The 142894-nt window shown below is 44.8% G+C and overlaps 2 protein-coding genes and 2 long non-coding RNA genes across 30 annotated transcripts; 2 read left to right on the top strand and 2 right to left on the bottom strand.

Moving 5' to 3' along the window:
* Positions 1-48557: 48557 nt before the first annotated feature.
* On the bottom strand, positions 48558-59657 carry LOC126049896 (uncharacterized). Of its 10 annotated transcripts, none has more exons than XR_007509345.1 (4): positions 58099-58190; positions 56859-57989; positions 51706-53640; positions 48558-50977 (listed from the first exon to the last, which is right to left on the bottom strand). It is a non-coding gene; the product is annotated as an uncharacterized LOC126049896 (long non-coding RNA). The 10 variants fall into 10 exon arrangements; XR_007509340.1 differs by having other exon boundaries at positions 48558-52011; positions 52818-53640; XR_007509338.1 differs by having other exon boundaries at positions 48558-52994; positions 53521-53640.
* A 378-nt stretch (positions 59658-60035) lies between these two features.
* On the top strand, positions 60036-87712 carry YWHAZ (tyrosine 3-monooxygenase/tryptophan 5-monooxygenase activation protein zeta). The gene is made up of 6 exons (XM_049822313.1): positions 60036-60167; positions 62795-63098; positions 79112-79235; positions 83032-83195; positions 83287-83382; positions 86653-87712. The coding sequence occupies exons 2-6, from the start codon at positions 62805-62807 to the stop codon at positions 86710-86712; spliced, it is 738 nt and encodes a 245-aa protein (XP_049678270.1). The 5' UTR covers positions 60036-60167; positions 62795-62804; the 3' UTR covers positions 86713-87712.
* Positions 87713-90094: 2382 nt separating this feature from the next.
* Positions 90095-121800, bottom strand: LOC126048034 (uncharacterized). 15 transcript variants are annotated; one of them, XR_007508758.1, is made up of 5 exons: positions 115005-121800; positions 97332-108506; positions 93561-93692; positions 90724-90907; positions 90095-90358 (listed from the first exon to the last, which is right to left on the bottom strand). It is a non-coding gene; the product is annotated as an uncharacterized LOC126048034 (long non-coding RNA). The 15 variants fall into 15 exon arrangements; XR_007508760.1 differs by having other exon boundaries at positions 93595-93692; XR_007508762.1 differs by lacking the exons at positions 90095-90358; positions 90724-90907 and adding an exon at positions 91450-93518 and having other exon boundaries at positions 93595-93692.
* A 737-nt stretch (positions 121801-122537) lies between these two features.
* On the top strand, positions 122538-139566 carry PABPC1 (poly(A) binding protein cytoplasmic 1). Of its 4 annotated transcripts, none has more exons than XM_049822001.1 (15): positions 122538-123308; positions 128134-128327; positions 128434-128549; positions 130483-130613; positions 131664-131758; positions 133340-133477; positions 133573-133668; positions 134273-134545; positions 134695-134788; positions 134980-135090; positions 135978-136132; positions 136579-136663; positions 136847-136977; positions 137279-137374; positions 139125-139566. In XM_049822001.1, the coding sequence occupies exons 1-14, from the start codon at positions 123116-123118 to the stop codon at positions 137369-137371; spliced, it is 1905 nt and encodes a 634-aa protein (XP_049677958.1). In that variant the 5' UTR covers positions 122538-123115; the 3' UTR covers positions 137372-137374; positions 139125-139566. The 4 variants fall into 4 exon arrangements, with proteins under 4 accessions (XP_049677958.1, XP_049677967.1, XP_049677947.1 ...); XM_049821990.1 differs by having other exon boundaries at positions 122539-123308; positions 130483-130622; XM_049822020.1 differs by lacking the exon at positions 122538-123308 and adding an exon at positions 123984-124005 and having other exon boundaries at positions 130483-130622.
* Positions 139567-142894: the final 3328 nt, after the last annotated feature.

Raw genomic sequence — 142894 nt, 5'->3', positions numbered from 1 at the left:
TGATAAGCTGTAAGGTATTTCCAAGACTCTTCCAGCTCTGTTTTCTGTGGTTTCCGTGAGTCAGTCCCTCCTGTAATCGTCCCATCCGCAGTCTGGGGCTCTGCCTGCGGCTGGGGCTCATCCTCCTGCACAGCCGGCTCCTCAGAGAGCAGCTCCTCTGGCTTAACGGGGCTGGGAGGTGCTGGCAGGAGGTCCTATCTTGCCAGAAGCTCCTAAGAGCAGTCCTGGGTCTGTTGCTGGCCTTCCAGAGCACAAATCCAGGCTCAGGGGAATGTGCAGTGCATCTTTTCTTGATAAACATGTTCCTGGCTTGGGCAGCAGCAGTTTAGGGCACACTCTAATAACAACCTGCAGAAGGAAACGCAGCTTTGGGCGAAAGGGCAGCATCGGCTTGTCGCAGTCACAGCCTTTGATTAGCAGGCAAGGATAACGGCACCAGGCTGCTGCGTAAGCAGATGCTGAGGCAAAGCGCCTTTCACCTCTGCAGCGAGGGTATGGGCTGCAACCCAGCCGTTCCCTCGGCCGGCCGAGCCTGTGGATTACTCAGAGTGCAGTGGCCCCAGCCCAAAAGCAGCCCAGATCGCTGCGGAGAGGCAGCGCGAGCCAGCGTTTGCACCGAACAGTGACCGGTGGCATGCTCCAGAAAAACAGCTTTGTTCTCTTTGCATCCTGCCCTCAGAGAAGTCAAAAACACGTCTGCACCTTGTGTTCGACAGCCAGGCACCGCTTCTGAAGGCTGCCAAGCTGATAACAGCAGGAAAACCCAAATAACCCATATTTGCTAGAGCTAGGCTCCCAACCCAAGTTCTGCTGAGATGCTTGGTGTTCTGACTCACACAGTTTATCACAGGGTATCTCCTCTGCCCCTGTATTTCTGCAGAGCAAATACCTGCTCTCTTTACTCTCCCATCTCTTTACTGCCATATCTAATCCATATTTTTCTAACAAGATTATTTTCATGTTGTCAAAGGTCTCTGGCTTAGGAAGGCCTGTATATCTAGTCTTTGTCTACCGTAGCAGTTCTTCCTAACCTCACTTACTGGAGCTGCTGGTATAGCATACCCAGGGTTTCAGCAATATTAAGGCTTGTACAAATTTGTTTTGCCACTGAGCTTTCATAGCAGTAATTAGTTTAAAGCAGCCAAGGGTGTATGAAGCGGTCCCATGAGAACACAGGCAGCTTGGCTTGGGCTATTGCCACGGCCTCTTGCAAACAGCATCCCAGAGCATCTCTGCCAGCAAGGCACAAGGCCAGAAAACTGGGGGACTCCTCCAGACCCATTTAGCTGTCAGATTTCACCATCCCCCTTGCTGCCCATGGCAGTATCTCTGATCAGAAGATGCCTTTTTCCTACAGGACAGTAGAGCGACGTGCAGGCCATGGTGCTGGGACAGCTGTGTGTCTTGGAAACCGATAAGCTGAGTTTTATAACCTGTATTCAATAAGTGCCTTTACGTAAGAAGGTGAGGTTGGTCATGCCAGGTCAGGCCACCCGGGCGCAAGAGCTGCCTGCAGCGCACCCAGGAGGTATTTGCCCCAGCGCTTCTCCAATTTCCAGCTACTCAGAGCTAAACCAAGTGAATAAAACAAGCTGCAGTTGGCTGACAAAGTAATTTTTTTTTTTTCCTTGTGCAAATTTCCCCTGAGCTGCTCGCTGTTATTGTGCAAAAAATAGAGCAAGATATTTAATAACTCTCAAAGGAAGGAAACTAGAAAAGCAAGCAGGAGCAGGGCACCCTCATTAACTCCTTTGGCTGAAAGCAGGGCACTCACCTGCAGCAGCCCGGGCTGCAGGGGCGGTACGTGGGGGCAGCTCACCCACCACCCGTGGGCAGCAGCTGGGCGAGGGGGGCCGAGTGTCCTACCGGGACGACAAGCCACAGCCTTGCTGCAATCCCAAAACGTGAGGGGCCCTAAAGGGCCGTGGCCCGGCTGACGGTCCCACCAGGTGCCACGGGGGGCAAGTCCTGGGTCTTCGGTAGACGCAGGCAGGGATGGGCGTCTGAAACCCCACCATCACCCTGGCACCAGAGGACGTGGTGTCTCCATCAAGCGCTTGAATAACCTCTTCTTACAGCCGAGCAAGAATAAGGCGGTTTTAATGCAATGATGGCCTCTGTTTGGCGTGGCCTCTCCATGCGACTGCCCGCCGGCGAGGCAGCGCCGAGCGTCCCCTCTGTTCCTGGGGCAGGCTGAGCTGCGGCAGCCGCTGCCACACTGCCGGCTGCGGAGCTTCGCTTGCCATTAACCGGCATCGGCGCTGCTGGCAAAGCACGGTCTGGGGGTGTGTTACTAAAGATACACGCGCTTGGGCTGCAAGGCACAAGGCGTTTCTGCTCTTCCCTGAGACACCTTCAACACCCCCTGGCTGTCCGTCTGTTCCCTTGTCCCCCTGTCGTGGTTTAACGCCAGCCAGCAACTAAGTACCACCCAGCCGCTCACTCACTTCCCCCATCCAGTGGGATGGGGGAGGAACTCGGGAAAAAAGGTAAAACTTCTGGGTTGAGATAAGAACGATTTAATAGAGCAGAAAAGAAGAAATGATAATGATAATGATAACACTAATAAAATGACAACAGTAGTAATAAAAGGGTTGGAATGTACAAATGATGCACAGGGCAATAGCTCACCACCCGCCGACCGACACCCCGCCAGTCCCCGAGCAGCGATTCCCTGCCCCCCCCCCCACCCTTTCCAGTTCCTAAACTAGATGGGACGTCCCATGGTATGGAATACACCGTTGGCCAGTTTGGGTCAGGTGCCTTGGTTGTGTCCTGTGCCAACTTCTTGTGCCCTGGCTGGCCATGAGAAGCTGAAAAATCCTTGACTATAGTCTAAACAATACTGAGCAACAACTGAAAACGTCAGTGTTATCAACATTCTTCGCATGCTGAACTCAAAACATAGCACTGTACCAGCTACTAGGAAGACAGTTAACTCTATCCCAGCTGAAACCAGGACACCCCCCCATAAAGTACAAGCCAGGGCTAAAACAAGGCCAGGGACTCTCAGCCAGCTTTGTCTGATTTTCCCTATTTCCAACAGAGTTATATATGAATATCCTAAGAGCCTTTTCTATCCTTGTTTCACATTGAGATTTGACAGGATGGGACTGTTGGAGAGCTGCAGCTCACACTTGAGCCAGCTCAGCTCAGAATTTGGAAATTGATATGGCATCAAATTTTGTTCAGGTCCATTAGCAATTGCTCTGTTGGGTGCTGTGATAGAAATAAGGCTCTGCACTCAGCTGGTGAGTCCTTGCTTTGTTTTGTGCTGGTCTTCCGAGATCAAAGTTATCAGTGGCTGCATTTACTTTTTGTCTGATGATGGCAAAACGTTTAGCATATTTTATATATCCAGGGCTCAGCTTTAGCCTTCAGTCACAGGCAGCGCTTCCTGGAGAAGCAGCAGCCTTTGAGCAGCCCCATGCAATGCATAACTGCAGTCCGAGAGGGGACACAGAGGAGAGCTGGAACAGCAAGAGAAGTCTTAACGGGAAAAATAATTAAGCTGTGGCACAGTTCCTGGTTATTACCTGAGCAATATTTGGCTGGGGTACCGGAGCTATCACGTCTACCTCTGCGAAAAGGGCCACAAGCATTTTACTCGTATGGAAATTGCCCATCACGCAGAAACCAGGAAAGCTCTGCTGGGGTATCACAAGGGAGTGGAAAAATGACTTTAAAACCAGAAGAAGGTAACCGAGCATTATTTCCTTGCTTTCTGGTTTGCTGAGCCATCCCAGGGAAGAAATGGTTCAAAGACTGACAGGAGGGGCTTTAACACCCTGCAGACCTGGGGAGTAGAGCCCAGGGACACTCAGCGCTGGCTGGTGGGTGCAGGTCTCCAGCTGTGGGCACCGCAGCGTGGATAGACACGGGAGAGGGGGACATGGCCTGAGACGTGCTGGGAAGGGGCATAAAACCACCGCTCTGCTCTTATGTAGGGTTTTGTGGCTCTGCCCAGCTTTAGCTATATGCACACAAACATTTAAAGGGATTTGTGTTTACAGCTGCCAGGCAAGCCAGATACCACGCTGGAACCCCTCAAAATTCATCCCCTCGCTAAAGTACTGGGAAATCTTGCTCTTGACCGCCGTCCCTCGGGCTGCAAAGGCAGCACTGCCGGCAGCCGGGCCAGGGGCTGGCCGGGGGCATGGGCTGAGGTTCATCGGCATCACCCCCCTGCCAAAAAATACAGCCTAAAATCTTGCAGGGCTGAGGCTGAGGCGCCTGCACATGCTGAGGAAGACATACATTTGTTTACTGCAAATGTCTCCATAGAAACTCCTTCTCCGGGGCTGAAGATGTGGATCCAAGCTGCGGCGGAGCGCACTTTCTGGCCCCAGCACACCTCCACGAGTGGCCTCGGCAGTTTTCACAGCAGAATTGTTTGGCAGGAAATAATTCAGACTCGTGTATCCCCCTGTGGTCCTGAAATTGTGTGGAATTTAAAATGCTAAATTAACTAAATCATTTTAAATGTGCAAGCACTGTAATTATGAAGGGAGGGAAAGTATAAAGCCTGCCTGTTCCAATGTTTTCAGGCTATAATTCTTGAAACCATCTTAGTAAAACAGAGCAAGCTAAGAAGCAGAGAAACTGCACCAACAAAGAGCTGCTCCAGACTCTAAAATGGCACTGCAAATGCTCAGGAGTTTCGAAGGACTGGGCTCCTCCAAAGCCAGAGGTAAACTCAGGAACAGCTGAAATGGTTGAATCCTCAAACAGTCCTCGGGCAAACACAGTGTCCCAAGCTACCAGGAAGGTCCCAGTTGCTGATGTTAGTGTGATAAAAGTGCCTTGCCACCTCTTGGCCTGTGATTGACCCAACCAACAGGCAAGAGAGTACGTAAAGCAAAGGAAAACAGATAAAAATGAACAAAATATTTAGAGAAGCAAAGCTGGTGACTGAACTGAGAAGTAACTTTTGGCCAAGGAGCTGCCCTGGGAAAGGGAAGATGAAACGTATGAGGACAGGAAATTTGGTGAGCAAGGCACAACCTTGGGTGTTAGAGGCTGCAATGTCACGATGGGACAATGTGAGAGAAGAATGCAAAAGCTGAGGGTGGGAGAGGGAGCCAGCTGGCATCCCAGATATTTAAGAAGCAGTAGGAGAAGGCACAGTCCACTTCTCCTTTGGACTAGCTCCTTTAAAAGGAAAGGAAAGTAATTATGGCCCTGCATCACGGCTTCTTCTTCCCCTGCTGTCCCAGGGGCAGAACAAGCCCTGCGGACAGGCAGGGTCCCTGGGACAAGGGGCAAAGCCAAGGAAGCACATAACCCTCTTCCCTGGGTTACATGGCCGGGTGGCTGCGGTGGTGTCGTGCCTCTCCATCCTCACCCTTTGCAGGGGCTTGCATCTAAGAAACTGCTTTCCTGGTTGAGACCATCGTATTTCACTGTATGGAGAGAGAAAAGGAGGGAGCTTGTAATGCAATAGCCCCTAATAATGCTGCGCTTTTAGACCAGGCTGCACGTGCATGATAGCTTTGAAGATGCTACCACGTGGCAGCCCTGAAGTGACCTTTTAATTCAGCCTCCCTCTGTCTAATTACTTTTTTTTTTTTTAATATCTCTGGATTGTATCTGCTCTGAAGTCTCAATTGCCATCCTCTCCCATTCCAATCCTCCTCTGCCTGCCCCTCCACCAGCCCCCCAGTGCTGTCTCTCCTGGAGCTGGGATTTCAGTGTGCCGCGCATGCCTCCAGACCTCCCTGGGGAGCCACAGCCACCCAGCAGAAGAGGCCACGCAGACACAAGTGCTCAGTTAAAAATGAAGCAATAAATAATAATAACAAAAAGTTTTGGCCTTGCACCAGTGCCCGCTATAGATCAGGAGCTGGTCTTTGCCACAGCCTGGGGCAGGAGGTGTCCCGGGACACAGGTCCTTCCCACCGAGCCGGCATCTCCGGCTGAGCCTGACAGCGCAGCAGCAGCAGCAGCAGCAGCAGCAGCAGCACACAAGCCCCCTCCTTCCACCTCAGCAGTTACCTCCAAGGGACCGACGCTGCCTGCAATTCCCTGGGCTGGTTGCTGGCAAGCTGTGGACAGGAGGGAAGCGAGGAGGGTGAGAGCCGGGGAGAGGCTTCTCCCCACAGCCCCTCAGAGGGGCTCCACCACCCTTGTTGCCACCACCCCACCGCAGTGGCACCTGCGCCCCAAAAGTCCCTTGCCCAAGGGGACAGCAGCAGCTCCCCCAGCCCTGTGTCCATGCAGGAATGCCAGGCAGAGGGAGCTGCAGCCCAGGCCCCTGCCAGTTGAGGGGGGGACAGCTAAAGTGACACCCCCTCCACCAACGTGAAGTCACTCCTTTGGTCCTCGTGGTTCCGGGAGCATCGCCGGCACAGCGGGACCCGGTGTCCTGTCACACCTTGGGCACCAGTGACAAATGCGGATTTGGCAGGACGTGTTGGGGCAATGGCAGATGCCGCTGTGAGCAGCTCAGCGGGTGTAGCACTGACAGTGACCCTCGTGCTTGCCGTGTCCCTGTGCCCCTATGTCCCCGGCAGCTACCAGTCTGGGGCAGGGGACATCACCCCACATCACCTGCTGAATGTCTGCTTGCTCATTTCTCAGCTGATTGATTAGGCTGCTCAATGGATTCGTCAGATTCTTGTGGCAGAGTCCTTATTTTTCTCTGGCTGTTGCTGCTACCAACTTGGAGAAGGGCTTAATCAGATGGATGTGGCTGCTTTTATTTTTGTTCCTCGAGGTTCTGCTGCTTTTGGCTTTCACCCTGATCAACAGGGCCTACGGGGCAGAAATTAAGCCTAGCTGGACTTCATCTTCCTCTGCTGTAGGTTAGGTACCACCAGGCTTTCCAAGGCTGGTCCCTGGGGATGTCTAACTGTGAATCTCTGCACCCCCAGGAGGTGCCACACCTGCCCCCCCTGGCTTTCCCGTGGGTCTCGCTAGGGCCAGCCCTGGGGGACAGGTTTCCCCTCTTCATGAGCCACGTGGATGTTGACAGCGTTACACATACCCTGTATTGCAAATACATGTATTTGTGGGCCCAGCCTCCCTCTCATCAGGTACTAATGAGGGTTTTGTATATAGCCGCAGTGCCTTGTGTGGCAGATGGTGTTGGGTTAGATTTGGATTATTCCTGTTCTGCTGGCTTGCCTCTCAAATGTGCTAACTCATGTACGGCTTGGCTGTGCTTATTGCAGGAGCCCCATCAAGGGCCCTTTCAAAATACACCTGCCTGAGTGTTTGCTGGGAGCTGCAGTTTTGTCTAAAATGGGGAGCAATGCCTTTTGGTAGACCTGAAAATAATTATTCAGTCCAACCACTCCTCGACCGATGAGGCACTTGGAAAATACCGATTTTGATTTCCACTTAAATGAAACGGGGTTTTATTGTACCTTGTGATTCCCTTGCCTGGAAATCGGTGCCATGTGTGGGCCACCAGCCCCGTGCCAGGCTCCAGGCCAGGGGCAATCAGCACATATCCACTCCCTCTGCTGGCAAACGGCGCACGGGGAGAGCACAAAACCGTAGGTCCTAGAAAAACACAAGGCGATCTCCTGGTTTTGAGTTCGATACACATGCTCGGGAATTCTGATTCTTCTTTCTCTTCTGACTTTAAAAACAAAAGAAAACATCGTCCTGTAGCAGCCTGCTCAAAGTGCAGCTGAACGGTCCTTCAACGCAACCTCGCTTTGATGCCCCATAGGAAACACCCAGCACACGGGACGAAGCTCTCCCGTCCACAGGGGCATCGCGGCTGCTCCTCAGTCGGCTTCATCTCCAAACGCCACGGCACTTAAGCCTGGCGTTGGGGAAAGCTGGGGAGGAGGCGCGGGGCTGCGGCCAAGCAGGAGCGCAGAGGGCAGGAGACCCCGGTGGCACCGGGCTGTCGGGCAGCCCGCTTGCTGCGGGTCCAGCTGCGTCACGGCACAGGCTGCGCCGCAAGGGACGGGTCCCCCCGCGCAGCCGGCAGCAGGCGGGGCAGCGCGATGGCGCGAGGGCACCTGGTCCCACCGGGGCCGGGACGCCGTGTGCGCGCCGCGGCTTTGCCGTGGCAGCTCGGCACCAGCAGGCAAGCCTGCGAGGGAGATGGGAGGATGCGCGCTAGGGGCGAACGAGAAGATCCAGTTGCCTTCTAGGCCAGTTTGACTCTCAAACTGGAGTAGCCAGAAACCAGTGCCTCTCTTAAGACATTACAAAAAGGGAGGGGGAAGGTTCCTAAGAGAAGACTCCCATGGGGGGGGCTGTGGATGGGCCCTCTTCCAGCCCCCAGCTCTGCCCGAGGGCAGAACCGGTGTGGGGTCACTGCGCTTCCCTGGCTCCCCATCCCTCAGGGAGCAGCCGGCCCTCTGGGGCTGGCCCGAGCGTGCTGTCTCCCAGGAGGGAAGGGAGCTGTGAGCACAACCGGCACAACCTGCTGCAAGGGACGGCAGCTGACGGCTCGGGTCACGCCAGCAGGCGCTGGGCCATCCCCTCGCCTTCCCAGTGCAATCATCCCCACATCACCTGCTGAATGTCTGCTTGCTCATTTCTCAGCTGATTGATTAGGCTGCTCAATGGATTCGTCAGATTCTTGTGGCAGAGTCCTTATTTTTCTCTGGCTGCTGCTGCTACCGACTTGGAGAAGGGCTTAATCAGCCTCACAGACCTCATCTGTCCCAGAGCTACTGCACATTACAATTAATTAATACTCATTTTGTGGTAACACTCACAGGCATCAGTCTTGTAAACAGCATGTAAAACTAGTATTTTCCCAATCAAGCAAACAATGAGGATATTTGAACTATAAGCCCTATTTTTTCAGGGCCTATTAAAACTGTTCTGTAAACTGATGGGTACCCTTCAGGACCTGGGAACCCCCGTAGATGGGTCCTCCTCTGAAAGAGCTGTTTCTGTTGGAAGCCCATACTTATCCTGACCTGAGGCTATCCTTTGCTTTTTATTTTGCTTCCAGCTTGACTACTGGTGGTTAAATACGTGAGAGACTGAAAGCTTTGGCTCCTAAAGGGTGCTGTTCAAACAGGTGCAGCGTGATGTGCAAGACACGGGTGCAGATTCTTGGGATACCTAAGTGCCTCCAAAATACTTTAAATAGGCTGTCCCTCGCCATCCCATTTCCCTCCCTGTGCCCTCTAGTAGTGACCTGTTGTATTGGTTTTGTTTGGCAAGGTTTTGGTAGCGGGGGCGGTTTACAGGGGTGGCTTCTGTAAGAAACTGCTGGAAGCTTCCCCTGTGTTCGAGAGAGAGCGAGCCCATATTAGCCGGCTCTGAGACGGACCCGCCGCCGGCCAAGGCCGAGCCCATCAGTGATAGTGGTAACGCCTCTGTGATAACATTTTTAAGAAGGAAAAAAAGTTGGGACGGGGAGAAACTGCCGCCGGAGTGAGGAGTGAGAACATGTAAGAGAAACAAGCCTGCGGACACCAAGGTCAGTGAAGAAGGAGGGGGAGGAGATGCTCCAGGCGCCGGAGCGAAGATTCCCCTGCAGCCCGTGGGGAAGACCCTGGTGAGGCAGGCTGTCCCCCTGCAGTCCAGGGAGGTCCACGGTGGAGCAGATCTCCACCTGTAGCCCGTGGAGGACCCCACGCCGTAGCAGGTGGGTTCCCGAAGGAGGCTGTGACCCCGTGGGAACCCCGCGCTGGAGCAGGCTCCTGGCAGGACCTGCGGATCTGTGGAGAGAGGAGCCCACGGAGCAGGCTTTCTGGCAGGACTTGTGACCCCGTGGGGGACCCGCGCTGGAGCAGTGTGCTCCTGAAGGACTGCACACCGTGGAATGGACCCATGCTGGAGCAGTTCATGAAGAACTGCAGCCCGTGGGAATGGCCCACGTTGGAGGAGTTTGTGGAGGACTGTCTCCCGTGGGTGGGACCCCACGCTGGAGCAGGGGAAGAGTGTGATCAGCCCTCGTCCTGAGGAGGTGAAGCGGCAGAAAATAACGTGTGATGACCATAAACGCCATCCCTGTCCCCCTGTGCCGCTGGGGGGGCTTGGTGGTGAAATCCGGGAGGGTAGTTGTGCCCGGGAAGAATGGAGGGGTGGTGGGAAGGTGTTCTGAGATTTCATTTTACTTCTCATTACCTTGCTCTGGTTGATTTGTAATAAATTGAGTATGTTTTGCAAATTGAGTCTGTTTTGCCCGTGACGGTAATAGTGAATGATCTCTCCTGTCCTTATCTCGACCCGCGAGCCTTTGTTATATTTTCTCTCCCCTATCCAGCTGAGGATGGGGGAGTGATAGGACGGCTTTGGTGGGCACCTGGTGTTCAGCCAGGGTTAACCCATCACACCTGTCTTGTACAAATAGCAGCCTTGCTCTCCAGGCTCCCAGGCCCGCGTATCTCTGCTGAGCTGGCAGAAATGATGGGCAGGTCTTGTGCTGGTCCCTGGGAAGCCAGAGCAACAGTTCATTAAAATCCAAGCAACCAGACTCCCTGCAGATCATCATTACGCCAAGGTGCTACTGCCTGTGCTCGGTTTGAAGTGGGGACCAAGTACCCAAGGCCTCAGCATCACCGCTGATCTCCCAAGCCCGCCCCCTCCCCTTTCCTCCATCCACCTCTCATCTGAAAGCCCCATTTTGTCTCCTCCCACCGCAGCTCACAGTCACTTCAGGATAAGCATCTATTCATTATCATTCATTCCAGGTTGCTCACTCTGAGCGGGAGAACAAACTACTTCTGCATCAGGAGATAGCTTGCCGCTTGGGTCACATGCCTTGCAAGGCAACTTTTCTTCTGTGAAAGGAAGCAGAAATTCATCTGAGACTGCTTGACTTTGATTGCATAAGTCACCTCCACTTTAAAAACAAGCAAATATGCCCATTTAAAAGGAAACTTTTCCTAAAGGTAGTCATAAAGTAGCCTGTAGCTGGAATAAAGCACGGTGCCGATGCTCCCGGGCCCTAGGAAGTCTCCCTGGTCATTCCATCTGTATTATAATTGGTCCACTCAAGTATTAGAAGCTTTGCAGGCTGAGTAGCAAGATAAGAGGCGCTCTTGATTGTGTGTGGAGGTGAACCTCAGACACACACCAAGCAACATCTCCATGGGAATTCTGCAGACTGCAGAGCAACAGCCTCTGCCTCCTGCAGGAGAGCCAGCCCACTCCCCCAAACGCTTCCTGCACAGGCAGAGCCACAGAAATCGGGAGGGCAAATGCCAGAACAGGCCTGCAGGCTGCCTGCGCTGTACAACACGCCCAGAGAGAGTCCTAGCATGCAAAGCCATAAAGTACTATTGTGAAAAGAATCTGCTGGCCCAAAACATGTGCTAGAACTTAACCAAAGCTAAACCCGATTCACAGGGCTGCATTAGCCAGCCTGTGCAGATTAAATATATCTCATCGCATGGCAGGCTCCACAGGAAAAAGTCAGGGGGCAATTTTCTTTACTCCTACGCAGGCGAAGTCAGAAGGACCTGCAGTAAAAGCAGCTGATTTGCTCCAGCATAAGTAAAACCAGCCTGGTATAGTCCCATAGCTTGAGCATTAGGCAGTATTTCTGTTCCCAGAGGGTTTTTTCTGTTCATGGTAGAAACCAAGGCGTGGAGTTGGGTAGCTGTGGTGCAGCACTGTTTTCAGCGGCTGCTGGCACTGCTGTGTCCCTGGCCATTGCAGGAGCCTGCAGCAGAGAGCTGCTTCGCTCAGCAGCACTGAGCAAGAGGCTCTGTGCCCCAGCTCCCTCAGCTCCTATGGACCACTGCTCCTGCCTGCTTGTTCATCTTCTCTTCCTATTTTTTCCAGTAGCAAGCTCTCCCACTACCCCACTGGCATCCAATGCCCTCCTCAATGTATTTGAGAAAATCCTGTGGACCACATGCCTCTGTTTCTCCACATTAGCCTGCATGTTGAGAAAAGCCTTTATTATCTCGCTATATGATATGGTATTTAATCACTGCCCATCTAAGCTGAATAAAGGTATCCTGTACAACTGCTGGCTTCAACCCCAGCAGGGACAGCTACAACATATTGCTGTGGTGCAAACATGGACCAAACGCTGAAGTCCCCATCCAGGCACAGCCAGAGCTTTGAGATCAGCAGGAATTTTGCCCAAGCATCTACTAGGACTTTCACTGATTGTTCACAGTAAAGCTCCTCAAGGTATTTCACATCGGGATAAACCTAAATTGAAAACACAGGTAAAACCCAAGTGTTGAGACTGAAAAGAAAATGGAACTGGGAAGGGAAATGCAAAAGAGGGCAGACAGTAATAAGTGCAGGCAGCTGTTGTCATGATGAATCCCACATGCCTGTAACGAGACAGTCTTAGGGTCATTGCCTGTTCATGCTTTAAAGTAACAGTGGAGACAAGAGGAGGCTGAGCCTGAGAGGAGGTATGGTTTCACCTCCTGATCTACCTGGGAACACAGAGAAAACTTCTTCTCATTCAAATGACGACAAATTACTTCATCCCGGTGTGATTATGGAAAACTGTATCTCACACTACGCCAAGGCCAGGCTAGCACAGTGTGTTACACAACCTCTGGCTACGGAGCCAGACGCTCCAGGAATTAAACTTGCCAATGTCCTGGAAAGCCAGATTGTGTGATGCTCACACTCAGTCTTGAGAGACAAGTATAAGACTGTGGGCTTGAACTTTCATATTGAGTTTCACTATTTCCAAGGCTGTTGTTGCAAGCAGATTACTCATGCTTCTGACTGGCCACCATCCAGCAAGTCTGGGGCACTATGAATGGGGACGCAGGGCCATTAAACTGAGATTGCTAATTACAGCTGGTGGTTAATGCCATGGCCTCTGACTTACTTGTTTTAAACAACCACTGAGTGCAAAAATTACGGCTCTGGCTATGAGAGGCCAATGAAGCCATAAGCATCTCCTGTGGGAATCAGCTAGGTAATTCGGAAAGGGTGATTTTAAAGCAGCACCACTGTTCCAGGAGCCTTAGAGCTTTGTATCATTCTAAGAGCAGCTTCGGAGTTACACCGGGGAGGAAGTTACACAGGGAGAGCCGTTGCCCTTCCCCTTGCTCTTGAGGCTCATTAAAAGAAAAAAAAAAGTATGGGAAAGCTCCTTATGGTTGCAAAGATAGCTTTAAAAACAGTGTGAACAAACACAGGGGTGCGCATGTGGTGGATATCGGCTTGTATACAAGTGACCTGCCCAGTTCACCTAATGTTGATCAACGGTCTGTCCCGGGTTAATTATTTCTCCACCCTATTAGCAGGCAAGGAGGACAAGTGTTTTGACCTTGCTGTAAGTGACGTTTGGTTTCTCTCCTGCAGCTTGATAGTGCTTGGCTCAATATGGTTCAAGTGTTGCTATCCAGGTCTGACTGTGGAGCTGGGCGACAGGATGCCGGGTGGCACGGAGCAGGAGCTGGTGCCCCAAAGCACAGCCCAGTGCCCCCCCCAACACCCGGAGCTGGGGCTGCCCTGGGGCGCAACCGGAGCTGAGCTGCTGCAGCGACCTGCATTATGTTAGCAGTCGTGCTTCAGACTCTGGCTGGCAGCTGTAAGGAATAAAATCAGTTAATTTTCCAGTGAAAGCTCAGTTGTTGGTGATACCAGGAGCTTAGTGCTAGCAATGCTGCACACATATGCATACACATGCATGTATTTTCCACCAGCCTTCTCTTTTTTTACAGCGTTATCCTGCATGTACAGCAAGGGAGAACTGCATGGGATGTGCATGCCTGACTGCCAGGCAAGCTAACCTGAGCCTCCAAGGTGCTACCCATAGCTTGACAACTCTCTTGAGGTTAATTCCCTCCCTTAATTCTGTATCGTCCCAATGGGTTTTGTTTTATTAAAAAAAAATAAACGTTCTTCTTGTTAAACTACAGATCTTGGACGCAGTAACTCTGTGCTTGTTTTCTTCTTTTGCCTGTAACACTTCTGCAACTTAATGTTTCCAGCCGCCTTTCTCCCGCTCTGTTCCCTGGTGACTCATCTAGGCAGGTATTTTCCAACCATCCTAGGCAGCCACCTAAGAGACAATGTTCTTTCCAGGTACCAGCTGCAAAGTGCAACTGCTCAGAATAGAGCAGAAATGGTAAGGCAATATGTCAGTCTGGAACAAGTAATTCAGTTCTTTGCATAGCAGGGGTTGGTTTGTTACAAGAAAAAAACGGGGAAAAGATCTTAAAGGCAGGATACCTTCACAGCAAGCTATATATTCCTTCATTTAATTCACTCTTCAGGTGAAGTCACAAGTAGCTCTTAGTCTTCAATGCTCTACAGCAGTTAAACAATAAGTATCCTGAACGACTGTGTCATTCTACTGCCCTTAACATCCCAGAAATATTATTTTAAGGAGACAGGTTCTTCCCAGGAAGAAAAAAAAAAAAAAATAGAAAATTTGAAATGCCATTTCTACATGGCTAAGGCCACATTTGAGGTTGTCTTCTCAAGGGAGCACACAGATGAAGAGTATGACTTTCTGCCTTTACACATCATTTTAAAAGAGGATCTCAAGTGCTTTGTTTTCTGGTGTTCTGGTCCCAACGTCAGCACTGCCCGTCAGTGCCACCCACATCACCAGCCATCAGAACTCCTGTGGACTTCATCTTAGTTTTAAAGTTTTTTTTCTGTAAGACAACATAATCCAAAGTAGCCCAATCCCAATTATTTCATAGCACATGCTAAAATAGAACAGCCTCAAGTCCAGATTTGCTTGTCTCTGCTCAAGTGGAAATAAAAATTACTACTAAGCCAGGATGTTTTCTTGCATGGGTAAATTCTGATGGTGAACAGCCACCAGTAATGAGGTCCCAGCCAAAGAGTTGAGCTCACTCTTCTGATTTATGGCACATAAATCAAGAAGACTTACATGATGAAAGCACTTGTATTATTTGCCTGTCCATGCAGTGGTGTCTTGCTTATTTTATTTCTTTACTATGGGGAAAAATTGTAAAGGCTCCCCAAGTAGAGAAAATTGCATCTCTTATTTCCTGCTGGCATTCAGAATGAAGGAGATTTTTCTCATAGTTTTCAAATTACAGTGTCTAAACCCTGAATTAACACTATCCAAGGATGTTCCCAGTGTGCTAAAGGAAGGCTTTGCAAAAGGGGTAATCCTACCTCACCTAGCCATCTTTGTGGAGCTCAACCCACTTGCTCTGGAGGCGTCTGACAGCTGGATTCAGTCCATCCAGTTGTGGCCTGTCTTAAATACCAGGCAAGCTCCCTGCCTCGTTCACCATCCTAATAAACATAACGCTTTCTGGGAGAAATTACTTCAGCTCTCTGAAGATGCAGGGGAGCCATGAAAAACTTGAATAAGGCTTTTACTTTCTTCAGAGCTCTGCAGAGAGGGAAGGTTTCCAGCTCCCTGACTAGCAGCTCCCTTGCTGAGATGAGATTTGGCACTTTCCTCTCCTCTTTCTGACAAGAGGCAGCCAAGGAGGAACCAGCCTGCTTCTGCTTGTGCATCAGAGACGTGTTCACACACTCACACACACACACACACGCACGCACACTTGCATGCTCAGGCACGGCGTCCCTTCCCCCAGCTCCTCCTGGCGCCTTCTCCGTATGTGGCAAATGAATAAAGTGAACAACTGCTGCTGCTGTAGCCAAAATAAGGCAAGAGCACGGAGAGGGAAGGAGCAACAAGAACAGAAGCAACGAAGGCACAGCAAGCCTATGAAACCAGGCCAGGCAAGGGGACAGAGTGGGGCTAACCCTGTCAGATTAATCATTTCGGCTCCCAGTGCCGCAGTGTGCCTGTGCCGGGGGCTCAGTGGACATGCCAGAGGAAGATAAAAAAACCTTGCCCTGAAACAGCACAGTCCTGAGACGGATGTTGGGTTTGCCATGCCCAGCCACCACCACCACCACAACACGTCCCATTTTTGGCCATGTTACCCCAAAGCTGCCCCACCAGTGATGCTTTCTGTGTGGCTCCCTGTTGGCCGGCCCCATGGTCACCTCCACGCCACATCCCAGCTCTGTCGGGTGACTGAGGCCCTGCTGGGGTCAGCGTGGCTTCCAGGTTCTCATGGTGAGCACCCATCAACCTGTCCTATAACTGCCTGTTCCCACTCAGATGAAGAAACCAATTGGCTTGAATGGGACCACATGCCCCAGTGAGCCTCAGGCTTTCTGCATGAGTATGTGTCACCTGGAAATGGGTTGTGGCATCTATTTTAGGTCAGAAGGAGCTTGCTGCCAGAGCACAGGCAGGGCCGGTGTCTCAGCCAGGCCAAGAGTGGGGCACCAAGGGTGACATGAGGTAGGACAGTCCACAACCCCTGCCCAAGAGCAAGGCAGGGCCCCTTACTGTAGCCACAGGCAGCCAAGAGTCTGGGTCCCTGAAGTCTAAAGCTTCAGCCACCAAATTGTAGTCATGTGTCTGAAGAACCTCAAATATGGCAAATTCAACTCCTGGCTCTGGCTGAGCAGCCAGATGGCCATCTTTGGTGCTCCTCACTGGGGAAGGAGCAGCTAAGATGGCAGGGTTGGAATGACAACTGTCCTGGTTTCGGCTGGGATAGAGTTAATTTTCTTTCTAGTAGCTGGTATAGTGTTATGTCTTGGATTCAGTATGAGAAGAATGTTGATAACACTGATGTTTTCAGTTGTTGCTAAGTAGTGTTTAGACTAAAGTCAAGGATTTTTCAGCTTCTGATGTCCAGCCAGCAAGAAGACTGGAGGGGCACAAGAAGTTGGGAGGGGACACAGCCAGGGCACCTGACCCAAACTGGCCAAAAGGGCTATTCCATACTATGTGATGTCATGCCCAGTATATAAACTGGGGGGAGCTGGCTGGGGGGAGGCAGATCGCTGCTCGGGAGCTAACTGGGCATCAGTCAGCAAGTGGTGAGCAATTGCATTGTGCATCACTTGTATATTCCAATTGTTTTATTATTTTTATTGTCATTTTATTATTATTATCATGATCATTATTATTTTCTTCCTTTCTGTCCTATTAAACTGTTCTTATCTCAACCCACGAGTTTTACCTTTTTCCTTCCGATTCTCTCCCCCATCCCACTGGGGGGGGGGGGAGGGGGGGGGGAAGTGAGTGAGCGGCTGCGTGGTGCTTAGTTGCTGGCTGGGGTTAAACCATGACAACAACATACAGCAATGACAGCTGGGACAGGCCGGTGTAGATGCCTTCAGAAGCAACCCCCCTCTGTTTCTTTCACAGGCGGGTCTAAGCAAGGAAACAGAAAAGACACAGTTGGAAGGGACCTCAGGAGGTCTTTTGAGCGGAACCGCCGCTAACTCTAGACCGGCTCAGCTATGGCTTTGCCTGGGCAAGTCCTGAAAAACCTCCAAGGACAGAGACTCCACAGCCTTGTTGAATAAAGCCTTCCAGCACTGCACTCCCTCCTCATGATTTATTTCTTAATGTCCAGTCCAAACCTCCCAAGCTACAGCTTGCAACCATTCCCCCTTGTTTTACCTTCTGCCATTACAAAAAAGAGTTTGTCTCCACTGCCGCTGTAACTGCCCTTCTGGTGGTTGTAGGTTACTGATACTTACATATCTCCTCTTAAAAACAAGCCCAGATCCCTCAGTCCCAGGCCCTCAACGATCTTAGTAACCTCCACTGGCTCTTCTCCAGTTTTTCAACATCCATCTTGAACTGGAAGTAGAGAGCCCTGATTCTGCAGCTTGCCTGCCCAGTGTTCCTCCAGAGCCTAAAGCCAGTCATCTCAGGATAAGGAGGTAGCACCATGGTCTCAGCTGTCAGCTCACACACCCTTAATGAGATTTCTTTCCTATTACCATTACTCATGGTGTTTAGATGCAGACCTGCATTAATGTTCTGTGTTTGAGTGTTAAGAGAAGAGGTGCCTTTCTGAGCACTTCTCAATACACACTCACAAGTGGTTGTGTAATGCTTTACATCATAAGTGTACCAAACAAAATCTAAGTAATCAGAGTTATAACGCTAGCAACTACTACAAAATGTTAAAGGTCCAGGAGTAGTTAGCCAAGAAAACAAGCCATCATTACAAAGGCTTTGAATAAAGGTGCTTCAACACTCCTCACCAGCATACCTGGTGGGGTCAGGGCCTGGGGACAACAGCAGCTCTGCTGTCCCCAGAGTTTCAAGGGGAAGTAAAGCCCCAGCATATTTTTCTCACTTGACTTCTCTGCCCCAGGAGGAAGAAGCATTTACATTACAGTGTGGCCAGTTTTGCACCTTTACTTTTGCTATCTGGTTGTCACATCCAGCCCTTGAGGACCTCACTCAGATGGTCTCTGCTATCAGAGGGCTCCTGCTGGCAGAGGCTGCTGAGGGCTACACTGCCTCAGAAGACAGGGCCTGCGTGGTCTCCTCTGCCTGCTTTTTCAGTCAGTCCCACTCACCCTCCTCAGCCTTCCCCTTGCAAAGCAGAACAGAGCGGTGACTGTGTACAACTGCAGTATCTTCCCATAGGGCTGCATCATCTTTGCTGTCTTCCCTGCCAGGGATCACTATTGCTGTAACTCCTTCCACCTGCTTTTATGCCAGAGTAAATCTGGGCCATAATTATTATTTTCTATTATGTAACTAGCTACACCCATGAACAAGAAATAAGCTGGGTTTTACCCAGACCTCCTGCCTAACAGCTTGGCCTCAAACCGCTCTCCCAGATCTCCGGGAAGAGAGGTTTTGGTGGTGCCACGCTCCAAGAGGCAGCTCCTGTCCCTGGCTCACAAGGTGCTGCTGTTGGAGACCCAACCTGTGCTTGGAAACCCGACTCTGCAAGCCTTTGCAATCAACTGACCTAAATATCCACTGGCATTTGCCAAGGCGGGTGACTAAACCCGAGGGGCTGCAGCTGACAACTGTTCACCCTGGAGACTAATAGCTGGGGACAGCATATGTGGAAGCCCATGAGACTTCCCCACGGACATCCACTGCAGCATAAACGGAAAGAGAGGAGAGGTGATGAGAGGTGTCAGAAAGACAGGCAGCCTTCTGCCTCCAAGGGAAAAGGTATCTGCTGGGAGGATGGTGTTGCCCAGGGCAAGGGGAGGCAGCTTCTTGCGAGAAACCTTCCAAATGGCAGCAAGGAGGCTGGCCCCACAAACCTGACCGAAGGCAGGGAGGTACGTGCCTGAGCGCCAGACACAGCCATGTCCACTTTTCTTCTTATGCTTGTTAGACCAGTGGGTGCTTGATTTCAGCATGTAAAATAGGAGTTTGGGAGCACTGACTCTCCCTCCACTGGGAGAGCCGATAGCCTGGTCGGCAAGGGGCCCTTGTAGGAATTGGGGATTCAATCCCCTCTGAAAGGGGCTTGCGCTTTGTTGGAAAAGGACTGGAGAGGCATCCCTTCCTTTCTGAAAGGCATGGTACCTTCTCTCGTCTAGGTTTGGAAGAAAGGTTTCAGCACCTGACTTCAAGGGGAAGAGGGAGGTAAGGGCAGCGAACCCTGAGCGCAGGCTCATCTCTCCCTTCGTGAGCATCTTGAACCTGGTTCCAGGATCGGAGCCCTAGACCTGTCTCACACGTTTCCTGCTGGCCACCTTTGAGGGGTCCCTGCTCATCATACTTGTTCTGGGGATCCTGCTTGGGGAACCCTCCGTCCCTGCATGCCTCCGGGTGGCCTATAGTGGATATGTTAGAGAGTCCTATACCAGAGTGCCCAGCCTTGGCTGCAGCTGGTGTTGGAGCTCCATGGCCTGGCACCGAGTCTCTCCGTAGCTTCCCAGCTGGAGGCGTGGATGGAGTGAAGGGGCCATTGGTGCTGCTGCACCTTCACCCAAGTGAGCACAGCCTGCCTCCAGCAAGGCAAAGTAAGTGCAGCTCCGCTTGGCCTGCCGGGGGCTGCTCCCTTTCCCCCACGCAACCCCAAACAACCCCTACACAACCCCACACAATGCGTGGACCACTCAGAGGGTCTATGCTCCACGCCGAGCCCCGCAGAGGCAATGGCCCTGGTGCAGCAGCTGCCGCGCAGGCTGTGCCAGCACGAAAGAAGGTAAGCAGGAAAACCAGAGAACTGCAAAGAAGTGCTGTGAGTTCAGGATGTGGGATTTCAGCTAATCCACCCCTCTCCTGAACAGGAGCGGGGTGTTCGTGGTATTACGGGCCTCATTCACATTTCCTCTGCTTTTTCAACAGTGAGATGTGGGCATCAGTGCTTGTCAACAATACTCGCTCGTTTTGTGAGCACGTTCAGTGTATATCTCTGGGGACTCTGTGTTTTCCATACAGGACACCAAGTTCAGACCAGCTCAGATAATTTGTCAGCAAAGATGCCCCATCCCTTTTTCTAGTGTTCATTCAGCTGAGCTGCACCAACATCTCAAGACCTTGAGTCTGGGTTCTGCATTGCTGCCAGGACTGCAGGGAGCCCATTTTCTCCTCCTTCAGCTCCTTTTCAAGCTAGCTGACTGCTTGGGGACTGAAATTTCACCATTTTTTCTTATGTTAATCTTGATGTCTGTACTGAATTTCAGCAGTCCTTCTGTAGTTCCACCAGCACAATTCACCTTCAGTCCCGAGTTGAGCCCTAGTACTGCTGGGTTGCAAGAAGGGACTTGTGTCCCTTGGGTCTCAGCTAGGTTTCTGGAGTTGTAGTTTTCATTCTTGTCTTTGCTGCACAGCATTAAGCAAGTGATCTGCAGTCAGGTTTTTCAAGCACCCAGCATTCACTGGCAGAGCTTGGTCTTCAAGGCATGCAGGTCTTGCTAATGTACCATGATAGAGGGGCAGATTTTATTAGGAGATTTTGATACTTTTTTTTTTTTTGCCAGCCAGAGAACTGACATCTTAGAGCAGTCTGGCTCTCTGCTCTGCCTAAATGGAAATTACACTCTTCATGCCCTGAGCTTGGCTTTCCTGATGCCTCAGTTCTCCATCAGTGAAGCTCCACTGCAAATTCTTCATTGGGTTATTTGTAAGACAAAATGGGCTTTTGAAGCAGTGAGTCTTGTGAACTAATGCTAGGGAATGTCCTGGGTCCTGGAATTGGATGGTCACTGCTGTTAAACTGCAGGCAAAAAGCTTTCCAGGCATAGTTCAGGACCAACAACAGGCTAGGGACCTTTCCTGACAAGGTGTTCTGTTTTGGAACTGAGGAAGTTCAATAGGCAAGAGGTGGGTTGGCCTCAGTGTCTGAGGTTGGTTCAAAGTGTCTCTGATGTACCCATATAAATGTCACCCCAGATTCTACAGTACAGGAGAACCAGAGAAAATAAAATGCATAATGTAAGCACTGCTATTTGAGAGGCTGGTGTTTTAATTTATTTCACCAATGGGTGAAGAAGTCATATGGTTAATCCTACACATAAACATGCACACATCACACTCGGAATATGAAAAAATACTGAGTCAAAAATACAGGTTTAGACTTTGCTGGTTTGAATGCTACTCTCAGGCTTTTCTGAATGTAATTGTTATTTGTAAGTGTTCTTAAACACTTCAGAAAAAAACATTTTTATGCTGTGGGTTGTCTGCAAATGTTCATTTTGACAAGTTGCTGTCTGTTACTGGTATTGGACTAGTCACACAGTGTATCTTATGTTCCCTAACTGGATGACAAGCTTGTAAAACAGAAGAATAGCAAGTGACAGATACTAGCATGATTTCTGGTTATTTTTTATAGTTCCTGATTTCATGGGCACTGGAAGCTGTATGAATACTATGAACAGGATATTAAGAATGAGGACGTTATTGGAAAATATGCCAGCAGTGGCTAACCTTGTCAGAAAATGAAAGGCTTAATGATGAATCAGGTAGCTTCCCTTTATACAATTAACATTCAGTTGCTGAGATGTACAAGGAAAGGTTTATAGGAAATAATGAATTGGACACAATAAGGTTTGATATGTGAAAGACTTGCCTAAAAACTCCTGGCACATCAGAGAAAATGTTTCACAGATGTTTCACTCGTATTGAAACACAGGAAAGAATAATCCTTAAAGCTCAAAACAACAACCTAGCAGCCCAGAGGCTAATAATCTTCTCACCCTCTTAAGATGTTCTCCATACCACTCTCTTTCCACTCTAATGAATTCAACGTAGTTTCAAGCTAGAACAACAATCGTACAGAAGCATCTTGTTCTCAGGAACTTCTACCTAACGTACACAGCAAGCACCTGGTGTCCCAATTAATTCTTGCACAGAACTTCAGTAATTAACCATCTGATTCCTGGATTACAGCTCAGTGCGAATTACCAGTCTAACAAACAAACATATGCCATCCATCAACCAAACAAGCTACTTAAATTAAATATAAGAGTACGAAAAGCTCAGAATTTTGACTGCTTTTTAAAAATATATTTCTGAATAAAAATTATGCTTAAAATATTAATTTTTAGCTAAAAGTATTATAATTTGTTCCAAAGAGAAACTGCAATATGGGTTATGTGGCTTTGGTAGCTCTCTTTAGTCACAAGAGGAGCCAAGAAATTTGGCAGGTTATTTAAAAGATAGTAAGACGTTCCTCTGGAGCATCCTTTGCAGTTATTCCCCAGATTCAGTTCTTCTCTGCTCAAGACTTCATGTTCTAACCTGTCAGAATTATGGAAAGAGATTTTGAAGGTGAAACATGACCTTCAAGTCAACATATGAGTGTGTCCAAGTTGAGAGGTGGATGCTAAAGGAAAATGTTTATTTCAGTCCCTTTTTCCTTAAAGCTCCTTAAAAAGTAAATAGGTATCCTTAAGAGGCTTTGGACTACAGCATCAGCACAAAGTGATGTGAACCTCTGGTTGGTATCAGTCGGTCCAAAAGGTAAAATGTTGTGCACAAGCCTTTATAACCTATATGGTAGTAACAGATTTGGCCTGAATTAGGGGATCAGAATAAGAAAACTATTACCACAGTTGAAAGGTAATATCCATATTATCCACACAGAATAAGAAACATTCTTTGTATCATCCATGCAACCAGGTTTCCTGGAACTCAGACTTTATGCCTTTTGATGGTTTATGGGAGATGAAGGTCAGGTAGGAATATCCACAGATGCCAAAAAGGTATTCAAATAAGTAAATTTGTGACCATCGTGGTGAAGAGCTTTGAAGAACCTAAAACAATCTCGCTGAAGGGCAACACAAGGCACAAGAAATGCAGTGCAGATAAATGCAACAAAGTACCTGCTCAAAGGAAAAAAAATCAGTGCCTGCTACACATTGCAGACTTCCAAATGAACCTATTGACTCTGTAAAGACATGGGGGCATAATGCTAGCTTTAGGCAGGGGCCATATAAGTAGCACGTAAATGAAAAGAGAAAGTCTGCATACAAACAGACCAATGTTCACATACCACATCTCCCCTGCCAGCCCCACTGAGTGTGATGGGAACCAAGATGAAGGAAGCATCATGGGCCCAGTGACAAGGCCACCCTCCCTCTACTTGGCAGACATCAGCCATTTAGAAAGAACTTACGAAGCCCCAGTAAAGGGCAGGTCTCTCCTGTAAATGCTTTCAGTTTGACAAACACTTCCACAGGCAGCTCTCAAAGATGAAGAGCATGGGCTTATCGAAGTGAAGGGATTCAAATTCTTATATAAATTGTGAACAGAAGTCAAATGAAAAAAAGAGGTTCCCCAAGCAACTATTTCAGCCTCAGTACTGTCATTAAATTCAAATCTCATTAATCACTATGCCAACCATCCAGGTTTAAAGGCAGAATGACCCATTTCTGATGGGGGCGTAGAAACTGAGGGACTGCAAGTGTCATACCCTCTCTGGAAAGGAAAGACAAGAAGACCTGAAAAGTACAAAATTTTCCTAAATTAAGGTGGTTCTGGACCTCGTTGCAGCAACCAGTGCTACCTTTATCACCCCACATACTCAACAGGGAAGGACAGAGAAGTTATTCCTCCCTTGCCGCCACCACAGACGAGGTGGAGTCAAACACCCATCAGCTGAGGCAGAATTCACCTAACACCAATCATGGAGAAGCTGGGCGGCTGCTGTGTGTCGGCTGTCTCCGTCTCCTCTGCAATCAATGGAGAGAGATAGGCACTCTCACCGATGAGTCACCACCTCCTGAGGTGTCTAGAGTAGGTGGGATGACTCATCCTTGGGGTGGTCCTCTCCACGGATGTTCACAGGATCCTAGATCATAGCATAAATTATACGCCTGCCTTTCAGATGGGAGGCAAAAAAAATTCCTGTCTTGCATGACAAGACATTAGTCTTTCTGTTCTCTTGCACATACTTATGACCCAGGACTTTTGGAGGAACGCACAACCTTGTCTGGAACCTGATGAATTTTAGTTAAGGCCTTATGTATGCAGGAAGCTAAAACTATAACATGGCTTTCAAAACTTTAGAGAATTCATGCTTCAATTTTATTACACCTCAGGCCCTTTCTTTCATGTGGTGAAAGTATCACAAAGGCCAGTGTGAGACTAAGGTCCAAATTCTGGCGGGTGACCAATATAGGCAGCACTAAACTGGTTGTCATGTTCTAGCCAGCAATGCAGAACATTTTATCACTAAGGTGGTAAAACATATGGGACATTAAACACAGAACATTTTGACATCCTGTTCTGTATTTGCCATCTTCCCATGAATCCACAGCATCATTAGCAGACATGCTGAGGAGTGGATAGTCAGAAAGTCTGTAGTCTTATTTAAGGGCTTGTTATGTAAAGACCAAAACTGAATAAATTAGAATAGCTTAATAAGTAGCCATAGTGTAAGGATTTTGGTTTTCTCATAATATTAGAACCAAGGAATAAGTTCTTACTGTAGGTCAGATGCAGAGAAAACCAGTAGTTACCTGGAACCTGCACCAACTCCTCAGAACGCCTGGGCACCTGTAAGGCAGATGTCTCCTCTCTGCTTGGAGACTGACAGAACTGCCTGCACAGGGCCCAGAAAATAAAAGGCAGGACTCAGAAACAGTATTAGGATTTCCTTTCAGGGAAATCCAGAGATCTGCCAGTGGGCCATCTAGGATGCCACCTCTACTCTCTGATCTTTATTAACACATCTCTGGATCAAAAGTGTAAAGTCCTCCTGAAGGCAAAAAAAAAGTTTGACTTCATCATTTATGGAGTCAGGCCACAAGGACAGGATCCAAAAGCTTTGCTTTGCATCCAGATGCACTTTTTGTTGATATCTTCTTCCCTAAGGGGATAAACATCTTCCTGTCTGTCAGACTGTGGTTATGTTAAATGCTTTAAAACCATGTCTCATAATGAACACCACTGAGAGCGTCAGCTCTGTACAGCAGATGGCTGCTGAACATGAGTGCCCTGAGAAATCCAGGGGATGGTGCTGAGCTGTGCTTTTATGTTATCTGCCTTCAGCTGACACTGGAAAATTCAATACATCACTTTGGCACTGAGGGTGCTACGCCCCCACCAGCATAACACCCTAGCAGAGGTCCTGCCTTCTTGAGATGTAAAGTTTGGAAGTGTGATTCCACTTCTTATACATACAGTAGCCAGTTTACACCTGTAAGAACATCTTTGCGCCTCTCATGACTAGCTGTTTTTTTCTTGGCACAATTCGAAATTACACCTTTCTGGGCATCTTGGAAATCTAAAGGAGTGGATAAAATTGCATGTCTTGCAGTAGAGGAACACAAAATGAGCACTGTATTTCAAAACTGGTTAATAATGTTCACAGAGGGCTTGATTCCACCAAAGTTAGTCATGCTGAGTAGTTTCTTATTCCACAAGTAGCCTATTCATCTCAATTAGATTAGTCACAGCACAAGGAAAGCAGAATTGGACTCTGAATAATTCCAATTAATTTTCTGCTGTAAAAAAGCACTATTAATTAGTATTTCCCCTGTTTCCTCGACATTTGGCAAATATGTTTTAACTATGCATAAATATTACTCATTTTATACATTTACTTCCCATAAAACATATCTTGATGGTTTGTCAGGTTCCACTTAGCATTTTAATACAGTTTTTGCCTAAGCATAATTCACTGCATAATCTAAACAGAAGTGGCAGCCCAGAGCAGGCATAGCTTTACTCCGCTAAAGTCTAGAGAACTTGCAATTAGGGCCACATTTCTTATGTACAGAATCAGGAGAACTATATGACTGATCTAATGAAATTACTAACATTTAATATTATCTTTTCTATGTAGGAAAGTGCTTAGTCCTTTAATATGATCTTACTTACGTAGGGAAGTGCTAAGTTCTGCATTTAGTCCTCACGGTTGATCACAATGTAATTTTGCAACTGGTAAATCAAAACTCTTCTCCACTCCTTCATGCTGCATTGGTTCTACTTCTTTGTAGGGTAAGATGTCCTCTTCTGATAACCACGGTGTTGGTAAATACATTGCAGAGTATCAGTATGCATGTATCTCTAAATAGGGGTGAGGGGGATCTTGTGGAGAGTCTAAAGCATACGCACGGCCTCAGGATCAGAGGCGATTACTTTGCTCCAAAGCATAACTGAAGGAAGGAGCTGTGCTTCTAGAAAGGGGTGCTATAGCTAGAAGAAGTCCATCCATCAGAGGCTAGTGCTTCCCCTGCACCCAGGTACCAGGGCAGGGGACGTTGGCCTCCAAAAGCAAGGGCGGGAGGTTGTTCCTGAGTTTAACCCTGCTGGTCCCATGTGCTAAGGGCTCAGTTTGTGTATTAGTGCCCATCATAAGCAAGGGTATAACCAGCTCAGTGAAGGGTTTAGCATAAGCTTCCAGAGGGAAATGGAGGGACATTCATCTGTCACCAACGGCACCAGAGGGAGATGGAAGAGGCCAGGGCAGCCAGGTGAACTTTGGGTTTGAGGTTCACCAGCTCCAGCCAGACAGAGACGTTCCTGAACCATTTCTACAGACAGAGCTGTTCTGCAACTCAGTACCATGGGGAAGGGGAGGGGGCACTGTTTGTTTGCCTGATCTGCCGCCGGGTAAATGCCAGTACTTACTGGCACTTAGACAGGTTTCCGTCAGAAATATCTTTAGCTGACGAAAATATCTGGCTGGCTCTGCCCAGGGGAGGCTTCCGCGAGGGCCTCTGGAAACATCTGAACAATATGTTCCATCTGCTGGCCCCTGTATCCACAGTGTTTTTAGGTGGCATTTGATGAGGTCCAAGTCTGTGCTCATGTCTAAGAGCTTGTCTTTGACGCACTACAAGTGAGCTATAAATGTTGGAGGAAAATCTGAAAACAGGAGCATCTGTATCTGGTTGTGCTGGATGCTTAGACATTTCTCTTTTTTACTTCTCCTCTGAAACTGATACCTGCCAGAAGTTTCACTCTGTCATCTTACATAACTATACCAATTCTCTCCCCTGTATCACTGCTCCTGACAGACACACAGTTGTCCCCTCCCATACAAGCAGTTGATCTCTATGAGGCTAACCAGAAAATTAAGGAACCAGATCAAGAGCCACAAAGCAGACAGATGCCTCACTTCCATTAATTTCTACAGGTATTAGGCTGTGTTATAAATCAGGACCTTAGTCATTCTGAACACAGAATGTAAGCGAGAGAAAAAGTCATGTTATGAATGCAAAAGAGGTAGATTTGTTTCATGGTGCTGCACTGGATTATACAGACGACATTACAGAGGAGTAGCTTTGGAGAAAACAGTGTTTGTCAGCATCCTTGAATACTGAAAATTTAAAATCCATGAGCAGAGAAACTAAAGAGATGATCAGACCTCTTGAACCAGTCATCCAGAGTGCAGTATTAATTTGCTGCTTTACCAAACGCTGAAATGCCATCCTTAATAGATAGGGACTGATTTGCTAAGTTTGGTGTTATTTGCCTCTGGAATTTATAGGAATAACAGCAAGATCAGATAGAATTAACACTTTATCCTATAATATCTCATTTCTCAGAGAGCATCTGAAAACACTTTAGAAAGACCAGTGATCCTTTACCAATGCACGGTATGCCAAGTACACTATCACCTCAGAAGAGTGGATGAAGGACCACTGTTGCTCTCCTCCTTAGCGAATATAATAATAGGGAAAAAGACAAGGACAACTTTCCATGACTGCTTTGCTTCGCAGACATTTCTTTTAGAGCATTCCTTGTAAAATAATTAAAAATAAATGGTGCACATAGGTACTATTTTTCCTTACCATAGAAAACATCTTCCCATAGGACCAGTGACGGCATACTACAGCAGCAGTACTGGTTTCCATAATCTCAGAAGCTGCATTTTCTAGTTGCTGACACTGAACAGCTGGTCCGATTTGTTTCACATAACAAAGATGGTATAAATTAAGTTGCCATGTGAATCAAGAATGAATCCCACACACACAGAGATATGCAATACCTTTTATTTAGCTTTGTGCACTAGAAGTGTTCACAATACTGAAACCTACCATCCTGCAGTGAGGGAAAGATACATATTGTGCCATTTCTTTGAACACCAAAGACATTCCTTCAGGCTTTGATTTTAAGAGTAGGTGGACCCATATAAAATATATATTTTTATTTTTACAGCTTTAAAGAAAATTTCTGCAGTGTGGCTGTGTTTTTCTTCAACAATGTAGGTCTTTCATCCTATTTGGCATTCACACAAATGCAGCTATATACAGAGGTTAATGAATATCCAGTTTGCTGATGGTACCCCAGGGAGCTGTGTTTTATTGTAGTGATGGAACTTCAACAGATATCTCACTTACCTGTCAACCTGTAAGACTGAGGTTTTCTGTATTCTCACTTCACTGATACAAGTACTGCCTTAAAAGAAATTGTTTCTGGCAGTGGTCAGCTGGCATTTCTGAATGACCTAGTTCCCTCCTGAGGGATGATTCCTAAAACCACTTAATTCAAAGGCAGTGATCCTTACTTCTTTAAAAACACTTTGAAAAAAGAATACCAAATTCAGTGTTGTGTTTATCTGGCCAGCTCTTCTGTACTAGCTCAGAAATACCACACTTTCAAGAGAAAGTTAATTTTTGGCATATCTAGTCAAGTAAGGGTTAGTGCTTCTCATGTGGGAAAAAAATATCAAATAGGCAGCTTCAAAGAGTCATCCCACCACCTTGTTCTTTGCCCATTTTTGCTTTAGAAGTACTGGCCTTTGCCCATCCTTCCAACTGCCAGCAAGGGGAGGCAACTGGGAACCTTGCGAAAGGGGCAAATTCAGCCTGGTTGGGCCACCTTCTCCTTTCTCCTGTTTGAGCAGAAAACCTCTCTGAACCGATCAGAGAGACAGGCCCTTTTCCTCAGACATTTGAGCGTATCTCTACATAATTTCCTCTTCTGGAGTAGTGCCATCACGTTTCCCTTCTTGAAGGAGCTTTCCCAGTGTGCAAAGGCCCTACCAATGTGCACCCCCCAGTGAGGGATGCGCTGACGGCTGTACTGTTTGAGGAACAACACAACTGCAGTCTTTGTCACAGCCATAACCTGCTGCACGGGTGCCCCCAGCACCCTGGAGGAGGATCACAGGGAGCTTTCAGGGAGTGAAAACGCTCTCTAAATCCTGCTTATCTGCCAAGAAGATTTGCAAAGAAGGAGCCCTCTGCCCCCTCATCTTGCACAGTCTGACTCACTGGACTCAGGATTCCCATCTGGATGTCTCTTTGAGAGATGGGTGTAAGCCAAGGAGTTTGTCTATTCTTAGCCTTATCTATTATAAAGATAGTTTTCCCCATAAAAAATGTACTTTTGTTCAGCCATCTCAGAGAACACCTGTCTCTAAGAAAACACAGCAGCCATAGCAGTGTGAATCCTGTTCCCTGCTCATTTTAATGAGGTGTTAATATCAGAGCCTGCTAGAGATTATATAAGTGCTAACATTGCTAAGCAAAACCATGAAAGAAACAAAAATAAATGGAGGTCAAATAATTTGAACCCTGTCACCATGCAGTGCCAGCTACAGGAATGTGAACTGCACTTTGAGGCAGAAAAATCGTCTTACGTCTCCTGTGCTCCAGAAATGACACTTCTTGCTTGCCAGCTTCTCTGACCACCATCTTCCCACTTTCTCCCATGCTGCCTGAGGACATGATGTGTCCTAGCTGACGTGATCCATAAAACTATGCCACCCTCCCGCTCTCTGCGGCCCTGCTCCCCTCCCGCTTGCACTCCCGATTCCTGCAGGAGATTGGCACCTGGCAGCAAAGCGGCAGCAGAGAGGAAAGCCAGAGGGGGCAGTGTATATTAAAAAACAACCGCACAGCCTCTTAAACTGTCTGGAACAAAATTGTGCAATAACTGGCTTGTGCACCCATGTGATCTTATCACTGCGAGGCAGGGTTTTCAGAGGGAACCGAAAGGAGTGAAACACCCACTAGATTCTGCTTCAGATCATCTGAAAAGCTCGGCTGTTTCCTTCACACTCCTCTCTTCGCATTTTACATTTGCTCATCGTGGTATTTCTCCTTGGGAGCTCCTGGGAGGCCAGGCTCGTTGCCAGATCTGTTTGTACACAGTCCCAGGGTAGGTTTGGGTTGCTGGCCAGTTTCCCTCGTGTCCTGCCTTTCCCTGCAGCTCGGTGCTAAGGCAGCCCCGGTCATCTTCCAGCAAAAGGCTGGTATGGCCACGCAGGGTCAACTAAGTGTGGGGCGGGATTGGCCCTGGCTGTAAATGGCTCTGCAGGCTGCCACTGTAACAAGGCTAGGGGTGCAGGGAGAACCTTGAAAGGTGGTGTTTTGAGATAGACAAGATGTGGAGACTGAAAGGCCTGAAGAGAATGAGGGAAGAGAAATCTTCCTCGCTAAACAGTTAAGACAAAAAAATAAAAGTCTGTAAAAGTAGGAAGAAATCATAGCAAAGCACACTAGTGTGTTGGGTGGTTCCTGTGCTGGGTTTATGAAGAACATTCAGAGTCATTGAGTTTCCAGTCTCTTGGCTGTCCATGACAAACACCTGAGCCTTTTGCTTTCCCACAGATGTATCTTGCAGCTTACCCCACCTTCAGATGGGATCTCTGGTTGCAGCACTCTGTGTATCAGCCAGGATTACACTATGGGGCTGACTGTGCTGCCCACATGTGCTTCCTGTGGAAGTTATGATCAGTCAGGGATTGCAGGCAGACGTGAGTGACACAGGCAGCAGGAGGCTGGGGTGCTGGGACAGCAGCACCAAAGCAAAGCGCTGGACTCCTCTGATAGTCAGTGGGGAGAAATCAACATGTCCAGAACCTGATTCCTCTTGTCCTCATGCAAATGTCTCAAGTAGATTTGGCAAAACACCTTTTAAGTGCCTGTTTCTTTCTGACTGCAAAGGGAACCCAGTTGCCTAACTGAGACAAGAGACATGGAAAGCACTGAAGTCAGGTAATATCAATCCCATCACATCTTTCGAAACCAGGGCACTTTCACACAAGGGCTTGATATATAGCACTTATATGTGGAGACAATTATGTGTGAAGACACTTGCGTGTGTACCATTATACCAATGTGCATGAGAAAGTGTCATCCTCAAGGTGATATAAACAGTACCATTAATCCTACAGTCAGATAGCTGTAACACCATGCAGCCTTTTAATACTTAAAACTGGGTAAAATACCACAGTGACCTTAAATAGTCATGAGGATAATGCGCAGAACTAGCTTGGGACCAGACTGACCCCAGAGCTGCTGAGCCCCATATTGGCGGAGCATGTGACACTGGGCCCCATCTAAAAGTTACACGTGCCACAATTTTTTTTTTCTTTTTAGTACAAACTGCCCTTGATTAGTCATCGACCTGGTTAGAACTTGCACTGCTACCACTCAAGCTGTGAGTGGAGTACATGTTTAAATATAATAGGCTCTGCAATCATTTTAAAACTGGCCTAGATCTAAGCCCGCGGGGGGCTATAACTAATTTGATAGAAACTGTAGCTTCTAAATGGAACCACCTGAGACCTCTCAAGCGTTCGGCTATGGGGTTCACTGTTCCAGCACAAAGTCTCAGCTGAGCTCCCCTGACTGCTTCACAGCCCTTCTCAACAAACCAAGGCCAATCTAGAGGGGGCAGCAGGACCGAGTTTCCTGATGGGTATCCTTCCTCATGGGAATTATGAAGCAGACCATGGAAGGAGGGAGTTATGGTTTTAACTCCCAAAACCATTGAAAGGCTGCATTTTTGCACAGTTTTGAGTCAAAACCATATGCAGCTCCACGGTTTTGGCTGTGTTTTGCCTTGGTTTTTTTCCAGCTAACTGCAATAGTCACTGATCCAAAAGGTAGGAGTAAGTAAAGTCACCGTATGTTTTAAACCTTCCATACTGGAATGTTTCATGCAGTGTGCAAGTCCCGTTTTTAATGTCAGAAGCTCTTCCCACCTGAGCTTTTCACTTCTTCATCATTCACTAAGTACCTCTGCAAACTCAGGACCAAATATCTGCCTTTTATCAGCAAGCACAATGGTGTCAAGCAAATAGGTATGTGTATCTGTAGTGGATTTGTTTGCATTAGCAGGTACTACCTTTCTGCATTAACTGTTACTCCTGTAGCATTCAGACCAGAACATCACAGGTGCTGGCTCTATATAAATAGTGAACAAAACTTAGGTGCTACTGAACTAAAAGCATCAGCCTTCAGATGGTACCACAGCCGAGATTCCCTTGCTCACCTCTGATGTCTGCTGAAATGGAAATCAGCCATTGCACCAGGCTCTTATTTCAAATTTCATTTCTTTCAGATTTCATCTCTTCCCTCTCCAAAAAAGGTTTTAATGGAAGCTTTGAGTGAGAGTTGTTTTTTGAGTGAGAGTGCTGTATTTGCTTCCAAAATCACTTTCCCACTTCTGTAACATAGTATAAATGCCATGAAACCGTGATAAAAGGGACAGTAAAGTAAGTGTTAGTGGTACTGAGTTCTAGGATCATCTTTATTGATTGCAGATGATAGTACAACATGCACTATGAATCCAGTGCTACACAACTGACCGAATATTCCTGTGTAGGTAAGCCTCACCTGTAAAAATGTAATAAATATTAAGTGCAACTGATTTGCTAACCTTCTTGCATCAAATGAAAGCAGACATTCCTAAAATGTTTATTATTTTATGCATTCTCCACACTAGCATAATCAGTGTTGCAAAGTCTGCAATACTGATAATGAACTCCACTTTCCTGTAGATCCCAGTCATTAGAACTGTGTAGTGCCCTTTCTTACCTGGGGCACAGGAATAATGTTCAAATCTTGAGCATGCAAACGGAGTCTTTCCCCCAGGATTTGAGTAAGGGAGGGATGCGGCTCACTTTGCATGCAGACAGGGTTAATTTTTCCTTCTTCCTGCATTCTTTCGCACAGCCATCCCGAGGGAAAGTGTCATATTACCTCACCTCTCATTCCTAGGTTTCTGAATTGGACCTGGATATGAATTTCCCTGGCATTAGAGAGGAGTCTCATTCAAGGTTCTGCTCTGGATCCATCTTACAATGGTAGGTGGGACCTTCACATGAAGGGAGTTTGATTTGCTTATTCTCATTCCAGCCCATCTCGTTTTGCACAAATCCTGGTGTCTTTTGTGCAGCTGTGGAAGATACTGGGACGAATCACTGCTTTAAAGAGGAAATAAAGCATTGCCTTCCCATGGGAGAATTCCTGAAGACAGAAAGACAGGGTGGTTAGCACTGCAGCCTTGTCATGGCTTGTCTACACATGAAAGTTATTCCAGAATAAGCTACGGGTTGAATGTAAAGCAGGATAGGCATTCCATGATTGCTGCATGTGTTGCTGAGATCTCAGCAGAAGCAATGGGTCAAGGTAGCTGCATGGGTTCATTGGGACTTCACTGTGTCTTCTTTAGCTATGTCCAACAGAAAGAAACAGGCAAAGATTTTGAGGACTTTGTATGCAGTATAATACATACAAAAGCAGAAGTAAACTATTGCAGAATAGTCAGAATTAAATAAAGAATTCTTATTTTCCTGACTTCATAAAACTGAAGAAATGAGACATCTCCAGGACTTCTTTTCTTCACCTTTCGTATCCTTGGCTCAGAGTAGGGTGAGAGAGCAACACAAAAAGATGCATGAAAAGGTGGCTTCAAACCATTTTGTTCCTCCTGGGTCTCATGCCAAAGATAGCTCAGTCCTGCCTGTGTCTCCTCAGCTGCACCATGCCTGGCTCCAACACAGCAGCTGGGAAGCTCACAGGTGCTCCTCACCACCTGAAAGGCACACTGCGGTGCAAGATGGTTCAAAGGAGCAGGTTCCCAGTCCGGAAACATCTACACCATTTTCCACACCAGCACAGATGTAATCTAAAGACAAACACTGCCTGGCATCAGTTTAGCCAGATTTCACCCAAGTATTCTACGTTACCCCGAAGCACCAGGGATACAAAGAAAGGTTATTCTCTATTGCCTTTAACTGAGACTTCATGTCTGTAATTTACTTGAACAGCCTGGCAGTATACCTTTGGCCTCCACCTCCATCCCTCCTTGCTGTCCGCTGCAGGGCAGTTGAACTGATATAAACCCCACCTCGAAGGCACTGGCTGCCTACCTTTTTCCAGTGTCATGTGTATCTTCTGCAGTGGTGGGCATCAGATCTTTTCTGAAACTAGATTCTGGTGACTGCCTGGACACTGACTAGACACTCACTAATACACCTTGTCTGCCAATGATAGCACCCAAGCATAATGATCCTGCTCCTTATTAGACTCTTGTTTGCTTACTTGGGATAAAATACCCCTCGGTGCTCATGCCAAGGTTCTGCTGCATGTTCATGGAGTGTCCCATGGAAGTGACACCTGCTGGCATTTTTTGGCATTAAACCAGTGCCATAGGTGCTGAATGGGCCTTAGGGGCAGGGGCACGTGAGGGGCAGAGGTTATCATCTCTGCATGTTCCCACCGTGTAAACGTAAAGACAGCCTCCCCACAGCAATGTGGCGGACATTGTACAGGTGGGTGCCGGCGGTGACTTGGATTTGTTATTTGGATGCTGTGGTTTTCCCCAGCTACCTCTGCCCACAGTTTGCTGGAAAACTCCATATATTTCTGTAGGGAGAGGGCAACACCAGCAATACATCACGAGGCAGAGGAGACGAGGCCGAAGAAGCATCCCTCTAGCATTTTAACTGATTTTCTGTTTGTGCATGACAGCAATTCAAGAACAGTTGTTTTACTTCTTGCTCCCATACATATAAGAAGTTGCAAGGGAGACGTCCTTACACATGTGCCGAGGCCATTTAAACAAGCAAGGCAGATGCTTTCCTCTGCTCCTCAGAGGCCTCTGACCCCCACAGCCCACCGTTCCTCATCGCCAGGTCCTTCCTGTCTCCACTAAAAATACCCCTGGGGCTTCTCGCCTCGCTCAGCCCTGCTGTGTCGATCCACTCTGCACAGTGCCTTTCTCCTCCCAGGAACAAGATGGCTGCCACCACCTCCCCCTCCAGGAGCTTCTTCCCTTGCCAAGTGGAGCCGCTTCGGTCACCGGCCCAGCCTGCCATGTCCTGGTGCACACCAGCGCTGCCCCAAGATGGCGGTGGGGCCCTGCCCTCCCCCCGCCCCGGGGTGGTGACGGCAACCAGACCTGCCTGCGCCCCACCAGGCCTCGGTCTCAGGGCCAGCCCTGACCACGGCACTGTGCTTCAAGGCTCAGATCGCCAATTAACCCAATTAACCATCACCCAACTGAAGTGCTAGTTAGGCCTCCCCGAAACCTCCCCTGACAGCATGCTCTCTGCTCCCATGGGTGTCCCAGCAAGGGCAGAGATGTTGCCGGGCCACTGCAGGTGAAAACCCTCCATTTTTCTCAACTTCACAAATAAGCAACGTTTTGTGTCCACCTGAAGAAATGAAGATCGGTAAGGTCTGTGGCTGGCCTGGATGGAGAGCTTGTCAACCCTACGGCTGAAGTGGAAAACCATCAAAGAAATAAAATGGGGGAACTGGGCACAAGGGCGAAAGGTGTTGTGTTTTATCTGGGGAGATAGGCTGATTTTTGCTAAATTAAACGTAGGTAAAACTTGAAAAGGCTTTTAGATGTGAAAAAAACAAAGGTTTCATTTTGAATCATTGGAATAAAATGTTTTCAGAAGGGTGACTGCTAAAACAAACACAATTCAGTGCATTCAGCATAGACTTAAATATTTTTTTAACAGCCTCTCCTCCCCGCAATGTGGTGGACCCCAAACTCCCCAGCTAGCTGAAATAGAAACACTTTATGCCCCCCAAATTTAGGAAATATTTCCCTTGGATTTAAAAGGATGCACTGCTTTGTCTTCCCTAGAACGTGATCAGAGACTAATGAAGAAAAATTACTTTAACAGTTGCTTAAAGACTTTCTTTTTTTTTTCTGAGAAGTCCTAAGCTATGTTTTTATTTTGAAAAAAAATGTATTTTAATGGACCTATAAAGTCCAAGTTGAAACAAGCTTTCCTACTCTTCTGCCACAAACTGACTGATGGAGCAGGGGTTGGGTTCAATTTTTAGAGGGTCTTTGCAAAAAAGCACTTAAGCATTATTTTGAGCTTCCATGGAGAAATCTGGGAAACTGCATTATATTACCTGGGCCTCATTGTGTGAAACATCTCCAAGTGTGAACAATAAAGTAAAAAATGTATTTGAACAGACTTAACATCTTTGGAGGGGGATGAAAGAAAAGCACAATAAATCACATCAATTTGGTAAATCTGAGCAACACTCCCCAACACCTTTCAATCAGTACGTTGGCAGTAGTCCTGACATTTTCTCCTCTAGCTGGGAGTGCTTTCTGCAGTGAGCAGCTCCTACCCTCTCCTCTTCCTGCTTTCTGTAGTACTTTTTCCCCAGCTCAGAGGAATGCAGTCAGTGAACATGCTGATGTCTTGCTCCTGTTTTCTGCAGCAAGGATATAATTCTTTAGCCAAACACATCAATTCTATGGAGGTAAAGCTTCAAAAACAGACATACGCACAGTGCTCCAGCAAAGAGTTACCATCTGCCTTCCCCTCTCCTCCTCCTCAAAGGAAGGAAGAAAGAAATTTAGCAGGGGCTTAGCTCTTCATTACCTGCTTGCACTGACATTCATGAGATTCCCTGCAGGATTTTTCTTGCTACCCAGGCAGGATGAACACCCACAAAAATTGGCAAGGAGATGACTTTTAACTCATTTTCAAAAGCTGGCTCTATTTCAAGTAGACAGTGTCTCTCTGGTATCAAACCAGGAAGAATTTGGTTTTGCTTTCCTCTGAAAAATAGAAAAGGCAAGTAGCCATCCTACTGGTTGCCTTGAATACTAACAGAGAAATATGATGTTTCAAGGATTAAAAGGAATACGATTTTACCTGTCAAAGCCTGAGAATGAAGTTCCATGTTTGCCTGATAATATCTTTTAGCTGAGCACCCTAAAAACCTAAAGCAGAATTTCCTTTCTGCATAGTCTGCTCCCCTGCCACTACTCTAGAGATGCAGGCACTATTGCCTACAGCAGAGAATACTCAAATGTCAAATTCAAAGCTCGGCCATTGTGTAAGGAGAGAGATGTTACTGCTACACCAGTCACTAGTTTGCAACATTACACATCCGAATGATATTTGTATGCTTGGAAAAGTTGACTATTGATAGGGAAGCAAAAAAGTAATTTTGTTGGGATAGGTTTTTCAGATTGAGAAAAGTTAAACTAGCTCCCTCAGGAAAATGAAAACAAACAAACAAAAAACCCCAACCAAACTTCTTAACCAATGTACCTTGAGTAAGGAAATTTACTGTCTTAGCAGAACTATACAAGGCTTGACAAGGCTTGAGATAGGTAGACTTGGCAGATGACTGAGAGTTTAACAGAAACGCAGAGAAGCAGCAGGTAAGAAAGGACTGTTGTAAAAGTGTGGCTGCAGTTACTCAGCATAGGAAGGCACGTGTATTCTCAGACAGTATTGACCTTAATAAACTTTAAGTCAATTTATTGTCTGGGCACTACCAAGAAGTGTTATCCTTAATACGTTATCCAAGATAGTTCCCTATCTTGGAATGCTTACTTCTGGGCTTTGAGTTACAACTCATCTGACTTGAATTTCTCAGGGCAGTGAGGTTCTGCGATTGCACATAGGAAGTGGTATGTCTGAGAGACAAAAACCAAGCTCTGCTTGAGCCACATGGAAAAAGACAAACTTGATGTACAGTTCATATGCTGCAGATAGGGAATGTGTTTCTTTTGTATGGCCACTATTGCAAGCTCAGCAAGCAAAGTACTGTGAGGAACTAGTGCCCAACAGAATTACATGACTGAGGCTTTTATCACATACTGGAAGTCCTCCACAGCCTGAAGAAACAGTTGCAGTTTATTGCATCAATAAGAGTGCAATTCACATTAGAAAGTAAGAGTACAGTGTTTATTCCAGGAGATTATTGCCATAGCTTGATGCCACTTATTACCTTGAAGGTGAAGAGCAATATCGCTACCTTGTAGTCATTAGCAATAATTATGAACAGCTCATCAACCTTAATACCTCCTGTGGCAGACAGGGAAACTTTGACTGCAATCTCTACTGTCTACAAGTATAGAAAGCAAATAAATTCCCCAATATTGGCAACAGTGGGATGGATGACACTTTCACGTTGCCACAAATACGTGCTTTCTAATGCAGCGCAGGAGTCAGTTACCTTCCACCACTTTGTCCTGATCAAGATTTCTCTAGGCCAAGCATGAGATTTTTACTTACCATAGGAACTTACATGCTTTCCTTTCACCTGTGCTTTCCAAAAATACTATAAGAAATATTGATGTATTCTGTTTCCTGGCATATCTTATGTTCCTCCAGTGCTATGTCACATATGGAGTCTTGCTCCACATTAGCACCAGTTGGATCAACTTGTCTTGAACATGCTTAGGCCTAGATGGTCCTGCCACTGCATCTTGCTAATCTTCACTTCGGATTCAGGATGGATTCAAGATAAATCTGTTGTTCAGATTTACCACCATTCGTGGCCTCAACACAGTCTGGCAGCAAGAAGAGACTCCTTCTATTTAATTCACCAATAATGAAGCGTCTGACCCAAACTCCAAATCCACATTGCTCCAGTCATTGTATATATTTGCATTTTGATCCTACACTATAGAAGTTTTGCTAATAACTGTACACAGAAATCCCCTGCTGGCTGGAGAAACATTTTATACTAGCAATGGAGACCTGTTGCTGATACAGTTAAACCACCTCCCTGAAAAATTCAAGCTATCTAGCCAAAAGGCTCTTTCGCCTGTCTGCTTTGGCTGTGGGTTCCAGGAGAGGTGCCAGCAAGTCTTTGTCAGTGAGAATATTGTTTTTCCTACTCCTGAGCCAGTGGGGCTGTGCCAGGAAAACTTGGTATCCAGGATCTGCCTATCATGACTCCAGTCCACTTCCACCTTTCTCTCAGCAGACTTTACAATAAATGATGTGCAATATCTCACTTCAGGCAACTCACCAAGTCTCCCTCCCCAGATCGCTGTAGCTGCTAGGAAAACCAGCATTCCTCAAATTAGACACCTACTTTAAAGAACAGTGTGCCTCACAGTAACAGACATGATAAATGCTATGAGTAATGACAGATCCATGTGTTAACAGTACTCTCTATCAGCCACCTACTGGCTCATTCCTTCTTTTGATAAAGGCTTTTCTCCTCTGGTTATGTATGAAATGCATAGTTCTCATGTGAAGGTGGATCTCTCTGCAGAAGTAGTGGGAGCAGAAGGCAGAAGTTCTTAAGTCCTGGCTGCGTCTGTGAAACAGACTTGGTGCTGATCAAACAACTGGCGCTCTTTGCCTCAGTTTCCCCACTTGTAATATGAATAATGTCTTTGTTGTAATCACGCTGCAAGGCGTAGTTAATATTTGCACAGTGGTGCTTTGGAGATGCCAAGCATCAGATAATCTCAGGAGATATCAGTATCATCAGCAAATCAATTGTATCTACACAGTGAACAAAAGCAGGCACAGATGCTAGCATAATGTTATGTATTTTGGTACAAAATGAAATAAAAATCTTGCCTTCTGTCCTCAGATTTCTTGTCAAACATTCATTGCTTCACATGCTGAAGCAGTTAGTAATACAAAGCATATTTCTATCCTACTTTATTGTACATAAAAAAGTGAAGAACCATGATTGAATCTTAAAACAAAAAAAAGGCTTAAGTTACATTCTCCTGGGATCATCTGTAGCAAAGCGTAATAAGTTTCTCAATATCTGACCTAATTATATCTGTCCTTCTAAGTTTTGTTTCCCATAAGAGCTAAATGTCTATGGTTAAAAATAACGTTTGAAACCCCTCCAAGTTCCAACAAAACTTTTTCAGCCTCTCTCAAATTTAATATCTATTTTTAATTTGTTTTAATTTTTCACCCAAATTTAAAAGTTATGATTTTGAGGTTGGCATTCTGCTCCATTATCCAGCTCCTAAAAATGTTTGGGTTAGATAAACTCGAGAGCTGGGGGAAAAAATTATACTACGTGTGTTTATTTCATGTTGGAAAAATACCACAGCTATCGAAACAAGTGACAGAGACGCATAGGGAAGGAAGGATGCCTTTGTGGTTGGAAAGGAATTGGCTCTGTAGAAATGTATCTTCTGGGTCATGTCAAGGTCTCTTGACAGACAACACCAGGCAATTCTGTGATGGCTATTTGTATAGTTTGTCCCTACCTGAGCACCCAGCTCTGCCAGCAGTCATTACCCCAGAGTAACAGTGATAGAAGGTGATGCAGGCCCGGCCCCTGAGACCCATCAGTCTTGTTTAGAGTTCCCTGTATCTGTGCAAAAGCTGGCAAAATGTGCTACTGTTGGGGTGGCAGAATCCTTCATACTCGTCTCTTCCTGCTGGCTCTGTTATCGGAGGGCTGCCAGAGACCTGAGGCTGGGATGCCTCACGTCTGGATCCACTTCACACAGCTGTCAGAGATCCCAGCGGCCATTTAAAACCTTTGTGCCTCAGTTTCCTACCTGTAACCCATGGATAACAGTACTGACTTTCCTGACCAGACACTGCGAGGCTTTAGTCCTAACGTTTGCCAAGGGCTAGGAAAACAGGTATAAGGTGTTTAAGAAATAGAAGGGATTATTATAACCAGTCACACTCCATTCCCAGGGAGGTTGATAATAAATAACTTTTATACAGCGCCCTCCATTGTGAAGAGGCCAAGAAGAATGGGAGTCTGCAAACAGAGATCCAAGCAGGATTTTTGGATGGGAAATTCAGCTCAGCCATTCTCTGTTGAGAAGGGGGTTTTGCCTTGTGGAAGGAAGAATGTGGAGATCAGATTGACTATCTGAATATCAAGCCTTGTGCACCTGCAGGAGTTCTGCATCTATCACTGTGGATGGGCCATAAAGCCTCATCCTGGAGCTTTATAAATGGTGCTGCCTGGTCACAAGCGCAGAGCCGGCGTAAGCTCCGTTTTCACGGTTCAGTTCACGGGAGGGGGGCGCAAGCTGAACAACAAATGCAGTTTATAATTGCCCAGCCGTTCTGCTTCAAGGGTCTGGGAGACTTAAATGTCACAGTATACAAATGGGAATTGTTGGGCGAAATAGAGCAATGCAAGGCTCAAAGTGATTTCAAAGGCATCCGAGTCCAGCGCTTTCTCTAGTTCATAGTACAGGTTCAAGGCTGGCTCAGATTGCTTAAATTCCCACAGAAAGAGGCAGCGAAGGGCCGGGAGGACAAGGCGGCAGCTCCTCAGCGGGTCCTGCGGTGAAGAGGTCTGCTTTTATTAGTCGGGCGGCAGTGCAGTTTGGTGGTTACCATATTCCCAAAGGATGTGTGCATTCAGATCCCTGCAGGCTGAGACCGGCCGAGCTCTCCGATTTCACTGACCTTGCCTTAGCTGCGAGGTTATTCTGCTGGTGCAAAACCTGATTGCAAGCTCTGAATCTTAATTTAGCTGAAGCATCTGACTTTTCCCTAAGACCTCCCATGAGGGACGCTTTCATACCTTTCCTGTGGACTGCCTTAGGACCACAGGCTGCTGTGAGTCCCCAGCTTCAAATGTAGCCCTTTGCTATGGGGAATTCAAGGCAGAGCCAGCAGAAGGCTCCTCAGAAGAGCTGGCGGCACCGAACATTGCCATCCTGAGGACAAGGGGCCAGGGCTGGGTTGCTCCTGCCGCAGGAAAGAGGAAGGAAGGGCAGCACTGTGACGGAAAACCAGGCTTGTTACCACTGCCTCTGCTGCAGAGATAGGAAGGGTGAAGACAGAAGTGCTGTTGCAGAATGAGGCTCTCCCTGTACCCCTGACAGCAACTGCTGCCCTGGCTATTTGCGCTCCTCTGCCGGCCACTGCAGCTGTGAGCCTGGTTTCCCAGGGTTGATGCATCGTGTTGCCATGACAGCCCGCCATCTTGTGCCCGCGCGGCCTGTGCCCAGCACCCGCCTGGCGTGGGGTGCGCGGGGCAGTGTACGTTCCCCTGGGGAGCTGTGGGTCTGCATCTGCAGCACATCTGCACTCGGCAGCAAAACACCATCCGGTCCCTGCAGAAGGCTTGGCTCGTGTCTAACATCTAGTTGGACTAGACAATCATTGTAGTTCCCTTCCAACTGAACTATTCCTATCCTATTCTCTTCTCTTCTCTTCTCTTCTATTCCATTCCATTCCATTCCATTCCATTCTATATCACAAAGCCATCTTACTCTTCCCGGTAGTGGGATCCCATACAGTGAGCATTTTGCAAGATGTCTGGAGTTAAGACCTCTCCTCCAGAGAGAGAAACCATCATGGGGTGGCTGGGTTTGGCAGTGAGCAAGGCATCCCACGTTCATCCCCAGAACAACAGAACCACTGGGCAAAGGAGGAAGGGAGACAAGACAGCAGGGCTGGGCTTTACTTACATGGGATTACAGCTACTTTAGTTCAGGAACTGGAATATAGCAGTGGTACCCTGGCTCACTGGTAATGCGAGGGGGGATTTTACATGTGAATTAAATGCACTGTGCTTCTGTTCTCCATTTTCGAGCTATTCTCCCCTGGATAAAGCGTTGAACCGAGGTGTTTTTTTTTTGAAGAGTAAGGTAGAAATTAAGGACGCTAGACACTTCTGAAAGTTTAAATAGCCCCAATTTTGGAAAATGGTTCTTTTTTCACTAAGATGTTTTCTAATAAAAAGATGGTTTGCAAGCACTGAGCACATGACATTCTTTGACGATATATCACAGCTCTACCACAATAACTTTAGGGAGCAGTAGATGGGAAAACTGCTGTTTGTTACAGAAAAGCCACTGTAGACCTATCTTGAAATAAAAGGTCTACAATTTTACCAATGTTAGGCTTCCAATTTTGGGAAGAAACTGAAGAGAGGACTTTTTTCCCCCCAGAAAATATTGACATTTCCAAAAGCAAGATATTCGTAGGTGATGAGACTGATTTACAGCAATAGGTGCACACAAACATTCACTTGGTCCCAGACTGCAAGCAGGAATGTCAGAGACTCATTTCTAAATTGGGCACTTGCACCTGCATGTGTAATATTCCAAAGATAGTAGGTGCTTCTGACTGTTTTCCTATGTCTGATTTTGAAAAATCTGTTCCTTGCTAGGTTGAACCCATTACTTCCCAAATATCCTCTTAAATATGAGTTTGCATGCGATATTCATCCTGGTGTTCTCTGCAGGATCAGTTTCGATGTTATGTTTTCAGATGTTATTTGTTTTCATTGTTCCTTAACATTTTTCTGTCCTCCCTTTCATTTCTATCTGATCTCCCGGTAAACCTTTATAATCCTGATATACTGTTTTCATAGTTTCTCCAATGATCTCTTTGAAGAGACTGGACAAGCTAGACCATCTCTCAAATGATGTAAAACATTTCCCTAATGTGGACATTATGTGTGCCAAGAAATTCCTGAATTAGTTTGAGTGTTTCCATACTGCATTCATGTATGTCAGCAGCAGTCACAGGAGCTGTCTGTCCTCACCGGAGACCGCCCGTTCCCAGAGAGGCTATTTTGCACCTCTAGGTCACCACATCTGCCTCTGCCAGTTCCAATGAATGGCTCCCCATCCCTCACCAGGAAATACCCACCCTCAGCGATCACCTGCCCAAAGTCCATCATGACAGATTCTTTTCAGCATCCTAAGAAACAATTCAGATGATAGCCAATGTTGGTTTATTTTTATGGCTAAATACTGCCCAGATGCTTCTTTTTAAAGAATGACCTTTTTTTTTTTTTTTCCTTCTTCTTTGGTGTTTAGAGCAAGTTCTGATTGCCCAAGCAAGGCCAAAGCAAAGACACTTTAAGCAGAGAGACACAAAAATAGGATCCTTTCCCATGGCAATTTTGGATTTCCAGCAGAGCTGCTCGTCAGTTGTTGCAACAGCCTTTACACAATTGCTGCTCCTTTGCTCCCTGTCGTAGGGAGATTTCAACCAACCCAGCTCAGCACCCTGCCTCCCTTAAGCACAAGGGCTGCGCGCAGACGGACGGGCTGGTGAGACATGCAGCTAAGGTGCAAAGGCAGAACCCAGGGGCCTTGCAGCTCAGTTGCGTGGCTCACTGGGAGGTCAGAGCCTGCCCACTGTACCCCTTTGCAGTCTGCTGACCGCTGCGTAGAAGAACAGGGGTCCTCCTGTTTCTAACTGCCGCAGGCTTGCTAAAGGGAACGAGGGTTTGTTCTTCTATCTCTATTTGTGAGAGCATTCAAATACCAAAGTTAAATCCAGGCTTATCCTCTCTGTTCTTTACATAAAAGCTCCCACTCAAAGCAGACATGTTCTCAAATCTATTATCCTCTATATTGTTCATAGTGGTTCTAATTTTTCCCACGTTGCTCAAAGCTCTATCCTCAGGTGACTGTTCTCTGAGATTTTGCAGCTCAGCTTTACCTTTCAAATAAGATTTATCCATTAAAAAACAATTCCGCAGCTTTTAGCAGCTATCATTTTGTCACATATGGATTTATTCAATAAATGCTTTTAATAGCAACATTTCTAGGCTTTGTTTGTCAAGAGCTGCCAGGCTTTTACAAGCCAGGGTTGGCACAGATGCTGAATTGCCTCTGTACCCAGGGGAGAGTTCCCTGCTGGTCATGACAGAGGTCCTGCACACACAACTAAATGAAAGGAAATTAAAAATATGAGTATCTACATAATTCACAGCCAGTAAATGGTGGAGAGTATCAGGCTTCCAGCAACTTCTGGACCTCAGCAAAGCTTCTAATAAAAGCAGGGATATGTGATTTTAATCTGCAGTTCCAAGATCTACCCAAAGACCTAAAAGCCCAGCTTCAACACAGGTACCAGGGCAGGGAACTATAGAAAGGCCATTAGCAGACCAAATTCAGCCAGCCCGAGAGCACTGGGAAGTAAGAGCTGACAGGACAGAAGAGAGAGGTTAGGATCAGTATGCCAAAAATCTTTCATTCCTGGGTCAGCCTGAAATTAAGCAGCATTGCTGTTGTCTATCTGCTGCCCGCTGTGGAGCAATGGGTGTCTAGCATTTGCATCTCAGTGTGCATGGCATCCACCCATGCAGGACTTCACCTGTGTCTCCTGAAGAACTGTAAAAGGTGGTGGTTGTTGAAAAAGAGAGTCAGTCTTTTCTTTTGTTCTGTTTCCCCATTCCCTTGATTTTCTGAGGTCTTCAGATGTCTATTGCTAAATCCTTGGCCCAAATTCTCCTCCTTGAAAGTGGTGCAGTACTAAGTTTGTCTAAAGCAAACTTGAAAGAGAAAAGAGAATACATTGCCTAATATTCTTTTCTAGGTTTTCCAAGAATTATAAACTCCTTTTGGTGCCTCTTTTGCTTTCTTTCAATGAAATATTTAATGCATTCAGACATTAGGAGGATTTCTTTTTGCTGATCTTCTTCCATTCTTTCCATAGTTACCCACAGTCCCACAAGGACCTATTAATTAAATTCTCTCGGTACAGTGTTATCTCTCTCTGACTATCTCTATTTTCTGTACTGCAGCTTGTGTACATTGTCAAGAGGAATCAGAGAGAGCAAAGAACCAAATAAAAAGATCCCTCCAGGAATACAGTGTTCGATTATACAAAGAAAACCCGCAGTTTAGATTGCTCATCGTTATTTCCCAGAGGAAGCCTCAAATGTCTTTGTTCTTTGGCTTTTTAAAAATAATTTCCTTTTCTGGTAAAATCATTTTACCTGTGAACTGCAGGCTGGGCTTTTGGTCACATCCACCTGTTTTTCCATTATCAACTGTTACATATTGTTCTTCCCCATGCTCTGCCTCCAACAAGCAGCTTTGGGCTGTTTCGCAGCACTCCCTCCCCATGGCTTTGTGCCTGGGCTCCAGGACCTTCCACAAGCTCTGGGTTTCCTGGGGGGAGCCTGGCTTCATGCGAACAACACAGCGGGTTCTTTTCACAAATGACAAAGTGTCATAAATGCATTACTGTTGATAACAGTGATGATGAGATCTCTGGAGAGGCCAGGAAAGGAATGAGCATGGGGCCCAAAGCCTCCTCTCATCTCCTGAAGTGCTGTACCTGTTTTACGGGCAAAGAACAACTTCTGCTCCCGGAGTTGTCAGTCAAAGCCAGCTTCCTCAGTGCTAAAGTTACCATAAATAACAGGATAACTCTTAAAAACATAAATGGAAGTACAGTGGTGTATGTAATTCACCAACTGTTTCAAGCTCTGAACTCCCTGCCTCCTTGAAGTCCACAAATTTGTATGGCTCCTAGCCATCACATAACATAGGCTCCTAGCCTATGTTATATGTGCACGCATATACATGTTCTCATATGTTCAGTATTTTGCTCTTGTCTAAAAATAAAGATGTAAAATGGAAGGGGAAAATCCATTTACTCCCCTACACTTTATGCTGGGAATCTGATATTACCTCCAGTTTGCCATCTTCCCAGCTGGCTAGATACTGTATCGTTTATGTTGGAACTTCTCCAAGATTAATGGCATCATCTGTACAGTTTTAACAGTCTAATCTTGCTAAATCTCTTTGTTTTGAAATTTGATTGTGCCTGATCTTCTTTATTTTAATTGTTTAATGTATTATAATTAAGGCTCAATTAGATCTAACAGATTCCAATTCAGCCCAACGTATTCACATCCATCTGTGAGCTGCAGGAAGCCCAAGACAAACCAGGCTGATTCCATGCTGGTTTTTCAGTCCAGAGACCAGGTACTATTTTTGCCACTGACTTATGTTTGACTGCAGGCAAGTCATCTATCTTTCTCTTTCTCCAAGGGATTCCAGCTTGCTGTGTTTATAGCCTAACTGGGTCTCAGCACAGGCTGACATCTTTACATGCAAGTGTTATGGAAATAAAAATAACAACCCACAGCCCATCTCATACGCAGCTGCCTTCTAACCGGGACTGACTCCTGTTTATACAGAGCACAGGAAGAAAGACTGTGAACACAGAGGCTTGTAAATATGCATGTCATTTCAGCGTAAAACATGGAAACCTCCCTTTCCACCCCAGCCACCTCGTATCAAGTTCTGGCAAGATTTTGGTACTTCCCGGAGGACAGGCTCTCTGCCTACACAGAGGGACACCTTCTACTTGCTGTGCATGATGCAGCCCCACTGGAGCTGTGCAAGTCGTCTCCTGAAAATGCTGTTGCTGCAGCGTCCACAGGCCTGGCCACCAGATCTCCTGCACCGTCTCTTCAGTTGTGCATCTTCATTCTGCCTGCATCCAGGTTGCAGGGAAGGACGTCTCTTTGCCGGGGATTAAGAGCCAGTTGCTTCTTCTGAAGATGGAGCTGGAAGAAGAGCAAGCAGGTATCATGTTTTCCTTTCAAACAGTGAACGAAGTTGCCTACCTTCTCTTCCCCATCACCTTAACCCAGCACTTCAGTGGGAAGAGCATTCACCCAGGACATGGGGGACCCAGATTCAATTCACTTCTCCACCTGAGAGAAGACAAACCCATTTCTTCAGGGCACACTCTTGCTATCAGGCTTCACAAGGGGACCTTTAGCTCCTGCTAAAAATTTGTTGTATTTGTCCAAAAATTAATGACAGAACATTGATCCTGACAGCAATCACAGCCTGCTGGTCTGCTGGCCAGAGCTGGCAGCCAAGGGCAAGGAGATCTAGTTCCGCTCCATGCCCTAAGGACTACTTCTGTGTCTTATCTGGTGATTATTCCTGTGTAAAATAAACAAGCTCAGATTACCTTTCTGAAGAGTAACAGGGTTCCCTAGCACCTTCCTTGCAGCTGTAAGCAGTATGGTAAAAGACCAAAACCACCCTATAGATAACAAATCAGACCTTGACTTTCTTCATCATAAAAAAAAGATGGGAAGAAACAAACATATGCAGAAACCTGCCATTTTCATCTCCACAAGGAAACCACATGTTAATGCCCCCCAACCTGATAAAAGACATTCCCCTTCGGCATTGCAGGCTGCCAACTGTGCGGGGTCACTAACTTGACAGTAACGAACATATGCTCAAAGGAAGATGCAACAGGTGTGACACAAAAAGAGCACGTGCCCTTGGTCTAGCAAAGATGCCCCCCACTAGGTTACAGAACAAGCCCCCACTGGTACTGCATGTCTCTCTCACAAATGCTGGTTTTGCAGTATCAATGGTTTTGTGAGCTCAGCAGCCAGCCTTCTCTGAAAGTGTTTCATGCAGATTAATTAAGACACCCCCCCCCAAAAAAAAACAAGAAAAACCATATCTTACTTAGGAAGCTCGGTACAGAAGAAGCAGAGAAAAGGATCTCTAGCAAACACAGAGATAGAATTTAGATTTTAAAGCCCTAGGAGCAAAAAAACACGTGCCCCCTTTATTTTTAAATCCCTTAGAACATTTTCAGATCTGTAAAAATATTCAGTTAGAACAACTGTAATCAAAATAATAGCCTGTATATTTTTGTAATCTAGTTTGGGGATTCTTTTCCACTCCCAAAACATAACACAAAATCATTTTTAGGTAGAGAAACATTTTTATTTTTGCAATTTATTTTTTCTCTGAAGAAAATGCACTTTTAAATTACATGCAGGATGGATTCATAAATTTGAAGCAGTTTGCAGGCTGTTAGAGCTGAAAAAATAATTTGAGAGTTTACAGCGTTCGGGCCAGGTATTCTTACATCCAGCCCTTTCCACTGAGACAGTCCCGATGGCTGGGTACAATTCAACTGATGACTTGCTCTTTGTTAAGCTGTCAAGCGGAGCTGCCGAGCATTTCTGACTCAGGTGGGCAGAACACTTCACACCCCAGTAGCCATGACCACAGACTGGGAGGAACCCAGCCGGAGCTATTGTTGCCAAGGGAGAATTTGTCAGAGCAAGAAGCTCGCTGGGGAGTGCTTGGGGAAGTGAGGAGCAGGCCAAAATCACCAGCAAGGCTGGTCGGGGGGGGGGGGGGGGGCAGAATTTTTGGTTTGTGGCAAAGCACCAAGGCATAGAAAAAGAGTGCTTTAGTGCCATGTATATCCAAATGAATGTATTGAAGAGCCCTCTGAACATCCTTTGAGCTTCTATGCCTTATTTACTTGGAGAGGTGATATGCTGGAGATATAAATTGTTCTGCGGGTATCGGAATGGTGCCAGGGACTGCGTGAGCCAGAGGCAGGACATGCCTAGCAAACTCCCAAATCTTCCCGGGAGTGGCACGCTGCACAAGTGCCAGGAGAGGCTTCATTTACAGCTGAGGTACAGGTACGTCAGCCTAGCTTGTTATCCGAGAACCTTGCAGGAAAAGTCTTTCCCGCGTTTGTGTCCAGCTGTTTGAGGGATACATCTGGTATTGCAGATCAAGGGCCTGAGCTTAAAAGTTTCATTAGAAAGAGAACTCCTAACTGTGTTTGCCTCATCACCAGCTATCTGTAGGAGATGGAGCAAACAAATAGTTCGGAGAGCTTCCTGGTCAGTGCTGGGTAGCTGTAGCATATACCACGCTGACTCATGGATTTAAGCATGCTCTGTGAACTTCAGGACATTTCAAGAACTTCCTACCTAAACATCAACCATAGCTCTAGCTGGACACGTCTGAATATCCACCTTGTCTTATAATTTGCCTATTAACACCCCACACACACCCCATGTGCTTTCCAATAGTTGCAGGATGCAGTACAGATCTTTCCATCCTTTAAGACTATCTATGGATTTCATCTGTAGTAGTGATTTTTACTGCTCCTTTTTCTTCAGCCAAATTCTGAAACTAGATACGCTTCATACTTCTTTTATTACTCTCTTCCTTTTTGTTTTCACAGGAGGTGGAATATTTTCTACAGCAGGTTTTGGGGTGTTTTTTTTTCCCCAAATCTTGTCCCTCCACCTATTCTTAGAAGAGAACCCAATCTCTGCTTTTGAGTTCTGAGCTTTCCTTGTGCAAACCATCTTCTCTGAAAATTGGCGCTGGTACACATGTTAATCCATGGCCTAGCAAGTCTTTCTGTGCACTGTTGTCTCCATACAATTTTTTGCATTTGCAGGCGTGAGCTGTAACCAGCTCTGGTGACATTTTTTCTTTTGAAGAAGAAAAATGACATTGTAGAATCTGGAGCTGATCAACAAATCTGTTGGTGAAGTTCAGAGGAACTCACAGCATTCTGAAGTTAGTCTACTGCTATTATTGCTGCTTGCACGCTGCTTATCGTATCATAGAGATCATTTGGTTACAGCCTAGATGCACTCTTTATTATCCTCACCAGAAGCTTGCCAAGTTTGAAAAAAAAAAAAAAGGTTTAACTGAGAAGTGAGACATTAACTATTTATGAGATAATAACATCCATAAACTTGGTAGTCTCCTTCAGCAGTTTAATTTTCTTCTCATCAAAATCTCATTTTCAGTTAAGTAATAAGAAAAAGAGAATCCAGAAGTTGGGGAAAAAGAGTACCTGCCCTGTGAGACCTTAGGCCTGGAGTTTTTGCTTCAAAAATCTTTCCTCGAGGCTTAGGTTTCAAAGTCTGCCCTAGATAAATGACAAGAAAGATTGGCTTGGTAACTCTGACCCTGGCTTGCAAGTGACAGGGTGGGATCTCAGCCCTTTCTTCAGCCTCAGGTTTTCCAAACAGCCACAAGCAAATCATGTGGATATTTGTGTGAGAGCTTTGTCCCTACAGAGCCTTATCCTGCAGGACTGGGTGTAGATGGCAATTTGCTGCTGACCTTTAAACGACTGTAAAACTGTAAGTTGGCCACACTGCAAGCACTCCCACTAATTTTATACTTCCTGGGGCTTATCTATTATGCAAAACCAGGCAGGTTTCACAAGCTGGGAAGTTGTGCAGAAGAGCAACTTTTATCACAGCCCAGTACTATGCATGTGTGTATTCTTTGTTTTGACATCAGCTCGATTGTGTCCTGTTTAGAGAATTGACCAGAGAACTACAAAAACTTTCCATGCTAGATAAGGTATCCATCTTGAGGAAGAACCTGACAGAAAAGACAAAAAGGAGACAAGGCATTTTTCTTTGTTTCTCCAGCAAAGCTAATTTGTAAAATACACAACACTCACAGAGGTTTTTAGACTAACACAGACCCTGTGGGACAGCTGTAGGCCTCCATACCTTATAGGAATATTTTTAAAACATTGCAATGTTGGGTTGGATATACTATTTGAAACATGTGGATAGATTTAAAAAATAATAATTTGCTTAATTCTACTTAGCTTCTTTTAAACTAGATTCACTAGTCCCACCACACAACAGCTGGGTCTTTAAAATGTCAGGTAGCCAGCAGGAGGGCACAATAAGAATCCACAAATGTTTGATGAGCATAAATATCAAAGCAGGAGATTCTCCAGTCAGGATGGAAAGGGGTCAGTACCAATTAGTTTTGTTACAGCTATTGACATGAGCACATCCTAACAGTCTGGTTGAACTTTCTGGATGAAGAAACAGCCATTAACTGGCTCCCACCAGGGTATATCTGAGACCTCATTACTAAATCAGACAGAATTCTTAGGCCAGTTAAGTTACAGGAATTGATGCTGAGCCAGGAGAGCAAGGGGAATACAAAGATAGTAACAGACTCTGGAGATTCTGGGAGAAAAAAAGGTGTTCAGGGTGGGAAGGAGGAAGAAGAGGCAGGGCAAGAGAATCGAGTTGCTCTGCAAGAAATAAAACAAACAAGGTGGCATTTGATTGATTGTTTTCACGGACCTGTGTTCTTTGTCTCCTGAATCTTCTCTGCCATAACAACCCCAGGTTCTCCTCTGAAACCCACTCTCCATATAGGGCACACGCTATGCTCAATCAAAAATCTTTGAGCATACTCTGGCAGGCTGGCGGCTCTCAACCACTACATAAAGGCTGGCTTCCACCTGCCTTTTCCACAGTGCAGGCATTTAATTACGCGCTTTGTCCTCTGTACAGCTGCAGTTTTTCACAGACCTTATTTATTTTGATATTTCAGCTCATCTTTCAAATTTGGTTGAAATTGGGTCCCAAAGTTTTTAAGGGGAATTGCTGAATGTACAGAGAGATAAACAACACAATCTCATAAACCTCATTTCAAAGGCAACCAGGCTAAAAAATGCCAGTTTTTAATTTCTGATCCTGCTCATGCCAAATGTTGTCTAACATTTCAGCAGCAATCTGTGGCCCTGAGAGCCTCTTTCAATATCCTACGAAGAATATAAAATAAATTGTGATAAATGTAGTCAGTATAAAATAAAATGAGTTGAAATTGGTTGCTGGGATGCAAAACTGAAGTTGACAGGCAGTTGTGAGGAAACTTGCAAGAAAATGCTTATTTTATGTATTTCTTCGGGGCTTAGCAGCCTGGAGCTGTCAAGATGGTTTTGCACATGCTCGGCAGCAAAAACAAGGGAACCGAGTGATTTTACCAGTGGAAAATTTAAGTTTCTACTGCATTAAGCAAACCTTCAAGATTATAAATGCTATTAATGCCTATAACTTGAATAAAGTTACTTAAATATGTATTTAAGGGCCTAAGTTGCCCTTGTAAAGCTACATCTTGAATTTCTTTAGTAACCTGCTGTGATAATTTTACCAAGGGCTTGTGAAAATCTAAATAAAATATATTAGTAAGTTCTCCTTCACCCATAACTCTATTGAACCACTCAGATACCAGTAAGAGGTTAATGAGATTTTTCTACTCTAGACATTGTCATTTCTTAGACCACCTCATAAAATGACCCTTGAGGTGCTGTATCATTCCATTTTTAACTTCAGATGATCATCTAATACACAATTCACTGTATGAATAATTCCTTGGATTACCTTGTAAAAATACAGGTTCAATACATTACCCATTGATCCTTTTAGTGGCAAATGTTTACAGTGAGAATTTGCGTGTATCCTATAGCAGCTATGCTATTTCATTTTTGAGGTCCTCCAGAAATCCTCAGGGTGTACCCTATGAGACCGGTAACTTGCACCTTAGCATTTTTTCTGATGCCTTCAACTCTAACAGCTATGGTGTATTTCTAAAAAATGTAAAGAAAATAAATAATTTATCATTTAAAAAATAAGAGACAAGCTGAGGATAAATGCATACAAGACAAGAAGCTCTGAAATTGAGTGGCAGAACTGATTTAAAACAAGACATTATGGAGCCTCTTTCCTGACAATCAACATTAAAATAACATTAGCTAGTAAGCGCAAATAAATAAAAAATAAGTCCAAAAATAAATCAAAGTAGGTATAATAGAATGATGTTAGTCTCAAGTTTGCTTCAAGACATCCTGTCTCTTCTGGTAACACTTTTTAAGTATTATCTTGCTCAGTCAAGAGGAGTTACACATAACGGAAATGAAGACAAGCTAAAAAGAGTTCCAAGTTCCCAAATCCCAATGGCTATTGTTTGCAAAAAGAAAAGAACTGTTTTCATCTATAAACCAACAGAATTACTCCAGATTCAGGAATTCAGGGTGTAATTCAGTCCTGTCTGGAGGATCAGGATAAGACCAATGCACAGTTAATTTATCAAAACCATATTAAATTAACTCAAACTCATATTTCCAGATCTGGAGGACCCATGTTCAGTCGGTGCTCCCTGCGGAGCAGGTGGCCAACCGCCTTCACACATCCCAGGGCAAAGCACACCTGTTTCGGCACCATCCATCTTGCTTCCTGTAGGGAGAAATGGAGAAGAAAACATATGTGATACACTTTTTCAGTATATCTTTGGAACACACACAAACACCTCAGCATTGGGCAATCAGTTAGGAATGAGAATATAATAAAGTCATATTATATAAGCCATACAAATTCCACTTGCAGGCCTCTGTCTAGCCAAGTGTTTTCAAACACTCATGTTAAATCTCCTTTTTGCTGCTGATGCTGGGGATATTTCATCTGATTTCTTCACAGTTCTGATGACTGCAGCAGCATCCCTAAAACGTTCCTTAGCTGCATCTCAAAATAGTCTGATTAATCAACCTTATTCAAGAGTGATGAACTTTTTTCTTCCGTGCAGCTTTTGAGTTTGCATCTAATATTGTAAAATCAACTCAGGTACAGAAACAAACTGAATTTTCCCTGGGAAAGTAGATACACCCAAAGCAATGTCAAGGTGCCTGTTTTCAAACTGCAACTCAAGAATTTGCACACTTTTGCATTCAATATGTCACTAACGCACTTAAACACTACAGTGAAAGGAACCAAATGAGATTGATATATGAATCTATATATACATAACAGCCTTGCCACCCAGACCTCTCAAACTCTCCTTCCAGCTAAGTGGTTACTGAAAGTTATTGAAGCCCTTGAAGTGCGGCCATGTCCTGATGTTCTCCCCCGTCTCATATACTAAATGTCAGAAATAAAAGGTTATGAGATTAAATTCAGTTCTTAGTGACCCCTGTGCAAACTTACAGCCTTTCATACCTTTCAGGAGCTTTTTCTAAACAAGGAAGAACAACATCTAGCTTCCTGTCTCAGAAAGGTTAGTAGGAAGTAAAGAGCAGTCCTGATTTATCTTCAGGATTTGGTGACAAGTTCTGTGAAGGAAGTTGCCATTTTACTTTACTTTTTTTCAGAATTGGAGAATGCAATAACTTACAATTCATCCCTTCTATGCCATTTATTTGGTGGATATCCTGACATACTTCTTGGATACTTGTCACTTTGGTGACAAGATGTTTGAAATATTTTGAAATTATTTTTGTGAAAATCACCTTTGCATTTTACTGACAGTCGAATCTGAGGAATCATCCCTGGGGATACTTCCAACCATGCACTCACTCTCTTAGTTATATACTATACATATATACTACACTAGACATATACTATGTATACTTAAATGAGTCCATATACAAAATCATTTGAGGATTTTAATCCAAGGTACAGGATTACTTATGCTAGACTCACTGGAACTTTGATTCTTCAGCTAAATGTGTCATTTTTTTATAACTAGACTATGGGCAGACAGCTGAGGAAGTTAGAGAGGGTTCTGAGGACATCTTCAATGAGGCAGAGAGAAAGGCCATGAGATCCAGCAGCTCTAACTACATTCCACTCAGTGATGGAAAATAGCAGCCTTATCCACAATTCACATGTTTTATCACTGGCACCTGACAGAGAGTCAGAATCTGACTCACTTTAGACCACTGGCGGGGGGGGGGGGGGGGGCGGGGGGGGGGGGGGTTGGGTAGAAAAGAAAAGTCTAAAATGCATCCATCCTTCACTAAAGTCTCTCCATTGGGCCAACCTACAAGAGTGTCCTGTGGACAAAGTGTGTCAGTTGATCCAAAAGCACAATCAGACTACAAAGGGGAGGAATGAAAGATCTCATTCCCTTGTGCAAAGCTTGAAGTCTTGCTTGTAAATCACTGGCTGTGGCCAAGGAAAGAAATAAAGATAGCTAGGACATACTCCTAAAAATGTTCATGTTTTATTCCAGAAAGGTGGTAACGCTCCAGCAATCTTGTTTTTGCTAAGTGGGGGGCAAGGAGCTGAAAGCCCTACAGAAGTACACAAAGGCTGCGTAAGAATACTCCTATATACAGTTTAACCATGTAGCCTGAGAAGCTACATCTCAGCACCTGTAGTGCTGAGAATCAGCACAGAAAGGTATGTAAAAGTCACAACAGTCAGGATTTTGAGCAAGCAGCTTTCGGACAAGTAGCTCCTGACAGCAGGAGAGCACACAATAGAGCTGCCAACTCTTCTTTTTTTCCCCTGCAGGCCATAGATTTGCAGAATCATCTCCTGGTCTCCAGAGAAATGCCCTTTGCTAGGCTGCCTTTCCTCATTTTCCTGTTCCCAGGAAAAAAAACCCAAACACAAACAGTCAATCAGAACATCTCCATTTTCTAGCAGCAGCCCGGTTAGCACCAAGAGTAACCACAGCTGCACCTTCCAGTCCTGACAGCATTCACCAACTTTTAAGAGCTATTCCTATGGACTTCTGGACTGCCTTCCCTGGCCTGTGTGAGAGTAACCCCCCAAAAGCCCTGCCATCTTCTCCTAGTGTGTGGATAACCCTACCTTGCCACCCATCCACTTTTAATTAAATATGGTTAAGCACAGGGAAAAATAACAAAGCACTTAGGGGAGAAAGGATGGGAGGGAAGAATAAAGAACTAAATGCTGTGTTAGAGGGAGAAGAAAAAATATGTGGGGTAATTTTCTCCTCCCCCCCTTCTTCCTCTCATATAAGAAAGTAAAGTAAGAATGACAGTAATTAAACATACATGTATGTACTTTTATATGCAAATGTGTCTAACTCTACAAATGAGGTTTTGCTCCTAGCTGCCGACAAGTACGCCTGACAGTCTGAGATAGTGAAAGTGCAAGTCATCGAACAAAAAGCTGTGTGGAGAGCAGTAGAGAAAATGCATTTGAAGAAAAGGGAAACTGCTTAAAGCCTATCTTTTTAAAAGACCAAGTTCCCTGGTCAAAATTGCAATAAGCAAGACAAAACTTTCCACACTGGGGGAAAAGTGCAGGAAATATAAGAATAGAAGACAGCAGGAGAGTATCTGTTCAAGAGACGGCATATGCAAAGGTGAGTAATGTCTAATTCCTTGGATCTGTTTCAAATGGCAGCGTTCATGAAATCCAGAGGAGTGGAAATGGTGTTTGGCAAAAATAGCCCACTTAAAGGGGAACGAGTGCATTGCCTATTGACATAGGGGGCTGTTAGCAAACAAAAAATAAGGTTAGAGGCAATTAGGGTTGCTGCAGGAGACATTCCATTCACTCCAAAACCAGAAATAATGGAAAGGACTGAATGGAAAGGCTGATGTTTTCCTTCCACAAAACTATTAACACTGCCTACAGTATTGCAGCCTACTTCACAAGGGGTTCCCCTATATTTCCTGGAGATATCAAAAAGCAATACGTACTTGTGCTTCATCTAACGTATGCTCCAGTCTGGATTCTTCATGCACTTTTAAGGATTATAATTATTCCTGTATCAGTTAATTTTTCATCATGTTACCGCAAAATATTCAAGTACCTCTGAAAACGTATAGTCTATATTTGGGTGGTTGCCATTTCCATGAGACTTTTCTACAAAATAAAGGTTTAAAGCTTATGTTAAAAATGAACTCTGTAACATAACTTGAAGCAAGTTGCAGCAAATGCTGTGCCATCATACCATCTGTGTTCAAGTACAGCTCTCAAGCTCTCCTCCTATTGCTTCCTAAAGTGGAAAATAATGGTAAAAAATAAAAACAGACAAGATGAAGAACCACTGTGTATTGGAATACATTATGAACCCAGGCCTTATGATGCTTGTTTCAAAAACGAACTCATCTGTGTCTGTATACCCCAACAATGCATCATTGGGAAAGTAAAAAGGAGGTAATACTCTTCTTCACATTTAAATTAAGCAATGGCGATGTTCTCACCTGACACAGCTAGTAAATTCTGGTGAGCTTTGTTCTACCCGATATTGCCCACTTTGCTTTTTTTTTAGCTCTCTTCACAAGTGTTCCAGCAATATTCCACAGGAACATGAGTGAAATTCATTAAACCTTGGAGTAAATGGAAGGCACTAGAACTGATGAGAAAAAAAAACAAAACAAACAAACAAACAAAACCCACTGTTAAATCAATGTCCAAGATAACAGAAGTTGCTGGGCAAAACTTACACGGAGAAACGTACATTATGACAGACCCCAACATACATCTTAGGCCATGAGAAAGGGTTGTAAGAGATCCACAAACAAACCCTGTAAGTAAAATGCCACCACAGAAAACCTAACGGTTCTTTATATGATACCATTTTAAGGGTAAATTTAAAAAAGCCCTATTCTTAAAAAGTCAACTTTGTCACGTGGAGCTTAAAATAGCACCTTTCCGATATTCAGTCAAAACACAGGATCATTGTCCTGAAGATTTAGAAATTAACACACACACACACACACACCCCCATTCTGGTCACTTTACCACACTCTCAGGTCTACAGTCACTTCTTCACCGCAGGGTGGAAGGAAGACAAGGAACGTGCCGAGAAGCTACCCCCGAAGTGCCTGGAAAAGACAGAGAGAGGCACACAGGCAAGACTAGAAGGCTTGAGGCAGAAGGCAGCGCATCTGCCGCGGAACCTGTTGACGCTGTTTTCTCTGGTACCATACCAACCTGGTCCCAGCCAGTCACTTGTCAAGAACACAAATACATTTGCAACTTCCTCTTGCTTGCCGAGAAACGAGCACCTCACTCTTCCTCTGCCATTCCCACATACTGCCTTGCCAACAGATTTTTATGACTCTTGTCTACATAAATACATGTCCGTCCTGTGCTGTGGCTATTTCTGCGTGAGTTATTTTGAACAATTAGGCAAGCGTTTGTGATCCGAGCAGGAGTCGCTCAGAAAGCTGCCGCCGCTTGATTTCCAGTTAGGGCTCCACAGCTGGGATACAGTAACCGACCACGTGACAAGAGCCTGAGGTTTTATATGAGACATCGCATTGAAAAGGAACAGGCCGGTGAGCACTCCGCCCTATTCCTTTTCAATGCAATGCTCTGGCACGAGAGCCTAGAGCAAGCCCCTGGGAGGGAATCTCCCTCTCCCGCTGGAGATGCTCCTGTTCTGTGGCATTGCCAGATACGTGAGTCTGGCAGAGAGAATCTCCCTACCCCCTCTACCCCGCCTGACCCTTTTCAAAAAATATATCGGATCTTATTATTCTCCATCTTATTTCTAATTCTGTGAGACAGTGCTGATCCCAGAGCCCAGGAGAAAGCATACGAGGCATCAGGTCACCACATACCTGAGACAGGGATTCAAGCTGGGGCATGCCGTTCAAAAAGGGGACAAGTGAACGCAGGCTTTGAACACCTTTGGGGAACACTCCTTTTTCAAAAAAAAGCATTTCCAACAACAGCAATGTTTATCATTTTAATACTCTTCCTACTCCTGTCAGCACCTTCTCATCAACGTTTGTGCGGTGCCGGCCAAAATGCCCGTTTGCCTTTCCGCAGGAAAGATGTGCAAAAGGACCGTTTGGCATCTGCAGACCCCGGCTTCGTGTCCACCCCCTCGGCCCCCGGCAGGGTCTCTCAGGGGCCATGCCACCCCTCCCCGGGCTCCTTCCCCTTCTCCTTCCATGCTGTCCTCTTCAGGGTCTTTCCTTTCCAACCCACAACCTCCTTCCCGCCCCTGGTCCAAGGACTAGGTTTGGGGCACACGGTTCGACGCCTTGCTTGGCACGGGCAGGCCATCACTCAGACCTGCATGTGCCAGGACAGTCCCCGTCCCCTCGGTACCGTCCCCTCTGTACCCCGGAGCTCACCCACCACCCCGTCCCCCGTCACAGGCGCCCCACGTCGCGGCCCTGCAATGGGAATGGTGCTGGACGCTCAGCCAGGCCCTGCGGTGCTTGGCAAGGGGGGGTTAATTGGAAAAACTCGACCCTCGTGGAAAACACAAAGCCGGGAGAGGTCGCTTGGGGTGCGCGGTAAATGGCGTGGGGGGGCGTGACACCCCCACACAACCCACGGCCACAGCAGGTGGTGCCGTCCTTCCTCCCCCCCCCCCCCCCCCCGCTTCCACACGGCGCCCCGTGCCGCAGGCCCGGAGACAGCTCCGCCACCGCCGATCTCCTCAGCCGACCAGCGGCGCAGGCAGGGGCGGCTGAAGGGGGCTCCCCGCCGGGCAGCGGCCGGAGCGGGCCGGGCGAGGCGGCCGACGGAGGGTCAGAGACCGGGGCTGAAGGGGCGAGACGCCGCCTCGCCTCGCCTGGCCTGGCCTGGCCTCGCCCCGGCCCGGCCCTGCCCTGCGGCAGCCCCGCAGCGCGGCCGACCCCCTTCCCGCCCCCTCCCCCCCCCCCCCCCCCCCCCCCCCCGGCTCGGCTCCGCAGTCGGGGAGGGGGGGTGCGGGGGGAGAGGCGCGCTCCCGCGGGCGGGGCCGCCGGTTCTAGGCGTGCCCCGCCGGCCCGCGCGCCGCCGGCGCCCGCGGCGGTTGGCGAGGCCTCCACCCTGTGGCGCGCCGAGGGAGGCGCGGGCTCGTGCTCGCGCCTTCGCCGTTGCCATGGCCCCGCTTGACGTCACGGGCGGTGCGCTGCCCGTGCGTTGCGGCGCGGTGATTGGCGGAGACGCCGTGTGTGGCGCTGGGAGAGAGGCTGCAGCGCAGCGAGCCGCGAGACAAGCACAGTCCGCGCCGGCCGCCCGCCCCGAGACACCCGCCGCCGCGCTCCCGCCGCGCACAGGTAACGGGGCCCGCCGCGCCGCCCCGCCTCCGGCCCCCGCGCCGGGCGGCCGCCCCGGGACCCTGCCCCCTGCCCCCCCCCCCCCCCGGCCCCCCGGGGGGCCGAGCGAGGCGGCCGGCGGGCAGCGCGGAGCCCTCCCTCCCCAACCCCCCACCCCCTCCGGCCTCGCACGGCGGCGGCAGGGCGGCTCCGCGGGGAGGGAGCGGGGCGGCGGGAGCAGCCTTCCCCGCGGGGGCCGCTGCGGAGGGCGGCGGGGGCCGCGCAGGTGAGGCCGCGGCTGCCCCTCCCCGCCGGTGAGGCGGGAGGGGGGGGAGGGGAGGGAAAGGAAGAGCCGCCGGGGGCGGCGGGGCGGGGGAGGGGGCGGCAGGTGAGGGCCCCGCCCGTGGCGCGGCGGGCGGGGGCGACCCCGCGCCCGTGGGCGCGTGGGGAGGGGAGGGGAGGGGAAGGGGGGGGGGCGCCGCCTCCGCCGGGCGGGGGGCCGGCGCGCGGGGCGCGGGCGGCTGCCGCTGGGTGTGGTCTCCCGCCGGGAGCGCTGCCCGGGCGCGGAAGAGCCGCAGCGGCCGCCCCTCGGTCGGGCTCGCTTCCCTCCCCTCCCCTCGCCCGCCCCCCCCTCCCCCCCCCCCGCCTCCACCCATCCGTCCCCCGTCCTCCTCCCCCCGCCCCGGCCGAGGGGTCCGGGCGGTAGCGGCGGCTCCCCCGGGACGGGAGGGGGCTCCTCCTCCGCCGCCGCCCCCTCTTCCCCCCCTCGTCCCCCTCGTCCCCGTCCCCCGGGGCTGGGCCCGCGGGCTTCCCCTCGTCCGGCCGCTGCCGGGGCGGGGACGCGGCATCCTCCTCCGCCGCCGCCCCCGGCGCTGGGCGGAGGTGAGCGGGATTAACGCGCGCTGAAGTGGGCCGGGCTCCGGCGCCCATCCGCCATGACAAAGGCGGCCGGCGAGGGGCTCGGTGTCCCCGCGGCGGGCGGATGCGGCGGCCGCGGCGCGGGGAGGGGCGGCCGGGAGCGTGCCTCCTCGCCCCGGGGGGCCGCGCCGCGCCGCCCCGCTCCGCTCCTCCCCTCCCCCGGGCCGCTCCATTTTCTGCTGTCACCTCGCGTGCGGGGGAGCCGCGGGCAGCGCCCGGGCCAGCGCCCAGCCCTGGCCGCGCCTGCGGGCGGTCGCCCTCGGCCGCCGGGAAGGACGGGCGGCCTGGGCGCCGAGGAGGGATGCCGCCGTAGCGGCCCGCGGGCAGCGCGGTGGACCGGCGTCGGGGCCGGCGTTTTAGCCACTCTCGGCCCTGGTCGCGCCGGGTGGTAAATAACCGTAGCCCAAACCTTGCTTTAAAATGGCTCCTTAACCCCGCCGTTCGCGGCGCGGTCAAGTTTTCAGCGCGCGTTCGCAAACGCTGCGGAACCGCCGCTGAGTTTGTGCCCCGGCGTTGGGGGTGGGAGCTACTAAAACTTTCCATTTCAGGTGACCGAAATGTTAGAACTTGATTAATTTATCCCTAAATGGAAGATAGTGCCGCTATTGTTTGCGGTAACTTCGCGCAAAATGACAAAACGGTTAATGGCTATAGACTAAGATGCTGGATTTTTGTGTATGGAACGTACAGAAACACATAAAGCGTACATGACCAAAATTGGTTCTTGCTTTAGTAATCTAGTCAGACTTTAAAGGATGGTATATCCCAAAGCACATTGCCACGGCCTCAAAAACGATTGAGTCAAGATACATAAAAGGGTGGGGGGTAAGGGAGGAGTAATCTTTCCTGATGTACCAAAAAAAAAAATAAACAAACCACAAAAAAACTTGAAACCCCTGTTCACCAGAGCTTGATTTTTATTTTTTTTTTATTTTTTTTTTTAAGTGCTGATAAGATGCAGGTTATGAAGCATCTCAGCCAGGTCATGCTATCTCAAATACTGATGTTGAAGTAATATTTTTAAATAGTAAAATTTCCTTCTGTCTCTGAAAGCAGAGCCTCTCAGGCTGAGCAGCAGTACCTGGCTCAGGACATCTAGCGTATCCCATTTTGGGAAAGGAAGTTAACGTTGTCGAAGGGTGTACACCTTGAAATTTAGATATCTGGTGCATTCTGACTTTGTAATATCCAGTGGGGGATTTGATTTGCAGATCTGTATGCCAAGTCTTTCTGCATGTAACTGTAAGATTCTGTCAAGGCACAGAAAGTTGGCACTGTTTGTCTAGCCTTTATTTGGTCTTCTGTGAAAAACTTAGTATTGGATTTTTTTTGGTCAATTTTGTTGTATTGATAATTGCATGCAGTTGATGCTGCAGCTTGAACATAGTCTTATGAGAGAGTGATGGCAAAGAATTAGGATCATTGATGTGCATAAGATAGGAATGATTTGCTTTCAGTTCACCTTTGGATGCTTTTGTTTGCATTTATTAAAATGATAACATACTTTTAAAAGTTAACAGTTTCTCAGGAGGAATCAGTGACTTTAACTCTTCAATCCACGTATCCGTGTGTTTGAGCATTGAGTGCTTGTATGCCTTGTGTTCTGGATTTCAGTTGTACCTCTTACAGTTCCAAACTACTTAGAGAATGGTTGGTCTGAACATATGAGCTTAAAACACCTTTGTCCTTGATCAATGTCTAAATAATGCCTCACTATTTTTCCTCTTTAGAAATATCAGCATGGATAAAAATGAGCTGGTGCAGAAGGCCAAACTGGCTGAGCAGGCTGAAAGATATGATGACATGGCAAGTTGCATGAAGTCTGTGACTGAGCAAGGAGCTGAGTTGTCCAACGAAGAGAGGAATCTTCTCTCTGTTGCCTATAAAAATGTTGTAGGAGCCCGTAGGTCATCTTGGAGAGTCGTCTCAAGTATTGAACAAAAGACGGAAGGCGCTGAGAAAAAACAGCAGATGGCTCGAGAATACAGAGAGAAAATTGAGACTGAGCTAAGAGACATCTGCAATGATGTGCTGGTGAGAAATAATGAAACTGTTGATCCGTTTTTACTTAGAGTTATGGGGTAAATGGTGCTGGGCCTTCTGGGACTACTTCTAGTCTGGCAGTAAAAGCTGTGGTCTCCTAGGCTATTTCTGAAGGACAAGGTTTAAAAAATGTGTGACTTTTCTTTCCTTCTAATGTATCGATTATTTATATACAAATCATCATAGTTATGAATGCTAATGAATTTGGAGACATGTTTAAACATTATTGTATGTAAAGTAATAGTTGTGAAAAATCAACATATTTCTCTGAGACTGAACTAGATACAGGTTTAGTTTGGGGTTTTCTCCTCCACCATTCCCCCTCAGTGCAGTATTTGTATCCTAGTTCACTCTGATTTCTGCTACTTTAATATGCTGCTCTAGTTGTAAGAGGTAGTTCTTACTCTACGGAAATTGTGCCCCTCCCTGGGTAAGATGATGTAATGTTAGTTATGACTCAGCCATGCAGAAAATTGTCTGCAGGAAGAGGCAGTAGAAATGCTGTGATACCCTCTTAAACTTAAAATTTTTAGTAGCAAACTGAAAGGGTGTTCAAGTTAGGCATTTTCTGTGGCTTGTAGTTGTGTTAAAATGTGCATGTACCCTGCGAACAACCCTATATTTTCGTTAGGAGTCTGGCTTATGAAATCCAAACCTCTTCCAAATGCTTATTCCGGATTGTCAGGGTTTTTTTAAACTGCATACGCCTGTGGTGCTTCAGCGAGCACACGATTATAATGGATGTCCAGTGACCTGTGACCACGTGTGAGGTAGATGTTACTGTCAGCAGCAGAATTGTCCACTGGAGTGTGGACCCTGCTGGTGTGTCATCCCATATGTGACGAGGGATCATGTACCTGGAGGTGACAGAATGACATGTGATATGAGGGAAGTGTTAAATAGCTAAGTATGTGCTTGAAGATCTGATGTCAAATGAAAACTAAGATCAATTAGTAGCATAAATTTTGCTTGCTGTGTAAGATAACTAAATGACATGGGTGGTGATTGCTGCTAGAAGACTGGTTCTCCAAGGGTGTGTAAAAGTCAGCATGGGTAACTCCTGAGTCTTGGCTTCCAGTTTAGGCTGGCTTCCATGGTTATTGTAACACGCCCAGTTTCGTATGTTTTGTTATCTTGTGTAAGGATAACTCTTAAACTGCCACTATGAAAATGGAAATGCCAAACTTACACATAGGAAAGAACTGATTTACTAGTTCTTGTGGTGTTAAGTGGTGGCTCATCTATTTAAGCCAAGGAAATAAGGATCCAAATCTGGTGTTCAAATTTCTTGTTATTTCTTTTTTAAATTAATTAATTGATTTTAATGGGAAAGTCCTCAGGGGTAGGTGCTTTCAGTTCAGAGTGATCCGAAATTCTTTTGTAAACTACGTTTGGGTTTAAGAAATCATTTTAATTAAGTCATTTGGCTTAGAAACCTCCTTTTAGAAGAACTTGGTGTTTGCAATTCAATTTTTTGCTGATAATGGAGACCAGATTGAGGTGAAACTAGCTTTTATTGTACATGCTAAATACAAAAACTAAATCAAAACCCCAGCTTTTGAGTTTGCTGCAGCAGCTGAAGTATCTGGGAGGAGGGAACACAGGTGGGGAATCTTGTTAAATCTTCCAAATCTCGTAAGAGGACTTGAGTCTCTCTTTGTGTTTAATGAGATACACATACATTATCCAAAGAAATCATTATTCTTTGACATGTTATTACTTTTAGGAAGCTAATGTCTTACTAATCTTTAGTGTTGCTGGTGCAATTTTTCTTAGTAGATTAAGGAAAAATTACTGTCCAGAAGAAACAATGCCTTAGACAGTGATTAGGAATAATAAAACTACTTTTTTAGACTTAGGTTTAAAAAGAAAAAACAATATTTTTTTAAATTTTTTTTTTTTTAATTCAAGGGATGGGTTTTAAAAATGCTTTCAAATGACATGCACTAGTTTTGGCACTGCTGATTGCATTGAAGAATTAGATTTATATTTAAAAAATATTCTTGTTTTCTTTGTTGGAATATCCTGTTCATATACATTCTTATTCGCATAGAAGCATGGCTGACCATATTGCTTTATTTGACATATGCTTTGCTTTAACAGAAAAAAAAAAGAATTGTGGTAACATATTTAGTTGGTTTTTATGAACAGGAGTCTGCACGATGCTACGTGTAAGCCTAGAACTAGGCTGGGGTTTTTTTTCAGAAGGTCCTTTGTAATTTTTGTACAGCATAACCTAGGCTATGATTGTTCACAGAAGTGAAAACCAAGGCTTACCAAATCTTGGTTGGTGTGAAGTGTGCCATTAATAAGACCTGAAGTGTTAACAAACTTGAAGCTTTCAGTCACAAGCCTTATCAACTACAGTACAAAAGCAGCTCGGAAACTTTTATTAAGACTGTGAATCTGTTTGAGCTGTTGTTGTGTCTTCAATTGCCTGCTAGGCTCTTAAGTAATATTTAATACCCTGGGGTGTTACATCACAGCTGAGTGTGGAAGGGACTGGTGTCCTAACTTCAGTGGTGAAGGGAGGAAACCAATTAAGAGAATGTGTTTGTGACTAGCAGAATGTAGCCAAAGCTGGCTCCTCTGCAGCTTCTCGCTCTCTTCCCTCATTTGTTGGAGTCAAATTACTAGTGGGTTGGAAGAAATAGCTCCTCTAATCCGGTAGACACAGAGTATACTAAACTGTGCCTGGGTTCTGTTCCCAGCTCTTCCACTAACTTATGGAGTGAGTAAGAGCAATTAATACTGTACTTTTTTCTTGCTTCATAACTTACTAGACTCGTTGATAAAAATTTTAGCAGTTATGTGGTCAGGTCTGACTGTTAATTTTTCTCCTTTACACTGACCTTGCAGCAGGAAAAGCCAGCATCTACGTTCTTGCCACTTCCTAAATCTTCCCTCACTTGAACCTGCTGTGGACTACCACCTCTACAGCTCTACAAACAGCTGAACTCATCCTCTTGTTTGCTGCAGCCTTAGAGTGCTGCTGTACAAAGAAGAGACATCTAAAATTTCTTGGTCCAGCACCAATTCTGTCAGATATACATTGGAGTATATTCAAGTGTAGCATAACTGACTCTAATTTGGAGTTGGTATGGTAGTGCTAATAAACTGCAAATAATTGTGATACATTGTCCATAGAGTACAAGTTCCTTGCACTGTAACAATAAAGACTGAATTTCCAAATTCTTCAAGAATAATGGGGGAGGGGAGGAAGTACATTGCAGTACTTGAGCATCTTAAATGTGCTTGAGTATTATAGAAAATTTCCAGCCTCAGAAATTTCCTATTGATACAGGAAATTAAGCTTTTTGTTAAGTACTTTTCCTCATGTTAGCTAAGTGTGTGCTTCACATCCTGTTTCACTTTCTATAGTAGAAGGGAGGGTCTGTCTAAAACACCAGTATGTCTAAAACACCAGTATAAAGATATTTTATTTGTAATTTCCATAATAAAAATTGTTATTAATCCAACAGGTGTGGGTGTTCTTCAAAATGCTTTTTGCAGTCAATGGGAAACAGAGCTGTAACTGAAGGGGTTCAAATTAAATCTGTAGTAAGATGCATTTTTCAGCTAATGAGGATTCTGAAGTATAGAGAAGGATGTATGGAGAGGTCTTTGAATAAGTAGCTAACATCTGATACTGCTTGCATGTTAGAAGTTCTCAGGAGCTCTAAACTACTAGGAGTTTTCAGGCAGTCTCTGACATGAGCTAATGTAAATTAATAATTTAAAACACAACTGGCTATCTTCACTTTAGTATGAATGTATTTCTAGACAGTTACACTCTCTTCCCTAGGCTGGCACACACAGCAATAGTCCCCTGCATGTCTTCCAAAGTGTACCAGTGACAGGTCCCATGTTCTTCCCCCACGCCTAGTCTTCGAGGTTATGTCTCTTCCTCCCCCAAGTTCCCCCACAGTCACAGCTTAAGTAAATCTCTTTCCTTGCAGTGCTCAAGTATTCTGTTTCACTGTTTCTTTTCCCTTTTGGTTGTTCCCCTTAAGGTCTAGAGAGCTTCCTGAAACCTTGGCTGCCCTTCAGTGTTCTGGAGTTACTGTTGCACAGAGGTGCTACACAGCACTTTTTCCCCACTCCCTCCCTACCAGAAAAGCTGCAGGTTAATGGTGCTGTTAGGACCCTCTCAATAAGATGAATTGTTTGCTTTCTTCAGCATGTTACTTCTTCCTAACTTCATGCTCAGAAGCATAAAATGGTAGTCTTTGTGTGCTTACACTATTTAGATTTCTTTGCACTTGTTATGGATGCTTCACTTTTTAGAAGTAATTGTGAGAAGAGACAGTGCAGTTAAATCTCAAGTAAGTGACTTTAGGTCTGCGATTCTTTCATATGTATGTTGGTTTGGCGGGGGGGAGTAGGAGAAGGTTTAGTAACCTGTCATGGGGCTGCAGTTCACTGGGGGAAGGGAATGTAATTCCACACAGAATGCATCTAAATGGCTTTTTAAAGAACATGCCACAGAATTAATGCCTATTGCCATAATACTCAAATTACTGTGGGACTATTTTCTAGTTGCCTGCAACCGTCTAATAGGTTACTATGTTAACATCTATAAAACCGGTTTCTGCACTAATTCTTAATGACAGGATTAGGAAATTTAGTCCTCTCTCCTATAGGAAGCCATATGCTTTTTGACATGCACAGGTGTTTGGGTTGGGGTTTTTCATTTGTTTTGTTTTTTAAAGTCAACTGTTTTATGCTTAGCGTGTGCTCCTGATGGTCAAAGAGCACAGCTAAATTACAATGGTGCTAACAAGCAGATGAGTAGATTGCTTATAAGCTTGCGTGACTGATTATACCATACAACCTTCTATGCTATGAAGATACCTGTTACTAACAAAAAATTGGGTGTTCTGACTGACAATTGCTACCTTCAGTTCTATGACTTCTTCAGGCTTGCTTAATTTTTTTATTTTTGACTGCACTTTGTTTCTGTCTTTGAGAGCTGTGTCCCTTATTTGATGTTTTTGGAAAAGAAGGGGAGGCGTTTGTAGAAGCTTCTATTTGCAGAATGTCGATCACAGAAGGGGGGTGGTTCATTTGTTGAAGTCTAGGAGTTAGGTGCCTAAAATCTTTATTTTGGAAAACTTAGTCCTTATTATTTGTTTTGATTGAATAATTTAGGTTGGAAGGGGGGTAATTTAATTCAACTCTGCTCAGAACATATCCAGTTAGATCACATTGCTCAAGGCCTTGTCATTCAAATTTTGAATATCTTCAAGGACAGAGATTCCACAACCTCTCTGGACAGCCTGTCATTTGGTCATACTTAGGGTTAAAAGAAAAAAAAATAAATCCTTGTGTGTAATCAGAACTTCTCATCTTCCAACATTTCTGCTGCCTCTTATCATTTCATAGTAGACCTCCAGGAAGAGTCTAGCTCCATCTTCTCTAGGCAGTTGTACACAGCAGTAAGATCTGCTGGTCTTCTCTTCTTCAGGTTGAAGAAACCCAGCTCTCTCAGCCTTGCCTTGTACATCACGTGCTCCAGCCCTGTAGTCATGCTGGTGGCCTCCGCTGGACTCATTTCAGTATATATATCCATGTTTCTCTTGTACTGTGGAGCCCAAACCTTGACACAGAACTCAAGTTGTCATCGCAAGTTGTTAAAATTTATATTAAAAGATGGTAATTGGTAATGTGCTAGTGGCATATGTGAAAATATGTGAGCACCTCTGGTTCACAAATGCTTCTCTGAATGAGCTTATATATATATCACAGAGCAAAATGTAGCCAGGGTTTAGTAACTTCCCACGATGGTTATAATTTAAGCTTTTGATTAACTCTCCAAGCCTAGCTTTTTCAGTTAGGGTTTGGCTGGTATAATTGCTCACATATTGACGGTAGAAGACTGAGGCAATTTGCATCAACCTCATGATTTCACTTTGTTAATCCTTTAATCACTTCCCTGGTTGTAGCTACACCCCTTCAGGTTTTTTTTTTTCTTCTTTATTTTTGGTTGTTGGGTTTTTCGTTTGTTTGGGTTTTTTCTTTTTCTTTTTTTCCTGCAGTGAAAGCACTGCCTAAACTAGAGCAATTTGCTTTATTTTTTTTTAAAGCAAATCAGTTGAAAAGCTGTTGAATCTTGGAGAATTAAAACATCATTCATGGATCAGTTCAAATATGAGATGACTTATGTTGGTTTTTATTTATGCTACATTGTTCATGTAATTGTTTGTAAATGCATGAAACTTCAGCTCGTGTTTGAAAGGATTTTAGATTCCAGCATATATAAGTAATTTACTGGTGGTTGGGCTGCAGGAGCAAAGGTGAGCTAGTACTTATTAATCTTAGCAAGAAGTGCATCTATAATGTTGATACATGTTTTTAATACACCCATTTATCATAAAATCAGCTACAGTGCTCTCCATAAATGCAAAAAAATATTTAAACATGCAGTTACCTCTGATACTTATATTAGCTATTCACATGTGTGTATACACATATATACATGTATCTATATCCTCTTGCATTTATTGGAAGTAGAACAAATCTTTACTATAACCAAATCTTTACTATAACTGCTGCATTAATTTCACTTGGCATTAATGCTTACTAATTGGCTTTGATTTAAAAAAAGAAAGTACATAGTGCTTACACTGTTCAAAAACATCCCAAGTAACAGCTTGCTTCATTTGACAACAATCTTCAGTGTTCCAAGTACTTTATGCACTTACTGCTGATAATGCAGTTCTAAGCAGCAAAATAAAGTAAGTTAATCAGTTTAGTCAGCTGTGACAGGTACTCTCCTCCTTCCATGCTGTTGAAGCAAGAACTTCATTGCGTGTACTTGTAATTTTGTGAAGCTGCTAAGTGTGTTTGTTTCACTGGTTGGTTACTTAGAAGGCTGAGAGTAGAAACCTTGCATTAAGATACCAGCTTTTACTGTGCCTGTGAAAGCTGTTACGTGATAGAGATAAAAAATTTAGAATATGAGCAGAGTTAGTTCATTATCTCTGTATAAGCAGATGCCACACAATCTCTGGTTTTATCTGGAAACTTCTGTCTTGTTACTATGCACTTGACAGAAGTACATGTTTCTGAAGCAGGTTCTGAAAACACTTTACTTGTTCTTTACTGTAGGCAGACACAGCGGCTCCTGGCTCGGAACCTGAAGTTGGTTGTCCATTCAGGCAGTAGTTGACTGCCATTTTGAAATAGTTTGAGAAAGCCTGTGCTATTAAAGTTGATTCAAGAGCATTAAGATTGCAATTATTTCTTGAACTTGTTTTTTACTTAATGTCAGCTCTTGTGTAGTTGCCTATTTTACTTGAAATCTGACAGAAGATTGGTAATGCCTCTTCTACTGAGAATTAATAATAAGACATGCTGCTGCTGAGATGAACAGTAAATTATGTTTTTTTAAATCAGATTTACTGCAGCTCAAATGAGGTGGAGAGCAGTTGTGGGTTGGTGGGGGTTTTTTCTGGATATTGTTACCTTTTGAGATTATGCAGGTAACAAAATATCTAACAACGGGAATCTGATCTCTAGCTGATCAGATTTTCCTAGTGCAGAGTACACTTACATCGCTAAAATGGCATTTTTGCTAATAAAATGCTGTTATTAACAGTGTATGCTATTATGAACTCCTAATGGATAAATAGTCTGCTTCAGAAGGTTTCAGATCTGCTCACAGTGTAAGCTGCTAAAGATAAATGGTTCCTACTTCTGTTTCTTATCAAGGATAAAAATTAATGGGGGGTTTTTAACAGCATTTCTTTAGAGACCAAAACTGTAGAGTCTTAAGACAGCTACAACGTGTTCAGGTTTGGAATACAGCCACAATAGCTATAGCTTAGACTTACCTGTCTAGCAGAAATTCACATCCAACTCAGTTGGCTTCCATTTTGTATTATCTCAAGTTTCTCAGAAGTTGTTCTGTTTCTTCAGAGAATAATGATTGATGCATTTGGCACCATTCTTTTTTTTGTTGCAAGTCCCCAATATTAAAGAAATAAATTAATGAGGTGATGCAAAAAAAACCCCAAAACAGGTAAAAAATTGCATATTGGTTTTGATCCTCAGTGGAGACTGTTTTGTGTATTAATGTCTATAGCAATGCCTCAACAAATTAAATACTTTAATCCTAACTATTTTTCTATTAAGTGTCTTACTGGCTGCTGCCTTTCATATGAGTTTTCTCAGAGCTGGTTACTGAGAGGTGGTTTTGCCTATGCTTCAGAATTTGGTTCCTTTACTGTCATGTGTTAGGCATACTTTGGTAAAAACCTGTAATGACTGGCATGAAAGACTTTAAAAGTCTTTTAAATAATCTCAAGGAGTACATCCTGATATTAAGCGCGTTTGCTTCCCTTGCCATAAATACTAATTGGAAAGCAAAGTGGTAGAAGGAACAAGCTAGTAAAGGGCATGATAGTCTAAGCTGGGGAGGGTAGATCTGCAAGGAGAGCTATGTGTATGACTGTAAAAGTGTGAACTGAGATGCTGCTCCTCATTGCCTTAGTTCCCATCCTTTTCTTTTTATGCAGACTGGTGGTGTGTCCATCTGTACATGCCATATCTTTCCTCTAAGCACCCTGTAGGTGTTTTAGTGCATACACCTACTTCTTACTGACTTGGTTCTATCTCCCAGCATACATGTCAGCATGAAGATGATTTTTCAGAGTGTCCTACTTCCATTTTTTTTCCTCCACCTGCCCATATGTGATACTGCTTTTGTTCTCTTTTGTAAAGAAACACATTTAGACCGTTTTAGTAGTATTTTTTTGCATAAGCTAAAACTTCTTGCCATTCTTCCTGTTACACAGGATTCCCTTTTCTCCATTAGTCCTTTAGTTCTTTTTTCAGTTACTATCTTATTACTCAGGCCTCATTTCCTCCATTTCAGCAGATGTTTTACCAGAGATAATCTCCAATGCCACAGCAGCCACTAGTATCTGACAGATTTTCTTGTATTCCTGTTCTAGTGAGCAAATGAGTAGATAGAAATCTGTAGCTAACTTTAAAAAAAGAGGCTTTGCTTTTGGCTGGAGTAGAAGGCTGACAGCAGAACAGTCCTTTTGGTTTTACCCCAAGAGGGTTGGAGGTCACCCGTGAGGCAGCAGTTGCAGAGTCCTTATCCTGAGCTCTGGGTAGAACTGTAATCAGAAGATCAGAAGCAGCAGAATAAGCCTGTCTCAAAACAGCCTGGGTTTGGGAAGGGATTGTCTAAAAATATTCCCCTTAAAAATACAAATATTTGTCATTTTCCTTCAACAATTCAAGTAGACATTTGTAAATAAAATTTCTACTGGCCACAAATGGTTTGGTTAAACCCTTTGTAGTGTCTGTGCCAATCTGTGCAGCGGAGCTAATTGCATGTGTTGTTTTATAGCCCAAGTAACTTTCCTAACTGTGGTGCTGAGGCAGAAAACACATGCATAGAAAATCACTTGCTAGCTTTTTGTGGAAATGATAGGTGTCTTGAACTTGACCAACACAGGTGGCCTACTTTAGTAACTTTGTCATCAAAATATAAGTCTGTAAAGGAATAGCTAAACAGAAGTGTGCTACAGTTGCTGTGCTGGTTGGTTAGTGGTTTCCATTTGAAACTAGGTACATGTAGCCCTTTCCACAAAAGTGCATACCAAAACCACTGATCTGAATCAGTATTTTGAATGTCTACCTAAGTACCGCTGATACTTTATATGTGTAATTCTTCCAAATACTCATGAGCAGCTGCGCAGGTAGTCAGAATATAGCAAGTCAACATTGTAACAGTAGTCTGGATAGTTTTGCCACAGAGGAAGGGTTGTTGCCTTAGCAGCATTGGAACACAAGAGGAGCTTGGTACTCTCTGGGGTTGCACGTAGTAAGTGTATCTTGATGTATCTGGAAAGCTGAATCTTAAGATTCAGTAGGTGGTAATTTTATTGCTTGTTCTAACAGTGCTTCAGCTGGATGTCCCTTAATATCCATCACATCTTTCTTATTTTTCTTTCCCTCCTTCCCTGCTCACCTTTTCCTTTGTAGGGAACAAAGTAAATAGCTACCTGGATGGTGTGAAAGTGCAGCGGTGGCTTTTGATTCCTGTTTGGAAATGGTACTGAAACTCTTCAAATACTCAGAAGTTATCTGGTAGTCTTCTAAAAGAAATGCAAACTTGAGCACCAGTGCTTTTATAAACTAAATTTTTTTTTTTTTTTTTTTATGAAACTGAGTAGATTTATGATGAAAGTAATGCTTTCTCATGTCCAGTTAGTTGGGTATCTGCAGCTTCTTCTCCATAGTGTATTGTGGGTATTAAAGTTATGTTGGTGTAAGGGGAGTAATGTGTGGAATGTGGACAAGAAGCCTGTTGAAGGTTACTATATTCAGAGAAACCACATCTGACTCACGAAATCCTTAGGCATTGATGGAGGCTAAGGGAAGCATGATGTTTTCTTGCTTCCTTTATGTATTTTTCTAATGGCATCCTCTTTTGGGCAGTGTTGCAGGTAGTTTAGTAGACAGAAGAGTCCTGTCAGCCAGTACAATCCTTTCTGTGTTCTTATAATGTCATGGAAAAAGATAGTGGCATGCTGTTTGCAACATGAAAATAGTAGGCCATTGTCAGTTAGTGTGAAATAGGTTTCAGGCTGAGCTTAAAAAAAAATACACTGTTTCGCGTCTTCCATGAATTTAAAAAACAAAGAGTTCTTCCATGTCTTCTTCATCCCTCTGCCATATACCACAGATGGATGATGTGTGAATTAAAGTTCAGCTAATATTCCTGTGTAATTTATCTTCAAAACAAGAAATAAAGTCATAACTATGTCAGGTGTCTTTTGATACTGCAAGAAAACAAAAGGCCTGCCTTGTTAGCTCTGAGCAAAGCTGGTACTGTTTAAATTACCTAATGTTTATCAGTGTATCCTTTTGGATTTTTGCCATTCTGCAGCTTGGTTCCTTTGTGCGAGAGCAGTATCTTTTTGTTTCTCCAATAGTTCTAGAGCTTTTACTTAACAATGTATCTTAATAATTAATTTTTGGTACTTAAAAACAAAGTTTCTTGTTCTCAGTACTTTAATTGTATATTACCTGCTCATTTACAACTATATTTTTCTAGAAACTGGTGATTTTATTCTTATTCTCCTGTTTGTCAGGAGGGAAATATCTTAAATAGAAAATTGAGCTGTTGATGCAATCCTCATGTGCATTAATAATTATCTAAAGTTCCCAGGCAATAACATGTACTGAGACCAAACCTTTAATAAAGGGAAATATGCACAGAACTATAAGCAACAACACAGAACTGAGGCATTGATTTTAATTCTCTTATGATGAATTTGGGAATAGTCTTCTGGCCCACACAAGTCATTTGCCAAAGATGTAAGCAAATGCTTTTAAAAGAAGGGTAGTTTTAGGCTTCAAGTGTCAGGAAAGGACTATTCAAGTCTGTGGGTTGGCTTCCTGTCTTCAACTAAAGTTCTTACCACGACTTGACAAACTGAAGCATGTCTACTTGCAGTAAGAAGCAGGCAGACTTTGTAAAGGGTTGGGTGTTAGGGGTTTTTTGTTACACAGAATTACTACTTGTTATGCTTCCTTCGCACCCCTAGCTGAGTCTGATAAGTCTTACCTTTCAGACTTTGTCTTACAAAACCACAGGAACAAGTCCATAGGGCCTTCATCAAAATGGGCTCAAAATGCAATGTGCTTGATGTTGTCATCTGTTGACTGTGTCTTGCTCTGGCAAAAGAACATGTGTAAGAATGAAGAAAGCGAATCTCTTTCCTGTTCAGTGTTTAAAATAAGCCAGGATTGAAGTTCACCAGTAGAATAATAAAGTTGTGTGCATGCAGCCTCTGTTATGTCTTTGGAGACAAAGACTATTCTCTAGTGCATACTTGCTGGGGGTGGCGGAATGTACCAAATTCATGAGATTTCTTATCTATGGTATGTGTGAGCATAGCTGACATCTCCTGAGTTCGCATGTGGTGTCTCTCCCAGTCTGGAGTACCAGAAAGCTGTTAACTTAGTTATAATCACAATTGCAGACATGAAGTGTTGAAGCCTGATCTTTTAACGGCCAGCATATTAGTAAGAGTTGATATTCAAATTTAGTACATGCATGCTTGTTTATTTTTTTAAAAAACTTAATAATTTTCCATTAAGTCTTTCTGGAAAGACTGTGTATGACTTTGCTATGAAAAGTATTAGAAGCACTTGTACAAGCTGTTACAGGTTTGGGCTGAAAAGTGCTCTAAGATGCTGCTGCATCTGCCTAATTGGCTACAATGCTGTGGTTTGTTTCACAGCAGTTAGATTCTTGCTGTCAAATTAAAACCTCTGACAATTACAGCTGAGCAGTTATGGGGTTTAGGGGGCAGGGAGTAGTGTTTTGGTTTTGTATAAAAAGCTGTTTACCATATTCTGATTGAGGCACTGTTATTAACTGCCCATGGAGTTATAGCATATGTCAAAACTGGATGGGAATTTCACACGATAGCAGGAGTGTCATGAATGAGAACGAAGGCTTAGCTACATACCATGTAGCTATAATATACCTGTGCTGTATGGACTTCAGTTGTCAGGGTGTTGTATGCATTGCAATGATGTGGATCACCTAACAAACTTGGTAATTACAGAACAGCTAATTGGCCCATTCTGGACTAGCTGTTAGCATTTCAGTGGCCCATACGGTGATCAGCTCTATACTGATAAACATTGTCATATCAGCTGGTAAAGGAGAGAGAAGGTAGGCATATATTGGTGGTGCTACTGAAACAGTTCTTGTTCCTGTTTCTTCTGCTTTGGACAAACAGAACCCCTCAACAGGACTTAAATATCAAGATATTCCTCCCTGTGGAAAAAATTTCTATCCTCCAGAAAAGCCTTGCAGTTAAAGCTATTTAAAAAAAAAAAAAAAAGATAAACAGGATTCCCCATAAGCAGATGTGTTAGCAGATAACAAAGTGTTAGATTGGTTATACCTAACTTTTTATGTTATCTTCTGTAATTGAAATCTAAAAGGTCAGTAGTTTTATTAGTCTCATCTGTATGGATTTCTGTAGCCACACCACCGCCATGCAGACTGTGGCTTTCCCAGCCACTTTCTAGGATAAAACAGTGTACTCTGACTCTTCAGACTAACTTTAAAGGAGTGTTCTGTGTTTACTCATGCCAGTAAAAAAAATAATAATAATTGTGAAATAAAAAGACTGGTACAAACTGGAGAAACTGAATATATAGTACTAGATAAATAATAGCGGAGAGATGTCCTTTCAGTAGTTTCACATGCTAGCTTTTAAATGTTAATCTGCTTTCAGGTTTGGTTGTTGCTGTTTATGAAGTATTTGGCATTAATAAAATTCTCCCAAAGATATGTGGCCTACCAGTCCTACATGTTGTTTGTGTAGAATAGAGTCTTTCATCCAGATATGAGCAAGCTACCAGTGCAGTCTTGGAATCAGAGCCTTTTTGCATAGGCTGTATTCTATGAGTAGCTGTTCAAGGGGATTTTCTTAGTTCATCACTCTTTAAATTCAACATGGGTTTAAAACTTTTTCAATACAGGGTTTATGCACTGTCCGAACTGCTGTTGCCCTAATAGTATGTATCTGATTAGGAAGACTTTCTCAATTGGTAATCTTTCCTCTTCTCTGTCTGCTGGTGCAATTCAGCCATTCAATGAGGTGTTTGCAAACAACTTTACCTCATTTGTGACCTAAGTGAAGTTTAAGCCTGGAAGTTTGGTTGCTGCTATGGGAGTAAGCAGACCTGTACTTTTTAATCAAACAGCCTTCTATACAGATGATGAATAATTTCTGCTTCTAGAATCACTGAAAATGTTTTGGTCTGACCAATTAATGGAGGGTACAGAAGGAGGGCAACTCCTCATGGTGCCAGAAGGGTAGGTGCAGACTGACACACCTGACTTAATTGCAGTCCTACAGAGAAAAACTAATAAGGAGCCTGGTAACCTTCAGTTGTCATTGAAGTTGGAGTTTGTTGGCACTCATGAAAAATGTCATAGCTGTGAATCTTGACGTTCTCCAATGGTGAGAACAGAGCATGTAAGTAGTTACAGAAAGCTGAAGTGTGTGACCCATATACCTTATGGCCTTCTGCTTCATTCCAGCCACATGAGCAGAGGTGGCTCTGAACCCTTCTCCTTGCATAGTAGTATGCCCTCCAGAAGGGTGCCCTTGGCATGAGGCAGCTCAGCAGCCCATTTGACTGGCTCCATAAAAATACTTCTGCTGCCAACTTGCTTGTGTTGTGTTCCAGTTGTTGCCAAAGGATTGTGTCTGCTGTCATTCAGATGGGAAGCAAGGATAGGCAGTATTTTTTGATGTCTCCCTGCATGGTTGTAAAATGAATATTTTATGCCAACCCCTACAATACTGAAAATATCTAATATTAAAGATGATTGAATAAATATCTTCCATTATGTTGAAACCAATAAAGAAAATCCACTAACAGGTTTTTATCTCATTGGAGCATAAACATAGCTGAACCTTGTCTGACTTCAGTTTCTGTCAGCTGGACTTCTTCATTACCCTATCTGCTGAGATACAAATAAGAGAGAGCTGCCATAATAGGTCACTTTGTTTTGAGGGGTTTCACACAAGTTTGAGTCTACAGGGTAAACAGTCATGATTTACATAAATTAATTAGCAGTACTTTAATTAAAAACCAACAAAACCAAACTTGTTTACTCTTCTTGCTCTTTCTGTGAATTACAGTTTTTTGTAGCTTTGTCAGTTGGCCTGTTAAGCAGAGTGGGTATCACAGGTGCCTGTGTCGCAGTATGGTGGTTACAGCCTAGCATATTCACGGTATGGCTGGAATACGTTGTGTAAGATAGTCATTTAACCTGCAGGGTGCTGTCTAGAGGAAACTACTGTAAAGCAGCCATCATTCTGTGGGTTGGAACTGAATTAGGTTGTCCATTTCTGTGGTGTCATTTGAAATATGAGCTAAAAACAGTGGAGCAAAACTGAAATGTCAGTCATCTAATTTACAGGGGCAAAAAAGACACCCAAAAATTCTTACTAAAACCTCTTTTAAAAAATTGTTTGCTATGTAGCCTTAGCAAGTATGTGTAACAGCTTCTGATTTAATTCTGATTATTCAAGAGCACTTCTGTACATTTTCTGGCTTTTAAATAACTGGCTTTTCTTTCAAAGTCTGACTTTAAGCACTCAATATCAGGAAGTTTGACAAGCTTGTACCTTAATTTGACTAAATGTGTTGGAGATAGTGATTTTCTTTTTTCCTTTTCTTTTCATCATAAAGAACTTTTGCTAAATTACATGACTGCCTCAGCTGGGAACTTGCTATGTTAATTTAATAAGCAGTTAGAATGATCTAGAAAAACCTGGTCTTGACTGGGAGCCTACAGGGAGGATTTGGTGGAGTGACTCCAGAGAGCTACCTTTGCTTTGGAAGATATAGGAAACACCTGCTAGGGCAGCACGTAGTCAAATAGAGGATCCTTTTCAGTGCTACAGAGCTGACTGTCAGATTGTCAGCTGTCTGGAGATGCAAGAATCCAGGTTCACCTTGCAGTTTCTTGCTGGCGGTGCCAGTACAGCATTCCAGTTAATGGCAGCTAGATTAACAAGGCTTGCTTATTGCCTGATTTGGCAGCTGATACTTCAGATCCTTTTATTATCTTCTGCGGATGCAGACTTTCTTCCGTTGTATACCCTCTGCCTGGACTCTTTTGATTACCTTATTTTTGTCAGGGTACTGTATAATGGCTTATAGAAACCCTTTCTTTGGTCATACAAGACTCATCTGCTAAATTAACACAGCTGCCTTCTCCCCATCGAAGTCACAGCATGCAGCATTCCTTTTTGTGCCTAGAATTGTGATCCAGAACACATTCTCCTTAGCTGAATATGCTATATAGGATGTGAAGATAATGGTCAAAAAAGTAAAGCTGTCTTGACTTTGAAATAGATTGGAATATAATTGAATTGTTGGTTCAGTGCACTGTAAAAGTATGTATGTTCAAAACACTATGTTCTTTGTTTCTGTTTTAGTCTCTGTTGGAAAAGTTCTTGATCCCTAATGCTTCGCAAGCAGAAAGTAAAGTTTTCTATTTGAAAATGAAGGGAGACTACTACCGTTACTTGGCTGAGGTTGCTGCTGGAGATGACAAGAAAGGTATTGTATGTCAGCTTATGGCTAAATACTGTCAAATTAGCTTGCTTTTGGTGGGGTGTTGCCATGACTAATTTTAGAATAATTCTGATCTGGATGTAAATTTCTTTAGTAATAGGCTTCCTGTTTTCTGAAGAAAAATCATAGATCATTGGCTTTCAAATGCATTATGAAAGTTCCCATGTACCTCTGCTGTTTGAAGCAGGGAACAGATGTTCAGTCATGAAATCTTGAAATCGGCTCCAACTTATGCATGTGTGCATCTGGTTTATCACTGAAGTACAGGTTTATCATCTTCTGCCTGGCTGAATATTGGTTTTTTCCCTCTTTGTAGGGGAACAAAGTCTTGTAGCTTTATGAAGTCTTATTCGTGCTGTTTCTCCTGCATTTCTACAGAATACAAAAAGTCTGCATAGGTTCAGTGAGCAAAGAGACTAGAAACCACCTGGAGAAAAAAAGGATTAATAAAACTAATCTTACTGTTAGGAAAATTTCTTCCATAACCATGGTAGTTTAATCTCCAAATGTTGTTTGTTTCCTCAAGTTTCTTGTGTCTTCATATAAGCAGCTTGTCATAATTGTAAGTTGCCTTCACCTAACTTTAGTTAGAAAAGTTACTATAAGGCACTTTAATATATTAGGTGGCTTACCTGCTGTAGTTGAAGAGACACCCTAACAACATGCAGACTCCGTGCAGAGTCACATTCAACTCGGAACAATACGTTATGTTTAGATACAGCTCATTGCAAACAGTGCTAAGCCCTTTCCTGGAGCCCGTTTAGGACTGGTGGCAGGTGCCCTGAAGAGCAGTGCACTTCTGCACAGAGCCCAATCTGGTAACTTCTGCTAGCCCTGATCTGTTTTCTTGCAGACTCAGTTTAGCCTGCACTCAGACTAGAGAAATATGGGATGCTTGGGAGCATGCATACAATCTGAATGCATGGACCTGGGGGACCCTCGGGGATTATTGGAAAACTGTTCAGCTGTGTGGCTGATGCTCAGTAGCACTCTGCCCTTTTGTAGGGCTTGCTAGGTTCCTTGCAGTGCTGCTGAATGTGTGGTGCCCCTGAGGCCTTGTGCTGCCCTCAAGCTAATAAGCTCCCCCAGTATCATACAGAAAGATGTCTGCGCGACTTCCCTGAAACTAGATTGAGGTGAAACAGACTTAGAATAGGAGATAGATGTGTCTGCTTTAGCTTTGTGGCATATGTGTTATATCCACATTACACAGGGTAGCCCAGTTTCCCCAGCATGCTGGATAACAGGGAGTTGCATAAAGATACTAAGACTTAGTATAATAGGCCTTGTTTTGACTTCTGATGCTTACTGCATGCAAACTGAACCAGTCTTGGTGACTGCAGAATTGCATGTGTAACCAGTACTTCAGATCTGTTACTGTACAGAGTGATTATATTTTCCTTTTAGTAATCTCTATTCACATGCATAGAAGGTACAATATTTTGAGTCCCAAAGTTTATTTTTCTGTTGAGGATTAAGTTGCAGGCTCTAAAATTAGATTGTGAAAATCTTTGTTTAATGTGGTTTTGAAGTTCATTTTTATTTAACCCAGTCTTCTGGCTGAGCAGTTTTTAGTGAGTTTCCAGGTGAAGAAAATTTTTTGAAAGCCCATCTAGCTCATAGTTGCTATGGCTCCTAAACTTAAGATTTGTTTGGTTTGTTTCTTTGTTTGGTGGGTTGGGGTTTTTTTCCCCTCCCTAAGCGTTTCATCTCACAGGCTTTTCCTGTATGCTGTCTGTGACCTTGAAAAAGAGCAGTTGATAATTACTGTTTAGGAAATAATGTCCATTTAGTTGGGCAGTAGTCTTCCAGCCTTTTGCAGTAAATACAGCAACAGCATAAAGCTCCCAACTCTAGGAACTGGGTTTTTATCTTCATAAACCAGATCGTTTATTTTATCGACCGGGGTTTTCTTACGGCAGTCTAGCGGACAGGAATGTCAAGCAGGTACCTACTATTTTAGCCTTGAACTTTGGAACTGTACAATACTTTCAAAAGAATTCAAGGTTAAAAATCTTGCAACTCTTTTATACTGGGTGACTGATTTAAAAATTAATAGAATACATCAAATTTTGCACTAAGTTCCCCGAATCACTGCTCAAAAGGTAACTGTGTTTTCTCAAATAAGGAGAAAAAATATGCTTTTTTTTAAAAGTTATTTATGTTAAAGAAAAATGATAATAAAATGCTCAGCTTCATTCCCTAAAGTTACTTGTTTTTCATGCTGCTTGTTTTGCTTTTCATAAACAGTGCCATTTTCTAAGGCTTTTCCATTATGAGAAGAGTAAAACACTTCTCACTATTTCTAAATTTAACTTAGAGTAAACCTGTTTCTTCTCAACTATAATGTACCAATTTCTAATCGCTTTCAAGGTGTTACAGCAGTTGTCTGATTTTTCCGAAGCACTCCATTATTAGTGATGAGTGTAGAGAGGACAAAGTGTTGAATAATTGCATAGCAAGTGTCCTCCCTCTTCCGTGTTGAAGAGGACAATATGTCCCTCTTCTGTGTTGAAGAGGACAATATGATGCTTTAGTTTTTGTGAATACATAAAGGTGAACAAATAGAGATTACGTAGACATCCTGAATATTGGTATTCAGTCATTCTCAGACTTTGAGTACTTCTGACTTAAATACTGATGTGTTTTTGAGCCCTTAGCCTAAAATTCCTTTATTTTTTAATACATGTGACTGGCGGCTCTTGCAGAGATCATGCTGGATGCATTTCTGATGAGATCCAGAAATGTTAGGATTGGAGTGCTTTTGCATCTGAATTGAATGACTTCCTGCCCACCTTTTTCTCAGATGCTATTAACAGTCTTGGAGAGTGCAGGAACAATGGTCCCTTTGTGCTCAGTGTCTAGCTGTCTCTTGCCTCCTGCAGTCATCAAGGGCATAGTCCAGCTTGTGGGTTGCGCTGGGCCATGATCTCTGACTTGTGCCGGCGTAGTCTGCTCATAAGTTCAAGTGCGTTCAGTGAGAATGGAAACTGTTGAGCTCTTCAGCCTTAGTATACACAATACAGTTGGGGTTTTTTCCTCCAAGCATTTATAACTTGTACAATTGATCCAATTAAGAGAATGGCAAAAGATTAATCTCTTAAAAAAGAGCCCAATTGTTAATTTTCCTCCCTTACTTCAAGGTTTATAGGTACTAAAACCTGTAAGTTTGGTAAAAATGCTTTCCATATCTGCGTTGGAAATGGAATTGTTGGAAGCTTTTAAAAATATATATTTACTTTGGGTTGAGGTATGCCACGCTATCTTTGCCAACCAATTTGAATGGAAATTCACAGATGACTGGTACTGAAAGGGTTCAGCATGGTAGGCAAAGGTCATCAGTGTTTTCTGTGACTAAAATGTAGATCTGTAATGCTTTGTAATGTTTAAAGACATTGAAGCTGTGGTACTATTTCAAATCTGTGTGTAGTTAAAACTTCAATTTTGTACCTTTTCATATAAGTGGTGGGGTTTATATTCCTTAAGTGCTACAAAACTACTGCAAACCTTTGTAAATACAAGTAGTCACAGTGTGACAGGGAGAGTCTCAAACCTGTGATTTGGTCAATGACAACTTCCTGGTTTTTTAATAATTTAAAAATGTAATTAAGCAAGATCTTCATGAAATGGTGACTTGTTAGGTAAAGTGTTCATTCACAGGCTTTCACTCTTAACATACTTTGTTCATGCAAGCGTGAACACAGTCCTGATTGTACGTCTGAATACAGTATGTGAATTACTTACTTGTTGTGGTTTTTGTGTGTTTGTTTTTTCCCCAAAGGGATAGTGGAGCAATCACAACAAGCATATCAAGAAGCTTTTGAAATCAGTAAAAAGGAGATGCAGCCAACACATCCTATCAGATTAGGCCTGGCTCTGAATTTCTCCGTGTTTTATTATGAGATCCTCAATTCCCCGGAGAAAGCCTGTTCCCTTGCAAAAACGGTAAGTCTAAGGGGGGTGAAAATTCCATGTAAATTATTTGCATAACCTTTTGTTGCATAGCCAATGGAGTTGTTTGTTTTTATAACACTAGGCTTTTGATGAAGCAATTGCTGAACTTGATACATTAAGCGAAGAGTCATACAAAGACAGCACGCTAATAATGCAGTTACTGAGAGACAACTTGACAGTGAGTATCATTAAAGTTTGCATATTGTTGATAACAGGATTGGTCTTTGTGGCACTCAGAGTTGTCCTGTTCATTCTTAGCTGTGGAGCCCTGTCTGTCATTTACTTACAGATGAGATTACGGTACATCATGTTTCTAAGCTACATCTTTTTCTCCTGCCTAGTCTTTTTTTGTCTGCATGCTAATTAACATGGTTTTCTGACAGGTGACAAATTGACCAAATTTTTCAGGTGTTTTTTATTGAAGGAATTTAGCATGTTTAAGCGATGTAGTTTGGACTGTGATTAGCAAAGCTATTACCTCTTGTTAATCAGCATTTGAGGATACAGTCGCAGTTGCCTCTTCAAAACTTACGTCAAATTTCATATAGCTTATTCTGTGTGCTTGTGTGTGCAACGAATAGATCCTACATGAAAACCACAAACAAAGCTAACAAGTCCATTTAAGGACCTGTTGTTTGGGGGTTTTTTTGTTTGGTTTTAATTTTGGTAAAAACCAAAATTGGAATCGGTGCTAGCCAAGCTATTTCCAAGGCAGTTGTAAAACAACAGTCTTAAGTCTTTTTTTTCCTTGGACTCAGCCTCTGTGGTAAAAGTTATGGATCAAGATTGTGTTGTTCTGTCAGAGTAATCAAAATCTTTATCTTGGGGGGGGGGGAGGGGGTGTTTAACCTACTTTGAACTTTAAAACTGGCAAAGATAAACATCAAAAGCAAATGAAACAGTAAATGTAAGCAAACATACTATAGTGTAATTAATGGCATAGTTCACACCATTCTTTGGGGTGGAGAAAGAGCTGCAAGAAAGGACTGAAAAAATAAGAAGCACCTCTTGTCACCGGGTGTAATCCTTGTTCACATTCTGTGCATCTGATATCAGAGACCTTTACAAAATAGCTGGACTTCTTTTAACATAACTAGAAGTAAAGCTGTACAGCTGCATAAAATTGGAGTTGCTGTATCTTCTGCTTTTATTTCTAACACTTTATTTCCCTGTTCCTTGGAACTTTTTCCACTAGAATGGCAACTTAACACTACTGAAAAAACTACTTGTGATTGTTCCAGCTGTTGCTTACAAAACAAATGGAAGAGATTTCTCAACCTCTGTAATGGAGACAGATACAGGGTTGGCATCGCTCTCAATGTCTGTGTGTACTGTCCCCTTGAGTGAGATTGCTCAAGAGCTGTCCTCTGAATGAGTGGTATTGAAATAGAGAATAGAAGCTGACTTTAATTGCTAGCTTCCCAGTAAAAATAATGTCAAGCTTGTCATAGCAGTTGGAAAGCAAATTTTTTCATACAAGAACAAAACTCGGATTGAGCTACCATAGTGTGGGAATTAACAGTACTAGGCCTGCTGATTGATGTGAGCTTTCTGTTATAAGGGAGAAAGCTGTGGACAGCTGCAGGTTTCCATACTCTTGAATGAATGATATGTCTTGCCTTAAATGCTTGGCATGACCTGTACAGGTGGATTGATTCCATGTTTGTCCACAAGGTCTTGAGGTAGAAAATAACTTTTGATGTATATGTGACTGGGAAAGACTGCAATGAATTTCATAAACATGAAAAAGTTCTGTTTTGCTAGTTATGCAAGTCTGTTACAGTCTGTGAGGTAGGCTTTTGACAGTGATTCAGCATGTTGATCAGCTACATGCAGGAGGAGTTTCCTCAGTTGTTGGTTCTTTTTACGTTGAGTCTTATATGGCTGAAAAAGAGTCTGTATTCATTCTCAGCAGGGACTGAAGGCAGAGAACTGTTCAGAGGGTTGTTTAACATATCCAGTCAAAATCTGTTTTACTGGGATTGCTAGATAAATCTTTCTTTGCTCTGTTATGAAACACTTTTGTTTTCTTTGATTAAAAAAAAAAGCATTGCTTCCCCCTAAGGGTTTTTTTCCCCAGCAGATTTGTTAAACTGTGCTCTCATTTGGTAATCCTCCTTTCATAGCAGTCAGGCCCTTTATTCATTACATTAAAAGGTATGTATATGTACATATCTGTAGATAATCTAAAGGTGAGGATTTAGGATAGAAGCCTCTGATAAAATTCTGATAAAACTGTTCTTACTAACTGTTCCTTATAGGAATAGCACTGAAATTGAGACTAATGTAGTAGTATAATAATTGTCTTCAGTAAAATAACTTGTTGCTTAATGCCTTCAGCAAGGAACATTTACTGCAGATATTGTGTATTCAGAGCAAGAACAAGGCTACTGTTCTTGCGCAGGTTTCTCTATTGTCTTGTACTCCTGGAAAGGATAAAATGTTTCTGATGATGGATTTTTTTTTTTATTTTTTATTTTTAAAGCATCTTGTGAGACCTTAGTGGTATAACACTGTAGGTAGAGAATTAGTTGTTCTTAGGTTTTACTACCTTACGCTATAGAGCGTGAAGGATTCGGTTAATGCTGCTATAACTCCATAAAGTGAGAGATTACAAATCATACTGGGCTGGTAATAGTTTGGAATCAGCCAGCGTGGCAAAATACTTGGTTCACAAAATAATTTCTTTGTCCTGGGTGTTGCTCTGGAACTGATGCTTAGTTTCCTTAGTTGGTACTTAATCTTGATATATGGCTCCTTAGTATGATTTTATGGAGCTGAAAATAAGATTTTCTGCATGCTGCATGTTTAGCCTGATTTTCTTCCATCCTTGCCATGCCCTCCAAGTTTGGAAGCTCTGTGTTCCAAAAGTTGCAAATCAGGGCACGATTGACTGAATAGAGCCAAGGGATAGAGATTTCGGTGAAATGCTTTTGGTTTTTTAAAAAAAAAAATCCAAAAAAAACCTTCAGATGCCTGTTCTGGAGAAAAGGTAGCATTCACTATGATGTTGGTTGTGGAGAGAGACCTTTACTGAAACTCTTCCTTTGGAAAGATGCATGAAGCTCACTTGAGGAGGAGGTGCAAATCCACAGGAAACAAGTATTAGTTCCTGATTGTCGTATCTTTTTTTGTAGCTCTGATTCCTGCCTGCTTGTAATTGTATTTTAGTGAACCTTGTGGATATGAGACTTTGGTTTTGACTATTCATGAACTTCCTCATTAAATGCAGCATAGGGTCAGGTCACCTACGATTAGATTTCCATTTTGTAATAGCCAAGAAAAATATTCGTGTTAATGTGTGCTTTTTTTTTTCCATGGTGCTTAGTAGGACCTCTTACAAAGTTATTATTTAAGAAGTAGGCTTTCTTTCTAATAATTCTGTATTAATTATTAGTCATAAATGTTAATATCTTACATCTTTTACTCTGTTTTCTTTCCCAACCAGTTGTGGACATCGGATACCCAAGGAGATGAAGCCGAAGCAGGAGAAGGAGGGGAGAATTAACCAGCCTTCCAACTTCCGTCTGCCTCATTCTGAAATTTACACAGTAGACCATTTGTCATCCATGCTGTCCCACAAATAGTTTTTGTTTACGATTTGACAGGTTTATGTTACTTCTATTTGGATTTCTATATTTCCCATGTGGTTTTGTTTAATATTAGGGGAATAGAGCCAGTTAACATTTGGGGAATTTATCTGTTTTCATCTGAGGTGGCCAATATAGGGTTGTGAAATTTTTATACAAGTTTTACATGTTTGGCATAGTACTTTTGGTACATTGTGGCTTCCCACAAGGCCAGTGTTAAAACAGCTTTCTATGTCAAGCAAATATGACTGCTTGCATATTGGTCTGTCACGATGGAAAAAAGGGATAATCAGTTGCAGCCACAGGTGTAGTTAGCATGAATATTCAAGCTGGACCACGCATGGCTGTGAATAAACTGATGTCCCATAGATATTGCATGTCAAGTCAACATGTGAAATCTGTGGAATATACCAATCAAGTGTACATCTTTGATTGCAGCTGAAGTGTTCCTTAAGACAGTTTGATAACCCAGTCAACTTTCTCTAGAGAAGGACAGAGAAACGGTTCACATTCCATTATTTGTAAAGTTACCTGCTGTTGCTTTCATTATTTTTGCTACACATTTTATTTGTATTTAAATGGTTTAAGCAACCTAAGAACAAATGTACAAGTAAAGATGCAGTAAAAAATGAATTGCTTGATATCCATAATGACACTGTATATCGAGCACAGCAGTAAAACAAAAACCCATGTATTTAACTTTTTTAGGTTTTTTGCTTTTGTGATTTTTTTTTTTTGATACTTGCCTAACATGCATGTGCTGTAAAAATAGTTAACAGGGAAATAACTTGAGATGATGGCTAGCTTTGTTTAATGTCTTATGAAATTTTCATGAACAATCCAAGCATAACTGTTCAGAACATGTGTATTAAGTTGATGTAAGTGGAATAAAAGTTTTATGAATGGACTTTTCAACTACCTTTGGTGTAGATTTCATGTCATCTGTCTTCCCACCCTTTTTAGACTAATGGCAGTATTATACACAAATCCAATATGGAAGTATTTTTATTATGGAAAATCTTAATACACATTTGGGCATTTACTTAATTTCACAGAAGTCAAGGTTGAGTACTTCATATATGATTATCTGATTTTAAGATTGCTCTAATTAATTAGTTTACAACTTTTAGATGCCTACAGCTTTGTGGCTGTCTGGCTGGAACTCTGGAGGTACCTTAACAAACATACGGTCCCCAGACTTGTGGCAAAAGGCGTACAAAATTCTTTGAGCTGACCTTTGGAATAGGTCTAGTTAGATGGAAACCCATAGCTTGCTGCTATTGCCTCTTTAAAGGAGAACTGAGCGGGAGGGTTCAGACACTAACTACAGCTCATTTGTGGAAGGGCTCCCCAGAGTAATGATGGTCTTCCTTTCCTCATCCCCAATGAAGTCTGCCTTGGTGGTATTCACAGAGTAACTATGGCATTTGTAGATACTTGGTTTGAAACTGAAATAGTCACAGGGAAATTGAGACTAATTTTCAAACAGTATCACATCTCTGACAAGAACTGAGATTCTTGGAAAATAATTGAACCGTATTAAAATATTCTTGTATTTATGTAGTCAACATGAGGGAAGCTTGAGTGGCCTTTTTCTTGATTGAGCTGCACCTGTAAGCACAGTGTAAGTATTTTCTAGTTCTAGATACTGTTTATTTGGGTAAAAAGTTATCTTGGTGTCACCAGGTTAGTCTGATACCTGGAAGAATAAGATGAACCAAGTCACTGAACGTGAACTCCATTGTCTTACCTTTTGCACATGCAGTGGACTTAAGCAAGATAGAAGTCTGACTTTTTAGAAGTTCAGTATAGGCTTTTTCTTGTATTTAAAAACAAAAAGTTAAAATACATCATTGCACTCAGAATGTGATGCTCCATTTCTAGAAGCAGCTGACCCCTTTGTCCCAGAATTTAAGGATTGAGATTGGTAGAAAAGGTGGGTAAGATAATCTTAAACTTTTGAAAAAGTAGTTAAGGACACTAGTCACCATTCCTAGAATTGAATGTTAATAATCTGTTATAATAGGTAATAAAAAATAGAATCTGATTAAGAACAGGAAGAAGGGAAGAATATGGAGGGCAAAGGTTAATGAGGCTTTCTAAGGGAGAACTTAGTATATTCCTCAATTATCACTGAAAAAAGTAACAATGACTTCTTTAATACATGAAAGCACTTGTCAAAAGGAAAAAGCAGTCATCAAATACATTTACAAAACAAAGGGCTACATTCCAGTCTGGAAGCAAGTTGGCAGACCATGACTAAAAAATTCCTTTGGGGATATTGAATCCACTTTTAGAAAGGAAAGACCATAGCTCACTCTATAGCAAATGTGAGTGCTGTCACTTAGGCTGTAATAAAGATGTTGCCTGTTTCCCTTACTGAAAGGATTTGACTCAACTTGCACAGTAAAGTGCTTTATTCTAAACATATAAATTTAGGCTATATGAAATAACATGACCTGAAAGTGCTGCTTTTTTTTTGGTGGTGGTTTTTTTTTTTTTAACCTTTATCCAACTGTTTAAGGAGGTTTTGAGTTAATAGGGTTCTGTAAAGTTACTCCATGTACCTGGAGAAATCAAGGTATTACTGAAAATTAAAAAGCATGTAAGCAAATGAGGACTGGTGGAATATAGGAGAAGAAATACTTCACTCTTGTGCCTTTAAACACAAAATATGAAGGTATCTTTACATAGGACGTCATTGGATTTTTTTGGTGTGGTGGGTTTTGGTTTTGTTTTTTTGTTGTTGTTTTTTTAAGAAAGCCTTTTCTTATTTCAGTACCTAAGCTGATGTTTTAAGTATCACAGAAGGTTCACCCCTGAGCCTTCATTTCCTCTGTTCCTCTACTAGAGTAATCTACAGTATGTAGAAAAAAAAAAAATGATGAAAAAAATTCCTGTATTGAATGTCAGCTTACTCTTATTACAAGCATATTTTCATGTACTTTTAGTTTTTGTTCTAAAAATTGAAGACCCTCCTAAAACATGGCAGTGTCGCTTTGTACGCAGCGCATACCCTGTTCTGCAATGTAGCCTCCTGCTTTGTTGAGCAGAAAAGGCTCATGGGGGCCTTGAATTCTTTGAGCTTCTGGTGCAGTACAGAATGCCGTTTCTACGGGAACTGCATAGTGCTTACAAACGATGGACTAGACAGTGCAGGTTGAACAGGCAAAACAACGAAAGAGGCTGGGGGTGTTTAAACCGACCTGCCTGTTGCACTGAGGGCAGCCTGCATCCACCTGCAGCCTTGCGCTCCTGAAGGGGAAGGCTTCCAGAAGGACACCGTGGGCATGCGGAAACTCTAGGGGTGCAAGGCCAAGACGCTGCAGAAGCAGTCCCTGACAGCCCAGTTAGCACCTACCTTTTACTCATCTTGCCTTTTGCTTCTGGTCCTTTTGGAAGGCAGGTAGCTAAATTAGCTACACGTTCTGTTGGTAAGCTGTCTGTGCAGCTGGCAGTGTGTGACTGGGTATGCTTCCTTATTTCCAGTAGCTTACATCTCAGCAAGATCCTGGCAGGCTGGTATTTCCAGATTCTGAATGGAGGAGGGAAGGAAGGACAGCCCTATGGACAAGAAAATGTATTGGAAGTCAAGATTTAGCCTCTGTTCCCAACCCTCTCCCTTGGGATTTTTTTCTGGTAAGTGGCTTTATTTTCTTCCAAGGTGCAGTTAAAAGTTGTTGGAAGATAGGGAATCCCAGCCTTTCTGAAAACAGTTACTCAAAGTACCCTTTCAAAGAGGGGAAATTGCTTGCTACTGACGTAGCGTTACGGTGCCTCAAAACTCATGTAAGGAACCTGTTGAAAGCGAGAACTATTCTAAACAATTCTGTAGCCTTTGTGTTGTATTCGGAGGCCTTGCGTTAATCTTGTGGATATTACTGAAAATAATTTTTTGCCTACCCCACCCTCAGAAAAATTAGTATTACCTGTTAGCTGTAGTAGTAGGAGCTGCTAGTTGTGATGGGTAAGACCCAAGCATTCTTTTCCACTCTTGAGGTTACAAATTACACGGTAAATGTTGCTTTATTTGTTTATTCTTCGGTTTTAATGTAACAAAGTAATTTTTTTAAGGATTCGTCTCCTTTTTTTTCTATCTTATTGTAGCCTAGTCTGAAATCACAAAAAAAAAAGAATCCTTTTAAACCTGCCAAGTGCTAATTGCCATAACAACTACCTGCTTTCTAAAAATTCAGAAACATTCATGACAAGACACAACTCCAATATGAATCTGAAAATGAAGCTCAATTCTATGGTTTTTACATTGTGCCTCGCTTTCCCCGAGCTCTGCTTTTGACAGATGAGTGACAGGAAAGTGCTCCAAAGACTTCCTATCCCATGTAATTCAGCTTCCAGCTGAAAGCAGAAAAGGTGAGGCTGCTCTCCTGGTTTGGTCTCAGGGTGAGAGATCCACCTCAGGTTGGTGTGATTTCACTGGAGTCGGCACTTTGCATTACCATCAGTTGTTTGAGTTGTGGGTCAAGTTACCTTCTACCCTCTCCTCAGTAAGGCTGACTTGGAGCTTCAGTAGGTGCAAAGCACAGCAGTCTTTAAATGGGTGCTTGAAGCAGAATGAACTGGTTTAGAGGTGTAGATTTGTGTTGGAGATGAGAGGGGACATTAGGGATATTGGTCATCCCGTTAGCACTGGCTGGTGTGGGAGGACTCTTGGATCAGGGGGTGAGGCTGTAGCTACGCATCCTGTATCTCCAGCATTTAGACGAGGGATGCATCTGCTGGTTTTCGAAGGGTCTAACGGTTATTAGCAGTGAAATAAGTACAGGGTAGAGCCAAGTCAATAATGCTACGTACCAAATTGCTTTTTTTTAGAACTAGAGAAAATGGCAATTTCAGATTCTGTTCCTAGGCAAAATACAGCAACAATTATGGCTTGGAAGTAGGAGTTTCTAAGGGCTTCGGAGGTTCACTCTGCAAGCCGTGCAGTTTTGCTTGGCCTCTCAAGAACCCACATTTTTGAAATATCCAAGGTTCTTGCAGTGAGCAAGGCGGTTTTACACAAGTTTGGAGAACTTCCTGGTAGAGTTGTTCTGCAGAAAAGTGAATTTTTTTAAGGAAAGGTTTTCTAACACAGCTGCTTAGACGGATGCTCAGCCTTACTGGCAAAACCTCCAGACTTTACTAGATTGTAGTTGCTGAAAGTAGCCTTGAAGGAAGCTGAAACATACGGGACCCCCAAACTCAACTGCTAGATGCAGATCTGGAATGCTGTGATTTATTGCAGACCCATTACTTTATGTGACTCCTTGACTGGGAGGAAGAGGGCAAAAAGAAAAGGTTTCAAGGACAGAACTTTAAATATGTCATGCCCTGGATTGCATGTCTGGGGCTTGTCTTTAATAGGGCTTGGAAAATAGTCGAAGAAAATAAGTATTTTTAACCTTAAGCCACCTTCCTTCTGGGTTTTTTTCTTTCTTAGGGTGGGTGTTTTTTATGGTTTTCTTCTTACTAGAGATGTACTTCCCTGAAGCAACTTAGCAAATGATTTCTGTTGATCATTTCTTGCCTGACAAGAAACATTGGTTTTGGTGGGAGGAATTACTCCCTTACTGTTTCTGTTTGCTCCACGTTAGTTCTTCTCCTTGTTTTTAATCCCGGTCTATTGTATAAACTGTGCTGTGGCGCTTTAAAGCTGGAGCATTTAATCAGGAATCTACATACTTGTGGTGAGTAAAGTGGTATCTGCATATTGGAAGTGTTCATTTACAATGCCGTAATTGCTGTAGATTAGACTGCCAGCTACATAAAATCTAAATATCATACACCTGAGCTGCCATCACAGCAGACCATCCCAGGCAGACTGGCAAGCATGCGTGGACCCCAGGTGACTTGTGGAGCAGATGCAACTGCTTGTCAACACGTGTGACTTTGCAAAGCCAAGTCCCAAGCTGCTGATTTTTTTTTTAAGTTCCTTAAAGAGGAAAGAATTGTTTAAGTATAAATCCTTATGGTAAAATACCCTTATTCATAGGTGAATGTCAAATTTAATTCCATCAGGTTATTTCTTTACATCTAAATTTGATCATTTTATTTTTTTACATTTCAAAAGTAATACTTAGAAATGTGCTCATCTGGACTGACACTTTCTGCTGCTGTATAGCCACACACCGAGTAGAGAGGAAGACTGATCCCCAACCTTGTGCTGCAGAGCCTAGCGCTTGTCCATTGCACTGAGCGTTTTTAAGAGGCTCATTATAGTTTAACCTTCTGGGACAGGGTAGTTAAGCTGTTTTGCCATTAATGCTAAGCCATTTAGCATCAGCATATCTAATTCCAATTCCTACTGCCAAAAGGAACTAGAGAACCCTTCTAGGTCAGTGAGGTTGTCTCTGGATTGCCAGCAAGTGGCGTTTCATAAATGAGAATTTTTCTGACCAAAGATAAGGATGTACTGTTGCCTCAGTTTGTTGCTTACTGTGTCCTGGGATGACCAGAGGTGACAGGCTGTAGGCTTCGTAGAGAAAACACTAAACCTCAGCAAAACAGCTATACGTGTGTTTTGAGACCTGACAGTGTTTCTGTACTAGGTTTCACAATTCTGTTCAAAGTAGAGAAAGGTTGACTCCTTAATGCTTGTAGCTGAGATTTCACCCACGCTAGATGATGATAAGGCATTTCAGTGTGAATCCAGACCATTCACCTCCTACGTTCTCATCCTGCCACGTGTCCGTGAGCAATGTCCATGAAGGGGCGACAGGCTCTTGTACTAGAGCGAAAAATTACTCGGTTACTAAAGCAAAGTGCTTACCTTTTCAAGGCAGGAAAACAGAAGTGTCTGTTACCTGAAGCAGCAAACATCAGCAAGGAGTGATTTCCTCCAAGACGAAGCAGGTTGACCGTCTGTCTGCAGTTCTAGCATAGCTTGAACTTTAGTCCTGACCTGCCAAGACATAGGGATGGGGTTTACTTCCTGCTGCCTGTCAGCAGTATTAAAGAAGCCTAACTTTTGCGTAGCAAATTTTGTGCTTGGCAAAATTTTGTCCATCTTTTCCCAGTCTGTTTTCTCAGGCTTGAAATTCATCGCGTGCTAAACCCCAACAAACCAGAAGGTTGCACAGCTGGGGCTATAGAAATAGCTTACTTTTAAATATTAGGAAAGGTAAGTCTGTGACACTATGTATTCTGGAAGATAATTCTTTTACAAAGAATGCAAACAGATACTTTGGTGAGGTGAGCAAAGAAAATGCTAATAACAAGAGTACAACAAAAGGAAGTAAGAAGACGTGCTGAGAGAGCTAGGGAAGTGAGGCAGCAAGACTCTAACCTCAAAGCACATAGGAGATTACACGACCCAACTTCCGAGCCAGCCCTCTGAGCATTTCAGTGAGGATGATTAGAGCGGCGCATTCAGTGGGACCCTGCCATTTTGTAGGACTGAGAGGTGTTTCATAAACTATTCACACGTGGACTTGAGAATTTTTAGGTGGAACATGACCTAGAAAAATGGTGTGTACTTTTGCAAAAAGGGATTAGGCCCATTAAATGTGACCTTTGGAGAGAAGCAGAGTTAGGCTTGTATCTTTTTTTCTTTTTTCCCTGCCTTTTTCTAAATTAATTATTTTTATGTTAAGCATATGTCAGGTCTATGTTACTTACAAAACTGTGATGAGATTTTGATTAAAATTTGGGCTTGGGTATAATGGTATCCGCAGTAGAAATTCAGGTCACAATTAAGGTCATAGGGAAACCTGTAAAATTGCATCATCATCAGAGCGAAGATACCAAACGCTGCACAGGTAAGGAATTTAAAGGAAGTGCCTAATCAACTTTGATTTTTCTTAACTAAAAAACTTGCCGGTGCCTGAAGAGCACTAGGGTATGTCATCACAGACTCAACAGCCTCTCCGTTACTGCAGGAGCTCAAAATTATCATCCTGAGGGGTTGGTCAGCAAAGGGAGTTTTTGCTTCAGTGACTGTTACAGTGATATAATACGCACCAGAAATAATTCTTCCCTGCTCTTGAACCTGCCATATATACAAGGCCCAAGGTTTTGAATATGCTTGTAAAGTAAAATCAAAATCAGACTTGACATTCCCAATTGCAGCAGGTACAAGCCAAGGACAATCTCCAGCCATCATGCGGGAGCTACCTGCCTGCCACTCACCTGACTGCATCCCAGCTGCAGAGCAGAGGCAAGTCACTGCCTTCCACAGCTCCCGCTGTCGGGAGCAACTGCCAGGACAGACAAACTGCCTAAGGAAGCCCTGGGGCTTCCCAGGGATGTTAAGCAGATGGGGAGAGAGGTGTGGAATTAGGCAAGCAGAAAGTGAAAGGACTGATGGATTTTCAAGGAGGGGAAGGAAATAGCTCTGATGTTTGGGATGCAGCGGAGAGCCTTTCTATGGCAGGATAAACATAGGAATAATGGGGAAAAAAGTCTCCAAAGAAGTCTCCCTTGTTAAATATTTTGGTAGTACTTCATATGCCAAATCCATGGAAATGTAAAGGATGGATCCAAGATGCCTTCCAGTCAAAATGGGCTTACCTAGGGATACCACCTGAAAGTCAAGTGAAAGGCTAAAACTGATGCCTAGGTGAACGTTTGGTGGTGGCAGAAAATGTATGTGTGGAGGGGGAGGGTGGCTTTCAAGGATCACAGTCATGAAGTTTGTGATGAGATTGCAGCCTCACCAGACTGTGCCTCATACCTCTAAAGAGCCACAGTGATTCATCAGTCACCTTCTCCGTTATCCTACTAATACCTTGGGATGGATAACAAAGGGAAGTGAAAAAGAAGTTGCTGTGCTGGTTTCAGCCAAGAAGTTTTCTTAAGAAACTTTACTCAGACTAAAAAAATCCGGATTTTCTGTCTCTGAATTTCAAGATTTTTCTTTTTTTCCTTTTCCTTATCAAATGGATGAAACAAGGCAGCCAATTACTGCATTGTCTGTTCACTTTCTTCTGGTAATACTGTATATGTGGTATTTTCTTGCAAAATGAAAAAGAATCATCTTCTTCTTCTTCTTCCCCAAAGAAGTTCCAAGAGCTTGGTGTCTCTGTCCTATGCTGCACTTGACTTTCAAGCTGTGCTGCTTTCCCGTCTCTATGAGCATCTTGACTGGGCAATATGCGTGTTCAGCAACTGTTGCTGAACATAGGAGTGCTCTAAGGGCTGAATCCCCATCTGTGACTTGCTTCTCTGAAACACTGAACAAACTAATTTCAGAGACAAAGGCATGAAGATCTCCTCCCTGCAGGCTGATAGACTGGATGCCTGAGTAATTTTTGCAGATTAGTCAGTTAACGCATTATGGTCATTAAAGCTTTGGAACAAGAAAATCCTGTCCGAGGCTGATGGTATGAATGACAAGTCAACCAGAGAAATGGAGAACCAGTTCTGAGCCCTCAGGAGAGCATATGGTTATGGCCATCATCATCATCACTTATGCAATCTTCCAAAATGGTTTCCTGGAAATTCAGTTCCTTTGAACCCGGGAAGATGATGCGACCAACCTCCTTCACCTGCCTGTCAGCTCCTCCTCCACCCAAGAAGGCATTGCGAGTGACAAACTTCCAAGGAGCTGGATGGATTCCCTGCAGGCATCCAGTGCCGACTGGTGATCACAAAGTTCATCCATCAAAGGCCAACCAAACAGGCCAACTCTTTCTCTGCTGCAATCACACCATCTGTCATTGGTGCTCTCTAGGTTTTGTGGTACGATAATAGGAAATTACATTTTCTTGGAAGGATAATAAGGAAGACTAAACTCTTCTCCATCCCTAAAAGCTGTCTCTGAAGGTCACAGCTGAGACATTGGCAGAGAAATTAAAGGTGGCTGCCTGCCTTGCTCCTGCTCCTACTCCCTAGCTAAAGAATGGACTTCAGTCTGCAGGCCTGCCAGGTTTGACTTAAATTTGTATAAGAGGCCTTTTAGTTAAAAGGTTTGATTAAGACATTTATTATGCAAACAAGAAACTTCAAGATGTAATTTAAACATTATAGAAAATCACAGATATTTTTGAGGAAATCTAAGTTGAATTTGGAGCAGACTTCGTGCCACATACTGAGCAAAAGCTACATCACAGTCTCCCTAACAAGGTTCCTGGGACAAACTGAAGAATCAATTAAGTATCTTCTACAAGGAAATAAGATGTCCAAGAGTGTGATGAGCCAGATGACCTTTTGTTGATTCAAGAAATGTCTGTTACACTCCAATGATACATTTTTCTTCTAGTTGTTAGCCCTACAGAACGGATTGTAATATTATTTTTTGTGATATTAAATCCTCTTTAATGATGTCTTTTCTTTCATGTCGCACATACTAAGGTTTCCAGTTGTCATAGATTTAAACTCCTTATGCTAAGACCATATGCAGCTGAAGATAAAACTCAATTAAAAAAAAAATACAAAACAGATTGAGAAGCTATCAGATTCTCTAATGCAATCTCAGTGGCATATTCCAGCAAGAAGTAAAATCTACCTTTCAAAAAATGAAAATGTTGCTTATGTTGTTGGTGGAAAACCAAGTATTTTTGTAGTTACTTAAGAGCTACTGCTGAAAGTATCTGACACCCACCTTTTGCTGCATCTCTGACGGAGAGCCTGAGGATGCTGTGTAGAAGTCTGGCTATTCTGTAGCTGAGGAGGGAGCACCGAGAGAAGGGTTTGTTGCTTCTCAGAATTGCCAGAAGATACAGAATTATCTGAGAGAAGAAGGAAATCTCTTAGGAGATGTTTGTGCTGTTGATAATGGCAGCAAATGCTGTGCTGGGCTCTACGGAGGCATACAAAACACATGCCCTGTGGGGGCTGACGCTCTCAGCTGTTGTTCAGTGCATCATCAGAATTCCTCCAGAGGCTGGATGTGATGCTGGAGTTCACATCTCTGTCCGCGACTGCCTGGCAGCTCCATCTGCTATGCAACCTCAGTGGAGAATTGTCCAGAGACGCAAGTACTAAAGCCTTGGTGCCTGCAAGTAAGTGCTGTTGGCAATCCACGCCGAAACTCCATTTTCTGTAGTAAATAATGAACTGGAGCTCTCTTAGTAGAGCAGCAACATGTATGTTTTCTGTCCAGAGATACCTGTAATCTTTCTTTTTGCCTAGCTCGTAGGACAGCATCTTCACCTGTCTCGTGACAGCCAGCATCTCGTGTGCCGGGTCATGCAGTAGGAGAAAGATGTCAGGCTCCCCAGACTCAACACCGCATCCGGCCTAATGGAGCATTTTTGAGCACAAAGACCCCTGGACAGTATTCCTCAGCATCAAGCCATAAAAGAGGCCAACGTGCCGAACTGTAAAGCATCTAACCTTTGGACTTGGTACTGTAGATGGAGGAGGCAGAGTGGGAGTGCCCCCTCCACCTGCTCTCCACCTGCCTCCAGGACCAGGCTTCAACATGCAGGGTGGTAGTAATCCCTGTGGCCCCCTCTAAAGCCAAAAGAAAAGAAAGGAGTCCTTTACATGGGTGACTAACCCTCTCTGTAACAGACATGGTGTAAACTGGATCTCCTGGAGATGCGCCTCTCTCCTTTGATGGGCATGTGAGCTCCCATTTTTGATGGCTGAAGTCAGAGGACTTGCCTCTTCGTGTCCTGGCTCGTGCCTGCTCTGTTTTGTGTCTACAGCCTTGCCCGCTGCCCTTCCCCACCACATCAATGCCAGGCTGCATAGGTTTAAAATTCCGTGTCCCTGGGAGCAGGCAGCTCTGGCAGCGCTCCTGAGCTGACGTGGGTGAGCAGCTCCCAGACAGGGCACCCTCTGCATGGCTGGAGATGACCACTTGAGGAGCTGGGAGATTCCTAACCCTGTTGTTTTTACAACCGGCGAAAGCAGCGGGCAGCTCCTGCAAAACCCTCCAGGTTTCTCTCGCTTCTGTGTTTGCGTGGCTGGGGCAGGAGGGCAGCGGAGCAGGCCAGCCACGACCTCGGCGCGGCTGGTGCCTCTCCGTGGGCCCTGCCCGCAGTGACCCCCCTGCTTGCAGGCACCCCAGGGCCCCAAGAATCTATTTCTTGCCAAAATCTTAATCTGTGAATAAACACAGGAGCCGTGCAGATAATAAAGCCTTGATGTTTCAACCTGTCATATACACGAAGCGGAACACTAAAACAAAATGACTTGCAAAGCTCCCCGGAGTAAGTATTCAAGCAGAAAAAGCATTCTGGAAACCTGCAAATGGGACCTGGGCATGTTTTTCTTATCATTAATTCAAAGGTCTCTGCAGCAGGTTGATGCTATCTGCACAGAGCGGTGCATGCCAGGATGCTGACCTCGTCTTTACTGCAAAGCAAAGGAAAGGAGCTGTGGTCCCCACACGCAGCCGCCCATCGCAGCGGGTGTCTCTCTGGTTTCGGAGGCTGGTCCTTGCTGCTGTACTGCACCCCGTACTGACGGGGAATTAACTGGTTCTGAAATCAGTAGGGGTCTTTCTGTTGCCTTTCAGAGAAACTGGATTGGAAGCTCAACAAGGCAGAAAGCAATTAAAAAGCAAAAGCATCATGGCAAAAGTTGTAGTTTACACTGGAGTGAAAGATTTACAGTTCTGCTGTCCTTCTTTCCCAGGAGGACTGGGCTATACTACGTGTTTCTTCGTGTGGTTTCACAATCAGAAAACCGATGCAGCTGGAAACTCATCTTTATTTGCTACTGGATGAGGTCCCCGGTCGCAAGGGCACAAAGACACCAGCGTCAACACCGGGAGAGTGCAGGACCACCCCTTCTGATCGTGGCCCATTAGGAAACTGTGGCCTGCACATAGAGCTTGAGACTGCAAACGTGCAAGAGCAGCATGCAGTACTCAGCTTTTCCATCCCATGGAGCAAAGGTGTGGGTTTTGTGAGCATCTGTGACCTGAACCAGGCTGATTCATCCGTGAGCCGCTCCTGCGTGAAACAGAGGTCATGCAGTGCTGAATCCTGCCCTGCACACTCACTACTCCTGTGTAGGGTATAAATAGTTACTGAGCCTAAAAATGTTTACAATTTTTCTATATCTAAAAAGAAACTAGGTTAGGCAGTAAAAAAGCACCTTGCTTCGTCTTTTTTTCCCCTAAGGAGAGAGGAAGGTGAACTTTCTGCTTATAGACAATACATGTAAAGGATTTTCATCAGTGAGTTTCTCTCATCCTCGTGTTGCGTTGTTACTTGACAGTAAACAATGTGCTGATGAGATCTCCTAACATTTGCCACAAGATTCTGGTTTTAGTAGCATGCCGCTGTTCTCGTGATGCGCTGGAGATAGAAGCCAAGCGAGGTTTGTAGGGAGGTACCAATACGTTGGATCGTAAATGTTGGGCGCAGCATTTCTCGGTGCGTTTTCATTTGAAAGTCTCTCCATCACACATGGCCAGGATCCAGGGTGAATAAACTGAATTTTACAGTATCTAGGATTCGCTGTCTCCTACCAGCTCAGTTGCAGGAGAAGGGACAGGGAAAGGCAGAGCAGGGAGTTAACTCTAATCACTCCCCAAAGCTCGTGGCGTTGCCAGCAGCTGCCTGCAAGTGGGGGTATCGCTGCTTGTCAAGACAAACTGTGGTAAGTGAAGAGAAGAAAGGAGTCTCTGGGGGTTCCTAATATTCCAAAATTCCTGAAGTACATGTGCAGTAAGATAAAAAAAAAGCCTAATTCATTTTGCATTTGAATAAGTCCTTTGGCAAAGAACTTTGATTTCCTGAATCAAGAAGACCGGCGACAATGCTGAACTGATGTAAGTATGGCAAAATTCAGTGGCGCCGCTCACCTGAGATCAAGAGACAGTCTGAGAAATCACCTTAAAAAACACGGTGCTGGAGGGTAAAGTACAATCTTAGACATTGTTTGTCATGCTTTATAAACATGACCATACAGCAGCTTCATCAGTTGATGTCCTGATCGCAGCTGCTGGGAAGATGCCACGCTAAGCCGCTGCAGCTTTGGGCAAGAACTGCTTTGAGCAGTGCTGTCCCAACACCTGCGGGAGGCACAAGGAGGGGGCACACCTCCCGGCCAGCATTTTGCGTGGCAGAGGCGAGTGGCCCAGCTCCTGCAGCCCCTCCTCTGCTCTCACCAGCCGTCAACCGCCACCGGACCCTCACCGGTGGGGAGGATGCTCCGCATGCCGAGGCCACGGCGGAGGCCCGGGCAGGCTGCCAGGACGTTGCCGGTGCCGCAGGGCACTCCTTCACTGGCAAGAGCAGTGGTTGTCTTCCTGCGCCGAGGTTTACTGAACTGAACACGCTCGTATTGGAATTGTTAGCGATAACTTACACTGCTGAAAAAGAGATCCTGAAGTTGTCTTTTGTGCGGGCTTAAAACTACACCGTTCGGGATGTGATGAATACTGCTCACAGATTCAGGCGACCCCCCAGGAGTTAATACGATTAAGATCATTTATTCCTTTTGCAGTTCTAAGAAATCTTTCAGGTTCATCAAGCACACGGCTTCTGTTCCTTTTATCCTGAAATGGGTACACCTACTAGAGCTCACTGCGTTTTACTTTGACGAAACACATTTTCTGAGCCTTACCTACATGAAAAAAATCCAGATTATTATAAACATTTCTATTCACACGAAAAACATTTTTATTTTGCAAGCGTTTCTTTGTTATTTCCTACTTAGGCTTCACTACTAAATCACAGCTGCTGAGGGGAGAGCTGGCACCGCTGCTCAGCCTTCCCACCTACCGCTGCCGAACTGGCGGGATTTCCATTCCTGCACGGGGACATCGGGTCTGCTGCCGGTGGCCCGTGGACACGCACATGCCCGGAATAAGCCCTGGGACCGTCCAAGCTCAGAGCTTCAGCCCCAGGACAGTCGGGAAGTGGTGTGGGCTCTGGTGTCCTGGCATTGCTCTGCCCAGGTTTACCCATGCCTGCGTGGGGAGACCGTCCCTCCTGCTCCGCCACAAGCACCGAGGACCGGAGGTGAGAGACGGCCACCAGCATCTCAGCAGGGAGGCAGGAGGAAAGCAAGAGCGGGCAGCACCAGCTCCTGCTGACACGCAGCCTCCTGCGTCTGCTGGGCATCAATGCACCGGGGCAGGGGCTGCAGGAGAGGCACTGCGAGCGCTGGCGGGCAATGCCAGCGTGAACGGGCCCTGGGTGAGAAGAAACCTCTGTGCTGCTGGGACAGGGCCTGACCTGACGCCTGTAGAAACAGGGGAGACCAGAGGCTCCATTTCAAGGAGGGAGCTTGCTCCGGCCCTGGGAAGGATGAGCTAATGTGGCTGCAGAGCTGAGATGCACCAAAATGGGACACAGCCACAGCTCACAGGTACGGATGCCGCTGTGAGACAGCAGAGCGGCATCTGGCCTGGCAATGCAATTACCACGGTCAATTGTGGGGTAGTTTTTTGGCGGCTTTTTCTTATTCTGCCAATAACGTAGTTGTTTGCAGTTGCATCTCTGTGAAGACCCTGCAGTCACACAAGCTGTTATATAAATCAGTTACTAATTTCTTCAGTGACTGAAATACCAGCCAGCCTTCGGAATGGCTCAGCCAGAGAAGCAAACCCGGTGGGGGCGAGAGGGAGGACGAGAGACCCCCCCCCACCAGCCCGGCAGAGCGAGCGTGGGGTGCAGGCAGCAAGCAGCGATGGAAGCTAAGCCGAGAACAGGGTTTCCTTCCACCTGTCCAGGGCTCGTCAGCAGAAGGAAGGATTAACCCATCCGGCACGTTTTAAGCACGGCTGTGAGCCCACAGGGCAGCTGGGTGGATGCCAAGCTGCTCCCCGCACCGACGCGCCGCTTCCCTCCCTCGTGCCCAGGGAAGCTCCCGCTGCAGCGACCGCATAAACTCTTCGGTCCTTCAGGTCCGAGCGAGGCAGGCAGGGCTGCGACCTGCCTGGGCCGAGGCAATGCCCCCTCCTGCCCCTGGGGAGGAACAGCCCCGTGTACCTGCAGGGGCTGGGGCCGCATGGCTGAGGAGTGCAGGGCCGTTCGCAGCAGCCTTCTGCGCTCCTCCCGCTCTTTCTTTCTTGTTTAAAACATCTTGGCTGATGCTGCTCAACGGTTTGCATACTGCTGTGCGCCGCAGTGCTCAGCAAGGCCCTACGGCACGAGGCTGCTCCCGTGGTCGGCGCCCGGAGCCGGCAGACCCGGTCCACGCCGGTGCCGGTGAAAGCGGCCGGGCTGGGTCTGCCGGCGAGGCGGGATGGCGAGGCCTCAGCAGCCCACGGAAGCTGAGCCGAAGGGTCCTGGACGGCTGTGCCGCACTGCCGGGGGTCGTCCGCTCGTGCTTGGAGCCTCGCGCTGTCCTTGACCCCGCGGGGTCTGGGTAAGAGGACGGGACGGTTTGCCAGGCGTCCCGTCCAGCCCACGTAGCCCCTGCCAAGGGCTCTCCTGCCTGTCTGCAGTGTCAGAGACCAGCTAATAACTGAGCAGTCGTACGAGGTAATTACAGGGTAACTTTAGCCCTCTAAAATAAAGTGCTACCTCATAATTAAAAATGAAGAGAATGGCAATCCTAATTATTAGGCTTTCATTAGGCTGACAGAGGCACACACGGCAGTGCGAGGATTGTTTCACGACCTGCTCTCGGTCCCCACCCACACCTCCCCGTGATGCTCCCAGGGAAGCCCGGGGCAAGCTCTCCCACTGAAAACAGTGGGCGAGTCGTTCATCTCCACATAAACCTCACCAAATGCCGTGCAGATCTGAGGAACAAGAGGAACCTGCCCTTGAGCATCCCTCAGACCTCCATGCCTGCTGCAATCCAACCTGCAGGCTGCTGCTGACGCTCAATCCTCAGCCACCTTAGCAGCTCGTGCATCACAACGTTAGGATAAGAATCATAAATTACACCGTGTTTCATCTGTTCACATCCTTATGGAAGATAATCATAGCCTGGTATCCCTTTGTGCTTAAAATACTGCAGCAAATACACCGTGTTGTTCTTCCCAGCTCTCCCCGAGCAGCCTTGCCCCCGGCGTGCTGGGGAAGGGCTGCGCGGGGCCGTCTCGGGCTGCCTCTGCTGGGTACGGGTGGCTTCTGCTGCAGGTAAGGCTTAGAAGTCTCTCTGAGTTCAAGAGCACCCTTATGTCTTGCTTCTACGAATAATGAAGTGACAAAGTACTGTATTAAAAACTCCAGCCCTGGAACAACAAAAAAAGGGTGAAAACTGGGCTCTCAAAGGCCTCTCAGTTTGGGCGGGCAGATTTGCCTATATTCCTTCATAAGCCTCTTTAGAGTGCGTACAAGTCCCATTCCCCCAAGCAGCCAGCGCTTCCCACCAGCAACGCCATCGATCTCAACCGGATAAAACACACCGGAGCTCCCCACTGAATAAAACTGCATACCCAGCCCTTAGTCTATCACAAAGTGGATCCGATGCCTCTCAACAGATGGGGCTGGACCTGCAGAGGCAACTCAGATTACTGGGAGCCGGGCTGAGCATTTGTGGCTGGAGGAGCCTCTGTGGTTTTGCACTGCAGCACTGGGGTCTGTTTGCAATGCTGCACCAAAAACAGCCAAGCAAACCTGGGGCTGCTGCAGCGCTGCCTGTGCCGCTGTGCAGGTCAGACTGCTGAAAACCAGGAAACGAGGAATTAAAGTGATGAAGCGCAAATGTCTGAGAACCGGGGAGCACTGAGTTAAGGTATGTGCCAAAGGCAGCCCTGCAAGCCAGCTCCCCATGGGGTGACCGTGTCTCACCGACCGTGTTCCCCCCAGCCCAGCTCCCCATCCCTTCCTCCCCCAGAGCACCCCCTGCCCAGCCCTGATGCTCTCACACTTACTCCCTACTTAAAAGCAGCCGGGAATGGCTTTATCCCATGTGTCTGAGGCTGTGATTGAGGAGCACCATGACGTGAAATACTCTGCTCCAATACTCAGGGAGCAGGGTTATGTTACCTGAGCCGGCTTTCCTCTTCCTCCTGGTTAATTCAGTGCTAATTATTGACTGGGCTCACCCCCCACTCAGAAGAAGCGAGGCAGCACTGCTCTGTCTCGACAGAGCACATGTAACATTTGCTTTCAGAAAGCCATGAGCACCCTTTCAAAAAGCAGCCAGTTATTCTCCCCAGCATAACATCAAATCAGCATTTAAGTGAGACGGAGGGCGGCCGCGTGCCTACCAATCGCTCTGACATCTCTGCCCAGAGCAGGACCGACGGTGACAGTGCCCAAGTGCCGCTCAGGTGTGATGGCCGCATGCTGCCAAGAGCCTTGAAACCCTCTTCCCCGACCTCGCGCTGCACTGAGGCCTCTCAGTGCGTTTAGCACCTACCGCCCGGCACAGCTTTTTCCATCGTCCTTCCCCTGAGGAGTGCGAGGGATTGGGAGAATGCAAATGGTATGGGGACCTGTTATTTCTACCAGGGGCTGGAGGGGCACTGGGGAGGATGACAGGCGCTTGGCTGCCCCAAGGAAGAGGGTGGGGAGGGGGCCGGAGGCACCTACCCACCACCGGGGAAGGAAGCGGTGGTTTTCGTCAGCAGCAGGAGGGGAAATCCAGCGAGACGGCCGCTTCGTCAGTGCCTGAGCCTCCCAGGAGGCCACGTCATCTTGCTGAAAAAGGAGCTCGTGCTGGGAAAGTTAAAAATTGACTTGGGGTTATTCAGTTACCGGCCATGAGCTGGTAGTGGGATTACGGGCATGAACGTGGTGGCCCCCCCGGCACCCACAGCGCGGTGCATGGGGACAGGCTGCCTTTGCTCCCGCACCTCTCCTCCCCTCTCATCCCTGGCGGTGCGGTACAGGGCACGTGCAGCTGGCAGCCCTTGAAAGGCAGCTCCAGCCAGCCAGGAACCCCGACACCCTGCCACGGCAGCGGCAACGCCGGCCTCTCCTCTGCCTCACACCCAGCCCAGCTCCGGCTCGGGGGACACGGCCACCCTGTGTGCCACTGGCAGCCTGCGGAGAGAGGGGACATGCCTTGGGGACATGGCTGGGGGATGAACCGCTGGGCTGGTGGGAGCAGGCTGAGGCTTAGTTCAGTTATTCCCATCCAACTGGGAGCAATCTTGGACATCCCTCCAGGGCTCTATATGGTTTAGAGGTGAGGCTGTCCTCAGGTGCCCTCATCTTGCACATTTTAACACAGAAAAAAGAGCACCCCCCCACCCTGTGCCACAAGAAAAGGGATGGCAGGACCTCAAGGGGCCTCAGCCCGCCCTGAGCAGAGGGGCAGCACTGCCAGGAAAATAAAGTGATTTAAAAGGTGCAGCAGCATTCTCCCTTGCTCCATGAGCGTTGCAGGACATGAGCATTTTGAGATCAGCAAAAGTTGATCAGCAGTTCTGGACAACCTTCCCTGTTCTCCTGTTACCTTCTTTTTAAAACCTCTGAAGTGTGCGAGGCAGCAGGGAGGAAGCCAGAGAAGCAGTAAAGGCTGTGATCTCAGATCTGTGTGCCATCGATTCGTTGCTCACAGAATGGGGTGGCAATTAACCGTCTAAAAAGTGGAGCATGAAGGAGAGCTCAAGGAAGGAGCAATCAGCTTTTTCACATAAAATAAGCCGTCCTGGACTGCTGTGGTCACCTACACGGTACAAGACATCACAGGACAAAACGTTGGGAAAGACAAATTTCTTAAAGTCCCTTTTAAGTTGCGTACCCCAGATATGACTTTCCACCCCACGTTGTTTTTGGGGGACAAGCTGCCCAGGTCTTCAGGGAGGATTCTGCAGCTTCCAAGAGAAAGGACCTCTCAGGATGTAGGCTTGTAACCAGCAGCTTGAATTCAGCCTGTAAAACAAACATGGGTTAGACTCAGGCTAAAGTAGTAGTTGTACAGGTGAAATAAGAGTGGTCTCCAGATCCACACAGCTTGAACTTTGGCGGAAGCCAAGCCCATCCTCACACATTCAGTCCTGAGATACTGTGAAGCGGGGACTAGCAGCAGATTTTGGACATGAATGAGAGGTTCCCAGAAACATATGCGATTTTTGAGATCCCAGCTTCTGGTTCAAGCCCACCTGTAATTTATAGTTCTGCTTTTCAAAAGAGAAGGCAGTGTTTTGGGAAGAGTGACGGACTGGAACAGCTTCAGGCTCAGCAACAGACCTTGCATGAATATAGGCATGCTTCCAGTGACCTCATTTTTCAGAAGGACTGCCCTCTCTCCTTGTCCTCAGTGGATGGTCCTCTTCTGAATATCCGTTGGCTCACTGTTTACCTCTCTCTTCTTAAGGTTTTGAATCTGAAGCACCAGTTAGGACATATACCACCTGCAAAAGCATATTGCTGTGGCAAAGCCTATGAAGCTGCAGGGACTGTTAGTTAGATATAAGGCTCTTGCACCAACCTTCTGTAAAAGGTTTCACAGGGCTGTAATTCTCCATTCAGCTCTCCAGGCTAGCTCCTGCAGATAGGATCTCATTCCCTTCCAGATTGTTACTGGATTTTAGAGAAAAGTTTTGATCTCTGTTGCTGCCAGAGAAACTAATGACTAGACAGGTCTATCTGGCAGGCTTGGTCGTACAGCGCACTGAGCGCTCCAGCCTCGGTCCAGCAAAGTGACAATGTGCCCCGTATAAAGCACATGAAGATTCCCACAGAAGTCAGCGTAAGGGGCCAGCACCCTCCGGATCAGGCCACCAGCAACCCGTGAAGGAGAAGCCATCAAATGGCAAATACTGCCATCACTGGATATGGCTCTTCAGAGTGATGATGTGGTGAGTCGTGGGCAGCTCCCAGTCCATACACCTCTGGTCTGTAACACTGGTTTTCACTGCAAACATGTTAAGTTGCTCCAATATGTGCCTCACCCTTCTTATTTATAGGAATCAGTGAGGGATTTAATGAAAAAAAAAGGGGATTCCTGTTAGAGCAAGGAAATGATGACAAAGCAAGAGATATTGGTGGTAAAAAAAAAATACAGCTTGCCTAGCAAAACAGCTATCCTATTATCTCATCAACATGGCACTGACAAGAGACATTATAAATAGCAGCAGTGGTAGTGCCTGGGAGTTGCATCTTGGCACCACTGCTTCTGGCCACCTCTTTCTGGCTCCCGTTCATGGTGACGTACGAGGGCAGGGATAGCAGCTAGAGGGAAAATCCCCGTCAGCTCTCTGACCCCATGCTCCGGCAGGGCAGGCCCCGAGCCGAGCACTTGCAGGAGACACAGCAGGCAGGCGTACCACTGACACTCGATCCTAGTCGAAATAGCAGTGGAGAACAAGGCTCTTTTGTTAGGAAACACAGATTTTCTCAGTGCAACTAACTGAAAAGCACAAGGGGAAGAGCCCGGAGGTGGAGAAAGTAATTGTTTTTAGCTGGTTGTCCTGATACTTGAGATGATGGTGTAAAATGCAGCCTTGGCTATGATAATCCCTGTTCACAGCTGGAAGAAAGGCTTTGTGCCATTACTACAATATTGGACTAAAGAAAGGCAGAAGGAGAGACTCTGTGGGCTGGCTCTCACGCCAAAGCTGGGAATGGAGGGTATCATCTATTAATTTCTATTGGGAGGGCTTCATTAAGAGTGTAACTATGTTTATGGAGGACAGTGAAGGAAACGGCCTGTGCATCATCCTATTGCTTACATATTTTTTCAAATAAGTTGGAGACATGGATGTATACGAGTATTTCATTGCATGACCCTCATGATACGGGACACACATGGACCCCCCCCCAGACCCAGCCTGATATTCCAGAGTGGTTTCAATGGGTTCCTACCTTCTTCTGGCTCTCAGACTAGCACACAGCACTGGTGGCATGAGCAGCAGATCAGTCCCAACTGACGGTTCAGCTGATGGGCAGTAACTTGGAAGCTCTGGTAATCTCAAATATGTCACCTTGTTCAGGGTCAGGCCAAGCTCAGCAGATAGGAACTTAGATATAAGGAAGAAATTTTTTACAATGAGGGTGGTGAAACACTGGAACAGGTTTCCCAGAGAGGGCAACCAGAGAGGCCCCATCCCTGGAAACATTCAAGGTCAGAATGAATGGGGATCTGAGTAACCTGATCTAGTAGAAGATGTCCCTGCTCATTGCAGGGAGGTTGGACTAGATGACCTTTAAAGGTCACTTCCAATCTAAACTATTCTATGATTCTACTCTGATTCTAACTTGCTAACTTAACTTGACTGCTTCAAATGCTGTGTCCCTAGCCTAAGATCAGTATTTAGCTAAGATACTCACTCCTGGCTCCACAACCAAGGCAAACTTCATCCCCACCACCTATGTGAGGGTCATCTGCACAGGGCATAAAGACTGTACCTTGTTGATTGAGTGAAAAGTGCTGAGCACATCTCCTCCAGCCCACTACAGCTGTGGGCATATGGAGCAGGACTCCAACAGTGTAACCCCATCTGCAGCAGAGTCTGGCCATCACAGTGCTGGCTGGTTGCCTGCCACTCCAGAAAAGAAAGGGTAACTGGGCTAAAAATATAGGACACAGCTTATTTCCAATGGATGCCCTCGCTGACATGTTAGTTGTGACACCTAATGATGTTCAGTATGGAAATCTTCCTTGGGTGTGGGCGCATGGCACACTCCAGTTCATGATGTGCTCCAGCCCCTTGATGTCGTGGGATGTTCTGCATCAAATACAAGACCCAACTCAGACCCCTCTGCTCCCATTTGCCTTCAAAGCTGATTTCCTCAGTGACTGAGAAAGAAATCATGCAGAAACTCCACAATGACAATAAGAAACACTTAAAAAACAGGCTGGGGCTCAAAACCACAGGCCTGGTAGCTGCTTGCAGGTAGAGGGCTGGGGCACGGGAAGTCGTGACGGGCTCCGAGAGCTGATGGTCCATGTTCTGCAACCATGTCCTGGCCAAAAATCTCTGTGCCAGCAGAGAGTGGGGCAGCAACCAAGGGGCTCCAAACAACTCATGCAAACAGCCAGGGATCTGGCAGGAAGCTGAGCAAGAGGCAATCCAATAATGAGATTAAAAAAACCAAAAAAGGTAAGTCACAGAACATGAAACTCTTGGGTGGGGTTTTTCTCCTGACCATATTGCAAAGGGGAAAAGGAGGACGAAGAGAAGTGATTTGCAGATGCTTATGGTGTGAGCAGTGCAAGGGGAGGAAAGGCAGGCTGCAGAGAGCCTCACCACCAGGAGCAGTGCTGGCAGCGAGCAGAGCGAGGGGTTTCACCCACCCAGGCAGCTGGGTTCAGTTCTCCCCATGGCCCTTTGGCTAGCGTCAAGTACTTTCTGCAAGTTGCTCAAAGGTGCTTGCAGATGGCCCGAGACTCTGCCCTGCCTGCAGTATGTGCTGGCAGCCTGTTGCCTTAGCCAGGACTCAGTATCTCCTGAAAATCTCCTTCCACCATGTTTTTTACCCCTGTGGTGCAGCCGGAGGATAGTGTGAAAGGAGTGCAGGGTGCCTGGCTGCTCTGACTTGCTCTGTTCAGAGTAATGGCAAACTCTTTCCTTCAGGGAAGGGAGTCGCACAATCGGTTGCATATTCCTGCCTTCTGCGGCTTCTCACCATACAACCCTGCTTTCTGATAAACCAAGTGATACATGCCAGGGCCCTGGTTTGCTCCCTGGCAGTGGGAATTAGTGGGTAAGTCCTGACTGTAAAAATGCTGGCTTTCATGGGGGCCCTGAGATAAGAACAAAGGTGGAAAGGGGATAGGCAGGAAAATCCAAGCGCTGAGATGGGCAACAGGTATGGGTAATTGGACATTGGGTACAACGTGAAGGTACATCCCTTTCCAAGATAATAAAATGCAGAAGGGAAAGCCTTTCATCGGGGTGCTCTCCAGCCCCAAATAGCCACCGTTTGGCTACAGTGGCAGAAGGCTTCATCTACCATGAAGAACTGAAGGCGGGGCAAACACATAGAACTATGCAGAAAATCAGGAAAGCCAAAGCTAATTAGCAGCAGAGCTTCCTGTGGAGTAGTCTGTGTTTGGACACTCGTGTCTTACTGGGGTTGGTTCTCCTGGAGCAGAACACAGGATTGTTTTCACCCTCAAAATCAACAGGATTACTCAGAAAGTGAGAATGAAGAGCCCTGGGAAGCCAGCCCTGCTTTTCAGCTCCACATTCCTGTAGCCCAAGGGTAGCTGCAGATACTTCTCCTAAGGAGCTGCTCTCCTTAGTTTCTGTGGCGATTTTTGTGATGACTTCCACCTGGATTTGGGGAGGTTTTGGATTATAATCTGGCAACATCCTGGATGTGCTCCTGTGGAGAAATTGAGCTGCTAAGTCTGAACTGCCCAGCCAGGTCTTATGAAGATGGGGAGGGGGATTGCTTTTATGCAAAACAGCTAAGCCAGCAAACTTGGGGTTGAAGATCAGTAACCCAGCTATAGTGGCACTGTTGCAGGACGTGGAGTTTGTTGCTATCCTCCTTTTCACTCCAGGGATGCTGTGCAAAGCTGGCTGCAGCACTAGGGAGCACGGGGACTGCTGAACTAAACCCAGTGTAAGCCCCATGGGGCAGTGCTATCAGAAAAGACTCGGAGGAGTTAGAGCTCACCCCATCCTCCCTGTTCAGCTATGCAAGCATCAGCGCCCTCGGGCTTTGTACTTTGCTAACACAATATGGAAGATGATTTTGGATCACTGTGCTCACTGCTTACTGCAGATCCCTTGGGAGTCTGCCAGCACACCATACTGATACCTGCTTATTCATGCCCATGCAGCACGCACCATAGGCAAAGAGCATGAAAACATCAGCAGCAGAGCTGGAAGTTGCAGCTGGATGAAATAGGCTAGTTCTTCTGGAGAAAAATACCTGGTACAAAAAAAACCCCAAACCTAGTAGAAACCAGTCCATATCCATGTGTAAGTCAGACGCTTGTGACTATCAAGGCCCTGTTGTCTGCCTTTACATTTCTGCCTACCCAAATCACAGTGCATGTTCCTGAAGACTTTCACACTCAAGTCCTCTGAAGTACCTGAGCATCCCTGCTCTCAGCACTGGGGCATCTGACCTGTGGAAGACCTTCACACCTTGCAAGAGGTACAGCCCAGGCTGAGAGCAGGGGAAGGTGGCAGAGCAGATTCCCATGAGGTGAAGATATGGACCTGGGTGGCTGTCCCTGTGCCATCTCCTCTGGTGCTGCATGCCCACCTCTGTGCCACGTTTGGCAGAGGTTCCGGGCATCTCTGAGCCACAGATGCATCTACGTGGCTCAGCCTCTGGCACCCTGCAATTGCCAGAGCCATTCACTACTTTTCCAAGCTCTGGATTCATTTTTAGTCTGCATTTCATAAAGGCAAGAGACTTGTATAATCCTGAGGCCTGTCTGCCTGTTTTTTCCCCGGTGTCCCCAGGTAACCTTGACCAAATTTAGCCAAGATGCCTCATACGTACTAGAGTTACTGTAAATTTAATGACAACCGGTGGCTGGGTAGGGAAGAGACACCTGTATCAGTGTGATCAGTCCATGGGAAGGGAGGCTGAGCTCACCTGGTAGGAGCTTAGTTTGATGGCAGAGGACGTGCCACTCAGCACATGCACCAGCCACCCCTCAGCATGCGGGCACAGCTGGGGTGGCCACGCCACCGCCTTCCTCTGGCCCAGCGGTGGCATCACTGGCAGCGAGATTTAGCGGGCCAGGCAGCTCAGGGGAGGTTGGGAGCCCGGTTTTATCCGTTCCACCACTCAACAGCTTGTTTCCTGATGCTTTCAAAAAGTAGCAGCGCATGAAAAGACAGTTCCTTTTCCTATGTTCATATGATATTTCTTTAGATTGTTTTTGTAATGACATTTTTAGTAGCGGTTTCTATTTCAGTTTCCTCTCTTTGGGTTTAACTGTGCTTATGCTACTGGAGGTAAGAATCACTGGCCATTTAAGGGTTCACCTTTCATTTTAAGCAGTCACATTTAGAGTGTCCCTTGTCCCTTGCCACATCCTCAATGGCTGACAGCTAACGTCCCGTGCTTGTTCAGGGGGCTCTGTCATTTGTACAGATAGAGCAAGTACAGACCTGGGGGAAGGCTGCATGCGAGTGTAGCAGGAACCAGGATGGAAGTTTGCCTCAGAGCAGCCCAGCATGCTCCTCAGACTATGCAGGCCAAGCAAAGAGAGCATCATAGCCATTTTTAAAGTCCTAGCTTTGAGCTAAGCCTGCAGTGCTGGGCTAGATGTAATCCCCTCCATGCTCCCTTCCTTCCAGTCCCCTTTTGAATGCATTATACAGAGCCCTGATGTCGTGCTTTGCCCTCCCCTTCTCCTCCCAGCCCTCGGCTCAGTGTGGAGCAGAGCACGCACTGCACCACATCACACCCACAGGCACCCAGTCCTGGCCAAGGCTAAGCGAGGCCGACATCGCAACAGACAGCTGGTGACTCGCTTCTCTGGGTCAAGTCACCTGCGTCTGGCTCTCTCACTACATTCACCGAACATGTAAGATGGGGGATGAGGCTCTCACCCAGCATTCGCCAGGAGGCTCTCAAGGGAGCTTGAGTGGGAACAAAATGCCATTGCAACTAAGGGTTTGGTATTTCTCACTAAAATGGCCATAAGCTGGGCAGCTGCATGGAAGGTTATGGATGGACACTGAGGTATGCATGCTCAGAGCAGGGTGAACATTTCTAGAAAGCAGAAGAGTACCAAAACATTCAGATGCCTCTAAGCCACCCACAAGCAGAAACTGCCACAGGCTCCAGCAGCCAGCACTTTTGCTCTGCTCCTCTGCAGGGATGCCTGGGACTCAAGCAGTCCCAGGTCAACACATGCTTGAAAATAACAGTCTGCTTCAGCTCCCCAGTGTCAAGGTAAGGCAGTGAGTCTTTGTCTTTCCTAGGAAGGGTGGGGAACTTGTACAGTGTTACATCATTTGCTAATTTAAGCTTTACCTGGCATTTGTTACCTGCCTCTCAGGGCTGCAGGTGATGGGATTGGTTTGACTCCCATACCAGGGGGAGCAGAGTCCCTCTCAGCTGGGAGGAGAAGCTGTTGAGGGGCCAAGGACCACCCCCAGCAGGGCCCCTCGGCCCTGTGGTTATCTCAGTGGGTAGGAGAGCTCCTGCTCCATTTCCAGCCCAGCTCTTCTCTTTCCTCCTCTCACTGACTTTGTTTCTTTGCAGACTCGTACAAAGCTCAGCGGGGAAAAAAGCTAAGCTGGCAAGAAGGATGGAGGCAGCTCTGGGAGCCTGAACTGATGCCCTTAGGAGACAAAAAAATGAGGCGTGTTTTATCTAACACTGATGACATGGCAGCTTTGGGAGGTGAATTTGGGCCTTCAGAGAGACCAAGGTGCTTAGCCAGAGACCCACCATCTATCTTCCATACCAGTTGGGCCCTTCTGTGAGGAAAAAGGGGACAGGAGCCAAACACATTGGACATTAAATCCTGCCCTAGGCACCTCTTACAGCTCTCAGTGAAATCCCCCTTGCTCTGGAGGAGGGTCTGCTCCCCCTCCTCTGGGCAGTCATTGAAATCCTCTTCCCATCAGATCACTTCCCAGCCCCAGGGCCTGAAGTGCCTCTTGACACATCATCTCTTTCTTCAGTCCCTTCACCAACACTCAGCCCTTTTTGTTTCTCTCCTTCCCTTCCACTCTCCCCCCTTTTTTGGGTAAAACAGGGTGACCAAACAATTAGTGCTAATTATTCCTCCAGAATTGTGCTGCAAAGGACATAGTTTCACAGGAGGCAGTAAGGCCAATTAACACTTTATCAGCACTGGAACAGTCTGCCTTTGTCCCCGGGCCACACACCCTGCTGCTTATCTTGTGTCAGCTCTGACTCTGGGAGGGGATTTAAGTCACTCAAACATCCCAGATGAACTCATTGCAAAAAATAAAAACCAACCCTACAACCAACCAGCCCTTAAGAGGGAAGTGGTCAGGCCTGCATGGGCTGGAGAAGGGGAGAAAACGTGAGGACAAGGAAAGAAGGGAGCAGGTAAAGGCGAATGGTCTATTCTCCTCTCAGTGGCAACAAGTCACTGGGTATGTTCAGCCACTGGTGGAACCACAAATGGTCGGTCAGTGCCCTCTAAAGGATGGCTGGGCAGGGCCATGCTCCCGATCTCCAAAAACACCAGGTTTGGCCGTGTTGGGTCCCGACTGTAACCCAAAATGCAATAGAAGCCACAGACAGCAACAAATGCATCTGAACTGAACAGTTATTATGGTATGTAACAGTGGCAGTACCTTACTTCCCACCTCTTACAGGTAAGAGCATTATTATAAGGCAGTTATTAATTGCCAGTATGATCCCTTTGAACTGAGAAAAACTCTGCTGTGGTGTCAGTGGTGGAGAGGAAAAGAGGGTCAGCTTTGGCCAGAAAGCCCGTGTAATGCTATGGGCAAGCCGTCTGGCTCCTTTCACAAGTGAGGGCCACAGTTTGATGATAAATTGAGCTGTAATGTCCCAAAATTGGGTTAAAGCAGTGTGTGACATGAAGCACTCACTGATAGAAACTCCTGATGGTGGATCACATTTGTCCAATTGTGATGGTTTTACTTCATACTAGCAGGGCTTTATGCAGGTTCTGTCATCATGTGTCCAGGCCAGGCAGGGTTTCATGGCACCTTGTAGAGCTACCTTGGAGGTTTTGTCATCTGTTCCTTTTTGGTCTCCAGCTGCCCCTTTATCCTCAGTGCCACCAGCTTCAAACGCAGATCCTTTCAATCCTGTTTGCTACCTTCTCTCTATATGCAGGTCTTTTCCTGCCTCAGATCTCAGGTCTTGTGTCCGACTCCTCCAGAAGATGTTTGCCCACACCCTCCAGCAACTGAGGCAACAGTTTCAAGTCACCCTGGAAAGGTGAGCACAGCACAGAAATTGTGCTGGCAGCGGGAGAGGGGAGCCTGGCAAGCAGATCTGGAAGGTCCTTAGGTGGGTGCAGCATTGTGGAGCCCATAGGCGTGGACCAAGGTGAGGAGTGAGCATCCAATCAAGCCAGCAGACTCAATGGGAGCTCATTAAAGTATGACCCTCATTTTGAGGGTCCCATAAGGGCTTATCGTCACCAGCCAATTCCTCACGTTTTGCACGAGCTGCGTCTCCACGCCCTGCACAAGCCTTCCTCAGCGGGCATCCTTCCCATGCCACGCTGCCGCCGCAGACCCACCCCCAGCACGGCAGTACCAGGCTGCAGAAGGCACTGCACGGCCCTGCAGAGAGACCAGTCCAGCCCTGCCACCGTGGCAGCCGCCCTGCCTGCCTCTGTCTTCTCCCTGGCTCAGTTTCATGCAGGTCTGTGAATCATATTCTACTTCAGTTTCCTTTTGCCTTTTGTTTTTCCTCTTTGTACTTCATTTTCAAACAGTCCTTGCACTCTTCTTTGGCTCACCATGTGAACTGAGGTAATTAGTTACAGGCTGCCAGGTCCTGCAGGGCTGCGCTAGAGGAGCTGCAGGCTGACATTTCAGAGCCAGCAGGGTTTCAGCACTGGGTTAGAAGATGCCAGGCCACTGATTCAAAGGCGGCAGGACTACGATAAAATGGTTAAAGGGCCCGGACTGAGACCTGTGAGAAAAGTTTAGGGGAAAAGCATCATCCATGGAGTAAGAAACACAGAAATATGTCCTGCATTCAGGCAATCTGAAGTCAAAGTGAACAGCTAAAGGACTTTACATAAAAGAAACTGGCCAAAGCATCCTTTGCAATTTGGTCCTTCCAGTTCTCCTGGCAAATGAATGAACTGCAGCTGGTCAAGTGAAGGTCCATGTTTTCTCTCAGGCAACACACTTATGCTACTACCATCAGCCTTTTGCAAAGGGAATATACACACAAAACCCCCACAACACAAAAGGGCTGGCACCCCAATCATGCACGCAATGTGCACGTGGCAGAGCAACAGGAGCTTGCTCTGGAATAGGGAGTGGCAGGCAGACTGGCACGTACTGGCACAAAAATCACTATCATGTATATGTGCTAATTCAGCAATGCCCATCCAAAACAGACTACCTGTTTGTGCCAGAGCTCACTCCATTCTGACCCACTCACTGAGCCAGCACCACAAGACCAGTATGAACACTTTCCAATGCATACCCTGCAAGAGAGACATGGCTTTGTTAGGAGAAAAGTAGTCGGGGGGAGGTGGGGGTTGGAAGCAAAGAAAAAAAACATTCTGCGCTTCCACTGGGGATACAACAAGAAGGAACTGCAAAAATGGGAACTTGGGTCAGATATTAGGAAAATAATTTCCAAGTTAAGGAGAGTAATTCCCCAGAATAGACTGCCTTAGAGATTACTGCGCTGCCATCCTTGGAGGATTTCTACAAAAAAGCTTGAAGAAACTCGGTCGGGATGACAGTGTTCTCACTTGGGGAAAGAATGGACTAGGACACTTACCATGCTTCCTTCCGGTCTCTTCTTTTCTCCCCACAATTCTGCATCTCTAACAGTCTACAATTTGTCATAATCTAGGTGTTTGCATAGAAATATGGTAATAACTCTGTTTCGTCAAGTATACAACACTTACCAGTCACAGTGTGGCACTTCAGGGACACTCAGGAACAGCAGCATGATACTCATGTTTTTGCTTGAAGTACTTTGGCTCTTAAGGAAGAAATACTGTAGCTACTGATGAAGAGAGCAAGCCTCAGATTTAAGCAATGCTGATTCTAGCTAGTAAACTGCAGGGGAAGAAAGAAACACTAATCTGCTTTTCACAATACCTTAATTTTGTGGTTTCTAAGCGAGGGGGGTGGACTGCATCTGGCAGAGGAGGCCAGCAAAACGGAGCAGAGGAAGTGGCTGTATTAGGGACAGGGACAGAGCAGCACAAAGCTCACTCTCAGGGAAGAAAGAAAGGGTGAGAGACGAGAACCAGCAGGAGACCCGGAGCAGTTGAGTCTGTCCTGCAGGGCAGCTGGTGACAGCCAGGTACAGACTACCCCTGCTCCTGCACTGCAGTGTCCCTCTCCTCCAAACAGCCTTCCCAGAGCAGCTCCGCGCCCAGCCCAAGACCCTGCTTCAGGACCTCTTCCTCTGCCCATCCATCTTTCCAACGCTGATAGCATCTCCCAAGGCTCACCACTTAGCCAGTTCTTAGGCTGAGGAGGGGGAGACAGAGTATACTCTTGAGGAGATATGAGGGGAAAAGTGCTGCAATAATCTGACCAAACTCACCTCAGCACCTTCCCATTCCCTCAGCTGCACTTGGCCTTGAAGAAAACAATCCCACCACACAAACCTGTTGCTTTGTTTGCTTCAGGCACATTATGAAGTAATTAACTATTACCTTTCTCCTGTCATGACTGCCTGAGAATGACACTTCCTTCCTTGTTTGTTGCCAAAGTGACTTCTCCTTCACAAGTTCAGTAAAGGAAACAGACATACGGTTCTTTGTATGAGTGAAGAATACTCATCAAATAGCCCCAAAAATAAGAAAGCAAAACTGCTTTTGCCCACATGCAAGTAGATTCAAAATACAGAGCTCTGAGGTCTTGATGTAGGGTTTTTTTTCCTTTTTTCTATTTATTAAACAAATTACTCAGAATTTGGGATTGGCTCTGCTCAAAAGATTATCTAGCACTGAAAAGCCTATCTGGACCAAGTAGGCTACCAAAAGCAAACAGTGTTATCAGCTAGGCACTCGGTTTAAAGAAACCGGCACTCCCCTTTCAAAAGGTACATGTTCTTCCTTATCTCTTTAACACAGACCATCAAGGTTTTAGCTTTCACAATGCAATTTTAGCATATGGCATTGCTCTGTAGCTAAACAGAAAAGGGAAACGCTGAGATGTGAAAAAGATCATGCAGTTCCTGAACTCAGAAACACAGCTTGTGTATTCTGAACAATAAAACTTTCTTTTTTAAATCAACTATCAGCTGTGTTAATTTACAAAAAAAAATTATCTTCAATATTAGCACTTTTCAGATACAATTTAAAAATGCTTCCTGTGGCTAACTACAAAGCTGGGTTTGCATAATTTCAAGCAGTTCAGTGCAATCCATCATGTATCAAAAAGTCATAATTCCTAGGCAACAGAGATGAAATGTATTGAAGTCTGAACACATTTCAATAACTTCCCTATTTCCATGAGAGCCTAGACAAAAAAAAACCCAAAACCACAATTGTATTCACAAATCATAATACCACTGGCACAAAAGAAAAATCTTGTATCTGCTTAGAGCTTTAAGTTACAAAGGATCTTTATTTAACTTTGGTAGAACTTACATTTAGAAAACACATACCTGTGTAGTCTAAAATAGTAATCAATTGCTGTTAGTGGAAAATACTGTGTAAACTTCGTTCTTTTTCCTATTTGGTAGTTCTGTTAACATTTAGCTGAACGGAGGCAACACGTCCATCAGGTAAATCGTCTTATCTGGATTGCAAAATACTTCAAAGATTTATAATTAAAGAATTATTACCCCTCATTCAATTCCTGTTTGTCAGCTTCAGGGAACCTAAGCCAAAGGTAACACCGAGTTACATCTTCCAGCTAAATCTCAAGCCTGGAGTTTCAAAAAAATCAGTTTCTGTTAAGAAGGCTAACTTCTAGGCCCAGCCACACATGTGTAACACCTGCAGTGACAGGGCATATGCTGGGTCCAGGCAATAAGCACAGCTGATGAGACATGCCTGCTACAGCAAGTTTTATCAGCCACCATGTAGAATTTGAGAGCAGCAGAGCTAAAATGGATCTTGGAGAGACCCAGATGAGAATATCAGGTAATAGTCAACAAGGGCTCTCCTGCCAGGATCCCTTCCGGACCCCAAAACTCATCTGGGGCTCTAGACTGCAGTTCTGGGCGGGCAATCGGCAGAACCAAGCAGGCAAACGTCTAAGTCCTTTATGAGATTTAATCCTAAATGACTAGCAGAATTTGCCAGTACCAGAATTTAAAGCTTAATGCAAGTCATCTGCCTCAACCACAAACCCATCCTGTCTTGTTGCCTTAAAAACATTTAGGCCACATCTTGAAAAGTAACTCTAGTATGTTTGTTATAGGAGGATGGCAAGATAATTGAAGAGTTTTTCTCTTATAAAGGATAGCTAAATTTCCCATTTAACACTTTGGGACAGTATGGGGGTGCAGGGAGAGTAGACAGCAAAACTTTCACTAACCGTTACATCCTTACTTTGAGTCAAAGCAAAAGGAGTGCAACCTATGAGGACAAGACCCAAGCAACATATTATTTTGCCAAAAGAAGAAATACTAGACATGTTTAATTAGAAAGCTCCAGTGCTTTTGAACAGTGATTTGAACTTTTCTGGATATCCATCTGAGGTTAAGAGTGCATTTTTACTGCCCTAATAGCATTCAGTGTCAGAAAACTCTCAAGTCATACATTGTTAAGAGGCTAACAACAAGATCACTGAAAAGTCCTCTCTGCTGAACAAAACTTGCAAATTGTTTGGTTTTTTTTTTTTTATATTGGGCAAGAGAGAAGAAATGCCCTACCACGCTCTGGGCTCTTTCTTGCCATCATCCAGGAGTGCTGAGGACAGAAACAGAGTGACCTAACTCACATTAAAGAGCAAGAACACGCCTAGGCAAGAAGAAACATTAAGAATATGCCCAGGTGCCAATGACAGAGAAGGGCAAAAGAACAGCAGTATGAAAAAGGACAGTCTGGGGAAAGGAGATGTGCTGAAGAACAGAACCGGGTAAGGAAGGGAGAGAGCAGAAACAGTACATAAGACATCCTAGGGAGGGCATTATAAACCTGTATTTAAACTAGAGATTTGGTGGTGGTGGGGGGGGGGGGGGGTGTCCTACAAAAATCACAATTTATATTTTAACAAACACATCAGGCTTCACTGTAAGATACTGCTGACTCTGGCCATTTGCTTTACTCATCTGACAGAAGTAACCATTGCTATAGCAGGGCCAGCAGAAGAGGACACGTTCATTTGTCAGCTGCTTCAAATGCAAAGTCAGTACCTCAGTCTAAAACACCAGTGCAGGGTGGGGGTTGAACGAAGATGTCATACTTTGCCATCAAACAGATGGGGAGATGCCAGTTCTGCTGTGGGTTTGGTGACCTCCAACAAGAGGCAGTAAAATTGCAGCAGCTGCTGAATGCAAGTGGAATCCTTCTGATGTGACAGCAGAATTCCACAAGTACTCCCTCCCACGGCTCTATTTAAACCCGAGATGGCAAATGCTGGGGAAAGAAAAATAAAACAAGATATGAAAGATAAAACAATAAAATAAAACAAGATAAGAAAATGCAGACAATTCTTCCTCTTTCTGTTGAAACTATATAAAAAAACCCAAACAAACCAACCAGCCCCACACAGAAGAAAAACTACATTAAACATAAGAGGGCTGTTAATCTCCAAGACTTCTGCAAATCTAAGATCTGGCTTCTTGCCTTACATTTGTACTAATTTGTTTAGCAGGAATGAGACGCATTTGATTTGATTCTAGTCTTTTGTGAGAATCTGAAACACATTTAATTAGTTGATAATAAAAACCCCATAAAATTCTAAAAGATAGAAAAATACTTCCCTTTTTTTGTGGAAAGCTTCAATTTTTTAGGACTGGAGAAGCTAGCTAAAAATAAACCAGTGGCATGCTTGTCACAGGTTTTCTAAAATCCACAGGATTGCTTCCTCTCTCTGAAAAATTTATTTATACGGCACAAGTCACGATACTCATTTGACAAGCTTCTAATGGGACCTCATTGCATTATATCATGCCCCTCAAACTTCCTAGAATAATGGCAGATGCCTTACATTAAAGCTACAAAAAGATGGTCACCTAATTTCCGGTACTATTCGACCTACAACCGAAACTTCAGTGTCTTATACACAAGATACAGCAACAAAATATATTAAACTTAAGGAACAACCAGAGCAGAACCCAGACGCTGTTTCTGCTAAAACCAGCTCTGCCAGTCTATCGACAATCCTCCTCCGGGAGATGCAGCTCCAAATTTTCCTCCAGTCTTGAGCAAAACCCACCACACCGACAAGGCGGCGTTCCGGTTTGCACAGCTCGGGGGGTTAACTAAAGGCATCGCTGGGCCCCTCAGGAGCCAGCAGCTACGCCCGCAAAGCTCGTGAACAGGGGTGCGAGCGCAGCGAGCCCGTCAGGTGGTGTTACCGGACGCCCGAGTCAGCCCTGAAAAAACAAACAAACTTCCGACCGGAGGCCGAGCCTGTGCGCCGGCAGGAGGAAGCCCTCGCTCACTTTGAGCAGCACGGCTGCGGCCGAGAGGACTAACCCCCCGCCCCCCCGCCCCGGCAAGCACCGGCGGGTCCCCGAGAGGCACCGACAAGCCGCCACAGGGAGGCAGGACGCCCGTTCCCCCCCCCCCCCCGCAGCCTGAAACCCTCACACGAAAGGGGGGAGGGTGGGATGGGATGGGGTGGGGTGAAGGAGACGGAAGGCCCGGGCAGGCCCGGCCGTGCCGAGGCACCGCCCCGCAGCGCGAGGCCCCGACGTGCCACCGCCCCCGGGCGGGATCGCTACCTCCGCGGTGCCCGCCCCCCGCACGGCGGAAGCAGCCCTCCCGCGCATGCGCCGCGGGACCGGCCGGCACGCGAACTTCCTCGCCCCCCCCCCCCCCCCCCCCCCCCGCGCGCGCGCGCCCCACTGGCGGCGGGGCGCACGCGCACGGCCGCTAACCCCTCCCGCCCTCCCTCGCTCACCGTTGATCCCGCTCAGTGCGCACGCGCCCTTTGACCCAGCCGGCTCCCCTCCTCCCCCGCCCTCCCCGCGCACATGTGCTCTCGCGCCGGCGCCTGCGCCCTGGCGCCGAGCCGCCCCCCCCCCACACACACACCCCACCGGCCCTCGTGACGTCGAGAGGCGCAGGCGCGCTCCCTCCCGGCCGTCGTCCCCCACCCCCCCCGGCGGCCGCCGCGCGTGCGCCAGAGCTGCCGTCTCCCCGCCCCCCCCCCCGGCCGGGCGCCGGCGCTGCGCGTCTCTCCGCCTTCGCCCGCGGCGGCGCCTGCGCGGTGCGTGCTGTCGGTGCGTGGCGTGCGGTGCGGTGGGGGCGGGTGGGGGCGGGGCGGGTATATATAGTGCGCGGCCGGGGCGGCGGCCTCCCCCTTGTCCCCCGGCCGCCGTCGGAGCTGTGTGCGCAGTGCGTGTGCTCCGGACACCCGGACACGCCGGCCCGGCCCCGCCGCACCATTTATTACTAAAAATATTAAAAAAGCCAAAAAAAATCCAAAAATCCTAAAAAAACCTTTAAAAAAAATAACCCTTCCCTCTTCCACCTCCCGTCAACCTTCTGCAACCGGCCGGTTTGATATAAAATAACCCGGTGAAGCGAAGCCCCCGGACCCGGCGCAGCCGAGAGAAGACACAAGAGCGAACCCGACCCCCGCCGAGGCCAGCAGCAGCAGCAGCAGCCGCCGCCGCCACCACCTTCGCCAGGCCCGGCACGGAGTGAGCCAGACACCACCCCCCCGCCCCTAGCCGCCGCCGCGCATCCGCCTCCCGCAGCCGTTAAGTTTCGAATCCGCCTCCGGAGTGCCCCCTCCCCCGCGCCGCCGCCGCCACCACCGCCGGCCCCTGCCCTCACGGACCGCCGGGCCGCCGCGGCCTCCTCGCCTCGTCAGCGCCCCCCCCCCCTTGCCCTCCCGCGCCGGGAGACGGCGGCAGGATGAACCCCAGCGCCCCCAGCTACCCCATGGCCTCCCTCTACGTGGGGGACCTGCACCCCGACGTGACGGAGGCCATGCTCTACGAGAAGTTCAGCCCCGCCGGGCCCATCCTTTCCATCCGCGTCTGCAGGGACATGATCACCCGCCGGTCGCTCGGCTACGCCTATGTCAACTTCCAGCAGCCCGCCGACGGTGAGTGGCCGGGCCGCGGCGGGAGGGGGGGGGGGGGGGGGGTCGGCGGTGCGAGGCGGCCTGAGGGGAGGAGAGCCGGGGCGGCCGCCGGCGGAGGAGCCATGTTTCTCCTCCCCCGCCCCCACCAGGGCTCGGCGCGGCCGCCGCGCCCCCTCCACCCCGGCCGCTGCCGCCCCGCGTCCATTTTTCCCCGCCCGGGGCCGGCGTCGGTGTTGCCGGGACGCGGGCAAACTTGGCGCCGTGCGGGGTGTGTGGGGGGAAGTTTGCGACGGGGCCGCCGCTGGCTGACACGCGGCCTGGGGCCGCCCGCGCCTCGTGGCGGGGAAGGGGCGGGCGGGCGGGGAGCGGGGGTGGTGGGGGGGGGCCGAAGCGCTTCCGCGCCCCGCCGCCGGGAACCGAAAGGCGACGCGGGGCCTCGGGGAAGGGGAAGGGGCCCAGGCGGCCGCGGGGAGGGTGTGGGCGTGCAGGCGGCTTTTCCACAGGCCGGCGCGGCCGCATCGGGAATCCGAGATGAAGGCTAGCTCGAAGAAAACATCATAGTCATTAGCACCTCTTAATAACTACGCAGGAGCTGGGTGCGTGTGCGTGATTAAGAGGCCGTAAGAAGGAAGTAGGACGTAGCAGGGTGGTGTGGTAGTTCCACAGACGTCCGGTCGAAGCACAGGCCAAAGCGTCACACGTTAAAACACCGCGGCAGGTCTGTCACATGTAGGGGGGGGTGAAATCACTTGGGCCTCCTTTGCTTTTGCTCTGCGTCTAGCAAGCTGCGTTCTGGTCCCTTTCTCTTTGCGGCGAACTCTCCGGCATTGTGTTTCCCAAGTCGTGTTTTTATTAAACTTGCTTTACACGACGTGTTGCCGGTTCTCTAAAGTTGCATCAGTAAAGAAACTTTCCACGTAGTTCTGGTCATGCTTTTGCTGAGTTTGGCAAACCGGCTTGTTCACGTGGGGGGTGTTTCGATAAAAGAACCAAACCTGTGGCCGGTTCTAAGTTTTAATTAAAAGAAAAAAATAATTCGGCCAGCTAGAACATATTTGATTTCAAGTACACAGCTTTCTGTTATAATGGGTTTATGTTCAAGTGTATGAAAGCGAGAGATTCGAATTACAAACTTTCCAAGCAATTAGATTAACTGGCTTTCAAAATTGGCTTTAGTATATAGCCATTATCAGATCAGACTTTGGTGTACCGATGATATCTGTATGTAAGAGGTAAAAGCTACTGTCTCATCTTTTTAATAGGCAGATATTTCACCTGTTATCAGCTCCCTCGCTTCAGAGAGCTTTTAATTTATTCAGCCATTGTTTAGGATGAGGCAGTCTGAATGCTTGTTTTAACACACTTTGCTTTCCTTCGATAAAAACCTATGGTACGGCTTACTCAAAAAGAAGAATAAGAAGTTAGCACAGCTCAGTACTGTGATATGATAATGTCAAGGCAGAAGTTGAAGGTGATTCAAATGCTTCTCCTCCTTTCTAATGACAGAATTCTATAAGGACCGGCATTATCACTGTCATTAGTTGAGCAATCTGTTCAACCCTATGTTTTGTGACTTAGTTTCTCATTTGTCAGATGCGGGAACGAATACAGCTCTTTCACCTGAGCAGTGCTTGCATTCAGAGTTTTAGAATGTGCCTCTTACAAAAATGCTGTTACAAGCATCCAAATGTTACAAGTATTTTTCAGACTTTGGGAAGCACGCATATTTTATTCTACGCCTAGTCCAGTTCAGCTAAAAGTATTTCTCATCTGTATCAAACTTGCATCTGGCACGTATCTGGAAGCACGTGTTTAAAATATACTTCAATGATATTGTGTGAAAATACTTTTGCAACATTTTTAGAATTCGATGTTCTTGGCAAATACCTAGAAAGCATTTGCTGATCTGTTGGTTTTGTTTGTTGGTTTGTGTTTTTTTCCCCATAGATCATTCTATCCATTTACTGAAACCTTGAAATAGGAGGTCTGAGGATGAATGGTTACTCTTACAGTAACAGTGGTTTAATTTTGATTCCAAACTATCTGCCTTTTCTTGGTTTGGCCTAATTCTTAGCTACATGTCAGGCTATGCTTATTAAACAGCTAGTAACAACTAGCTCGGGTTTTGAAAAACATCTTTGAAGGTGTGTTTGACGTTACCAGCTGTCTGTAAACTAGGGATCTCAAAGCTCTTCCAAAAACTAATTAGGCCTGATGACACATTTGCGAGGTATGCGCACATTTCAAAGTTGTGACTTTTCTGAATTTGAGTCATAGTCCGGAGTAAAACCCAGTCAATCTTGTTTAATCACTAAACTAGAAATATTCTTGAGTAATCTGAAACTGCACTTCTCCCTTCAGATTTTTTGAATGGTTATGTTTTGAGAGGTTGTTTATTTATAGCTATTGCTCTGTAGGTATAGCACAGTTTAGTATTAAGTGTGTATTCCCTGTGATTTTGAAATTGTTACTAAAGTGGACTGTCCAGTTGCTCACGACTAAAATGGGAACTGGTGACTCACTCCACAAAAGCTCCAGCACAATCAGCAAAAGTACAGCATGGGTAGGTGTGTCCACTTGGTAACAAGTTAACTGCTGAATGGAATGGCCTCCTGCAAACTAGCTCGCAGCCTTTTATGGCTGAAACGGCATGAAAGTAAGCCAGTTGTACTAGTAAGTGAATTTTAACGAGAGTAGCTTGTACCTGGTTGCAGATGTATTCTCGTAATGTTTTAATATCTGTTGTGGAATGACATTTCTTGTACTTCTGGTCTATAGAAGAGGTGAGGAGAGCTGTTGAAGGTTTCCATGCTGTCCTTGGCTTTGTGGAGAAATTGCGTCGGTCTAAGATACGTGCTGACTATTAGTTGAGGGTGGTAATGCTTGCAAAGGCTAGTATGGACCCACTTTGAGTCAGACGATTGGGAAACGTGTCCAGGAACACACATTTTTGAGGAGTGTCAGGATTATTCTAGAAGCAATTAGCATGCACTAGAAAAGCCTCTTTTCTAGTAAAGGAAGCCCTGTTACTACTTCTGGAAATAATGAACTGTTTGTTGCTGGCACTTTTGCTGGTGCTGGCAGTAATAATTCCAATGACTTCCAGGGCAATACCAAAGCCTTAGATGTTTCTGCTGTGGCCAGTCTGATATCCACAGTTCTTATTTTTTTTGGCCATCTACCCCCCCCCCCCCCCCCTTTTGTAATGTAATGCCTTCCAATGCTTTTGTTTCTCACTATCAGTATCTCAGTTGTCTTTTCTCTCCTGTTTAATTTATATTAAAGTTTGTGAAAGCTTTGTTAACTTATTTAAAAGAGTGGCAATGCTTATATTTTTTGTGGCTTTGGCCTAAATCAGTTGACTTGCTAGTGTCATGTGAATATGGCAATAGTATCAATAGATTTTTTAATTTTTTTTACAAGCAAATGTTAGACGTCTGTCTCGTTAACTTCTACAGATGTCTTTCAGAGAATATAATCTTCACATTTCACTTGTAATCTGAAAACGTGGCAAGAAGGGACATAAAACGTGGTGTACCAGCTGAACCAGAGGCTGATTGCAGATTTTCTTTGGCCATGATATCCAACAACATAGCTAAAGATAAAAACAGCACTTAAAGAACAAAAACATAGGGCTTTTCACAATGTGGTTGGCCCTTAGTCCTTCTCCTGAGAAAAGCAAATAACTGGCATGGTTACTGTTTTTGAACTAATACTAAACCGATTTTGGTCTTGTTAGCATCACATTGCTCTGCTATGTGCATATTGCAGTGAAGCGAGTTAGTACCAACAGGTGTGACTTCAGCTATTTACTGGGACTTTTTTCAGTGTTCTTCCAGACCTACAGGAACAATGATGAAAAGGGGCTAATGTAGGAGATCATAAGTCTGCCATACTTGAGAACTGTTGCTCTTTCTTGCTTAAATACCTTGTTGACTTAAAACATCACAGACATGTCTTGTTGCTTTGAAGGGACGTATGAAAACTGAAGAAGTCTTGATACCTCCCTATCTAAATACACCGAGATCTAGAATTCAGGCTTTGAAAAGTTAGTTATGGAGTTCTACTGGAAAAACTGCTCCATTGGAGTAATAAAACCTGCTTACTTCATTTTGCTGTTTTAACACTTGCTCCTTCGTTGAGCTTACATATATTTCATCATGAGCTTTTAATATATACTTTATTTCAGATTTCAAAATTAAGTAGTAGTTTTAAATCTCTTTGAACTGTCCCTTGCCCAGAAGTCCATCACAGATCTTTTTTTGTCGCTAAGGAAGGAGTTGTGTGGAACAGCTGCCTGAACCAGGCTTGAACTCCACCTAGCAAAGAAATCTTGTCAATTTAGGGGTATTGGTGATTTAGGAGTTCTTATGTTAGTGTTTGCAAAAGGCCTCATATAGGCACAAGCTGTACCCCTAAAAGCATTTTTATTGATACAATATGCATCTGCACAATGTGGGAGTGGCCAGCTGAATTTCACAAATGTTAAAACTTTTCCTCCTGTGGAGTAAGTCGTAATTGTCATCACTTGATAGATTTTTCTCCTGTCACCGTCCCGTCTTTTCGCAGTGGGGTCCAATCCCTTAGGCTACTGGCATTTTTACAGCTTGTTCAGCTGACTTGTGCTTCTTCCTAAGTGTGGCTTTTGCTGAGGAGTTTTTGCCAGTTTTTACTTGCATAAACAGGAGTGGGGTTTATTTACATTGGAGGTTTGGGTTTGCTTCTTGGTGGTGGTGCTGGACTTAAAATAGTAACAATTTTATGAAGAATTGTACTTCAAATGCTATTTGTGTGCTTATTACAATAACTTTAGCATTTCCTACTAATTCCATGATGTTTTTTCCAGCTGAACGAGCTTTGGATACCATGAACTTCGATGTCATTAAAGGCAAACCAGTGCGCATCATGTGGTCTCAGCGCGATCCGTCTCTACGCAAAAGCGGTGTAGGAAACATTTTCATCAAAAACTTGGACAAATCAATTGATAACAAAGCTTTATATGACACGTTTTCTGCTTTTGGAAACATCCTATCTTGTAAGGTTAGTGGAAAATTATTGGTGCACTTAATGGTTTGACACACCTCCCCCCCCTCAATTTACACTGGAAACATTCCATGGGTGTTACAACAGGGTTTTTCTTTAATAGGTGGTATGTGATGAAAATGGATCCAAGGGTTATGGATTTGTACATTTTGAGACACAAGAAGCTGCAGAAAGAGCTATTGAAAAAATGAATGGTATGCTGCTTAATGACCGCAAAGTGTAAGTACACAAATACATAGTTGGGGATCAACAGACTGAAATTCATTTTACAGCGGACAAATACTTAAAGTTTACCTAGAAAAGACAGGTTGTTCTAAAAATTTCTTATTTTAAAGAGGATTTAGAATTTTAGTGCTAGGAATACTGCGAGTTGTATCACCTGTGCATTCTAAAGGCAGAGTAAGGTCAGAAAAGGCTAATAATGCACTCTGGGGAAAACATTGTTATTAGTTGTCTTAAAAGTCGATGTTGTAACAAGGATTTGGGAACTCCTCTGGTTTTCTGATCTTACTAGTCTGTGATAGAATACAATCTTTTGGGTGTATTCTGAATAATGCTTCCTTTATAAAAGTTGTGAGATAGGTACGTTATCCATTTTTTGGATGAAACTTGAAGCTCTAGAGTTAGTCCTGAATAGCAGTCGGATTACACTAATGTTTTTCTATGAATGTCTGTTAATAGGCAGGTCTAGGAAATAGCAATGGAAAATAAAACATACAGAAACCTAATGTTTTAAAAATTATCATTGTTATATACTGTAGGGAAAAAAAGTTATTTGGCTACTTGGTTAGTGATATCTAGGCTTGGGGGCGGGGCGAGTGTGCCTCACAGCTATGCCTAAGGGATCATTATGGTATTTGGCATAGTTGCAAAAGAATAGCTCTGTAAATACTTGAGAGGATTTGGAAAAAGGATAACAGAAATTGGCATCAGCTTACCATCATGGATTATTTTTACATGTAGAGATGGATGGATCAAGCCATGTACAGGGAGGACATATATTTTGAAACTTTAGTTTTCCTGCTTGTTCTGTGTTTGACTGGCACACTGTGGATGTTTTTACTCATCTTCCATCTTTATACAACCTTTTTAAATTAGTAAAAAAAGGTCGGCATGTAGTCGCAGAAGCACATGATTTACATAAACTTTGTTCAGTAAAATACATCATAAGAGTTAATTTCGCTTTTGAATTTCTATTCAGGCTAGGCTTTTAAAAGTGAGTTAAAGTACTTCACTTACTACCAAAATCTGCTGAACACATTTCACTATCATTCTTACTATCCTTGGTTACTATAAATTGGGTGAAGTTGTCAAAGTTTAAGAAAATGTTGAGTTATAGTATGCTACTTTATTGAATTTGCCAGATTTGGAACTATAAAGTTGGACAATACAATAAAATTTGAGAGCAAAAGTCTACTACAATCAGTGTTAGCCACATAACGTCTGTACTGGAGCAGCTCCTTGGGTTGCAGAGTGTTGCGTTCAGCTTCTGTTCTTTCTCTGATGGTATGAACTGACCTTTGGTGTTCCCAGCCAATTTGCAATGGTATTTGACTAAAGAGCAAGTTGAACTTTTTATTTCTCTATGCCTTTAAAAAAACAACCAAAAAACAAACAACTCAGGGGAAAAAAAAAATCCCCCAAAATAAAAAAAAAACAAACGCCAAACCAGACAAAAGTCTTGCTTTGATACTGACTGGAAAGGTGTGTAAGGGAGTTGGGCAGGTTAGTTAAATATCCCTTGCTTAAAAACAGGAGTGGAGAATGGTAACTGCTTTAAGGCTGCCAAGTTTTTAGTATGGCAGAGAGATTATGCTGATATCTAGAATTTCTGTTTAGCCACTTTACCTAGTACTCCTTCCCATTGTCCAGCTCCCATTGTCAAAGGCGTTTCATAAGAGTGAACAATCTCGCCAATGGCTTGAAAGCATTTTTATGCTACTTACTGTGATAAGTACACTGATGTAGCAAAGGATAGTGAAATTGTTTTTCCAATGGAGTTTTAGCCTAAATATTTTGGCTAAATAATTTCATGCCTATAATGAACAATGAGACTATTTAGGAATAAAATATGATGCCAGAGGATTAAAATAAATTTTTAAACCTTGACAGACTTGCTTTAACCTACACTATTGTGTTCTCCTGCAATTAGATTTGTTGGAAGGTTTAAATCCCGCAAGGAACGTGAGGCAGAGCTTGGGGCCAGGGCAAAGGAATTTACCAATGTTTACATCAAGAATTTTGGAGAAGACATGGATGATGAGAGACTTAAGGAACTCTTTGGCAAGTTTGGTAATGTCTTAAGCTTCAAGTTTATATAAACATGAGTGAACATCAGCTTACTTCTTATATGGTATCTGTACAGTGCCTTATAATACAAGGAATCAGCTGGCTGTGTAATGTTGAGTTAAAAAATTAAAAAGGTTCTGCAAATTTTTTTAAGTTGCAAATAGAAGTGTTTTCCATTTTAGTACAGATTGATGTTATGAATTCACTACACTTCCATTGGCAAGCTATTTGGTTCTGTCTTGGTCCTCAGTTACGCACAGGGCAAAATTATGGCAGGCATATGATGATGATCTAGTAATGCGTATGATGTGTCACCATCAAAATAGGAAATGGCAAACTCTGTAATTCAGTTACAGATTCTTATACTGGTTCCTAGGGCACATCTCAGCCTCAGCTTTTTTTATCATTATTATTATTTTATTTCCTCCATGTTTTTGCTGTTCTCCAGTGGATATCATGTAAAACAAGACAAAGCCTTGAATATGAGTTAGCAACCCTAAGCAGCATTTACAGGAAAGACCTTTCCACTACTGAAGTATCATGGTTGAAATGATAGCGAATTTAGCTGCTAATATCTGTCTCAGTTGAGTCCTTGAAGTACAGTTTTTCAAAGGTTTGGAATTGTTGAACTGAGATGGCCTTTCACCAGGATTAAATGGTGAAGCACATACCTAATAGAAAGACCTCCTCTCTGGCTTTCAATACCCGTTTCAAAGGATGGAAGCACTAATGCTTTTTAAGTGTTGTGATTTTTAATGAGAAAAACAGTTTTGTTCACTTTGAGATGAAATTCCTACCCCTTTTTGGTTGAAAATATAGTAGGAGAGAAATTCAGCATGGCAGACTTCAGCGATAATGGCTGAAGTTCAGCATCAGGGCAATTTTATATTAATGGCTGATGTTTACTAGATACTATTACTGGTGCAGAAGTCCTTTGTAATACAAGTGAAACAAACTAAATATTAAGACTTCTAAGCAGGATGTTCAAAATGTGAAGGGAACACACTCTGTATACGAAGCCTAAGTATTTCATTCTCTTTTTAGGTCCTGCCCTAAGTGTGAAAGTTATGACTGATGAGAGCGGAAAATCCAAAGGCTTTGGCTTCGTTAGTTTTGAAAGACATGAAGATGCCCAAAAAGTAAGCTTTTGGACTTCATTTTAGGAATCCTATAACTGAGACCCAAATAATATGTTTCATTGAGTGATTTGAAATCTTGGAATTCATTAAGGGTTTTTAATTGGTCAAGGACACTGCAAAACCAGGTGTCTGCTTCCTAAATGACTTAGCATAGTTTCTGTCATTTAGAATGCTTTCCTATGAGCAAATATCAGTTGGTTTGAGGAGCCTGTTAAGATACTCTGAGACAGCTGGAACTAGTGTAGAAATGGGGAATCTTGAATAATTTAAAAACCTGTTGTAGGTGGGCTTAAAGGTCTTGATGAGATTTGGACTCCCTCATGCTGGGCACCATACAAGCATAGAAAATTATTACATCTCTGCAAAACCCAGATGAATCATTGGATCCAATTTGGTTGCACAAAACATTTGTGCAAGGCAGAAAGGATTGTGTTTTCAAACTTCAGCACTGCAAAGTCAGCAGGAAAGCTATTAGTTTTATGGAGCATGTTTGGCACAGCTGTAAGAAAATAGTTATAGACCCCTGTGATGTTGCTGTTACTTTTAAGAGTAACTTGGAAGAAGGTTCCTTTTAATTTGTGTATATATCTATAACATGCCAGTATGCTGTATAACTTAATTCTTTATCAGCTGGTTGCTTTGATGTGTCAGTTCACTGTGGCATTAGGGACATAGCATCAGGAGAAAAACTCGGCACAGAACAAATCAGGGCAACAAACAAAGTTTGCTTTTCAAAAGGCATTTTGGTGATTTGTCAGTGCTGCAAGTGTACAAGCAAGAGATTAGAACAAATCCTGTCTGTCTTACATCTACATAGTTCAGTCTTGCATACATTCATTGATGAATTGTTTCTCTTGTGGTAGTCAGGATCACATTTTGGGTGTCTTAAGTAACATAAAATTCTAGTATCTCAGTAAGTATGTGTTTAATGGCTTTGATCATGAAGGTATAAAATACAAGAAGTCACAACTGGTAACTTCTGGTTTTAAATTAATTGAGTAAATCTGTACCAGAGTTTTCACATCTTAATAGTTGTAACTCAAAACAGCATAAAGGAAAAAAGTTTGTATTTTCATACTCTTTATTTATTTAATGAAAGAATAAAAATTTAAAAAAAAAAAAAAAGCTGTATATGCCAGCTGTAGCTTAACATATAGTATAGGAAAATCTGGTAGATACTACAGTTTGAGATGTTAATTTTAAAAACAGAAGTCAGGTTTGTGAATTCAAGCTTTTCAACTTAATTTGCTTTCTTTTCTCTACCTTTAGCGAGGTAGGGCTGGAGAAATAGTGCTTCATTATGTGACTTGATTTGTTGGTTGTTTTTTTCTCCAACTTCACATAAGAAAAGTTTTCTGCATCCGTTGTTACTTTAACTGGGCAGAAGCACACAGAAAGCCATTTCCATTTTACTTTAAGCAGAAAGTCTCAGGGTATTTTGTTTCAGCCGGTGATATTTTAGGTGGATTGGCTCTTTTTCTGGAATCCTTATGTAACTTTCTGTATTTGAATTACATTTTTTTGTATGCCTGAAAAACACCAGAATACAAAGCACTGCTAACCTTTTCTTTATTAATGAAGGCTGTAGATGAGATGAATGGGAAAGAGCTCAATGGGAAACAAATCTATGTTGGCCGGGCTCAGAAAAAGGTGGAAAGACAGACGGAGCTGAAGCGCAAGTTTGAACAAATGAAGCAGGACAGGATCACCAGATACCAGGTTCAGTTTCAGTTCAAGAGGACTAACTGTATTCTGTGATATTTTTATATTTACACAGACCATTTGCTTTCAAAAATAACTTGACTTTTTTTTAGGGTGTAAACCTTTACGTCAAAAATCTTGATGATGGGATTGATGATGAGCGTCTTCGAAAAGAATTCTCCCCATTTGGTACAATCACTAGTGCAAAGGTAAAGTTTGCAGATTGTCCTCATCCTTTCTTTGAAAATGAACAGTGGTCCTTCACCAAGGAAGAGTGATTTATGTCATTGACTTAACAGATGTGACCCAGTCACTTACCACTGCTACTATATATTATATATGTGGACATCTGCTTTTTGATTATTGTACATCTCGGGTTAAATGCATGTGATCATCCTTTCTTGAAATAATCATAGAATAGTTTGGGTTGGAAGTGACATTTAAAGTCATCTAGTCCAACCCTCCTGCAATGAGCAGGGATGTCTTCAACTCGATCAGGTAGCTCAGAGCCCTGTCCAACCTGACCTTGAACCATATTTGTGATGTGTTTATGCCACAGAAAAAATGCTAGATCTCAATCTGCATGAAATCAAGAGTCTTGAGTCTATCTATAGATTTCTTTGTATATAAAATAGAATAGAATCATTAAGTTTGGAAAAGACCTCTAAGATCATCAAGTCCAAAATAAACTGAAATAATGCTGATATTGATGTGAGAAAAACTACATCTTTTCAGTACAATAGTGTGCTCATTGTGACTTCAGTGAGGTTGTCATCTGTATTCAGTAAACAGCTATTAATTAATTAATTACAGGTCATGATGGAAGGTGGCCGCAGCAAAGGATTTGGATTTGTATGCTTTTCATCACCAGAAGAAGCCACCAAAGCTGTCACAGAAATGAATGGTAGAATTGTGGCTACTAAACCATTATATGTAGCTCTAGCCCAGCGTAAAGAAGAGCGCCAAGCTCACCTCACCAACCAGTATATGCAGAGAATGGCAAGTGTAAGAGCAGTACCTAATCCTGTAATCAACCCTTACCAGCCAGCACCTCCTTCAGGTTACTTCATGGCAGCTATCCCACAGGTATGTATGCAGATGAGTAACTGAATGTTTTGTACTGTGTATAAAATCTGCATAATTTCAGCATTCTAATTTCTTAGCAGAAAGGTGAGGGACTGTTCAGCATGCCCTTCAAAGGTAACAAAGTTACACAATGTTTTTGTATTTGACAGACTCAGAACCGTGCTGCATACTATCCTACTAATCAACTTGCTCAACTTGCTAGACCTAGTCCTCGCTGGACTGCTCAGGGTGCCAGACCTCATCGTAAGTCACTTCTTTACCTCTTTCCAGTGATTGCGGTAAACTCCATAGCATTTACCTTTGCACTTTTAAGTACATTTTCATGGCATTACAGTATCAGTCTTCTCTTTGTCATGTTAGTGGTATTACTTCTGAATTCTCTTCACCATTCAGTGTTTCAGCATCTAATTTAATGTATTTTCTCTAACACATAGCATTCCAAAACATGCCTGGTGCTATCCGCCCAGCAGCACCCAGACCACCATTTAGTACCATGAGACCAGCTTCTTCACAAGTTCCACGAGTCATGTCAACACAACGTGTTGGTGAGTTTCATTTATGACAACTGTGTTAGACATTTTTTAATTTTGCTGATTCAGAATGATCTCTCAAAAGCATTTGTAAGTTCAATATCACATGTGGCAACACTTCCCTCCTTTTCTGGCTCTTACTACATGAGTAAGCTGGTATCACCTTCTAGTAGTTGCTGTAACTATTGTCCCAGCAAAGACTCCTGCTGTGGTCCCATTTCTTTAGCATGAAGCAGTTCTTCTTTTAGTGTGCATTTTAATAATACTGTATGACGACAGCTTCTGCCATTTCTAAACATCATTGTGGCAATTGTAATAATAGGTTGCATGTAGAAATACCGAGATGATAGAATTTTAGCTCTTATTATTTTGTCATAAAATACTGTGAGCCAGTATCATGTATGGAGAAGCTGCACATCACTGAATGAACCAGAATTTATTATAATGGAGTCTTAATTCTCTCAGAATGTATTAGGCAGTAGTATTTTTTAGCGATCTACTTCATGAAAGTATCTTTTTTTTAGGATTACTATTGGTGTAATGTGCTCAGGAAATCAAATGTCTTTTGAGGTTAGGATGCAATTAAATTAGTACTCAAAGTGAATGTTTTCTCACAAATCTTTTTTCAATAGCGTGTAAGAAAAGCAATTCATTAGTGAAATGACTGGAAAGTAACGTCCAGTAAATTTTGAGCTTTGAACCTTTAGATATGACCAGTGGTGTGACAGTTGACAATACTACTAAGATGAATCTATAATACAGTACCTAATTTAGATATTCTGTTTGGGCTGGTTTGATTTTTGGTGGGGGGTTTTTGTGGTTTTTGTTTTTCTTCTTGTAGCTTGTACAGTGTGGGCTAAATAAAAAAACCAAATACATATGGAATTATATTATTTTTTCAGCTAATACATCAACACAAACAATGGGTCCACGTCCTGCAGCAGCAGCTACTGCAGCTACTCCTGCTGTACGCACAGTACCACAATACAAATATGCTGCAGGTGTTCGTAATCCTCAGCAGCATCTTAATACACAGCCACAGGTCGCTATGCAGCAGGTATGTCATTTTAGGAACTGGTCCATGCTTCTGCTAGTGTTTTTTGCAGAGGAAGGAGGGGGGCACTTATGATTGAGTTGTCTTTGTTATTCTAGAATTCAGGCTCTGCAGTGTGGCAGCAGAGTTATAGCCTTGGGGTTTTAAGTATATTTTAAGTTCACCTGGGGCAGGATGTGATCCTGTGTTACTTTGTATTTTCCAGTTGCTTGATACCTTAGCCTGAATTCTCCTTGTGTTTGCTCCACAATGAAGTGGTTTATGCTAATCTTCAGCATCACTCAGCTCTAACCAGGTCTATTTGATTAAATTGACTTAGTTGTAATTTATTCCATGTTTCTGACAGTGTAGGTATTGTTTATGCTGAGTTGTGGAACATTAGATGTTTGAAGCTGCACCTAATTATGAGCTAGAATTTAATTTTGAAATGGTGTTAAATTAACTTGCAGCCTGCTGTCCATGTGCAAGGTCAGGAACCCTTGACTGCTTCCATGTTGGCTTCTGCCCCTCCACAAGAACAAAAGCAGATGTTAGGTATGTACATGATACCTTTCTCTATTCCTTGTAGCAGAAGAACAAAGTACCCTTTCATCAATCTTAAAATGTGGAATAAATGGTTTTAGCAGTAGAACAAAGTGTTTGTTTCCCTTTTCCCTTATATCTAGGCTGTGTTTGTCAGATAAGATTTGTCACTCTGATAAGCTTTTTTCTCTCTAGGTGAACGTCTATTTCCTCTCATTCAAAGCATGCACCCTACTCTGGCGGGTAAGATCACTGGTATGTTGTTGGAGATTGACAACTCTGAACTCCTCCACATGCTCGAGTCTCCTGAGTCTCTTCGTTCGAAGGTAGGCGGACTTTTGCCTTACCTAGTTTTATCAGCAATTAAGACTACACTGATTTAGCAGATGTTTATACTGGCACAGTTGAGTAGCAGCAGTGCAACAGTGGCCCAGGGCAAGAAGTTAGGATATCCTCTTTCAGAGGGTGGCAGTGACTTATATTAGCATGAACTGGAACTGTAATGTTACCCTTTTCTTTTTAACAATGCAGGCATTGTCTGTACATGTAATTTAAACTGTTTCATTAACTTAAATATACAGAAATTACTAAGCTTCCCTTTATTAACTTTTCTTTTTTACTTAACAGGTTGATGAAGCTGTAGCCGTACTACAAGCCCACCAAGCTAAAGAGGCTGCTCAGAAGGCAGTTAATAATCCCACTGGGGTTCCAAGTGTTTAATAAGTAAGTTTTCTGAGCACTGTAGTTTTGTGGGTTGAGTGGGGCAACAGTCCTTAGTCCATGGCCTTGTAAGCAGCATGCTTCCAGGCTCTGTATCATTTGCAGCCACAGAAAGTAGCAGCTATGGTCACAGTTGTAAACAAATTTCGTGCTCAAGCCTGTTGTCCGGTTCTGTAGCTCTTGGTTAGTAAATGCTACTGACATTTTGTCTTGCATATTTAGCTGGAATCAAAGCATTGTTTTTAACAGCATATTTAGCGAAAATTAGTTTTAGGCATGTGTGCAAAAAATGTCCAGTTCTGTCAGACACTACTGTTGACTGTTGTTCAAGAGAAACTTCTGGAATTGAAATAACCTTAAAACAATACTCCAACCCTGTTTTTCCTTAGAAATGAAATTGCTAGTTTAAACTACAATTTGTATATACTTGCCAAAATTCCAAATTATTCAGTAATTAAAAACTAAACTACATACTCTCTTGACTTCACTTTTTGATGAATTTTAACTTTAATGTCAATTAAAATACTGTTGTGGTTTAACCCCAGCCAGCAACTAAGCACCACACGGCTGCTCACTCACTTCCCCTCACGCCCCACCCAGTGGGATGGGGAGAAAGTTGGGAAAAGTAAAACTCATGGGTTGAGATAAAAACAGTTTAATAGAACAGGAAAGAAGAAACTAATAATGATAACACTAATAAAATGACAACAGTAATAATAAAAGGATTAGAATATACAAATGATGCGCAGTGCAATTGCTCACTACCCCCTGATTGATGCCCAGTAAGTCCCCGAGCAACAATCCTCCCACTTCCCCCAGTTTATATATTGGGCATGACATCACATGGTATGGAATACCCCTCTGACCAGTTTGGGTCAGCTGTCCTGGCTGCATCCTGTGCCAGCTTCTTGTGCCCCTCCAGCCTTCTTGCTGGCTGGGCATCAGAAGCTGAAAAATCCTTGACTTTAGACTAAACATTACTTAGCAACAACTGAAAACATCAGTGTTTGTTATCAACATTCTTCTCATACCTAACTCAAAAGCATAGCACTGTACCAGCTACTAGGAAGACAATTAACTCTATCCCAGCTGAAACCAGGACAAATACTGATTTTCTTTATTGCCTTCTGTGGGGTTAGTATCTTAATTTTGCATGACAGGAAGAGGCAAAGGTGGTATCTTTATAATTTTGAAAGGGGAAAATGTTGTGGAATTGAGGATGATACAGGAGTCTATTCTCTACTCAGTCCAGTTAGGTTTTGCCTGTCTATGAACTTAGTTTCCACGTTTATAGCTATCAGTTGAAGATGACTGCTTTAACATTTGATTACTTAATTTTCTTTTTTCTTGGTCTTGTCATTTCTGCAACTTTCCTTTTGGAGGCAGAATTCAAATCATGTTTTTTTCCACACTTCTTTCTTTTTCTTTTTCTGTTGGGTGTTTTGTTTTTTTTTTGCTAGTGACACTTTCACACTGGGGATAAAGAAGTGCTGAATAAGTTGATTGTCCTAAACTAAGATGCTCAAACTTTGAGACCATTACTCTGTACGCTCCGTGATGTTTTAGTAATTGGAAATTGAAAATACTGCTAGTGTAGTTACTTGGTGAGCATACACTGCTTGTAGAGAACTTTGGTATGATTGATGCTGTGAATGCCCAAAGTGCTGTCAGGATTACAGTTGCAGAAAGCGTTTGAGAAAATATAAGGTGCTGCTTTGATTTCAAAACCTAACAACATTGTTTTCGTTTGCAGAACGATCCGGGACTACAATCTAGAACTTCGCTTCACCGAAGAAAAAAAAAATCTAAACATGGAAAAACTATTAAATATTGAGAAAAACATTGCAAAATATAAAATAAATAAAAAAAGGAAAGGAAACTTTGAAGCTTATGTACAGAGCAACGCCAGGGCTAGCAAAACAAATGCTAGTCCTAGATTACTTATTGATTTAAAATTTAAAAAAAAATAGTAAAATAAAAAATACAAATTAATGTTTTATAAACCCGGGGGAAAAGAATTTTCAGCACAGTACAAAAATTTAAAGCATTCCTTTCTTTAATTTTGTAATTCTTTACTGTGGAAAAGCTCAGAATATCACCACTGTTTTAGTTGACAGTGAGAATTGATAGCTGAGCAAAGAAACGTAATTTGGATTATAAAATTCTTGGTTTAATAAAAATTCCTTAAACACTGATTTACTTGTGATAGTTTCTTTTGTACGGTGTACTTCTGATAAGGTTGTCATTGAGTGTGCTGAGTTAGAATCCCGCTCCGTAGTATGTTTCAGCAGTTTCTAGAGATTAGCCTACATTTAGCCACCTGTTACTGATAATATAAACTTAGGCATTAAAATAAGTCAAAAGAGCAGCTACATCCATATCTGGGTTTTAAATCCTTAATAGCATGATGTCTGAGCTCTTGTTGTCTAATTGGAAATAAACCTTTAAATACCCTACCTAGAGATATTGGTAAGAAATGTTACTACAAAAGGCCTGTGTTGGAATTGCCTAACATAACACATGATCCCATTTGACCACCTGCATGTGGTGTTCATTCTCACATTTTGGTGGAAGGAACAATCACTACACAGGTCTCCAGCTGCATCCTTAGATGGCTGAGGAACCCCGAGATGGAGGCAGAGTAGTATGGATATAGGTGAATGAGCAAGGATTGACTGCAATACAGTGTTGCAAAATTCCATTACTATGAAGGTATGAACACAAGGCATTCCTAGAACAAAAAAGGTGAGGCTTCAGGGTATTGAAAATTGAATGCATAGTAACCAAAAGATTATGCTTTTTGCACAGTAAAAATCCTTCTGTGGACAGGACTGCTTAATCCTCTGAGTCGGATATTTCTGATGCTGTGTTTCTTAACAAGTGAATGGCTACTGTTAGCTTTTTGTTTTTTCCTTTGTTAGTAAGCGAACAATTGGTTTAATTTTAGGTTTGCTGTATTTGGGGTTTTTTAATGTGCTGAATAAATCCTTCTTGTCAGAGGCAACTTTGAAAGTCTCAGCTAGGTCTTCGGTAATGGAATTGTTACTGAAAAAGAATACAATTAGGGTACTTTAAATTGGCAGATTTGAAAACTGAGAAAGCGGTCTGAAATGGTATGCTGTTCCTTATTACTTAATATTCACCACTTCACTGCACCACAAAGATCTTTTCAGTAACTTCCAGTTGTAATGTGTCACAGATTTCTGCATACTGTGAGCTTATGCAAAATTTCATGTCTTTTTTTATCAAATTAGTGAATGGTGAAATAACTCCAGCAGTCTTACTGGCTCCAGGAATCTGCTGCTTCCTGCAAAAGCTGACCTTCCTGGTTCATCCTTATATTTGACTGTCATTTAAAAAATAGGAAAGGGAGTGCCTTTTTAAAATAAATTCCTGCTGGATCTAAATCTGATCTGGTGTACCATACCATAGAAATAATTCTGTCTTCAGTCATGGCTGATAGGACCTTCAGGTCAGCTTCTGTGTTAGTCACTAAAAAGAGCATCCAAGCAAATGACCAATGCCAGCAAAAGTGAGAAGAGCCAACAGTAGCACATGAGCTGTTTAATTTGCTACAGGACCTTACTGAGGTTGACAGTTTTGCAGAATTAAAACTGTTAAATGAATAATCAAGAGAGACAGAGTAACAAGAGCTTTTGTTGTAAACAAACTTTGACTGTCTAAGTTAGCAGATACATTGAAGCTGTCCATCTACAGAGGGGTTACCCTACAGTTGCTGCCTTGCTTCCCCCCCCCCCCCTTTCTTTAAGGGAGTACTTTGTGCAGACTTGCACAATATGAGAGGCATTTTCTACCCAGTTTAGCCCATAACTGGCTCTGTAAGCTGCTTAATCAAAATTGATAATGCAGGAGGGGAAAGGAAGCAGTGGAGATGGCATGTCCTTTCACAGAGAAGAAAAAACCTGGCAGGCTGGTACGAGGGAAAGACGCGAAGATCTGTTAGTCATGGAGGAAGGCATGACCCTTAGCCACTGCAATCCATTGGGCTCCAGTTGCTGTATTTAAAGGATACGCTTTCTATGGAGTCACAGGAAGGGGTTAGTGAGTTCTTTCTGGAAGGCTCTCTGAAATCCGTGTTGGGAGGCAGGGAATGTCAGTGTTCTCTGGACCTGTTGCAGTGTTAAAGCCCTACAGTATGCTTTCTGAAGTCCCACAAAAAAGCAAATCAAGAGTGGCCTTATTTTTCCCCTTGTGCAAAGATCTTTACACTGGATTTTTTTCTCTTAAGTGAATTTGAGAAATAAGCCTAGTATGGAGAGGTGAAATTGGTTTGGTTTAAATGAATCCTATTTAAAATCCCTCACTTCACTATAAAAGCATTAGGTTAAGCTTGTACAAATTCTTATGTTCAGTCCTGCCCTGATGGAGGCAGACTGGGTTAGCCTTTAATTTGCAATCTCACTGAAGTGTATGACTATAAGAATTTTTGAAATTGGATGGTAAATCCTACGAAGGAGGTGGTTCAAACAAGATACGTACATGATAAGAGGTTGAGTGTACAACCTTAATTTTATGTAATGTCGACTATAAAAACATTAAAGCTTTGGAGACAGTTTTAAAGACCTAAAAATACTTAGCACTGTAATAGAAATGTTGAAGAATTGGATGATATTTAATGAGAGGTCTAAAGGATGATATAAAGGCCTAACTATTTGCAGGAGTTTCAGGGCCCTAGCAGGAAAGCAAGAGCCCACCGCACTTCTGCTTGTTTCCTTAGATAAGAGGTAATGTGTCTTCACCGAGTCTGCTGGAGTTCAACCAAACTAATTTTTGTGTTTTGTAAGAATGTGCAAGTTACTTAACCTTTTGGGTATGGGGAAGGGGGAGAGGGAAACTGAAAAAGGAGGAAAAGAGGGGTGCTTCCAGATCTGTAGAAGATTTTTGTGGGTGTGTCAAGCACTAGCATCTGTACCAACCTGAAATCCTGGGTAACTTTTGTGATGGAAGGAAACAGGCAATTCTGCTGAGGTGATCACAACGGCTTAAGAAAACAAAACCCTGGGCTGGTTTGGTTTACTTCTTCCCACTCTTGATTACATGGTAATTCCCCACTGTATACCACAGACATTTAATCAATGTCTTATTTTTTTCTTTAATCTTACGAGATAGTGAACAATGTGTTTGTTAGTACCTCTAACAATGTATCTTTAGAGTACTACTGTAAAACAATGCACCACACAGAAAAATCAATTTATTCAATAGTGGTAGAGCATTGTTCCCTTCGGTTAATATGCAGCCTAACTGGCAGTCACCTCCTTCTGCCACATGTTCCCTCTAGCATGTGTCAGAGGCTTACACTGATCCTCTGCCACCCTGCAGCCACCCAGTGCTAAGCTGATTTTGCCCAATGCTGTGGTATTTCATTCCTTCAGTCCTTCCCTCTCTTCCATTCTAACCACAGCAAAAATGCTTCAGAGCTTAGCAGCAGCCAAAAGCCTGCTCCTGAAATGAATGGCAATTTGAATGGGTGAACGGTACTGTATTCACCATCTACTTTCCCAA

The sequence above is a fragment of the Accipiter gentilis genome, chromosome 2 (assembly GCF_929443795.1).
Source record: "Accipiter gentilis chromosome 2, bAccGen1.1, whole genome shotgun sequence".
Taxonomy (NCBI): domain Eukaryota; kingdom Metazoa; phylum Chordata; class Aves; order Accipitriformes; family Accipitridae; genus Astur; species Astur gentilis.
Note: the sequence above shows the minus strand (reverse complement) of the source record. Positions and strands in the feature narration are given on the sequence as shown.

Excerpts from the sequence above, each read along its gene's own strand:
- YWHAZ (XM_049822313.1), top strand. The coding sequence starts at position 62,805 with ATGGATAAAAATGAGCTGGTGCAGAAGGCCAAACTGGCTGAGCAGGCT. Across the intron at positions 63,099-79,111 it reads ACATCTGCAATGATGTGCTG|TCTCTGTTGGAAAAGTTCTT; the intron begins GTGAGAAATAAT and ends TTTCTGTTTTAG. Across the intron at positions 83,196-83,286 it reads CCTGTTCCCTTGCAAAAACG|GCTTTTGATGAAGCAATTGC; the intron begins GTAAGTCTAAGG and ends TTATAACACTAG.
- PABPC1 (XM_049821990.1), top strand. The coding sequence starts at position 123,116 with ATGAACCCCAGCGCCCCCAGCTACCCCATGGCCTCCCTCTACGTGGGG. Across the intron at positions 123,309-128,133 it reads CTTCCAGCAGCCCGCCGACG|CTGAACGAGCTTTGGATACC; the intron begins GTGAGTGGCCGG and ends TGTTTTTTCCAG. Across the intron at positions 133,669-134,272 it reads GTACAATCACTAGTGCAAAG|GTCATGATGGAAGGTGGCCG; the intron begins GTAAAGTTTGCA and ends AATTAATTACAG.